The sequence below is a fragment of the Tachyglossus aculeatus genome, chromosome X1 (genome assembly GCF_015852505.1).
Source record: "Tachyglossus aculeatus isolate mTacAcu1 chromosome X1, mTacAcu1.pri, whole genome shotgun sequence".
Lineage (NCBI taxonomy): Eukaryota > Metazoa > Chordata > Mammalia > Monotremata > Tachyglossidae > Tachyglossus > Tachyglossus aculeatus.
Genome location: NC_052101.1, coordinates 135934762 through 136056657, shown reverse-complemented (window position 1 = coordinate 136056657; position 121896 = coordinate 135934762). Strand labels below are relative to the sequence as shown.

Here is a 121896-nt window from a genome sequence, read left to right as displayed (position 1 = left end):
CTGCCACTAATGCAACTGTACCTTGGGCACATACAGCATGCGTTTGGGGCTCTCCAGTCTACCAGAATAAATTTATTTCAAAACGTTGGCGCTTAGTGGAGCTCTATTGGTATCGCAGGAGTCCTTCAATAGAATACCAATTGCCATATTAGCCAAGTTAAAGTGTTTTTTTTTCTGCTCATAGGAAGTTGAAGCTACCACATGAGCACCAACACAGGAGGTGGGTGAGAGATTTTAAGAGCCTAAGAACTGCTGGCCTGTTAAGAACTCCACAGGAAGATAACGTTACAAATAAAGGGAGAGCGCTTAAAAGCACAGAAGAAATATTAATAATAATGTGGTATTTTTATGTACAGTAATCACCATCTCCCCCTCTAGACTGTGAACTCCTTGTGGACAGGGAACGTATCTATCGATTCTGTTGGATTGTCCTCTCTCGAGCGCACAGTAAGCACTCAATAAATACCATGGATTGATTGACTGTAAGGCAATTATGGGCCAAGCGCTGGGGCAAATAAAGGTAATCAAACAGGCACAGTGTCTGCCCCACTTGGGGATCACTATCTAAGGTTGAGGGAGAATAGCTGAGAGACAGTGTGGCGTAGGACCTGGGTTCTAATTCCGGCTCTGCCAAGAGCAGCAGCGTGGCTCAGTGGAAAGAGCATGGGCTTGGGAGTCCGAGGTCATGGGTTCTAATCCCCACCTCACCGCTTGTCTGCTGTGTGGCTTGGGGCAAGTCACTTAACTTCTCTGGGCCTCAGTTACCTCATCTGTAAAATTGGGATTAAGACTGTGAGCCCCACGTGGGCCAACCTGATCACCTTGTATCCACCTCAGCGCTTAGAACAGTGCTTCACACATAGTAAGTGCTTAATAAATGCCATCATTACCACTTGTCTACTTGTTTTGTCTTGTTGTCTGTCTCCCCCTTCTAGACTGTGAGCCCGTTGTTGGGTAGGGACCGTCTCTATATGTTGCCGACTTGTACTTCCCAAGCGCTTAGTACAGTGCTCTGCACACAGTAAACACTCAATATGAATGAATGACACCTTTGGCAAGTACTTACCTTCTCTGCGCCTCAGTTTCTACAACTGCAGAATGTGGATTCAATAACTGTTCTCCCTCCTACTTACATCCGTGAGCCCCCATGTCGGGCAGGGACTGTGTCCAATCTAACCCACCTGTACTTACCCCAGCGCTTAGGAGAGTTTTCGACATGTAGTAAGCGCTTAACAAGTGCCACAAACATACATGCAAAAAAAAAAGCCAGGTATTTTATCCCTACTTTACAGATGAGAAAATGGAGGTACAGAGAGTTTAAGTGACTTGCCCAAGGTCACACAGCAGGCCAGGTGCAGAGCTTTTGTTAGAACTTGGTTCTCCTGACTCCCGGTCCCGTGCTCTATCCATTAGACTTCGCGGCTTTGCCAAGACATCAAGTCAGGAAGGGGATGTTCCTAGGGACGGTGCCGTGATAGCATAAGGCCCAACCCAGAAGCTGTCATTGCCGCTGCTGCCAGGAACCTTTCACGCAAGTCTGGAGCCACAGGGATGAGGCATGAACAGAGAGGGCAAATGCCTGAGGAGTAGGGAAATAATTGATGGAATCTATTGGGAAACTTTCAGAAGAGTCAAAAGCAAATTTTATTGTAATACCCTTTTTTCAGCATCTGAAAAGAGTTTCAAACTCAGCATACGTCTGCTTCAGATGACACATATTACACAACACTTAGCTAAACACAAATCTGTTCTATGAATCTTTCTTCTGCTCTTCTCCCCAAATTCCATGGTGTTCATTAGAACCCCTGAAAAACAAAAACCAGAGGCTGACTTCAATCTAGGTTATTCGTTCATTCAACTGTATTTGAGTGCTTTACTGTGTGCGGAGCGCTGTACTAAGCACCTGGGAGAGTACGGCGAGGGAGCTGTAGGGCGTGGGCTAGGAGTCCGCACTGGGATCCACAAGATCTCGTTAGAAGAGCAAAGTCAGAATGCTGGGTTGTAGTAGGAAATCAGAGAGGTAAGATAGGAGGGGGAAAGGTGACTGAATGCTTTAAAGCCGACGGTAAGGAGTTTCGGCTGGATGCGGAGGTGGATGGGCAACCGACCGCTGGAGGTTCTTGAGAACGGGGGAAACACGGACTGAACGGTTTTGTAGAAAAATGATCGGGGTAACAGGACGTGGTTTGGCTGGTAAGGCAACACTGGAAGCAGAAAGGTCAGCGAGGAGGCTGCTCGCGGTAATCAAGGCAGGAGAGGATAAAGCCTTTGGATCAGCATAGTAACAGTTTGGATGGAGAGGAAATGGTGGCTTTTAGCAATATTGTGAAGATAGAACCGACAGGATTTGGTGACAGACTGAATATGTAAGTTAATATGAGAGAGAGGAGTCGAGAATTTTCTCTCCTCCTCCCCATCCCCGCCGCCCTACCTCCTTCCCCTCCCCACAGCACCAGTATATATGTTTGTACAGATTTATTACTCTATTTTCCTTGTACATACTGACTATTCTATTTATTTTGTTAATAATGTGCATACAGCTTTATTTTTATTTATTCTGACGACCTGACACCTGTCCACATGGTTTGTTTTGTTGTCTGTCTCCCCCTTCTAGACTGTGAGCCCACTGTTGGGTAGGGACCGTCTCTATACGTTGCCAACTTGTACTTCCCAAGCGCTTAGTACAGTGCTCTACACACAGTAAGCGCTCAATAAATACAATTAAGTGAATGAATGAATGAGAATAATGCCACGGTCATGGGGTTGTGCGTCTGGGAAGATGGTGGTTGGTTCTACAGTGATGGGAAAAGTCAAGAGGAGGACAGGTCTGGGTGGGAAGATGAGGAGTTCTGTTTTGGACATGTTTACTTTGAGGTGTTGGCAGGACATCCAAATAGAGATGTCGTGGAGGCAGGAAGAAATATGAAACTCCAAAGATGGAGAAAGGTTGAAAGATGGAACGTGCATGAAACATACTTACATTATTCATCCAAATCTGCAAGTCCCATTTCTATCAATGGCTTATAAACTGGGTATCGTTCATCTTCAAGCAAAAGCACTGTTGGCTCTGGTGTCATAGTCTAAGGGTGAGAAACCAAAATCCAAGTTTCAGAATTTTAGTCTGAGTTACCTTGCATGCCTCTTCAAATATATGCCCACTGCAGAGTACACAGATATGCAATGGGCAGGCCCTCAGGGTGTGTGTATATATATATGTATAAATATATATATATATACACACATATATATGTATAAATATATATATGTGTGTACATATATATATACACACACAGTCTAGAAATATATGTTCTAGAATTTCTAGTCTAGAAATATGTATATATATATATATATATATATATATATACATATTTCTAGACTGTGAGCCTGTTGTTGGGTAGGGACCGTCTCTATATGTTGCCGATTTCTACTTCCCAAGAGCTCAGCACACTGCTCTGCACACAGTATGCGCTCAATAAATATGATTAAATGAATATATATATGTCCATATGTATGTGGAGAAAAAGAGAGAATATCTATCTCCATGCTTCTCTCTATATATCCAATAGTGACAAGAATCCGTTGTTTGCGGTCTTTTAGACAAGTAAGTAGAGTTAACCTAGGAAGGCTCATGGAAGACAGCGCTCTGGAGGTGTGCTTTAAAGCTAGTAATAAATAGTGATATGGTGAAGAACAACCTCGACGGTGTTCACTGAGCACTTACTGGGTGCAGAGCAATGTACTACTAGATGCCTGGAAATATACAGCTCATAGTAATGGGGAGGGAGGATGGGGATGAGCCAGGGAGGAGAGGGGAGAGAAAGGAGAAGTCTTTCATGATGCATCTAAGGCTAGAGCACCATTGGAGAGATCAGGGAGCGATAGGACCCGAGGCATCGATCACCCCGAGAACATCACTCCTGTTAGTGGAAGACATCCCGATTCCGAGATGTTTATCTGTGGCAGACCCTGCCGCGGGGAATGTGAATTCCATCTGCTGTGACCTCTGCCTTAACCGACTGATGCCATTTTGACACATATGGGATCAGGCAGAGCTGTTACAGTAAATCCTGGCTCCCAGCGCAGCTCCCCATAGCAGAAGGGAACATGCCTATGGATTAGGGACTGATTTTTCTTGGTTATGATATGCTGCAATTCTAGCCCATTTCCTTTCCTCCTATTAGATTTTCTGGTTGTGGTGGCTCAGTTTTTTTTGTCTCTCCCCCAAAGTAAAAAGTTGCAGTTAGGCAACTCTGTGGTGCCCCAATCACTTGGAGATTTTGAAGTATTTCTATCTGGTTAAGAAAACCAGGCAAACTCAATGGTGTCAACTGTCACATCCAAAATGAATTCCTAATTTAGACCACTAAAATACCAATTTTCAATCAATCGGGACATCAAAATGGGAGGGTGGGACACTACACTAAACTGTAGTGTCCCCTCTGTAGTTTCCCCCTAGACCGTAAGCTCACTGTGAGCAGGGAATGTGTCTGTTTATTGTTATACAGCACTCTCCCAAGCACGCACACAGTACTGTGCTCTGCACACAGTGCGCACTCAATAAATACGAGTGAACATACACTATGGGGGAAAGGGCTGGGGGTGTGCAAATAGCACCAGGAGAGAAAAAACGATGCAATGCCCTCAACAAACAGGCAGGTGAGTCAAGTGATTTCTCTCCTCCCAGCCAGGGCTTGGCGGGGCAGGGGGGTGGACCGCAGAGGGGGTGCGGGGAGAGAATCGCGGTGAGTGATACAAAGGCATTTCTTCCAGATTGGGTTCCCATTAAAACAGCCACAATTTTACGGAGAGCTGAGTGGACGTCAAAGTCCCATAGAGCATTGACCGGAACACCGACAAATGTCAACTCTGAAATATTACATCGTGTGGGAGCCAGATTAAACCATAAAGACTTACCAAAGTGAGAGCATGAAGTTGTTTGCCCCGAAGACAATCCACCATAGCCCTTATTGCTTCCAGGCTCCAGTTGGGATAATAAGGAATTCGTATTTTTTCTAAATCATCTTTTGGCGGTCTAAACCCAGCCAAAGTAACTTTGACAGCCTGTGCAGGGTACCGCATAAGGTCATCGGGTATCTGACGTAACCTGCAGGAGGTCGGGAGACAACAAACCACAACGACTCACCAAAAATACCTATCACAAAATGAAATAGCTCCACCATGACTAAAACGGATTTTTCAGCTCCTAAACAACTCAAGTCCCATTAAACTAGAAAAGCATTTTAGAAAGGGACAAGGAATGAGTGACATGCATTCGAGAAGTGACTACTTCCCGGAAAATTAAAACTTCACTAAGACAACTACCATACTTGCCTGCTCGGTGGCAGTTTCTGATATGTCCCCGAGTCAACTAACTGCACCAAGACCGAGAGAGGATCCTGTTTGTTAATGGAAAGGATTATTCCTCTGCTCCACAATTCATCGTGAGTTTGTGCCAGGCAAGGCATGCCTGAAAAGGAGGGATGAGGGGAGAGGGAGGGAGAGAGAGAGAGAAAGAGAAATGGCCAGTTATAATGCAGCTCTCCATTTTCTACAGACAACTCGTCACTCCGGTCCCGCAGAAGGCACCTGCTTATCCACCCCCTGGGCGACTACCTGTTTCTGCCACGGGTCACTTATACCGCACACCCCAGGTGACAGCTCTGGAACTGCTGCTTGTTTTGTTGTCTGTCCCCCCTTCTAGACTGTGAGCCCATTGTTGGGTAGGGACCGTCTCTGTATGTTGCCGATTTGTACTTCCCAAGCGCTGAGTACAGTGCTCTGCACACAGTAAGCGCTCAGTAAATACGACAATGAATGCAGAGCTACGGAGCTCAGTGAGCAGTACTTCCCTCATCGACAACCTATTGAGCAGCTGACTGCATAGCAGGGCTGCAAAGAGGCGATCCCCGCCCTACTTGTGCCTGCTCACATCTATTTTATCACGTTTCTCGGACATATTCCTAAATTCGTACCCCTCTCTCCCATCGCCCGCTTTCATTAATGTACTCCATCAGCTTCCCTGCTTCATTCATTCATTCAATTGTATTTGTTGAGCGCTTACTGTGTGCAGAGCACTGTACTAAGCGCTTGGGAAGTACAATTTGGCAACAGAGACAATCCCTGACCGCAACGGGTTCACAGTCTAGAAGGGGGGGAGACGGGCATCAAAACAAGTAAAAAGGCATCAGTAGCATCGTTATAAATAGAATTATAGACATATACACATCATTAATAAAATAAATAGAATTATAATTATATTCATATGTACACAAGTGCTGTGGGGCGGGGAGGGGGGTAGAGCAAAGGGAGCGAGTTGGGATGATGGGGAGGGGAGGGGGAGCAGAGGAAAACGGGGGCTTAGTCTGGGAAGGCCTCTTGGAGGAGGTGAGCCTTAAATAGGGCTCTGAAGGGGGGAAGTGTGATTGTTTGGTGGATTTGAGGAGGAAAGGCATTCCAGGTCAGAGGTAGGACATGGGCCAGGGATCAACGGCAGGACAGGCAAGTATTCATTCATTCATTCAATCGTATTTATTGAGCGCTTACTATGTGCAGAGCACTGTACTTAGCACTTGGGAAGTACAAGTGGCAACATATAGAGATGGTCCCTACCCAACAGCGGGCTCACAGTCACAGCGAGAAAGTTAGCACCAGAGGAGCAGAGAGTGCGGGCTGGGATGTAGGAGGGGAGAAGGGAAGTGAGGTAGGAGGGGGCAAGGGGATGTAGAGCTTTGAGCCCACTAGTGAGGAATTTTTGTTTGATACAGAGGTTGATAGGCAACCACTGAAGATTTCTGAGGAAGGGGGGTGGTGACGTGCCCAGAACATTTCTGCAGAAAGATAATCCGGGCAGCAGAGTGAAGTATAGAATGAAGGGGGGAGAGACAGGAGGTTGGGAGATCAGAGAGGATGCTGATGTAGTAATCCAGTTGGGAAACGATGAGGGATTGTACTAACGTGGTGATGGTTTGGATGGAGAGGAAAGGGCAGATCTTGGTGATGTTGCAAAGGTGAGACGGGTAGGTTTTGGTGACGGATTGTACATGTGGAGTGAGTGAGAGATCGACGTCAAGGATGACACCAAGGTTGTCACCATACCTACCTTCCTGAGCTCGCCACCTACCCCTTGTCCACATCCTCCCTTTCGCCCCACCTTCACAGCCATCCTATAATCCCATCTCCTTCAAGAGGCCTACCCTGACTAACCCCTCATTTCCCCAACTATTTGCCCTCCCTTTTCTGTCACCTATGCACTTAAGCACTTTGATTATCTCCCCACCCCAGCCCATCACCCTTCCGCATGTTACGACTCTTCCCATCCCAGCCTTGCGAGACTTACGGACACATCCCCACACTCTGCCGCTTCCCCTATCTGTAATTGATTTTCCTGTCTGTCTCCCCCACTAGACTGTAATCTCCTTGAGGGCAGGAATCATGTCTACCAACTCTACTGTACTGGACTCAGTTGCCTCATCTGTAAAATGGGAATTATGACTGTGAGCCCCACGAGTGACAACATGATTACCTTGTATCTCCCCCAGCACTTAGAACAGTGCTTGGCACATAGTCAGCACTTACCAAATACCATCATCATCATTATTCCTATTATTATTACGGTCCCTGCCCACAAGGGCCTTGAACAGCTCTATGAAGAGTTATCCTCCATAATCAGAGTCGATGCTACAGGGGTAGCTCTCTGTGACTGAAGGCTTAGGGAACCGGACCCCAAAGTCCCTGTCACACTGTGCAGATGTAAATCTTGACTGGGGACCCAAGCGTTCGTTTGCAGCCTGGTGCCATTCGTTCTCATCATCGCCGGGGTGATTTCTTTGGTCCAAGAGAAGCACCCCGTTCCTTGGGCCGGAGGCCAGGTTGGTCTGTGCCACAGCTGGACCGGTGCTCCACTGGCAACCCTGACACAGGTCTCCTGCCCGCTGGCCACTTCGATCGATCGACGGTATGTATCGAGAGCTTACTATGTGCAGAGCACTGTAACTCAGCGCTTGGGAGAGTACAACAGAACAGACACATTCCCCACCCCTGTGAAGGGTCCATTCCGATGTATCTGCTGTGCTGGAGGCCCAGGCTACTCTGAGAGGACTCGGTCCTAGGGCCAGGATCCCTCGGCCCTCTAATAGTGTTATTAATAGTGTTATCAATTAATATTGTTAATTATTAATATTAATCAATGTTAATATCATTAATATTGTCATTATTGTGAGTATAGGAAAGGTATTCACGATGACTTTTGTCTCAGCACGATTCTATCACAGCCACGTCTGACAAGGGGACTAAACAGCATGGCCAAAGCTGAAATGAAACGCAGATTTAGGGCAAACTAGTGAAAAGAAAGTGTCAAAATACCCGTCTTCATGTCGGTCAGGAGAGGAAGTGATGTTACATCACCCTTCCAGCACTGCAGCACTTGATCCAGGCGCTCCCACACGACTGCATTTTCATCTGCGTTGCTCCCGAGGCTTGAACCGGCTCCTTGCCTGAGGCGGATGTAAACCTGGGCCGAGAAAAGGAACGTTTTAACCTAAAAGACTCGAGGACCCAACGGCGCCAAATGGCAGCAACAGAATGCCCAGAAGCGGTGTGGCCTAGCGGCTAGAGGCCGGGCCTGGGAGCCAGAGGGACCTGGCTTCTAATCCTGGCTCTGCCGCTTGTCTGCTGGGTGGCCTTGGATGCAGCGCTTCACATATCTGGGCCTCAGATACCTCATCTGTCAAATGGGGATGAAGACAGTGAGCCCCATGTGGGGGCAGGGAGCCATATCCGACCTGATTAGCTTGTATCTACCCCAATGCTTAGAACAGTGCCAACCATATAATAATAATAATAAAGGTATTTGTTAAGCGCATACTATGTGCCAAGGACTATTCTATGCACTGGGGTAAATACAAGGTAATCAGGTTGGACATAGTCCCTGTCCCACATGGGACTCCCAGTTTTAATCCCCATTTGACAGACGAGATAACTGAGGCACAGAGAAGTTAAGTGACTTGCCCAAGGTCACACAGCAGACAAGCGGCGGAGCCGGGATGAGAACCCATATCCTCTGACTCCCAATCCTGTGCTCTTGCCGCTAGGCCATGCTGCATGCTGCTTCTCCCGCATAGTAAGTGCTTAACAAACACCATTAAAAAGAAAAAAAAAAATCACCATCTCCTCCTGAATTCCTAGTCCCCGTCCGGCCCACGCCGAGCATCCCCGGTGCTGGGGAACGCTGCTGCCCTGGGAGCTGCCACTGCTCCCAAGTCAAAGGCAGGCGTGGGTTGGGTCTAGACTGGAAGTTCCTTGTGGGCAGGGAACATGTCTACCACCTGTGGTCCACTGAATTCTCCCAAGCACTCAGTTCAGTGCTCTGCACATGGTAAGCGCGCAATACACACCATCGATAGATTGGGTCCCTAGCACTCCTCCTGGCTGGACCATGGGGTGGAGGCAGTACATTAAAAAGCTGAGGCGACTGCTTTGCCCGAGGAATGGTTGGGTCCCGGGGTCCCCGCCTCGGTCTCCAGCCTCCCTCAGCCCTCTTGAAAGCAAGTCGGGGAAGGGGGCGGGATGATCAAAACCCATAACCGGGACCTGTGAGCGAGGGTGAAAGCTTAGGAATAAGGGTTAGGACAACTGGGTCCTCTTTAGAAAGGCCACATTGATGAGATTCTGCTCTACGTAGGTCAGGGGGGCCTGGCGGCCCCTCCTCGCAGGTCACAGAGGGGACAATGCCAGAATTAAGGTGTCGGAGTCAGGGGACACCCCCCCAGATGGAAAACCAAAACCAACAGACACACACAGGCACATCTATTTAAAAGTGACAGAGCCAGAACTGCGGCAGCTATAGGAGAAAAAAAAATACTCTAGTCCCACTAATTCTATGGACTTCCTGTTAAAACTTGTACTTCCCAAGCGCTTAGTACAGTGCTCTGCACACAGTAAGTGCTCAATAAATACGACTGATTGATTGATTGATTGACTGATTGATTAAAAATGCCAGCTCGATTCTGCTACTCTTGGGCTGGCCAAACTCTCACCCAGGGACTCTGTGACCACAAGAGTGGCAGAGATTTCGGTCACCTAGATTATTCTCTTTTCTCCAGGGAGGGAATCCAGTGCATTTTACTACCAACAAGTTAATTTTGCTATGAAAATGAGTGGAGCAGACAAATTAACAGTCAAATCACTAGGATATCTTTCAGTTACTGGAAACCCAAAACGTGCCCGGGTTTCCAATACGTGCAATGCAGCACACTAATAACAATAATAATTATAATAATCATTATGGTATTTGTTAAGCGCTTACTCTGTGCCAGGCACTGTACTAAGCGCTGAGGGTTATCGGTTAAATGCTTACTATGTGCTAAGCACTGTTCTAAGAACTGGGATAGATGTAATGCAGCATAGCCTAGGGGAAACAGCAAGGGCCTGGGACTCAGAGGGCCTGGGTTCTAATCCTGGCTCTGCCACTCGTCTGCTGTGTGACCTTGGGCAAGTCAGCTCACTTCTCTGTGCCTCTATTACCTCATCCGTAAAATGGGGACTAAGACTGAGCCTCCTGTGGGACAAAGACTATGTCCAACCTGATTATCTTGTATCTATCCCAGTGCTTTGTATAGTGCCTGGCACATCAAAAGCACTTAACAGATACCATAAAAAAAAAGGCAATCGGATCAGATGCAGTCCCTTTCCCACACAGTGCTCACAGTCTAAGGGGAAGGAGGACAAGTATTTCTCCTCCTCAGTTCCCAGATGAGGAACTGAGGCACAGAGAAGGTGAGTGACTTACCTGGGGTCACACAGTAGACAAGTGGCACAGATGGGATGAGAACCCAGCCCTGGACTCTTTCCACTAGACCACGCTACTTCTCTCACTGTAGAGAGCAACAGCATCATGAATGAAAATAACGGAAATCTCATACCTCATTAGGTAAGGTAACGTGCCTAACTTGAATGGGAAAAAGCTCTCCCGGAGGAGGCAGAGACAGGACGGAGTACTGTGGCAAAACGGAGGTCTTCGTTTCAGGATGAAAAAATTCCTAGAACAACAGAACACGAAAGTTAATCTACAGAGCTGCTGTTCGAGTCACTCTTCCATTGCCTTGGCTTTAAAGGCACTCATCAGCGCTCTCCCTCCTCATTCTCTCTTCTCCCACTATAGCCCAGGTTCCCTTACCATGCCCAAACTGTAAGCTCATTATGGGCAGGGAATGGTGTCTGTTTATTGTTATATGGTACTCTGTCAAGGGCTTAATACGGTGCTCTGCACACAGTAAGCGTTCGATAAATAGGATTTAATGAACGACTGTCGCTGACCTCTTGCTCACACCCTCCCCCTTGTCTGGAACGCCCTCTTCCCATCCCTCTCCATAACCAACACACGCTATCGCCCTGGCTGTATCTTCAAAGCCCTTCTGCGATCAGATCTCCCCCAGGAGGCCTTCCCCGACTCATTTCTAGTCTCTCCGCCTGCCACACTGGCACTCCCACGCTACCTGAGCACTCAGGTAATCACATCCCCAGCCCCACTCCCCACCTCAATCAAGCGATCATATTTACTAAGCACTTACTGTGTGCAAAGCACTGTACTAAGTACTTGGGAGAATCCAATACAGAGTTGGTATATACGTTCCCTGCCCACAACAAACTTACTCCCCGAGCTGCTCTGCCAGGTTCCAGTCGGCTTTTTTGAAAGACAAGGGTAGGACGGCGGGACGCTCATGTGCCCGGCATTTTTTTTCAAGGTGGGTTTTCCCCCTGCTTTCACCTGAAGCAAGGAAGCAAGCCTTGGGGAATAGGCAAATCAGAGGGAAAACCACAGGCAACCAATTACAAATGGCAAATAATTCATTCATTCAATCGCACCTACTGAGCGCTTACTGTGTGCAGAGCACTGTCCGAAGCGCTTGGGAAGTACAAGTTGGCAACATTTAGAGATGGTCCCTACCCAACAACGGGCTCACAGTCTAGAAGACGGGCTCACAGTCTAGAAGGCCGGCTCACAGTCTAGAAATATGATCGAATGAATGAATGAATTTAGCTCGCAGGGGTAGCTTAGTGACAGTTAAGCCCTCGGAGGAGCACCCAAATGGAAGTGCCTGGGGAAGTAAACCTTATGACTATATTGTATCGTTCTCCACCAAGCACATAGTACTATTGCATTGTACTCGCCCAAGCACCTAGTACAGTGCTGTGCCCACGGTAAGTGCTCAATAAATACCGTTGACTGATCGCTTACTGCAACACTTTGGCGGTTCTGTGGAGACTAGAATAAAATAACATTTCTCTCTCGAGCAACCCCTTACGCTCCCTCTAGACCATAAGCTCCTTGTGGGCAGGGACGGTGTCTACCAACTCTGTCGTAGCATCCTCTTCCATCATCAACAATCGTATTTATTGAGTGCTTACTATGTGCAGAGCACTGTACTAAGCACTTGGGAAGTACAAATTGGCAACATATACAGTCCCTACCCAACAGTGGGCTCACAGTCTAAAAGGGGGAGACAGAGAACAAAACCAAACGTACTAACAAAATAAAATAAATAGAATAGATATGTAAAATAAATAGAATAGATATGTATGATTCCATATGTATGATTCCAAGGACTTAGTCCAGTGCTCTGCAAACAGTAAGCCCTCAAAAAATGCCACTGGTTGACAGATGGCTAGATGTAGGGATGGGGCATTATGTAAAGAAGAAGTGACTCAGCCCCAGGTTTGGGGCATGGCAACTTACCTCAAAGTTGATCTTCCAATCTTCCTTCGTTTCGCTTTCACTAGGTCTCTGCGCCTCCTAAAATAAATGATGGCCCCACATTGTAGGACAATGCGCTTGTCTCCTGGTTTTCGTTTAGCTAAAGCAAAGCTGTGCATCTCCGGAATGAGGGGGAACCAAAAATACAGCATTGTACGCCAACCCCCACCCTCGACACACTACTGGTAGTAGCTCCGAGTCCGGCTGAGCTCCGCGAGGATTCGGCACCCGGAAAAGATCACTCTCCTTCTCTCTCTAGATTCCCCACAATGGCAACTTCGCTGTTACTGAAAATATCCCGGTCAGGAGTCTTCCCTGGCTTCTAAAACAGGGTCTGACACAAAAGCCCCAGTACACCCCAATTCAGAACCTTTGTCATTCAAACTGCCAAAGCCAAAGCTGGAAGGCATGACCACAAGTCCTCTGAATTTTACAACTGAAAAGTTCTGATTTTCTAAATCAAGCGATAACGTTTTCTAGGAATTTTTTTTCACTGCTACACAAGTACGCGAACAGAAAACTGCGTGGCTTAGTGGCAAGAGCACAGGCTTGGGAGTCCGAGGTCGTGAGTTCTAATCCCAGCCCTGCCACTTTTCAGCTGTGTGACTTTGGGCAAGTCACTTCACTTCTCTGGGCCTCAGGTGCCTCATCTGTAAAATGGGGATTAAGTCTGTGAGCCCCAAGTGGGACAACCTGATGACCTTGTATCTACTCCAGTGCTTAGAACAGTGCTTGGCACATAGTAAGCGCTTCACAGATACCATCATTATCATTATTAAAACCTAAAAACCAATCAATCACAAAATCAGGAGACTCCGACAGGTTCACCGCCACAACGTGAAATAAGCGCATGGTATTCCTCATGTTTAAGCTGGAAATTTTCATAACTCGTGCGCCAGCTACGATGAGCCAGCTCACTCACCAACTTCATCAGATCCTCCCAGTTTTCATAAGTGCAGTGTTTACGTTGTACCATAACAGCAGACAGTGATATCCCACCCAAAAAGAGATGAACGGATAACTTTCCTCCTGGATGCTGTGGATATTCCTGTTGAATTCAACATTAAAGCTCAAACACAATGATAACTCCATCACATTGCTGAAAAATTATTCATAAACAATCCAGAAAGCTGTAACCACAGTGCCCACTGCATGGGATATCTGGCATCGGTGCATAGGTCGGAAGCAGCGTGGCTCAGTGGGAAGAGCCTGGGCTTTGGAGTCAGAGGTCATGGGTTCAAATCCCAGCTCCGCCAATTGTCAGCTGTGTGACTTTGGGCAAGTCACTTAACTTCCCTGTGCCTCAGTTACCTCATCTGGAAAATGGGGATTAAGACTGTGAGCCCCCCGTGGGACACCCTGATTACCTTGGAACCTCCCCAGCACTTAGAACAGTGCTTTGCACATAGTAAGCGCTTAATAAATAAATGCCATTATTGTTATTGGAAGAGTGAACCCCAAATTCGGCACTTCAGAGCATTTGAGCTGGACCACACAGCTCCCAAGGTAGCATTCTGGACAGTTTGGCTTGAGTGAACACTACTGGCATGTCTAGGACACCCACACCCTTTTGGTGGCACCACACCTCGAGCTGCAATACTCTAGACTCTACCTCTTGAGTGTGTTGTCAGATCCCTCAAGTACCCATTTGGCAGAGCCATTCTTCTCTCCTAGAGAATGGCAACTGCTCGTTCCAAAGAGCTGAAAAGCCGTGGGGACAGACACCCGGAGTTGGAGCCGGCTTTCTGCTTACCCCTCACACCGCCACCCCCACAAGAAAAACCTTCCATAGAGGCCTCACAACTGGGCTCTTTCCACAACTTTCTGGAAAAAATCACAAGTGGTAATGTGGAAAGAGGGATAAGCATTAAACAAGCTCAACGCTCCCATCGTTCAATCCTGTGGGACTGACTTGGGGGAAAAAAAGCTGCCAACACATGCTCTCTTGGCCATTCCCACCATCTCTGCCCCCACGTAAGCCCACACCCCTAAATTAACCCTTCAAACTCTGAGAGAATTGAGCTTGATGAGCACCAATGACCTGCTGGGCGTAATAGAGAAATGGGAAATTCTCCTTTGTTTTCCACCCCACATACTCCCACAGGCCCTCCCCCAAGCCACCCACAGAGTTTTAGATGAGCCGTTGGCCACTGCTTCAAAACAAAGACAGCATTAGGCTGCATTCCAAAATCAAGGGTCGCGACAAAGAATTTAAACCAGACCATTGTATGAGCCGTCACTTCCTTCCTAGGTAGTAGCAGCTCTCGAAGGACTTGCAACGCATCTGGCTGCCAGAAGTCTCCAACCTAAGGGAGGTAAAGAGGGTAGGTTCTCCACTGCCCAGAGACAAACCGTGGAGAGAAGGAAGCACCGTGACGTTTACTGTTATTGACAACTGCGTAGTAGAAACCCAATGAGGGCTTCAATCAACTGGCGATACGATTCCAGGGTGCAAACCTTTGAGGCCTCTACAAGGGGGTGGGGCTCGGGGGAGGCTGAGATTGGAAAGAAGGGGAAGAACTAAGGGAAAGACCAGAGAAGCGGCTATCTGAACTGTCGGGTGGGCCCAGGAGTGCTATAGCTGCCAGCGGGGTTCCAACCACACCTCCTGCCTCTTGGCAAAATGCTCTAGCCGGGTCTGGCCTTGTGCAGTACATGGTCCAAGCTTTCCTCGACGCGAATAACCAGGGTTGGGAGGTGCTTTCCCTTAGAGGGAGGGAAGAAGAAGAAGGGGAGCGAGGCCCAAGTCTCTCCAAACCTCCTTGACCGGGGTTGGGTCCACTGTGGCCCAAGTTCCCCTCGTGGGCTTTTGGCCCATGGGCACCGAGCACCGAGAGTCAGTCCATCAGTCGGTCGGCCATTCGGTCAATCGTATTTATTGTGCGCTTACTGTGCAGAGCACTGTACTAAGCACTTGGGAGAGTGCAATGCATCAGTATAGCAGACACATTCCCTGCCCTCAACAGGGAACAGAGCTTACACAATAGAGCTTACAGACTAGAGGGGGATTCGAGCCCTGGATGCGTGAGTCTGGGTTGGTCGCTCCAAACCCAAAAAGCCTCGGGGAGACCCCCGTGGAATGGTGACTGGGAATCCGGGGGGGCAGGCTCAACCAGGGCTCTTAATCAGAAGTTCTTTCCTTTAGAGTGAGAAAACCAAGCAGGGAACCTCAAGGGTCTGAAAAGAACAACATACATTCATTCAAGGACAGCTCTGATGAAGGTACCAGTCTCTTCATTCAGCAGAACACCTAGAGAAACTTTGGGCTGAGATTAGGGCTCTAGAAGACTGAGTCCTACCTAATACTATCACAATAATGAGCCGTTTAAGGAACCCAGCTGCAAGCTAGACTTACGAACTAGGTGTGAACAAATGAATAGGGGAATTCCATTACAGAGAAACAGAACTAAGCAAAATAACCAAGTACCATTTCGTTAACACTGGGATTATTGAATCGTGGTTGGGGGGTGTTGGAGGGGGGATGAAGGAGTACTGAATCGGGGCGGGGGGAACCGTCGGCCCCAGTGACATCTCAGAAAGCCCCTTTTGCAGCTTCTGCAGAAGCGGGCAAAATCCATCAATTGATCAATGGTACTTACTGAGCACTTAGTGTGCGCAGAGCACTCGAGAGAGTACAATTCGACAGAGTTGGTTGATGGATTCCCAGCCCACGGAGAGCTCACATGGAAAGACCGATGGGTCAAGACTAAATAAAACCCTTCCTTCATACCTCTACCTCAGTCCGACAGGTCCTCGAGAAAGATGAAACCCTAATTGCACAAAAGCCATATATCTACATGGTACTTCCAACAGCACATGCTATATGTAGCACGCCACCAGCAAGCAAACATTTCTAGAAGTTAGGCCAGCAGCAGCATTACTCTGTATAGGCCTACTGCAATATTAAACAATATCATTTTCATTCTCAAAAGTGGTGTTTCAGTCCCTCACTCAACAGCATTTACTCACAGGAATGGTGTTATGTAATCGACATGGTATGCAAAACTGGGGAATTTCAGGATAGCACCCAACTGGATAGAGATGGCATGGAAGGATGAGTTCAGTATGTCCAAGATCTACATACTGCACCTGCATTCAAAAAAAAATCAAAACAAAAAACACAAGAGAAGACAAAAGTATGCATTACTGAATCAGAAGTGAAAGGCTCCACCCAATGCCTCTTTCTACAACTGGACAAGAGCACCATCTTTTTAAGATGGTTTGGATGTAGTTCAGTTTTCAAGTCAACAAATAATTTGCGACTGTGGCCTAGAGAGCCTCTATGACCTTTCAAGTGTTCTTGAACTGAATGATCAAAAGACGTTTCGGGGAAAAAAGAAAAAAAAAGCCGAGGCCCGGTACTTGAGATCTGTTAGATTTCAAGCATCCTGGGGGGGCAAGGTCTGTGTCTTTTGCTTCTACTGTACTCTCCCAAGCACTTAGTACAGTGCTCTGCACACAGTAGGTGCTCAATAAATACCATTGAGGGAATGATAGTCGAGCTGTCATTTTAAATTCATTCTCCAAAGCCCCCTAAGAACATCACTATTCAGGGCACAAGGACTCCCATATACATCGGAGATTACACTCAATCAGAGCCTTTTACACCATTAAAGAAAGAAAACAGTGGCCTAAACAACGGTATCTTTGGTCACTTTAACAAAAGTAGGTGACACTCCCACTTGTGCAAACAGAAAAGATGAAGAAGGGATTCCTCCCTCAGGATGTCACCTGGGCCCATCTCCTGCCGAATGCCTCAACCGGTGGGAGATGATTAGGACCATCAGGTTGACCCCCTGGGTCAATTTTTTTTTTAATGGTATTAGTTAGGCACTTACTATGTGCCATATATTGTCTTAAGTGCTGGGGTGGATACAAAATAATCGGGTTGGACAGAGTCCTTGTCCTACATGGGACCCCAGTCTTAAGCCCCACTTTACAGATGAGATATTTGAAGTCCAGAGAAGCAAAGCAACCTGCCCACAGTCACCCAGCAGATAAGTGGCACAGCCAGAATTAGAACCCAGGTCCTTCCGACTCCCAGGCTCAGGATCTTTCCACTAGGTCACCACACTGCTTCTCAATTCAGCAGAGATAATAGACTGGATGGCAGGAGCATTTATCAAGCACCTACAGGATGTTGTCATGCACTGGTTGGAGGAGTCGGGACACATAGATCAGGGATGTATTCCCTGCCCATAAGGAGCCTCAGTCTATAATGGGTTTCAAAGTCCTAATTCACTCCATCCCATTGCTCAATGGAACGTACTGAGTGCCTTTTGAACACAAACATCATTCCAATATAGCACTTACCCTAACCTGCCCTGACTACTGAATAATAATAATGAGTACTTGTTAAGCGCTTACTTTGTGCCAAGCACTGTTCTAAGCACTGAGGTGCATACAAGTTAATCAGGTTGGACACAATCCCTGTCCCACATGGGGCTCTCATTCTTAATCAATATTTTACAGATGAGATAACCGAGGCCCACAAAAGTGAAGTGATTTGCCCAAGGTCATACAGCAGACATTCGGTGGAGCTGGGATTAGAACCCAGGTCCTTCTGACTCCCAAGTCTGTGCTCTACCCCACTAAGCTACGCTGCATCTGCCTTCTCGCTGACCTCCCGGCCTCCCCACTCCGGTGCCTACTCCCCTCCGCCGCACGGACCATTTATCAACAAAAACGTTCGGTCCGTGGCTCCCCACCCCTCAACGGCCTCCAATGGCTGCCCATCCACCTCCTCATCAAACAGAAACTCCTTATCATTGGCTTTAAAGCACTCAATCAGCTCACCCCACCCTACCTCACCTCACCGATCTCCTACTCCAGTCCGGCCAGCACACTCTGCTCCTCTAATGCCACCTTACTCACTGTGCCCCGATCTCATCTATCTCACCACCGACCCCTTTCCTACGTCCTTCCCCTGGCCTGGAACTCCTTCCCCTTCCATATAAGCCAGACCACCACTCTCTCCTCCTCCTTCAAGGCATTATTAAGGACACACCTCCTCCAAAAGGCCTTCCCCAATTAAGCCATCTTTTCCCTGGCTCACTCTCCCTTCTGTGTCATCTATGCGCTCAGATCTATGACCTTTGGACATTTGATATTTGCCCCAACCCCACAGCACTTACGTACACAGCTTTAAATTAGACATTATAAATGACATTTATTCACATTAGTGTCTGTCTCTAAACTGTACACTTGCTCTGGGCAGGGAATGTGTCAGTTAATTCTGTTTACTGTACTCTCCCAAGAGCTTAGTAGTGTTCTGCACATAGTAAGCACTTAATGAATACCTTTGACTGATTGATTCCAAGAGCTTGGAAGAGTAACAAGACATACACTCCCGGCCCACGAGGAGCTTTACAACCTACCCTACCTTGTCTCCCACTTTAATAAACACAAAAACAATAACTGTGGTACCAAGTACTGGGGCAGATACAGGATAATCAGTCCCTGTCCCTTATGGGGCTAACAATCTAAGGGGGTGGGAGACCGTGGGAGTCTCCCACCCTTCTAGACTGTGAGCCCGTTGCTGGGTAGGGACCGTCTCTATATGTTGGCGACTTGTACTTCCCGAGTGCTTAGTACAGTGCTCTGCACACAGTAAGTGCTCAATAAATACAATTGAATGAATGAATGAGAACAGGTTCAGAAGCCCCATTTTATAGGTGAGGAAACTGAGGCCCAAAGAAGTGAAGTGACTTGTGCAAGGTCACACAGCAGACAAGTGGCAGAGCTGGGATTAGAATCCAGATCCTCCAACTCCCAGGCCCATACTCTTTCTTCTAGGCCATGCTGCTTCTCACCAGATTCAGTGTGAAAAAAACCGTTTTCATGTTTTCAAAGGATAACTTTGATTTGTCACTAAAAAAGTGAGAGACAGTACTGCAAAAATTTTTAACCATTCATTCTGTCTATTAAAATAGGCAAGGATATGCACTTCCCCTAAAACCATGCAAAATGAAAGTTCACCAGATCCACCCAAATTTCAAATTTACAAAAGCTACGTTTGCAATCAGATTTACATTTGACTCATTCACCACCCAAAGACTGACTATTTGAAAAGTTACATAATAAGGCCTTACATCCTAAAAGGAAAAGTCAAACTTACCCTGACAAGATTTTTAAAATTTTCCACGATGATAATGCGGTACCATAGGGAATCTGCTCCTTTTACCACGCCGGCCTCTCCTTTTTTCCAAGGGTATGGGGACAAATGACCACAACCTGAAAAGAAACCTTGTATTTTCTGCATCAAGGTAGCGAATTCACATTCTGAAAGACAAATGTGTGAAACATAAGGATACAAATTAATCCAAAATTCAAGAAAAGTGTTCTAGCCTATTTTATCAGTAAGCCATTCAATCTGTTTACTTTTGGAAGAACTCAATTTTCCTAAATTTCAAGGGACATAATAATAATAATAACAACAATAATGATGGCATTTGTTAAGCGCTTACTATGTGTCAAGCACTGTTTTAAATCCTGGGATAGATACAAGGTTATCAGGTTGTCACACGTGGGGCTCACAGTTTTAATCCTCGTTTTACAGATGAGGTAACTGAGGCACAGAGAAGCGAAGTGACTTGCCCACAGTCACGCATCTGACAAGTGGAGGAGCTGGGATTAGAACCAATGTAAATTCAGGTACATGGGGGTCAGGGGTGGCACCCACCAGAACGTAGTCACAATTGGCAGGTTTCTCCAACACCTTTTCCCAGTCGCGCTAAACTGGGCTGAACCTATCCCCCAGCACCGCCCCTGCAAGAGCCTTACAAACGAGGCCGGAATCGAGTTCAACATATCTGCGCCGCTACCGCTACGAAAGAACCCAATCATTTCGATCACAACAGTCCCCACCCAATATGTCTCACTACACTGCAGTCTCTTAGGGTAACCAAATTCCATGAGCCAGGAAAAATGGCAATCATCACCCGCGAGTCCCATATTCAACAATACTCAATGATAACAACTCCCAGAATTCTCTTGGAAAACGATACCGTGTTCAGCCAAGAACGGAATTGTACTTTCCTAGTGTTTAGTACAGTGCTCTGCATACGGTAAGCGCTCAATAAATACGATTGAATGAACTACCAATTTGAAACGTGACCAAACAAGAGTGCAAGGAGAATCATCACTTGGGGGGAACAGAATACTGCCGATCAATTCAAACCCAAGCGACCCTTTCAGTAAAAATGTCAGGCATTACCCCGGGGATATTTAAGTCATTCTTGTGGATGGACCACCTATCCAAGTGTAACAATCATACTGGGCTGAACTCGGGAAAACCTTGCAGATGACTCTCATATTCTTCTTAGATTAGCAACCTGTGTTAGTGTTTCTATGTAGAACACAAGGGGATGGAATGGGTAAGTAACACCGCTCTTTCATTTGTTTTGTGGTTAGGTTAGGGGGTCCCGTGCTTCCACAGGGATGGGAACAGTTTGGTTCCAACATCAGGGGGCAGGGGACAGGGAGACAGGAAAGGGAAAGATGGAGAGATAGCAGACACCTCCCCCCCCCCCCCCCCACACACACACACAACCCACTACCAAAAGCATGTTATTCTGGCACTACCATCAGCTCTCCTAGAATGCACAGATTACGTTCTGGACAAATGCTGTGCTAAGGAACAGTTCTGTTACGAGATAACTTTCTCAACAGCCTCTCTCAAAGCCGCTTCACACTCTATCTAGACGGCTGTACATTGTCAGAGCTCTCCTTATTCTGAGTTGGCAACGCCTTCTAGCCAAAACACACAGAGAGACATACGTTCTGTGGGAATGAACTGTATTTCATTGGGTGATCAGTGGGACCGTGAAACTGCTATCGTGCCTGGAATACTGAATCATGGTAACGCTAAACAACAGGGAGTAAGACGGGGGAGCAGAGAAGCTTACAGGAACCTGTATGTTGGGGTTTGGGGGACGCTTTTTTCATCATAAATCTCAAGTAGGTGACTTGAGACCAATATATTTTGGGCCACTGTGAACCCTAGCGGGTTCATAGTACCCCAAACACACACATACACACACATAATCTTGCTGACAGAGACAAAGCAGAAGCATCCCCCTTCCCGGCCCCACCGCTGCCAAGTAGTTCTCTGGCTTCTAGTTCTGGGCTGAAGGGGCTGTTGCTGCCACTGTGCTCTCATATTTTGGGTCAGGAGGGAATGGTTGAGTAAATCCCTGTTCTCTGTCTTAGACCATGAGCCCTGTACGGGAAAGGGACTGTGTCTGACCGGCTCATCTTGATCTATTCCAGCACTTAGTACAGTGAGCATTTAATGAAAAGCACAATTATTGCTGTTATCTTTGTTCTTCCGAGTTAAGGTCCCAGCAGGAACGGCTTGCCCAATGGCACGATGATGGGAATACTGACTCTGAGATGGGGGCGGAGGGGAGTACAAGAAGAGGCTGGAGGGAGAGGTCGGGGTGGGTGGGGTAGAAAAAAACACCGGTGGATGCAAGAATTTAGAGCCCAAATTGAAGAGCTTTCATTTCACTTGAGCCCCATATGGGATTCTGGGATGGGGAGTGAGAAGAACAGGTGTCGGGTTTCATATTCCTTTAGGTTTGGAGCGGTTTTAATGCTGTCAGTGTCTGGCTTTACAAATGACCCACTAAGAGAAACACCATCCTTCTGATGCCAAGAAAAGAACAGTGTCCTTGGAGAGTGAAGGAGGCTGAACCTACCCCAACTCAAGATGGCCAAAAATTGGAAAGGCCCACATGCGGCAGAACAGGACCCACAGACTAAGTAGTCGGCAAGCTGATGCTTGTTGGGGAGGGTAGGAGAATAAACAGAAGAAGTGTAACAGAGGAACATGGCAAAAAGATGCCTTGAGGTAATTCTCCCCCTTAGAGTCAGCATTGATCCTCGAATCCACTCTGAGCATTCCGTTTTCTGAGGAACACGGAGAACTTAGCTCGTGGGAACCATAGAGATGATTGAGTGCGCCCTACATCGCTGGCCTCAAAAGCATCATCTTGCTGAACGTTCCATCACAAAATGCAGACAGCCTTACCTAGTAATTTGGGGATCACAAAGATCGTTCCATCATCTGCAACCCAGGTTGCTATTGCGTCAAAGGTTCTCATGCTAGGAATAATAGGTGGCTTGAAGGTTTCAAATGTTCCTGGCCCAGAGACTGGTTTGAATTCTTTATGTTCAGTGACTGACTCAGGCCCTTTTTTCACCAATTGGCAATATTTCTTGGGCTCAGTGGTTACTTCTGTACTCTTTGGCTTCAATGAAGTATTAAGACTCATCTCAGAATCTGAATCTGATCTGTCAACTTTGTGAAATCTGTGAGGATTCAAATACATCACATATTTAACAACTTGCAAAAAACCTACTTCAATTGTGTACCACATTTATATTTCTAAACATGCTTGACCAATTAAGTACTGCAACTGGCACACCACAAAGAACCTAATTCATCACTGTGTAAAATGCCCAACTCCCTACAACATAGAGACAAGACTGGTGACACCATCTCTCTTCTATTACTACTTTGAATTCACAATGACAGTTTTCATCCAATACCTTCAATTAGTCCATGGAGCATCCCTGAGGAAACAGAAGATGTCTGTTTTTAAACATCAGACATGTCCGCCCTTTCCTCTCCATCCAAACCGCTACCCTGCTGGTTCAATCTCTCATCCTATCCCGACTGGATTACTGCATCCGCCTCCTCTCTGATCACCTATCCTCCTGTCTCTCCCCACTTCAGTCTATACTTCACGCTGCTGCCCAGATCATCTTTAGACTGTGAGCCCACTGTCGGGTAGGGACTGTCTCTATATGTTGCCAACTTGGACTTCCCAAGCGCTTAGCACAGTGCTCTGCACACAGTAAGCACTCAATAAATACGACAATGAATGAATGAATGAAAGAGAGAGAAAACCTTTGCATAAACATTTTAAAACATTTGAATTAGTGATCTTTTAATTAGCCACCTGACGGACAATTTAAATGTAGGAGACAATTAGAGCAGATTAAAGTTTCCCTTTCAAAAGATATTTTTTAAAAATGTCCTCACCTGCTCGGTCTCACAGCCAAGCCTCTTTTTAGGAGAGCTATGGAAACATCAACACATCCCGTTTCTCCTTGGAATAAAATTCTCACCGGTATCGGGGTTTTGTGATGTTTCTGGAAGAGATTTAAAATCCATTCCTGTCAGTAATACAAAAATGAAGACTTCCTACTTTCATACCAGTGTTCCCCATCCCCTCCCCCTTCACCCTGCCTTTGGTACCTCCCTCCCACCAAGAGAACACCGGGCACTAACAACTACGTCCAAACTCCCAGTTCATATACTTGGTTTTCACACACCACTACTGTCTTTCCCTTATTCCACAACAAGCCCTTTGTCAAATAGCCCTCATTACATAAAATGGGGAGAAAAACAAAGATGGAAAATGATAGCCTTGAGTTTCCCTGTTCAGCTGAGCCCTTGGTCAATCACAGGTCATGAAGAAAATTTTCCCCAAGTTGTTTTATAGAAAAACTGCCTACCCCAGCACTTAGCACGTAGCAAGTGCTGAACAAATGCCATTTGGAATAGCCACGCTACGAAGTGTCGGGTGACTAAGGAAGTTAGAGTCAAGAGGCTATACGAGTAGGGAGAAGTTCAGGCAATTGGGAAAGAACCAGTTCCAGAGAAAATTCTCAGTCGAAGGGATCTGCTTCGAAATCAGTAGAAAGAAGAGACTTTGGACAGCTCCAGGGAGGGCAGAGCAAGAGTGAAAAAGGTCCTGATACTTCTTTGCCCCCATTAATACTCGATTCACTTTGGGCATAACCATTTTCACTTTGTCACTGTTCCAACTCATACCAGCCAATGTCTTTTTACTCCAAGTCAAACCATATCTCTGGGGAAACCAGGTCATTCATTTATTTTTACCATTTAAAACGTAAAAGAACATTACTCTTTGGAATTTTCCAATAGCTCCCGCCACCAGGTTAGAAACCAAGCAATGAAAGAGATGGTTTTAGAATCGCAGGGAAAGAAAAAAAAAATCCACCAACAGATTAGGCAGGGCCCACCCTGCCCACAACACTGGGGTAAATCCAAGCACCTAACCATACCAACTGCTTGCTTTGAATACAGACCTGAATGTCGATTTTCACTACCGTTCCACTTAAGCAAGATGCAAGATAGCTGCAAGCTTCTGCTGTCCATCTGCCATCCTCACCAGTTGGCCTAAAAGAAAGACATGAGAACTATTACAGTGAGGCGTAACTGAATCCAGTTTTATTACAGCCTCTCAGGGTCAGTTAGGAATAATAATAATGATAATCATGGTATCCGTTAAGCGCTTACTATGTACCAAGCACTGTTCTAAGTGCTGGGGTAGATACAAGGTAATCAGGTTGTCCCACATGGGGCTCACAGTCTTAATCCCCATTTTACGGAAAGTATTCCACAGGTTGGAAATAGAAGACCTTTGAAAAAAGCCAAAAGGATTGAGAACCCAGAGAAGGGTGGTGATTTTTCAGTTCCTTGCAGGCCCGGAGATTACTTCCTCTTGCTTGTCTATATGCTAGAATTGGTATTTCATTTAAGTTTTCATGCCTTAAAGACCTTAAAGTTCAATGCATTTTTCTCTTCCTGCCTCCTTAATTCACTTCAAGCATTTAATAGGAAAAATGAGAGTAAGCAACTTTAGTTTACAGTGGCCAAATAAGAGGACAGAAAAACCAACAGCATTTATTGAGCACCTAGCCATATACAGAGAATAACTGGGAGAGAGACTCCAACAGAATTAGTAGAGATGGTCCCCGCCCTCAAAGAATGAAGATAATGTAGTCTATCGAACTTGAACTGGTGCTATAACTCGTCACTACTATCTATTCTTCAAAATACACAGCAAAGCATGGGCTGTTCAGAGGCTCAGACCTCCTAGCCTCTGGTCTGCCGAAAGACCGAAGTAAAGTGAGCTCTCAAGGACACGGTAAAAAGAAAGCTTCAGACAGGGCTGCACCCCAGCCGAAAACTGGGAGTTCACGGCCAAGGTTAGACTAGCGTGGCTAAATTACTATTAAAAAAAGAGTGGGGTTTTTTGAGCAAAAGCTTTGAGTATCGAGAGACAAGGAGGCAAAAGAGCCAACGGCGCCAAGGTAGTACAAACGGTCAGGTGTGACAACTCGAAGGACAGCCTTTTGGGGGTACAATGTAGCCAGGACTGTGGGTCCCGCATTGGCCTTCTCAGAGACATGCACTCACACATGACTTTCCCCCTCAGTGGTGTCTCCTTCAAATCTATCTCCTTGACCAGCTGCAATCTGGCTTCCACCCATTTCACGCCACTGAAACTGCCCTCTCCTAAGGTCATCAAAGACCTCCTATTTGTTAAATCCAATGGCCTCTACTCCACCCTAATCCTCCTTGATCTCTCAGCTGCCTTTGACACTATGGGCCACCCCTTACTCCTGGAAACACTGTCTAACCTTGGCTTTAATGATACTGTCCAATCAATGGTATTTACTGAGCACTTACTGCATACAGAGCCCTGTACTAAGTGCTTGGGAGAGGGCAACACAACAGAATCGACAGGCCCTGCCCACAGTGAGCTTTCTCCCTGGTTCTCCTCCTACCTCTCTGGCCACAAAGATACCAATAATAATGGTGGGGTTTGAAGCACTTACTACTGTTGGGGTAGATACATATTACCAGGTCAGACACAGTCCCCGTCGCACACGGGACTCACGGTCTAATCAGGACAGACTACAGGCATTTCATCAAAGCCCTGCTAAAATTACCTCTCTCCAGGAAGTCTTCCAGGGCTAATCTCTCATCTCTCCAGCCTGTTGGGTCACCTGGGCACTTCAGTCCACACCCTCTAAGCGCTTAGGTACTCACCCCACCCCCCACAGCATTTATATTTATATATATAGATATAAATATATAGATATATATATATAGATATATTTATATAGATAGATAGATAGCTTTATACTCTGTTGCTTCCCCCACCTTATTTGTGATTTCTTTTCATGCCTGTCTCTCTCCCCTCCCCTCCCCCAACACACCACTGGATTGTAAACTCCTCCCGGGCAGAGGATCGCGTCTACTGGGTTCTAATCCCGGTTCCGCCACTTGTCGGCTGTGTGACCTTGGACAAGTCACTTAACTTCTCTGTGCCTCAGTTACCTCACCTGTAAAACGGAGCCTGAGACTGTGAGCCCCATGTGGGACAACCTGGTTACCTTGTATTTACCCCAATGCTTAGAATAGTGCTTGGCACACAGTAAGCACTTAACAAATACCATAATTATTATTATTACATTCTCTACCGGTGTTGTCGACTGAGATGGGAAAAAAAGATGGGGGAGAAGAACTGGAAGGAAGAGGGGGTGCTTGACCACCGACATACCGAGCTTTAGGTGCTCCTAAATTTCCCCCTCCCCATTAGTTTAAGATGTGAATGAATTACAACCAGAGGGTGCAGTGGAAGCTAGAGATACAACTGGAAAAAGCCAGAGTACGGGAAGAGGAATCCAGGAATCCAAAGGGGAATACGAGGTCACTCAGGAGGAAAGATGGCAGTCGTTAGAGATCCGGGCTCCCCCGGAGAGAACGACAGAGCTGTCATGGGTGAGGCGGGGTGGAGGCTGGGCTGGAGGAGCCAAACCAAGAATGGAGTTGGGGGAAGAGGGGAGGAACAGAGAGGCGGTGGGCCACCTCCTCCTACCCCCGCTTCTTTACTGGCTCCTGGGGGTCCACAAGCCCAAGCTGGGTCTGGAGGTGGCTTGGTCCAGTGGAGATAGAGAAGAGCTGGAGAGCACCGGTGGCCCTGAACTACCAGGGGAGAATTCTACAGTGGGAAAGGAAGTGGAGGGGAGGGCAGGCCTGCTATTTTACAAGTTGATGACTTCTCCTCTGGGACTGGCCAGCCCAAAGGCTAGGAATTCTCTGAACCATGGTGCTTGACACCCTGTCGCTCTACCTTTGAGGGGCAGTTTGTTTTAATTTTGGCAACAGAAAATAGGCACATTTGCAATCTTGTAGAAATATTCTTACCTGATATCAACAAGGGAGCACTCATAAGCAAATTTACCCAAATTCATCAGACATCCTTTCAGCTTTCTTAGATAAGTAATGTTCACCTCTGCTTTAATTCCAAAGTCATACTGAAAAACCTGCAAAAACAGGAAATCTCAGATGAAGGGAAAGTCCAGGAAAGGGACATACAGAACTTCAAATGCTACTACATGGCTAAAACAATAACGATAATAACTGTGGTATGTGTTGAGTGCTTACTATGTCCCAGGCACTGTACTAAGCGCTGGGGTGGATACAAGCAAATCAGGTTGGACACAGTCCCTAGGGCTCACAGTCTCAATCCCCATTTTGCAGATGAGGTAACTGAGGCCCAGAGAAGTGAAGTGACTTACCCAACATCACACAGTAGACAAGTGGCAGAGCCAGGATTAGAACCCATGACCTTCTGGCTCCCAGGCCCGTGTTCTATCCATTATGCCGTGCTGCTTTTCAAGCACTTATCATGTCCCACCTTGACTACTGACTGCATCGGCCTCCTCGCTGACCCCCCTGCCTCCTGTCTCTCCCCGCTCCGGTCCATACTTCGCTCTGCTGCCAATTGCATAGAAAGGAAAAGGTGATGTAAAGGTAGAACCGATGGGACCAGGCGACAGATTGAGTATGTGGGTTGTAGGAAAGAGATGAGTAGAGGATGATGCCAGGGTTATGGGCTTTTGAGATAGGGGAGATGGTGGTGCTGTCATACAGCAATAGGAAAGTCAGGGGGAGGGCAGGCTTTGGGTGGGAAGATTTGGGTGGGAAGATCTGGGTGGGAAAATGAGGTGTTCTGTTTTGGACATGTTCAGCTTGAGATGTCGGCAGGACATCCAAGGAGAGACGTCCTGAAGGCAGGAGTCGGTGCGGGACTGTGGAGAAGGAGAGCGGTCAGGGTTGGAGAGGTAAATTTGGGAATCATCTGTGTAAAGATGGTAGCTGAAGCCATGGGAGCGAGTGAATTCCCCAAGGGAGTGGGAGAAGATGGAGAATAGAAGGGGACCCAGAACTGAGCCCTGAGACACCTAGCCTCTAGGCTGTACGCTCCTTGTGTCTACCAACTATGTTGTATTGTCCCCTCCCGAGCATTTAGTACAGTGCTTTGCACACGGTAAGTGCCCAGTTAATATCAGTAGACAAGTAGCGTGACTTAGTGGAAAGAGCACGGGTTTGGGAGTCAAGAGATCGTGGGTTCTAATCTCGGCTCCGCCACTTGTCTGCTGTGTGACCCTGGGCAAGTCACTTAACTTCTCCGTGCCTCGGTTACCTCATCTGTAAAATGGGGATTAAAAGTGTGAGCCCCATGTGGGACAACCTGATTACCCTGGATCTACCCCAGTGCTTAGAACAGTGCTTGGCACATAATAAATGCTTAACAAATACAATTATCATCATTATTATTATTATCATCACTGAGTGACTGATCCAGTATATTTAGTGGAACTTTCCTCCTCCTCCGTAAAATCCTGAAAACTCACAATTAGACGGTTTAACTACTTGACTTATATTGCTTAAGGAGAATATGACGATTTTAAGGAGCAGGCCAGGACCAGAAATATTATTGTATTCTAAAAGTCCTGGCCTTTGACCATCAAAACTGTTCAGCTAGGGTTCTAGTCCACAAAAAACTTATTCTGTAGGACACACAGACCAGACAGTCCCGGGTTCAATTGTGTTTTCTTTTCACTTAGCGTCTATAAATTCTAGTAGACAAAGTCCAAGGGAGGTAAACCATTCGGAATAGGCGCGCGACATTATTTGCATTCGAAATTAACACACGTAACTAAAGTAGTATCTCTCGATGGGTCATTTAAACAAATGCCAGCTCCGCTTCCCCAGTACCCTCAAAATTAATATGATCGTTAACAGGTGAGCTACTTTCAAAGTCACAAGATACCAGGAGGCATAAATTAGCACCAAGTGAGAAACACTTCTTTTGCTCCGCTAGCAAAATCTGAGTTTTGCGTCCAATTTTAACCTTCAAATTTTCTTTCATTTTTCTTACCTAGTGGAATAGATTGTCCATGAATGGTTTAAGGACATCCAAAAGACTCTGGGCAACTCCCTTCATTTGTAAAACTATCATGGGCCGGCAGGGAGCAAAGCTGCAGCTGAGCACACTCGGCCCCGCTCCAGCGTGGCCGAAGGAATTCACCGGGAATCTGGCTGCTCTCCCCTCTGTGCCATCCAAGGTCCCTGGTCTCGAAACACTCTACGTGGCGGGGATTCGAGCTGCAGCTGAGCGCTTTCGATGCCCACCCCCGGAACCTGCACCGGCTCTCCTCCGAGCCAGGACAGAGTCTCCATCCCAGCCCATCTCCCACCATCCCGCAGCATGAGGCCTGTCAGCATGAGACATGAGCATGAGGGCTATGTTCCTGATAAACCTCGCCGCAAGGAAAATCGACAGGAGCCGCACCCAACTGCCCGAATGTTTCTTCCAACACAGCATCAGATTCTGTCCAGACAGGACGCGGATGGTCAGAAAATTATTCCTCAACAGCACCACAACCCAACACGCACAATGAAAGCATAGGGTATGGGAGAACTGATCGGACCTACCTCCATCACAACTTCTGAAATCACATTGATAATTCGTCCTCTCCGCCACTGTTTCAGCTCAGGTATCAAAACGGCACATTTCATATTGCTGTTCCAAGGAATCTGCTCTGGCTCTGAGTTTTCATAGGCAGCACCCACCTCTTCCTGTAACCTACAGAAAAACCAAAAATCTACATAGCAGCTTTTTCTTGTAACTAAAGTACAATGATAAAGATGCTAATACAGTGCCATGTGCCAGTTGGATGATTCAAATTCCGTTCAGAAGCCACAGATTATTTGAGAGTAATTTAAAAACTAACAACAACAAAACTTTTCATACATTCGATACAGAACTAAAAGTTTCCGTTCCCTGAGCTAAAAGAGCCTACTCATTATTGAGTAGTACCTTTCAAATACTGTCTCTGCTTCAAGCCAACGAAAATAAATCTTCTCTGGAGACACAACATTACAGATTTGCACAGCAGGCAATTTTTTGACATTAGGTGATTCTGAGTAATCTTGAACGTCAGAGCCAGCAGCATCCGTTTCAACTGAAAGTATTTCTTCTAGAGGCGGATCCCAGACATCAACATCCTCTGGGGAATCTGACTTTACGGTATATCTGAGAAACGTTCACGACAAAAAAAGCTGTTAGAAAAATTAGCGTTCTGACATCTGTTCACATTTTACCTGAGCAACAGGAAGCAATGCATATGAATTTATGGTAACAGTTAAGCTGGGGCACCCGGGAAGTAGATGGGTAGTCACCGGAGGTTCTTGAGTGGGGAGAGGTGGACTGAACTTTTTTGTTTTTAAATGAGCCAGGCAGCCGAGCCAAGTAAGGACTAGAGTGGGGAGAGCTCAGTTCAGTCCACTTCTCCCCACTCTTCAAGAGGGACTGTCTCTATTGCCAAATTGTACTTTCCAAGCACTTTAGTACAGAGCTCAGCACACATTAAGCGCTCAACAAATACTATTGAATGAATAAATGAATGAATGAAACCAGTGGCTCCCCATCCACCTCCGCATCAAGCAGAAACTCCTTACCGTTAAAGAAAATTAACATCGTCATCATCATCATCATCAAAGGTATTCATTGAGTGCTTGCTAAGTGCAGAGCACTGTACTAAGCACTTAGGAGAATACAACACGGGAGACACATTCCCTGCCCACAACAAGCTTACAGTCTAGTGGGGGAGACTGCCATTAATATAAGTACTTTAGAGTATATAATTTAAAAATATGTACACGAGGGGCGAAAATCGAATGCCCAAAGGTCACAGGGCCAACAGAGAGACAGGAAGAAATAAGAAATGTCAAGAAAACACTAGGAGAGAAGGTGGGGTGGACGGACGGACACGCGCGTGCACGCACACACGCACACACACATCCCATGAATGTTTCACACACCACCATCAGAATGAATTAGAAGCAACGTGGCTCAGTGGAAAGAGCCCGGGCTTTGGAGTCAGAGGCATGGGTTCAAATCCTGGCTCCGCCAATTGTCAGCTGTGTGACTTTGGGCAAGTCACTTCACTTCTCTGTGCCTCAGTTACCTCATCTGTAAAATGGGGATGTAGACTGTGAGCCCCCCGTGGGACAACCTGATCACCTTGTAACCTCCCCAGCACTTAGAACAGTGCTTTGCACATAGTAAGCGCTTAATAAATGCCATCGTCACTATTATTATTAAATCTGACATCAATCAATGGTATCTATTGAGTGTGTACAGAGAGCACTGTACTAAGAGCTTGGGAGAGTACAAAACCATAGATTAGGTAGACACAATCCCTGCCCACAAGGAGTTTACACACTACAGACATTAAAATCCATTACAGATGGATATATACATAAGTGCTGTGAGGCTGGGGGGAGGGGTGACTATCACAGTGTCTGAAGCATACAGACTCAAGTGCGCCGGCGACGTGGAAGAGCAGGCTTAAATAGAGAAGTGAGGGCTTGGCCTCTTGGAAGAGATGTGATTTTAGGAAGACTATAAAGATGGGGAGAGGGGTGGAAATCTATTTAAGTGATGGAAACTTGGCCAAAATTTCCTTCCCAGAAAAAGATAAGTATTGTACTTGCCCCTCTGTGTAACACGCTACGCCTTCTTCGACCAGCAGGTGATTAATACAATCAGCCTTCATTTCAAAACCATGGGGAAAATGAAAAAGTTCAACAAGTAGCACATCATCTTCCAAAATTCCTACAAAAACAGTAAAACATATATACGCTTTCAAATCCGTAGCACTACAGTCAAGGACCAAAAACTCTCAAAGACAGGCATATGCATACATGTACACAGAGATTTAGAGAGAAAACCAGCACAGCAAGAACTTACCGGTAACTGAACAAATCAAACATTCATCGTTAATCATTTCTTCAAATTTTTCTTTGGCTTCTCTACTCCAAAGCGTTGGTCCGTCAGCAGGTTCAATATGGGCCAGTTTGCATTTAATTGCCTGTGTGCCAAATAAAATTCCTATTGTTATACAACAGAAAGCCATCTCTTTTGCAACGAGAATGAAATTCAAGTGACACTTCAGAGAAACAAAGCTATTTCAAAATCTTGACTCTTTAAAAAGTTGCCCAGTTTAGAACACATGAGATCAACTAAGCACATTTCTGCATTGAAGGATACAGAGCAATTACAAGAATTATTTTTGAAACCAACTGCCTTGGAATATTGTTCCATGCATTACTGTCCCTAAGGCAGGCTATTTGAAATAAGATTTTGGAAAAACAAATGCGACTAATGCTGTCTGAGGTGAGCCTCGCCATCACTCGGCTATTTCTCTTAAAGTTCTTTCTTTTGAAATCTCAGGGTACCGAGGCACGCCCTAAGTCTCAGAAGAAACCATTCCTGCTCACACCGGGAGCCCCATGTAGGACAGGGACTTTTAGACTGTCTTTTAGTCTTTTAGACTGTGAGCCCACTGTTGGGTAGGGACTGTCTCTGTATGTTGCCAACTTGTACTTCCCAAGCGCTTAGTACGGTGCTCTGCACACAGTAAGCGCTCAATAAATACGACTGATGATGATGATGAGGGACTGTGTCTGACCTGATGATCTTGCCTCTACCCCTGTGCTGAGGACGGTGCTTGGCACACTGTAAACACTGAACAAAAACCATCATTATCATCACCGTCATTTTTATCATTACAACAATATCGTCATGTGGGAGTAAAAAGGGGCATTTCCATACACCCTGGGGAGCATCTTTTGGCACGCCCTGGGGCAGCTGGGCTTCCAACTGTGGGCTTGCTCAGACAAGCGATAAGCCTAAAGAACTCCCGAAAGAACTACTAGGCCTGGGCCCTCCGCCCTCCAGGCCCAAACAGCTCTGCATCTGGAGTTTCCTACTCAGCTGCACAGGAAGATCGCTGGACTTGCCCTTGCTAAACGTGGGTGGCCCCAAGGGAAGAAGCATCGAATGAGTGGAGAGAGGAAGCATGCCCCTGCTCAGCCGGCAGCCCCAGAAACTCAGCTGCCTTCTTGCTCTCGGTCCCCTTGGGATGGTGAAATGCAGAGAAAATCTGGAGATCGAGCCTCTCCTCAGCACAAGGGCCATTCCAGGTTCACTGAGAAGCAGCAAGGCCTGCTGGAAAGAGCCTGGCCTAGGAGTCAGAGGATCTGGATTCTAATCCCAGCTCTATTTGTCTGCAGTGTAACCTTGGGTAAGTCACTTCACTTCTCTGAGCCTCCGTTACCTCATCTGGAAAATGGGGATGAAGCCTGTAAGCCCTATATGGGACAGGGACTGCGCCCAACCCTGGATCTACCCCAGCACTTGGTGAGATGCTTGGCACATAGTAAGGGTTTAGCAAATACCATTTACCAGTGAACCTCTGGCCGACCGAAATTACCGTGGGGGCAAAAGCGTTTTTCAAAACAATCTCCAACCAATACCTTTTGTTTGAGCTAAAATGCATTCAAAGTTAATCATCCAATTCACCTTTTTGGGGGAACTCAAAAACTCATCCTTTACGTTACGTATGTCTTTAAGTGGCACTCTGGCAGGTCGGCCAGTGTCAACATCGATAACTTCCAGTTCCTGGTGCTCCGGTAAGCCTTTAGAAATCAGAAAGTTAGATTTAAATAATTGAAGATGGGTGCCTAGAGCTAAGGCTGAGGGAGACAAATATTAGAAAGTACGACCATCTTGAAGTCAGCCGAGTTATGGTGACACTATATTGTTGTTTTGTCCTCTCCCAAGCGCTTAGTACGGTTCTCTGCACACAGTAAGTGCTCAGTAAATAGGACTGATTGTTAGCTGATTGACAACATGCCTAAAGCAGACCAACTGCCAGGTGAAAATGAGCAACGGAAAGACTGTATCCATCTAGGCCAAGGCTGTCTACCAACTCTTCTGCCTTGGACTCTCCCAAGGGCTTCGTCCAGTGTTCTGCATGCCATCGGTGCTCAATAAATACCACTGCCTCATTTTCAGCAGCAGTACAGAGCGGCAACAGGAGCAGCAGCAGCATTTCCTGAGAACCCACGTGGTGCAGCGTAGTGCTGAGAAAGAGGATGGACTAGTGGAAAGAGCAAAGAACTGGGAGTCGGAGGATCTGGGTTCTAATCCTGGCTCCTCCACACACTTACTCTGAGGCCTTGGACAAGTCACTTCACTTCTCTGCGCCACAGTTTCCTCATTTGCAAAACGGGGACTCAATACCCACTCGCCCTCCTACTCAGGCTGTGAGCCCCTCATGGGACCTTATTAGCTTATTTATATCTACCCCAGTGCTTACTACAGTGCTTGACACATAGTAAGCCCTTACCAAACACTAGTATTAGTATTACCATTATTATTACTACAAGGAGCCTAGGAAGTGCCAAGTAGCAAAAGTGACACGTTCCCTGCCCACAAGGAGTTTACACTCTAACAGAAGCAACATGGCGTAGTGGATCGAGCACGGGCCTCGGAGTCAGAAGGTCGTGGGTTCTAATCCTGGCTCTGCCACTTGTCTGCTGTGTGACCTTGGCCAAGTCACTTCACTTTTCTGGGCCTCAGTTTCCTCATTTGTAAAATGGGGATTGAGATTGTCCGCCCCATGTGTCCAACCCAACTTGCTTGTATCCACCCCAGCGCTTAGTACAGTGCCTGGCACATTCTAAGCGCTTAACAAATGCCATAATTATTATTAGAAGCAACAAGCATAAAAGTGTGCACAGCCAGAGCCGAAAGAGATCTCCAAGTTCTGCTTCCTGGGCAGCACACTGTCCAATCTTGTACTGAGAGGGACAGAATGGACTTAAGAAAAAGAAAAAAATTATTTCAGGAGGCTGGCAAATGAAGTGCAGCGTCAAAAGTACAAGAGGGCAAGCTCGAAGTGTCGCAACCACAGGCAAAGTTTCTTGGGTACATGAAGAAAAGTTGGTTACACCAACTGTGTCATAAACAAACTAGAATTCATGACATTGGATCTGACCACATTAAAGTACTTCACTAATGGGACTGGATAGCTTGAATTAGGGATCATCTAGATGTCCATAATACCCACAGTCACAAACAAACTCTAATTTAAAACAACTGGCAGTTTAAAGTCATGATATTATCCTTATGACCAAAACCCCATTTTACCTAATCACATTTTGGTATAGTTTCAAAGAAATCACTTACCAGTGACTTCTGCCCGGTACCAAGTTCCACCTGCAGACTTAGTTATGCAGGCTTGACCTTTAACTGGGCAGAGAATTTCAAGATTTTCTTTATTTTCATTGTCATATACTTGTTTAATCATCCTCTGGGACACTAGAAAACCTAAACGGTCAACCTAAGTAATAAAAAAAAAGAGAAAGCTTGTCTTAGTTCTATATGACCCCCAGGGTCCATTTACCAACAGAAACAGAATTTAAGACCACCCAAACAACACAGTATTCTGTCAGAAAAACATGATGTGCAAAATTATATGAATCTCAAAGTAGCAAAATAATGAGAGCTACGTTATGGATTTTCTCCTAGTATTAACTTTGCCCAGCACTGTTTTCCCTCATTCTCATTTCAGGGTGGGTACTTGTTTTGTTGTCTGTCTTCCCCTTCTAGACTGTAAGCCCGTTGGTGCGTAGGGACCGTCTCTATATGTTGCCGATTTGTACTTCCCAAGTGCTTAGTACAGTGCTCCGCACACAGTAAGCCCTCAATAAATACGACTGAATGAATGATCAATCAATCAATCATATTGACTGAGCGCTTACTGTGTGCAGAGCACGGTACTAAGCGTTTGGGGAAGTACAATCAATCATAGTAAGCGCTTAACAAATGCCATAATTATGATCAGACTGTAAGCTCATTGTGGCCAGGGAAGGTGTCTACCAACTCTGTTATCTTGAGACTGTGAGCCCACTGTTGGGTAGGGACGGTCTCTATGTGTTGCCAACTTGTACTGCCCAAGCGCTTAGTCCAGTGCTCTGCACACAGTAAGCGCTCAATAAATACGACTGACTGATTCATTCATTTATTCAATCATATTTATTGAGCGCTTACTGTGTGCAGAGCACTGTATTCAGTGCTTGGGAAGTACAAGTCAGCAACCTATAGAGACGGTCTCTACCCAACAACGGGCTCACAGTCTCACAATTTTCCAAGACCCATGTAGGTAACAGTGGACAGAGGTTGTAAAAGGGCATTCTTTTGCTACTTACAGGTCCTATGTTTTACCCGCGAGTTGTTGAAATGCCACAGCATTTCAATGGGCTTACCATTTGAATGTAGAAATCCCCAGGACTGTTGATGTGGCAAACTGAAACGGACATTTCTGTCGATAATTTTGGTAAGTTGGGGGGATGGTACTCAAGGGTCAGAGTCTTCTGAGGCTGCATCTCGGACAGATGTGGCGGAAACCTAATCGGAAACACAAGCGGTGAATAAGCAAATGCAAGGGGAGGAATCCCCTTCCAGAAAACTCTTAACTCTCCTCTGGTGAGGGGACTTGGTCCAAAATTACTGAAATTTGAAATTATCCTTGATTTCCCCTTTTTCTCAACTTTACGACTTAACATCTTCCCCACTCCACTCTCTCTCAAACAGGAGTTTGCATCTTACCAAGTAAGGTTCTAAGATAACAATAGTAATAATAACAGTTATGGTATTTGCTAAGCGCTTACTATGTGCCAAGTACTGTTCTAAGTGCTGGGGTAGATACTAGGTGATCAGGCCGTCCCACATGGGGCTCAGTTTCAACCCCCATTTTACAGATGAGGTAACGGGCACAGAGAAGTTAAGTGACTTGCCCAAGGTCACACAGCAGGCAAGTGGCGGAGCCAGGATTAGAACCCATGACCTCTGACTCCCAAGCCCCTGCTCTTGCCACTAGGCCATGCTGCTTCTGCTAAGAGATGGCATTACAGTTTTGAAATGGAAAAAAAAGAATGAGGATGAAAGTCACAAGCAGTAAACTCAAAAGCACAGCATTAGTCCAGATGATCCATGATTCTATGAAATCGCTCAAGAAAGCTGTCTTTTACAACCTTTAAAAATCACATACAGTGTATTTGCTTTATGTGGGTATTACCTAAACAACATTACCAACTTTACAATATCAGGTGTCCACTCTGAAATAAGATAAGAAAAAGTCTGGGCAAAAGACAGGAAATGCAGATGAAAACACAAGACGGCTGTTGTGATGAAAAGAACCTTTTGTTAGCTTACTATTCAAATATATTTATTTTTTTGTGGCTGGGATGGGTGGGAGAGGGCACTGCTGAACTCTCCCCAACCATCTCATCGTATGCGCTTAAGTGCTTAGTACAGTGCTCTGCACACAGTAAGCGCTCAATAAACACGCTCGAATGAATTGAATGAATGTCCTGGAGCACATACATGCTATTAACACATTCACATCACACGCTGCCAGCTTAGCATATTTAAAAGCCCATTTTTCACAACTTTCCTCACAAAGGTAGGGAAATGGTCCCCAAGAATCAATCAATCAGTAGTATTTATGTGAGTGCTTACTGTGTGCGGAGCACTATACTAAGCGCTTGGGAGAGTTCAATATAAAAGGGTTGGTAGACACGTTCCCTGCCCACAAGGAGCGTACAATCTGCAAACTGAGACAGACATTACAATAAATTAGGAACAGGGGAAATAGTTCATTCATTCATTCAATCGTATTTATTGAGCGCTTACTGTGTGCAAAGCACTGTACTAAGCGCTTGGGAAGTCCAAGTTGGCAACATATAGAGATGGTCCCTACCCAACAGCGGGCTCACAGTCTAGAAGGGGGAGACAGACAACAAAACAACACGTATTAACAAAATAAAATAAATAGAATAAATTTGTACAAATAAAATAGAGTAATAAATACGTACAAACATATATACCCATGGAGCTCACAAGTTCATTCACACACTCAATTGTATTTATTGAGCACTTACTGTGTGCAGAGCACACTACTAAGCTTTTGGGAGAATACAACAATAAACAGACACATTCCCTGAACACAATGAGTTTACAGCCTAGAGGGAGACAGACATTACAGCATGGCTCAGTGGAAAGAGCCCGGGCTTGGGAGTCAGAGGTCATGGGTTCTAATCCCGGCCCCACCACTTGTCAGCTGGGTGACCTTGGGCAAGTCACTTCACTTCTCTGGGCCTCAGTTACCTCATCTGGAAAATGGGGATGACGACTGTGAGCCCCATGTGGGACAATCTGATTACCTTGTATCCCCCCACCAGTGCTTAGAACAGAGCTTGGCACAGCGCTTAGCAAGTGCTATCATTATTACTATAATTATTATTATTAATATAAACAAAACATAAGTACATAAGCGTTGTGGGGCTGGAGGGGCAGGGGGGAGAGAACAAGTCTAAGTTGGAGGGCGTAGGATTTAATCCCCATTTTACAGCTGGGGAAACTGAAGCATGGAAAAGTTAAGTGACTTGTCCAAGGTCACACAGCAAGCAACTAGCAGAGCCGGGATTAGAACCCAGGTCCCCTGGCTGGGACCAGAGAAACCCATGTTCTTTCCACTAGGCCATGCTGCTGACTTTATCCTGCCTTCTGGATCTCCCTACTTCTGTCCATACTTCACTTGAATGCTAAAGGAGCATGCTACGGAGAACACAAAAACCCAAGACATTGGCAGATTTCTCATGGTTTTTTTTACTCTCTACAGTTGATTCCTGGGTTTGCTTCGCAATAGTGTTAAATGTAAATACCCCAAAGAACTCTTTGCAGGCAAGATGTTACCAAGTCAAGCCAAGGAGAGCAATGGAATTTAACTCACAGAGAGTATGCAATGCTTCCTTGTCTCTTGAAAGTTAGAAAACTGCTGTTCTAACATGTCTTTTCAGGGAAAAAAAATATAAAATAGCATACCTTGCTATTCCAGTAAAAACCAGTGTGTCTCTGACAGACAGTGGCACGTTGCTGCTCATTTGGATTTCTGGAGGTCTTTTCAGATCTACAGTAAACACACCACCTTCTTCCTTATAGATGTGCATCAAAACAGGCACGTTCTCCACCATTTTAAAAAACTCCATTTTAGCACGTTCTCCCCAACATTCACTCTATTTAAAAAAGTCAAATTCGAAAGGATTTTTAGAAGGTGCTACAATTTTTTCCAAAACATCTCTCTTCTCAGGGTAACTTTTACTCCAACCCAGTGGTCTGAGATAACAATATTTCATTTAAACAAAAGATCCGGACAAATTATAAAATAAGCAATGTTCCAATTTGAATCTAATCTGAGCCTTACCTGGTGAACGAGTGCTGGAACACAAGAAAAATGCCCCAGCCTTCTCATTCCCCCAGATGGAAATAAACAAATGAACGGGAGGTTTATTAGCCTCTCTTCGCTCAATTCCTCCTCAACTCTGGAAGGGGTGGAGTTCTCTCTCCATCATTCTGCAGTCCCGCAAGTGTTTCCCTGGTACCCATCCCGCCCCCGCAATCGGCAACCCTAAGAAACGCTCGCTCATCTCTTACTTACTGGATGTGGTGGAACCAGGTCCTTCAGGGTGCACCTCAGCGCCAAAGGATTCCGAACGCTCAGGTGCATCTCACAGTCGTCAGGTTTTCTTATCAACAGTCTAAAGGCCTCCACCACTGTACACTGTAGGGCCGCTTGCTTAGGGATAAAGGCGTCATCACCGTCCCTAATGAAAATAAACCAATAGCATGGGTCCAGCTGGAAATAGAATAGAAAAAAGCCTCCCTTATCCCCTAACACGGGAGATTCCCATCCCAAAATATGTTCCGGGATCCTACAGGTTTTTGCTGGGATGCTCAGATACCTTCCTGAAAGATATCGTTTTTTCTGAAACTATCAACTATCTCCCCTCCAGTACACACACATACACACACACATGGGCCCCAGGCCATGATCCAGACAACACCAACACGAAAGAGGGGAGGGTGGCAAACGGACTCCCGTCGCCATCCACCCTGCCGCTCTGTGGTCCCGCCGGTCTCTGTCACTTCAGGGTCTCCACCATCGATCCAGTCCCTTCTCTACCCTCTCCACTTTGCCATCCTTTCTCCGGTGACCAGGTCATCATAGAGATCTCCAAACTCCAAAGCGGCAATGAGGGACTCCAGAATGGCAGAGATCAAGGCTTTTGTAAAACCCTGGCCAATGCCTGCAGCGAAAACACTGCCTAACTAGGTTGTGGCCTTCCTGTTTCGAACATGCCATGCATGGGGTTGGTGCCTCAACTGGCTCTTCTGAACAGTGAGCTAAAGTTGCCACTTGCAGCACCCCAAGCTTCAGAGAGAAAAATGTCCTCTTTCCTTTCCAACCGTTCAACTTGGATCCAGGCATTAGCCTGGTCTGAGTAGAGAATCACTGCTTGCAAACCAGAGGTGGCCGCCGCTGTCAACGCAGCACCTGGACTGAGGCTCAAAGAGGGAAAAGCAGAAGATGTCACGGCCCTCCGGAGTGACTATTGGGACTATTGGGGGCGGGGGGGCCATGGCCAGTGGCCGTTTGTCGTGAAGGCTGGTGGGCAATCGATCGATGGTATTTACTGAGCCCTGAATGTGTGCAGAGCACTGGACTAAGGGCTTGGAAGAGAACAACACAACAGAGCAGGTAGACACGTTCCCTGCCCACGATGAGCCGACAGTCGAGAGGGCAGCCACTGGAGGTTCCTGAGGAGTGGGCAGACGTGGGCTGAACAATTTTTAAGAAAAATGATCCGGGCAGCAGAGTGAACTATGGTCTGGAGTGGGGAGAGACAGGAGGCAGGGAGGTCAGCAAGGAGGCTGATACGGTAATCAAGGCAGCATAGGATCAGTGCTTGGATCAGCATAGCATCAGTTTGGATGGAGAGGAAAGGGAGGATTCTTAGTGATGTTGTAGAGGTAGAACCGACAGGATTTGGTGACAAACTGAAGATGAGGGTTGAATGAGAGAGATGAGTCGAGGAGACATGAGCTTCAAGGTGACAAAAGCCTAACAGCCAGATGACAGTGAATTCCATTTACCAAAAATAATCTGATCTTTCAATGAAGCAAACCCCCTTTTTCTGCTCGTGTATGTCCCCATTCACGCTGCACTAGCTACTAGAGAAAACAGTGTTTTCACCCAGAGAGTTAGCCAATCAATCAAGCAATCAATGGTATTTATTGAGTGCTCACTGTGTGCAGATACCTGTACTAAGCACTTGGGAGAAATTGATACAATAAAATTGGTAGACCCGATCCCCGACCACAAGGAGCTTACACACTAGAGGGGGAGACGGACATGAAAAACAAAAGCAAGCTCATTGTGAATAGAGAACGGGTCTACCAACTCTTTCCCGAACGCTTAGCACTGTGCTCTGCACACTGTAAGCGCTCAAATACCATTGATTCAGGGAATTTCCAAAAAGGGAAATGGGAGAGTTTAAGAACACGGACCTATGTGCTGTGGGGCTGAGCATCAAGTGCTTTAGAGGTACGGAGCCGAGTGCATGGGCGATGCCTGTTCTCCCAATCCGCCCACTTGAAACAGCATAAACGCCTACTGACACTTGCAAAATGACATAAGTGCTCGCCAGGTAATGGCGAGGAAACAAAAACGACAGGAAAATTTGAACAGAAGCTTCTGCCTTGGAACTGGAAAGCTGCTAAGGAGTTCCCCAAATCTCCTTTCTTCAGTCCTCTCTAAACTCTAAGCAGAAGCTGAGAAAGAAATACAAACACACAAAGCCAACCAAATTTCCTTCCTACCCTGAGATAGTGAAGATTTCAGTATTCCCAAAATCAATCATGTAAACTTGCAGTATTGCAATTTCATCGATGGAGTACTTCTTTGGACCGTGGGATTGCTCCACATGTTTATCGTCCCGTGGAATCAGCCCAGTGATAGTCGCCCGGCACCACATTCCATTTTCTTTACTGTCAACAAATACTCTGTCACCTAAAAGATTAGAGTGAAAAAAGTTAAACCAGAGATATCATCTGGTAACATCACAATTCTGTATCTTTTCGTCCAGTATTTTCTTCACCAGGCACAAAACGAGAGGAGATCGTGGGCCTCAAAATGGGCAGTGTCTTCCTCAAATTCAAACCTTCAATGTTTCACAGGATTCCAACTAAGTCTTGTGAAACACTTCTATCTGGAGGGATTTAAAATAACGTTTTTTTCCCAACTAACTCCCTGCTTGGGAAATTGAAATGGATCACATGATTGTCATGCAAATCGCACCCCAGTTTCGTGGCACTCATGAAATGCCCAGAAACAAACAACAACAACAAAAAACCTTATTTGCAGAAGCAGCATGGCCTAGTGGAAAGAGCCCTAGCCTGGGAAGCAGGGGACTATGACTCCTGGCTCCTCCATTTGTCTGCCGTGTGAACTTGGGCAAGTCACTTCACTTTTATGGGCCTCGGTTTCCTCATCTGGAAAATGGGAATTCGATACCTGTTCTCCCTCCCCTTTAGACCGTGAGTCCCACAAGGCACAAAGACTGTGTCTGGCCTGATTGTCTTGAATCTACCCCTCTGTTTAGTACAGTGCTTGACACACAGTAAGCACTTAACCAGTACTACTATCATCATCATCATTATTATTATAATATTCACCAGGAGATGATTTTGTTGTCAAGGCCCTACTGAGAGCTCACCTCCTCCAGGAGGCCTTCCCAGACTGAGCCCCCTCCTTCCTCTCTCCCTCTTCCCCCTCTCCATTCCCCCCACCTTACCTCCTTCCCTTCCCCACAGCACCTGTACATATGTTTGTACGTATTTATTACTCTACTTATTTATTTTACTTGTACATATCTATTCTATTTTATTTTGTTAATATGTTTTGTTTTGTTCTCTGTCTCCCCCTTCTAGACTGTGAGCCCACTGTTGGGTAGGAACCGTCTCTATATGTTGCCAACTTGGACTTCCCAAGCGCTTAGTACAGTGCTCTGCACACAGTAAGCGCTCAATAAATACGATTAACTCTGCTGCACCAAATAATACTACAATGCCTATGCTTTTGGAAAAATTGCTTTAGTTACCTAGTTCCAAGACTTCAGGAGGACTTTGGTTCATGCGGCAAAAGTGATTCAGGTTCTTTTCCATTTTTTCTGCGATTTTCCACAGTGAGTATTTCCGAACATAGAAGTGGCAAGGATGTACAACATGGCTTACCATCACTAGTTCTTGAGCAGGTGGGCTAGAGAGTTCCATTTGAACTGAACAGAGAAAATGAATTGGAATTCCATAATTAAGCAAAATGAAGCGGGGCCTAGTGGAAAGAGCCTGGGCCTGGGATGCAAGGGACCAGGGTATAACTCCAGGCTCCACCACTTGCCTGCTGTTTGACCTTGGCAAAGTCCCTTCACTTCTCTGGATCTCAGTTTCCTCATTTGGCATACGAGCTTTAAATACCCACTCTCCCTCCCGCTTAGACTGTGAGCCCCACCTGGGTCCAGGGACTGTATCCAATCTGATTAGCTTGGTTTTGCCCCAGCACTTAGTACAGTGCTTAGTACCTCAGAGTAAGGAAGTGCTTAACAGATACCAACTAGTTTTATTAAGTGAGATGCTGAATATATATGAATTGCAGGAGTGCTGCTTGATAAGGCAATCTGCAAGCCACTTAGACCTTGTTTTAAGAAACATAACAAAATCTGTAAGCTCACTGTGGGCAGGGAACCTGTCTACCAAATCTATGTTATACTCTCCCAAGGGCTTAGAACAGTGCTTTGCATCCAGTAAATGCTCAAGAAATTTGACTGACTGATTCACTGATACCAAAAAGGTCACAACTGAGGCAAACCACTTAGAACAATAAAGCCTTTAAATCCCATAAAGTGATTCTTTAATGCAAAAGAAACTGGGGAAACACTTATGTGCTCTTTGTCCAGAAGGAATATATTTTTCCTGGAAAAATTTTGGCTGTCCACTTGCCTCTGCCTCCCTGGGACAATCTGTGAAGCACTACTTGCCGAAAAAAAAATAATTAAGTTGCACTACTCCTGTTAACGAAGACACCTGTATTATCGATCTGGTTGAATCGTGTACACCCCTTTCTACTGTAAGCTCATTTTGGGCAGGGAATGTGTCTGTTAAATTGTACTCTCTCAAGCATTCAGTACAGTGCTCTGAACACAGTAAGTGCTCATTAAATACAACTGACTACTCCATAGTACTCTCCCAACTACTTAGTCCAGTGCTCTGCACACAGTAAGCACTCAATAAAAGCCACTGATTGACTGAAATAGCAACATACAGCCCTGAAGTGGCAAGAATCTTGTGTCTGAGAAGACAAATCAATCAATCAGTGGTCTTTATTGAGCATTTCCTGAGTGCAGAGCACTGGACAAAGCGCTTAAGACAGTACAATATAACAGAGTTGGTAGACACGTTCCCAGCCCCCAGCAAGTTTCCAATCTAGAAGTAAAGTCATGACGGGCCATCCTAACTCAACCTCGACAATTCCAGGGACTTGGGGAGCCTTAGGGAGAATCCACAGATGCTTTGGGGGAAGCCTGGGGAAGTTCTGAGTCACAGGAACAACTCCACTTAGGAGCAGGCCAGGGGAACCAGGGGGCTTGATCAAGGCTGCCTGGGCCACAGCTCTCAGAGTATCATGTTCTGGGAACAGCCAAAGAACAGACCACGGTCTGGGTAGCAGCAGGCCCTAGCACATTCTGCAGGTAACCCGCTATCCCATCCTCCACTTTCTTTCATCAAGCATTTGATCAATCCAATTACCATTCGACTCGCTTTCCGTGTCATCGTCAATTATTTCTTCAATGATCACATCAGGATCCCACGGCGCTTGGGGTAAAGTAGTCATACTGCGGGGCAGAGATCGGGAGGTCATGTCTTGGGGTTGGATGTTCATAATTCTTTCTGAATTCTCATCATTGGTTTCAGGCTGCAGAAGAATCGGTGTTTCTTCACCTATCTCAGTTGGGTTCAACTTATGACTTTCTGCTAAGAAAGACTCGGAAAAGGAAACTTCCTTCTCCTTAATGCGCTGAGGAATATGTCCTTCCATGACTCCAGTTTCTTCCACGGAAAATCTGTTGGAGGGAAAAAGTCTGATTTAGGGTCTCTTCACATGACCCAGCAGGACCCCTGGAATGGATTCTATGGACAATTGTCACCTTCTCAAACCACAGCCAATATGGCCTGATTGATCTGGGCCTTTGCAGAAATGCCTCACCTTCCTTCTCTCCTTTTCCATGCCCACTCTGATCCTCAGAGACTTCAACATCCACATGGATGTCCCTGGTGACTCCTCTGCCACCCGCCTTCTATCTCTCCTTGATGCTGCCAACCTCCTGCTCCACCCCACCTCGCCCACTCACCAAGTTGGACACACCCTCGACCTCATCGTCTCCTACCACTGCACTATCTCCACCCTCACCAACTCTGAAATCCCTCTCTCTGATCATAACCTTCTCACTTGCCTCCTCTCTCACACTCCTCCCCCCGTAAATCTATATTACTCCCCCACAGAGACCTCCGCTCTCTCGACCCCATCCATCGCTCTCAGTACACCACACCCCACCTCACCTCCCTATCCTCTCTACCCACTCTTGATGACCAGGATACTGCTCTCAACTCCACCCTCTCTACTCAACTCACTCGCTCCCCTTTCCCTTTGTCGCTCTCGCACCACTAAACCACAGCCTTGGAACACTGCCACTGTCTGTCTCCTTTGCTCTTATGTTCAAGCTGCTGAACACTGCTGGCGGAAGTCTAAACACCAAGCCAACCTTGTTCACTTTAAATTTATCCTTTCCTGCCTTAACTCTGACCTCTCCTCTGCCAGGCAAAACTATTTTTCTTCCCTTATTGACACCCATGCCCATCACCCCCGTCAGCTGTTCCGGACATTTAACTCCCTCCTCAGGCTCCCTGTTCCTCCCCTTCCTTCATCCCTCAACCCCAACTATCTAGCCTCCTACTTCATTAGTAAAATTAACACCACCAGGTCTGAGCTCCCCAAAGTCACCCCTCCCCCTTCTCCATCCCGCCACCCCCCCCAACCCTCTACGCTACTCTCCCATCCTTCCCAGCAGTATCTTCAGATGAGATCTCCTCCTCTCAAGCACCACCCAATCCACCCGTGCTTCGGACCCCATTCCCTCTCATCTTATGAAAACTCTCACCTCTTCCCTTCTTCTCTCCTTAACTTCCATCTTCAACCGCTCACTCTCCACTGGTTCCTTCCCCTCTGCCTTCAAACATGCCCTCGTCTCCCCCATCCTAAAAAAACCCTCTCTTGACCCCACTGCCTCTTCCAGTTATCACCCTATCTCCCTCCTTCCCTTCCTTGCCAAACTCCTAGAACGAGTCGTCTACACTCGCTGCCTCGAATTCCTCAACTCCAACTCTCTCCTAGACACCCCTCCACCAAAATCTGGCTTCCGTCCCTTCCACTCCACCAAAACTGCCCTCTCAAAGGTCACCAATGACCTCCTTCTTGCCAAATCCAATGGCTCCTACTCTATCCTAATACTCCTCGACCTCTCAGCAGCCTTCGACACTGTGGACCGCCCCCTTCTCCTCAACACGCTATCCAACCTTGGCTTCATGGACTCCGTCCTCTCCTGGTTCTCCTCGTATCTCTCTGGCCATTCATTCTCAGTCTCCTTCACGGGCTCCTCCTCTCCCTCCCATCCCCTTTCTGTAGGGGTTCCTCAAGGGTCAGTTCTTGGTCACCTTCTGTTCTCCACCTATACTCACTTCCTTGGTGAACTCATTCGCTCCCACGGCTTCAACTATCATCTCTATGCTGATGACACCCAAATCTACATCTCCGCCCCTGTTCTCTCTCCCGCCCTCCAGGCTCGTATCTCCTCTTGCCTTCAGGACATCTCCATCCGGATATCTGCCCGCCCTCTAAAACTCAACATGTCCAAGACTGAGCTCCTTATCTCCCCTCTCAAACCTTGCCCTCTCCCTGAGTTTCCCATCACTGTAGACGGCACTACCAATCTTCCTGTCTCGCAAGCCTGCCACCTTGGTGTCATCCTTGCCTCCACTCTCTCGTTCACCCCTCACATCCAATCCATCACCAAAACTTGTTGGTCTCACCTCCACAACATCGCCAAGATCCGCCCTTTCCTCTCCATCCAAACCACTACCTTGCTGGTTCAGTCTCTCATCCTATCCCGACTGGATTACTGCATCAGCCTCCTTTCTGATCTCCCATCCGCCTGTCTCTCCCCGCTTCAGTCTATACTTCACTTTCCTGCCCGGATTATCTTTGTACAGAAATGCTTTGGGCATGTCACTCCTCTCCTCAAAAATCTCCAGTGGTTGCCTGTCAACCTACAAATCAAGCAAAAACTCCTCACTCAGCTTCAAGGCTTCATCACCTCGTCCCCTCCCACTTCACCTCCCTTCTCTCCTTCTACAGTCCAGCCCGTACACTCCGCTCCTCTGCCGCTAACCTCCTCACTGTGCCTCGTTCTCGCCTGTCCCATCATCGACCCCTGGCCCACATCCTTTGTCCTGGAATGCCCTCCCTCCACACATCTGCCAAACTGGCCCTCTTCCTCCCTTCAAAGTCCTACTGAGAGCTTACCTCCTCCAGGAGGCCTTCCCTGACTCAGCCCCCCCACTTTTTTCCTCTCCTCCTCCTCCTCCCCATCGCCCCCCGCCCTACCCCCTTCCCTTCCCCACAGCACCTGTATATATTTGTATATATTTCTTTGTATTTATTTGTACATATTTACTGTATTCATTTTATTAATGATGTGTATATAGCTATAATTCTATTTATTCTGATGGTATTGACGCCTTTCTACTTGTTTTGTTTTTTTTGTCTGTCTCCCCCCCCTTCTAGACCATGAACCCGTTGCTGGGTAGGGACCGTCTCTATATGTTGCCGATTTGTACTTCCTAAACACTTAGTACAGTGCTTTGCACACAGTAAGCATTCAATAAATACGATTTACTGAATGAATGAATGAAGGCTGTGGGATGGCAGGTACAGAGTAAGAGATTTGGACTCAACAAGGGTGGTGGCTGCCACCACCTGCTGGTCCAAGCTCTCTGAGGGAGTATATTTCCCCCAAAGTTCCTAGAGTTGACTGGCCCACTAATAGCCCTGTTTTCCCTCTAGAAGTTGCAGCAGATTGGGCTCCAAGACTGCCATTTATTCACGTGAAGGTTTCTGTGACTGTGTTGCTGGAAACAGAATTTTGGAAGGCAGTCTGGTGGATAAACTGAACATCATTCCAGGAAAACCCTCATATTAGGAATTACTACACAGGGAGGAAAGGAGGAGGGGGATAGAGAGGAAGGAGGTGGAAGACAAGGGGGTGGGGAGAGAGATACACAAGACTCCCCAGAGGAAACATCAGGTGAGCCTCAGCCTGGAGTGACACTTCAGCACCAAGACCCCAAGGGAAGGAAAGACTACAGTACTAGCGGTTCATCCGGCACAACCCTTGTACTCTCCCGTTCCTGCCTGGGATGGGTAGGCAAAGGTGCGTTCCGAGCAGGACCCGCTGACAGCTCAAAAGTGCCCACGGCACTGTGGCGGTGCTGTGCCGGAGGTCCAGGAGTCAGGCAGAGCCGGGCTACAGCTGAGGGTAACTGAATCTCTTCCACTGGACCAACTGCAGGTCAGTCAACTGTATTTATTGAGCGCTTACTGTGTGCAGAGCACTGTGCTAAGTGCCTGGGAGAGTACAAGAGAAGCAGTGTGGCTCAGTGGAAAGAGCCCGGGCTTCGGAGTCAGAGGTCACGCGTTCAAATCCCGGCTCTGCCAATTGTCAGCTGTGTGACTTTGGGCAAGTCACTTAACTTCTCTGTGCCTCAGTTCCCTCATCTGTACAATGGGGATTAAGACTGTGAGTCCCCTGATCACCTTGTAACCTCCCCAGCGCTTAGAACAGTGCTTTGCACATAGTAAGCGCTTAATAAATGCCATTATTACTATTATTATAACAATATTAAAGACACATTCCCTGCCCCCAACAAGCTTACAGTCTAGAGGGAGAGACAGATAAGAATATAAATACATAAATTGCAGATATATGTATATAAGTGCTGTGGGGCGGGGAGGGGGGATGAATAAGGGGGGCAAGTCAGGAAGATGCAGAAGGGAGTTGAAGAAAAGGAAAAGAGTGCTTAGACAGGGAAGGCCTCTTGGAGGAGATGTGCCTTCAAGTTGGGCATGGCACAACAAGCACTAAATCAAGCCGCATTAGATGAAGTGGATCAGTTACAGGTGCAATCATTACACCTACACAGCTAAATACACATAAAAAATCCACTATAAACCGTGCTAACACTTTTGAGTTCCACAAACTCTATGAATTGGGCCATTAATTGGCATCATAAAAGGAAGTCCTTCCCTCGAAAGCTCTTCATATTCCATTTTCCCCCAAGCTTTTAATCATACAGCTGAGTTCATTAGAGTTCACACTGAACTCCTAACAAATTTTAAGCTGTAGCTTAAATGCCAATCAATTAAATGATTTCAGTGTGCTGGAGTTGTTGGTTTGCACGTCTCATTAAAGGCACAGCACCATTTCCCCCCACCCCAGTGATGAGGTACCACTGAAAGTTTCCTGATCAGCTCACGTGAGCGCCCTCAGTGCTCCTCCACCCCGGCTGAGGAACTGTTTGCCTGCCCAGCACGCTCCGTGCACCAGCCATGCTGCCTTCCCAAGAACTGGTACCAGCTCCCCTCCAAACCATCAAAGAGACTCCACCCCATCCTGCTTTCCAACACCCCAGTGGGAAACACACCACCACCTGCAGCATGAGGCCTCCTTAAAATCTCAGGAAGGCTAGTGGCCATGGTGGCCATTGCTGTGGACTCTGAATCATGAGGAGCCTGAAATTCTGCTCCTCCAATCACAGGTCCTTACTGCCTTTGTTTTTATTTTGTGAATTTGATCTTATCCCTTATGCTGTTTGAATATTTCATTGCTCCCAATTTGTTTGTCTCAAGTATTCTCCCCCCACCATTAATTCATAATAACAGCAATAATAAGCACTGGGATAGATACAAGATAATCAGGTCAGACACAGTCCCTGTCCCACCTAGAGTTCACAGTCTTAATCCTCATTTTATAGGTGAGGAAACTGAGGCACACAGCAAACAAGTGGCAGAGCTGGGATTCGAACCCAGGTCCTCTGACTCCCAAGCCCGTGCTCTTTCCACTAGGCCATGCTGCTTATCTAGACTGCAAGCCCCTCGAGGGACAGGGTTCATGTCTAATTCCCATTTGTATACTCTTCCCCAGCACTTAGTACAATGCTCTACACAAGGTAAGCGTTTAATAAATATTATTACCTCTACTATTACTACTATTACTACTACTTCCCATACAATTGCGACTTACCCAGCAAGATGTCTGAACTTCAAAGACTTCACCTGTGACAATTCCCTGTCAAATCCAGATCTAAGAGTCTGGATAACCTGGAATTACAGAATAAATAAATGTCAGAAGCTGGACTGTCTGTAAACAGAAATCAAACATTTATTTATTTACTGAGCACTTGCTGTGTGCAGAACATTGTACTAAGCGTTTGGGAAAATACAACAGAGTTGACAGATGCAATCCCTGCCCACAAGGAGTTTACAGTCTACAGGGGGTGAGAAACTTTAAAACAGATTAGGGATAGTGTAAACAGTAAATATGTAGACTACTTATATAAGGACTTCAGGGTTTGCTGAATACCAAAGTACTTAAGCGGTACCCAGCAGCGTGGCTCAGTGGAAAGAGCAAGGGATTGGGAGTCAGAGGTCATGGGTTCTAATCCCAACTCTGTCACTTGTCAGCTGTGTGACTTTGGGCGAGTCACTTAACTTCTCTGTGCCTCAGTTACCTCATCTGTAAAATGGGGATTAAGACTGCGAGCCCCACGTGGGATAACCTGATCACCTTGTATACCCCCAGTGCTTAGAACAGTGTTTCACACATACTAAGCACTTAACATACCATTATTATTATTATTATTATTATTACCCAGCCAAATGCAGAGTCGACACAGAGGGGGTAGGGGAAATAAAGGGCGGATTCTTGAGATGATGTGAAAGTAGACTCGACAGCACTTGGTGACAGACTGAATGTATGGGTTGAATCAGAGAAATGAGACAAGGATAATGCCAAGGTCACGGGCTTGGGAGACAGGGAGGATGGTGGCGAGTCTACAGTGATAGGAAAGTTAGGGGGAAGAGTTTTGTTTTGGATATGTTACGTTTGAGGTGTCAGTGGGACATTCAATGTCTTGGAGGCAGGAGGAAATGCGAGACTGCAGAGGAGGAGAGTGGTCAGGCCTGGAGACGTAAATATGGGAGTCCTATGTAGAGATGGTAGTTGAGACTGGGGGAGCGAATGAAAACAGATGGAGATGGAAAACAGAATAGGACCTGGAACTGAACCGTGAGGCATCCCAAACCGTACGGGGTGGAAGGCATAGGAGGAGCCCGCGAAAGAGACTGAGAAGGGGTGGCCAGAAAGACAGGAGGAGAACCAGGAGAGGACAGTTTTACTGAAGCCAAGGTTGGATAATGTTTCCAGAAAAAGAGGGTGTTGAAGGCAACAGAAAGGGCTAAAAGGATTAGAATGATATAATAATTTGGCAAGAAGAAAGTCATTGGGGACCACGTCTGTGGAGTGGAGGCAGAAACCAGACTGGAGGGGGTCGAGGAAAGAGTTGGATGAGGAAGAGGATGAGTGCAGACAACTTACTCAAGAAGCTGGGAGAGGAAAGGTAGGAGGAAAATAGGATGACAACTGGAGGGTGCTTTGGGGTCAAGAGAGGGGTTTCTTTAGAATAGGGGACATATGGGCATGCTTGAAAGCAGAGGAGAATGAACCATTGAAAATTAATGGTTGATGATGGTGATCAGAGAGGGAAGATAAGAGGGGGTGACTGCTGTGATATGGTGAAAAGGAATGGGGCCAGAAGCACAGTGGAGGGGGCAGAATTTGAGAGGAAGAAGGGCATTTCCTCTTCAGATACTGCTGGGAAGGATGGAAGAGTTGAAGAGAGGCCTGGAGGAGGATAGGACTACAGAGGAGCAGGGGTGATTTTAGGGAGATCACAGTTAATAGTTTCAATTTTAACAATGAAGTACGTGGCCAGGGCACTAGTCATAATTATATCTGTAATGTACTTATATATCCATAATTTATTTATATTAATGTCTGTCTCCCCCTGTAGACTGAAATCTCGTTGTGAGCAGGGAACATATCTACCAACTCTGTTATACTGTACACTCCCAAGTGCTTAGTACAGTGTTCTACACACAGTAAGCACTCAGCAAATACAACTGATTGATTGGTTTATTAGGGGCAAGAGATGGGGGGATGGGGAGGTACAGGGTGTTTGAGGAGGGAGTTGAAAGTCTGGAACAGCTGTTTTAGGCCACGAGAGTGGGCTGAGAGGGCCGCGTTGAAGGTGTGGATTTGTGGGTCGAAAAAAGGTAGGTTGGGTATGGAGAGCAGATGAGGCACGATGACTTTAGAAAATTGGATGGGGTCAACAGATCAGCGATCTCGGTGGAGGAACGTGACAAATTTGTGGAGAAAGGGGAGAATGGGAGAGAAGGCAGGTCAAGAGGTTGTGGTCGGAGAGTGGGATTTCGGAATTGGTGACTTTAGAGACTGTACAGGAAGTAAAGATGATAAGATTGTGTGGCCTAGTTGGAGAGTGGATGAAGTGGGGCGGAGCAGAAGGTCGGTGGAGTTGAGGAGTGAGAGGAAGTGGGCACTGGAAAGGTTGCTGGGGACATTCACGTGGATGTTAAAGTCCCCAAGGATTAGTGTAGAGATGGAGAAAAAGAAAAATGAGAAAGGTGTCAAAATTCAGACGGATGGAGGTGGGGCCTGGAGGGTGGTAAATAACAGTGACAAGTAATTGGAGTAAGTAGTAGAGACAGATGGTGTGGGCTTCAAAGGATGGGAAAGAGAGGGATGGTGGGGGTTGGTTAGTATGAAAGTGGTATTAAGGTGCAAGAAGGAAGCCAACTCCTCTTTCCCAGTGAATCTCGGGGAGTGGGAGAAGATGAGGCCCCTCTAGAGAGAGTGGCAGGTGAGACAGTGACATTTGGGGAGCCAGACTTCGATGATGGTGAGGAGGAGCAATGACTGGGTCAGGAACAAGTCAAAGATAAAGGGAAGCTTTCCCATGATGGAGTTGGGGTTCCACAGGCCACACTTGGCTGAAGCCGTGTGGGGCAGCGGGGGGCGGGGGGCGGGGTGCAGAGGGAGGGGACGGTACAGGGATAGGAAAGGATTGGATGGGAGTGAACTAACGGGGATTGGCGCAGGGGGAGGGCGATGGAGGGCAGTGCAAGAGGTGGGCAGGAGTTGGATGGAAATGAGCTGAGGGGGCCAGGGTGGGGAGAAGGGGTGAAAAGGGTGCTGGGAGAGAGGTGCAGGGACGGGGTGACCAGAGGGAGAAGACTGACAGGACACGAGGAGAGTCAACTGGGAAACATTTATCGAAGAAGGCCCTTGACAAAGTGATAATCGCTTTTTCGAGTCAACTCAATCAAAAGTTGAAAATCAGTTTGCCATGTTAAATGGTTTAGACCAAAGTCGGTTCCACTTTTGTGGAATAAGAATGGAGATTTAAGTTACCCCTTTTAGACAAGTGGCAAACTTTTACTATAAAATCTCAGCAACGTAAGAGACCAAACAGTAATCTAAAGCAAATTAGAAGCAGTCTCCACACCGCGTGGCCTAATGGAGACCAGCACTGAACTGACTGGAAGTCAGGAGACCTGGGTTTTAATTCTGGCTCTGCCCCTGCCCTGCTGGGTGACTCTGGGCAAGTCAATAATGACAAAGAAAGAAGAAGGAGGAGGAAGAAGGAAGGGGGGAAAAGGAAGAAGGGGAGAGGAGGAGGAAGGGGAGGGGAAAGGGAGAAGAGGAAATGTGAGACTGAGGCAAAGGAGAGGGGACAGGGCTGGAGAGGCAGATTTGGGAATCACCCGCACAGAGATTAGAGTTAGAGCCACAGGAGTTGAAGAACCTAGGTAACTTCATTAGGACAATACCAAAGACGAATAAATATTGGTTAAATGTATTTTTCAGGGGATAGTCTTAGAAATACAAGAAATGAAGGTGTTCTCCCCCCCTGCCCTCCCAGCAAGTTAGTAGGTTTAAAAATAAAAAATAACTATGGTGACTTGATGCCAGAATCTAAGCGACTAATAAATTGCTCACACCCAATCCAAATAACAGTTTCTCTCTCTCAGAAATATTTCACACCATATGAATTATTACAATTACCAGATCCATATCAGAGCATGGTCTTCGCGAAGGTGCCCATTTAAATGTCCTTGCTTTACCCATAGCTGCATACAAAGATTTTATTTTCTTTTCAATAGACTGTTTAACCAGTTTGACATCTGCAATATAATCCTCCTTGTTTTTTATTTCTTCTTGCAGGCTTTTTTTCCTTCAGGAGAAGAACAAAAAATTACTTTACCACATTTCACAAGCACGAGCAATTCACAGTTCATCAAAAGCTTTAAAAAAAAGACTGGGAAGTTTTGAAAACCTATTGCTCTGCTTGAAAGCTTGATCTAAAATACAATTTTGCATAATAGCCTTTTGCCCATTCAAACAATCAACCACAAAGAGGAGGAAAAAGTGGGGGGATATGAGAGATGGAGCTAAGACATATTGCAAGGAAATGTATTTTTCTATGGAATATGTTTTAAATATTTGCTTTTTTCAAAAAGGATCTTCCTACACAATATGACAAAAGATCACAGTGGACATCTCATTTCAATTATTTCAGGAAATAAACACCCAGTTCTAAAAAGGTCTGATTACCTTGTCAGAAGATCAATAAAGAGCTGATCTAATGTCTTCTGGACGGTCTCCACTAAATAGTCTTTTTCTCTTTTCTCTTTGCATTCCAAGTGATCCAGCACCTGTTTCAGTTTTCCAAAACAGTTCAAAGGTACAAAGACCCATTTTTGTGTAACACAGCAGGACAACTTTCAAAGATGAATTCAGAGAGTAAACAAACATACACCCATTTCTCCTTTTTGAGGTAATCACAGAAGCACAGAAAGAAAAGCAGTGGGAATTTTGGGGGCTAGTTCTTAATGACTCACATTCTGAAGACACTAGTTCTCAAGGACAAAGTTCTGTTGGCTTCCAGGTCCAACACATCACTTCGCCCTGGATAGCATTCAGGCTCTGATCTGGGTCCCCTTCTCTTCTCCCTTCACATTCCCTTCCTAAGGAAACTCACCTGCTCCCATAGCTTCAGGCCAGTTCCTCCCTCCACAACCCCCCAGGTGAATCACCTCCCTTATCTTCAATTGATTTGAATCACTAGCTCCCTGCTTTCACAAGCACTTAAGTACAATGCTCTACACACTTCATGTGCTCAATAAATGCAACTGAGGATGAAGATGATGATTAGGATAGTGGTGATACCTCCCAAATCTACCTCTCTGAGCCCCAACTGCAATCATAAATTTCCTCAGGCCTCCAGGATATCTCATTCATTCATTCATTCAATTGTAAGTATTAAGAGCTTACTGTGTGCAGAGCGCTGTACTAAGAACTTAGGAAAGTACACTACAACAATAAACAGTGACAATCCCTGCCCACAACAAGCTCCCTCGGCGGGGGGGGGCGCGACGGGATGGACATGGGATGCTGACTGGCACCTGAAGTTCAATGCCACATCTTCCTTTCCAAATCCTCTCCTCCACCTAACCTTCCCATCACGATGGACACCACATCCATTCTCCTGATCTGGGTCAGATTTGATGGGGGAGAGAGTCCCAGGCAGGGGATAAAAAATGTGAGCAAAAGGGCGGTAGAGAGAGAGATGAGATTGAAGAGTGAAGGACAGTGAACCGGTTAGCTTGAGAGGACAGAGAGTGCAAGGTGGGTCACAATGGGTGAAGAGTGTGGATGAATAGGCAGAAGAGAGCTGACTGAGTAGTAGTAGCGTGGCTCAGTGGAAAAAGCACGGGCTTTGGAGTCAGAGGTCATGGGTTCAAATCCTGGCTCCACCACTTGTCAGCTGTGTGACTTTGGGCAAGTCATTTAACTTAACATTAACATTTCTAGACTGTGAGCCCACTGTTGGGAAGGGACCGCCTCTATGTGTTGCAAACTTGTACTTCCCAAGCGCTTAGTACAGTGCTCTGCACACAGTAAGCGCTCAATAAATACGATTGATTGATTGATTGATTGAACTTCTCTGGGTCTCAGTTCCCTCATCTGTAAAATGAGGATTAAGACTGTGAGCCCCCCGTGGGACCTCATCACCTTGTAACCTCCGCAACGCTTAGAACAGTGCTTTGCACATAGTAAGCGTTTAATAAATGCTATCATTATTGTTATTATTATTATTAGCAGGCAGAATAAGGGGTTGGGTTGGAGAGGGGAAGGTAGAAAGGAAGAAAGAAGCACCGAGCCACCAGCAGCCAGACTCAAGACCAACCTAACGACACCTGGGTGGAAAACCAAGCCAGTGAGCGCTGTTAGGAAATCACAAAAAATACATGAATTTTTCATTTTTTTTCCCCCTTCAGCTTGCCCACAGAGTCCCCAGGGACACTCTCATCCTACCTGTTCTGCAGCCCTTAAATGTGCAAAATTCTGTTCAGCTATCTTCAAAGCTTGATCAATCTCTTGTACAGTTTTAGTCGTCTAAGGAGAAAAGGATGGTTGTGTAAATGATGAAAACAAGCTAGCACATGCATAAATTTAAAGTTTTTAACTAAGACATTCTAAAAAGGGTGTCAGTAAATAATTTCATTTCACTAGATGGTGAAAAACAACAACAAACAAAAAACAGACAAAAGAATAAGGGAGTGAGGGATTTTGTCTCTAGATAGTCCATCTTGGATCAAAATATTTGGCAACCAAGGCCCACTTGCAGTTTCAAATGAATGTCACATGAACTCTGAAAATATTTATGTTCTCAGTTTCGTCATTTTAAAAGCTGACAATGTTATATTTCAAGCTACCTGGAAAAAAAAGAAGAGACCAGAAAACATTTTCAAGAAAAACAGCGGTTATGGTAGGATTTTCCTGTTCTATAAAAATGGAAAATTCACCTTTATATGTAGAGAGCTGAGAAGAAAGTATGGGGGGAAAAAAATGAGGGTGGGGACAGGAATCATGGAAACAAAGAGGAAATACCAACCCCAAGGAGGCTAAGAAGGAGCCTAGACAATGGGAAAGAAACATAATAGGGAAATGGCGATGGGAGGGTGAAGGAGATGAAACAAACAAGGAACAAACAAAAAACACAAACCACCCTGCCACAGGGAAATATCTCTGGCAAAGGATAATAATAATATGGTGTTTGTTAAGCACTTACTATGTGCCAGGTACTGTAATAAGCACTGGGATGGATGCAAGCAAATCAGGTTGGACACAGTCCCTGTCCCACAGGGGTCTCAATCCCCATTTTGCAGATGAGGTAAGTGAGGCACAGAGAAGCTAAGTGACTTGCCCACAGTCACACTGCTGACAAGTGACAGAGCCGGAATTAGAACCCATAACAACCCATGAGAAACAGCATGGCGTAGTGGATAGAGCGTGGGCTTGGGTGTCGGAAGATCATGGGTTCCAATCCCGGTGCCGCCACCTGTCTGCTGTGGGACCTTGGGTAAGTCTCTTCACTTCTCTGTGCCTCAGTCACCTCATTTGTAAAATGGGGATTGAGACTGTGAGTCACATGTGGGACAGGGACTGTGTCCAACCCAATTTGCTTGTACCAACCCCAGCCCTTAGTACAGTGCCTGGCACACAGTAAGCGCTTAACAAATACCACAATTATTATCATTTATTATCATTCTGACTCCCAAGCCTGTGCTCTATCCACTACGCCATGCTGCTTCTCTAATAATTATGGCATTTGTTAAGCACTTACTATGTGCCAGGCACTGTACTAAGGGCTGGGGTTGGTACAAGCAAATTGGTTTGGACGCTTGGGTGGATACAGGCAAACGGGGTTAGACATAGTCCCTGTCCCACGTGGGGCTCATGGTCTCGATCCCCATTTTACAGATGAGGTAAATGAGGCACAGAGAAGTGAAGTGACTTGCTCAAGGACACACAGCAGACAAGTGGCAGAGCCGGGATTAGAACCCATGACCTTCTCACTCCCAGGCTCATGCTTTATCCACTACACCGTGTTAAATGCTTACTATGTGCCAAGCACAGTACTGAGTACCGGGGTAGATACAAGACATTCAGGTTGGACACTGTCCCTGGCCCACAAGGGGCTCACAGTCTAAGGGGGAGGGAGAACAGGTATCTCAGTCAGTTAGTTAATCGTATTTATTGACTGCTTACTGTGTGCAGAGCACACAGCACTAGGGACAGTACAATACAATAATAAACAGACACATTCCCTCCCCACAATGAGCTTACAGTCTACAGGACGAATTTACAGTCTAGTAATTAATTCGCGTTTCACAGATGAGGAAACTGAAGATCAGAGGAGTCGGGTGACTTGCCCATGGTCACACAACAGGCAAGTGGCAGAGCCTGAATTAGAACCCAAGTCCACTGACTCCCAGAGGGCAGAAGGGCTGCAGGGGTCAGTCCAGAGACAAGAACCCACTGTTGGGTAGGGACCGTCTCTATATGCTGCCAACTTGTACTTCCCAAGCGCTTAGTACAGTGCTCTGCACACAGTAAATGCTCAATAAAGACGATTGAATGAATGAGTGAAGGAACCAGAAGGAGACGGTGTCAGCAGAGCAAGCAGAGTCTCAGACTTTGACAAACTTACCTTTTTTTCCTCAGTTTCCACAGTTAGGCAAGTGAAGAAAAGTAGAGGAAGTCAGGATGAAAATTATCTGTCTTTACAGTACTAATGAAACCAATCTTCACTTATACTATGGTTTTTTTTCCTTCTCCCCCATACACGGCTTTCCATGATACAGTATCATGGAAAGAAGAAAAAGAAAAAACTGTAATGTTTTCCATACCAGGGAGGCTGCTGGTGGTTTCAAAACAGGCTGGTGTTCAGGGGCCAGATTTTCCAAATGGGCAGCCTGTTGGAGGTCACTCTCTCCGGCATCCTGAGGGCAACTCTTGATCCTAAAAAACACCAAACACCAAAACTACTCATGAAGCCCTCCCTACAAGCAAGTTTCTTAGAACACTGACAAGTTTAAAAAGACTCCATCCAAGGCTCTACCCTGTTAGATAATAATGGCATTTGTTAAGCGCTTACTATGTGCAAACAGATGGTTTGGAAACTAGCAATTGAAAACATTCTAAGGGAGTAACTTGAAGTTTTCTGTCTGGCCAACTACCAATTAATTATCCTTGCTAGTGGGGAATTAGGTCGACTGGGCCACGTGCCACCACATCATTGGGAAGGCCACACATGGAGTAAGGGGCACACATTTCCAATCCAGTTCCCATGAAGAACTAAATGACCACTCAAGCCAAAGCCTTTTATTAGAAAAAAACACCACACAGGACAGAATACTTCTGTCCTCTGGACTGTAAGCATGTTGTCTTACCAACTCTGTCGTGTTGTTACAGTGTACTCTCTCAAGTGCTTAGTTCAGTGCTCTGCCGTACCGTAAGCACTCAATAAATATAACTGACTGATTGACTGTCCAAAAGCCTGTCTTGTCCATGTAGTAATAATAATAATTATTATGGTATTTGTTAAGTGCTTACTATGGGCCAAGCACCGTTCTAAGTGCTGGGGTAGATACAGGGTCATCAGGTTGTCCCATGTGGGGCTCACAGTCTTCATCCCCATTTTACAGATGAGGTAACTGAGGCACAGAGAAGTTAAGTGACTTGCCCAAGGTCACACAGCAGACAAGTGGCAGAGCCAGGATTAGAACCCACATCCTCTGAATCCCAAGCCCGTGCTTTATCCACTAAGCCACGCTGCTTCTCTTAATAGTAGCTTGCAGAGAAAAGCCAGAAAAACAAATAATCACCCAAATAAAACTAAATTATCAGTACAAATTTTACAAAGCACTCCTACTTTTTGGGCTGCAGCTTTTCTTCAGACTTTTCTGCAATGGATCCATCACCAGGGCTGACTCCTGGTCCTGAATTCAGAGTGGACACAGCCTTTCAAAAAGGAAAAATCAGGTTATTTTTTAACAGAAAATGTGCTTTTCAATGGAACTGTTCTAAAAGTAGGCAGCAAGAGGTTTTAAATCCAGTACAAAGGAGTTTTCAAGAGGTTTCATGAATAGTTAGGAAGATCAGAAGCTTGACTGATTGCAGGACAAGGCTTTAGAAACAAGGCATCCACCCCATTTGCCAGAAAGCATTGCAGTCCTCCCCCACCAGCCAGGGGAGACCCCAAATTTGGGCCCATCAGGGCTTCACCTTGGGAAAGGCACCACCCATTAGTTTCTGACCTCTGTAGAACTCCCACTGGACTGTCTTTCAGAGGGCACTCTTGACGATGAGGTTCTAGCCAGGTATACAAATTTAACACTGTACTATGAATCACCGCCTTACCATAGAAGGAGAGTTTGAGTACACCAATAAAGCTTAGAGCTATGCGATTGAGAGACCCTCTCGCTAGGGTTACCCATAACGGAAAGGTATAAGATGAAGCGTCAAAGTTGAATCACCTGTGCTGGGCTGCAGTGGCATGGGAAAGAGTCAAAGGCAGATGATCAAAAGTTCAAAATTTTGATCGATGACAACGGCAGAAATTCAAGCTTACACTATGCGGAAGAAGGCAATGGTAAACCGCTTCCATATTTTTACCAAGAAAACTCTATGGATACATATACCAGAAAAACTACAGATATAGTTCTGGAAGATCATCATCATCATCAATTGTATTTATTGAGCGCTTACTGTGTGCAGAGCACTGTACTAAGCGCTTGGGAAGTACAACTTGGCAACATATAGAGACAGTCCCTACCCAACAGTGGGCTCACAGTCTTAAAGGGGGAGACAGAGAACAAAACCAAACATACTAACAAAATAAAATAAACAGAATAGATATGTACAAGTAAAATAAATAAATAAATAAATAAATAGATGAGCCCCTCAGGTCAGAAGGTACTCAACGAGCTACTGGGAATGAGCAGACGATGTCTCAGAGTATCATAGGTATTTATGACGTGACCAAAATAAAGCCTTCGGGACCTCTGGTTGCTGATGTTGCCATACAAGAAATGAGAATCCACAACTGTAAAGATACCTTTATTATTGGAACATGGCATATGTGGAATAGGAACCAGTAAAAGTTGGAAATAGTCAAGAATGAAATAGACCAGCTGACGATCGACATCCTAGGAATAAGCAAACTGAATTGGACTGGTATTGGGGATTTCCAACCGAATGATCACATCATCTACTACTCTGCTCATGCTGAAAGAAAAAAAATGGCATAGCAATAACAGTGAGAAAGAAAATTGCTAACACAGTTACCGGATATAATGCTGTCAATGACCTATTGATATCTGTTAGATTCAGAGGAAAACCATTCAGTATGACAACACTTCAGGTATTCGCCCCAACAACAGATGCAGAGCAAGAAGAAATAGGTTTTAGGATGAAATGCAGAGAGAGATTGATAAAACCTGCAAACAAGATGTGTTGATTATCACCGGGGATTGAAATGCAAAAGTTAGTAATGGAATGGAAATGAAGGTTGTTGGAAAATATGGCCTGGGAAATCGGAATCAAGCCTGAAACCGACTTACTGATTTCTGTGATTCAAGTGACTTTTTTATTGCCAACCCCTTCTTTATCCAACCTAAACGAGAACTGTACACATGGACTTCACCAGGTGAACTATATAGAAATCAAAGAGACTATATTATTTGTAGAAAGAGATGGAGGAATTCTTTTTTGGCAGCAAAAAAAAAACCGCCCCGGAGCTGACTGTGAAACAGATTGTGAGCTGTTAATGTGTAAACTTGGGTTAAAACTTAGAAAGATCAGTCATGCCTTACAGCTGCCCAAATATGACCTAACAAATATTCCCCCAGTATTTAAAGATCATGTAAAAAATCGACTGGAGGCGCTTAATCTCACAGACAAGGAACCAGAGAAAATGTGGGTGGAGATTTAAAATGTCGTCAAGGAAGAAAGCAACACAGTTCCGCAAAAGGTCAGGAAGCAGTAAAAGCCAAAATGGATGTCGAACGTAAGTTTGGAAGTAGCCAGAAAAAGGAAGGTAGCAAAAATCAGAGGACAAAAGAACTTGTTAAAGAACTGAGCCGAGAATTCCAGCGCTCTGCCAGGAAGGACAAACAGGAATATTATAACAGCATATGTAAAGAAATGGAAGTCGATAACAAATGTGGGCAGACAAGGTCACTATTTCGGAAGATTAAGGAGATTCGGGGAACATTTCATTCTCGGATTGGCTTTGTCAAAAGCAAAGATGGACTTTAAATGATGCCAGTGAAATTAAACTGTGCTGGAAGGAATACACACAGGAACGATGCCAGAAAGATAGCAATATACGAGAAGTATTTGAAGACATTCCTTTTGAATTACAGCCACTCAACATGGAAAGTGAAGCTAGACCAGCTTTGCACTGTCTTACCAAAAATAAGGCATTTGGCTTTGATAGGCTTCCTACTGAGGTCTTTCAGGCAGCTGGAGAGGAGTCGGTGAAAATCCTTACCAAATTATGTCAACAGGTATGGCTAACCACTCAATGGCCATTTGATTGGAAGAGATCAGTTTATGTGACAATACTGAAGAAAGGAGATACAACTAAATGCTACAATTATCGTTTCCTTGATCTCACATGCCAGCAAGGTATTGCTAAAAGTTATACAGCATCAAACGGAGACCTACATGGAACGTGAATTGTCCGATGTTCCAGCACGATACCAGAAAGGACGAGGGACATGAAATATTACCACTGATGTCCATCAGATAATTGAAAGCACATGAGAATATCAAAAGGGAGTCAGCATGTGCTTTATTGATTTTGACTGTGCGGATCAAGAGGAGCTCTGGAGCTAATGTAGGAAAATGGGCATGCCGGAGCATTGAATTGCATTAATAGGGAACCTGTATGCCGAACTGGAGGCTAAAATAAGAACAGAATACAGAGAAACAGACTGGCTTCCCATTAATAATAATAATAATAATAATGATGGCATTTTATTAAGCGCTTACTATGTGCAAGGCACTGTTCTAAGCGCTCGGGAGGTTACAAAGTGATCAGGTTGTTCCACGAGGGCCTCACAGTCTTCATCCCCATTTTACAGATGAGGTAACTGAGGCACAGAGAAGTTAAGTGACTTGCCCAAAGTCACACAGCTAACAGCTGGCGGAGCCAGAACTTGAACCCATGACCTCTGACTCCGAAGCCCGTGCTCTTTCCACTAAGCCACGCTGCTTCTCTAGTAAGGGTACAAGACAAGGATGTATCATCGCCTTATCTGTTCATCCCAAATACACAATGAGAGAAGCCGAAATGGATGAAGACAAACGGGGAGTAAAGACTGGAGTAAAGAATATAAACAACCTTCGTTATGCTGATACTACCCTACTAGCACAAAGTGAAGATGATTTAAAGGGTTTATTATTAACAGTTAAGGAACAGAGCAAAAAGATGGGCCTACATTTAAATATCCAGGAAATAAAGATCATGACTACTGGAAGTTTTCACACATTTGCAATGAATGGAGAAAAGACTGAAATAGTTGACAATTTTTCTCTCCTGGGATCGATCATCAATAATAAAGGAAATGGTAGTCAAGAAATACACTGAAGATTAATGTTAGGAATATTTGCTGAGAAGACCCTGGAAAAAGTCATGAAACGTGCTGATTTAATAACTGCCACAAAAATACAAATTGTCTATTCTATGGTGTTTCCAGTGACAATGTGTGGATCCGAAAGCTAGACGGTGAAAAAACAGGATAGAAAAAGCATCGATTCTTTTGAAACGTGGCATCAGAGAAGGCTTTTGCCAATACCAAGGACTGCCTGAAAAACAGACAGATAGATTTTGGAGCAAATTAAGCCAAAGAGGTCTTTGGAAGGCCTAATGATTCGACTTGGACTAGCATATTCTGGACACATAATCAAGAGGACTCTCTGGAGAAGACACTAATGATAGGAAAAGTCCAGGGAAAACGTGGAAGAGGCAGACCAGAAGCTAGATGGACCTTAACAATGATAACAGAAGAACCGTTAGCAAGGTTATGGATTATGGCAGGAGTCAGGACATTCTGGAGAAAATATATTCATAGAGTCGCTATTAATCGGAAATGATTCGACGGCACTTGATGACAATAAAAATACTAAGTGCTTGGGAGAGCGCTACAACAGAACTAGCAGACATTTTCCCTGCTCATAACGAGCTTACAATCTGGGGTGGGGGGGGAACACAGACATTAATGTTAGCAATTTATTCGTGAATTATTCATAAGTAATAAGTAGGATAATGGGAGATGGGGCAGTGTAGGTTGAGTGTGGGTTTGGGAGTGTACACATGACAGTGGGCGGGAGGGTCCTTGGAATGATTCTTTCCCCTTTTCCTCACCCCGATCTCAGGTCTCTGTCCCCAGCCCCTTGGTAGCCCCCACCACTACCACTGGTTCCGAAAGTTACAGAGACTGTTCTATTTGCCAATTTCATTTCTACTTGCTCCATTTCACGGTAGCATACCACATCAACATTAATCAACCCTTTGTAAAATTTGTAATGCACAGCTTTTTTAAAAGGGTGGCCCGGAGGCCAACAAATAAGCTGTTTCAATGATCTATCCACGGGAATGATTTTGACACACCTGCTACAGAGAAGACACACTTAGGCTGGGAGTTGGAAACTGAGAGAAAGCAGCTGAGCATGAGGAGAGGGCACTACTGCTCAGAGGTGAAAATCTGCAGAAGTAAAGAGATTTGAACGTGTTCCCCATAAAAAGATCAATAAACTGATGTGTTAACAATCCAAAAGAGACTTACCCCTAAACCAGGGCAAAAGTCAATCTCCGGCATGCGTAGTTCGCCATCCAGCTCTCCGCGATAAGTTCTAATTGAGGAATCTGCGGAAGAGAGTTAGTTATACAGCTGTCCTTTTTTTTTACATACAATTTACAAACCGTTCTATTTTTTCCCTTCATTTTCAAAAGTCTAACATCACTTCAAGATCCCATAAAAATACCCACAATCCCACATTTACGTACACAGCCTTACACTCTGCCATATTCCTATTTGTAATTTATCTGGCCATCCATCTCCCCCACTGGATTGTCAACTCCTTGAGGGCAGAGATCACGTCTACCAACTTGCTTTCGATGCTCCCAAAAAGGGCAGAGAGGGGGCAGAGGGGGAAGAGGCAAAGGAGGGGAGCAGGGGTAGGGGAGGGAGGAAGGAGGCTGTTTGACAAAAGGACAGGCGGGAAGGGCGGAGAGAGGGAGGGAGTGGGATGGGGTGGGCAGGGTGTGAACTGGGAGGGATGGGAAGCGGGGAGATGGGACCTGGAGCCCAGACCATCATCATCAATTGTATTTATTGAGCGCTTCCTGTGTGCAGAGCACTGTACTAAGCGCTTGGTAAGTACAAATTGGCAACGTATAGAGACAGTCCCTGCCCAACAGTGGGCTCACACCCCGATAGGCTTGCCAAGCTTCCCCTGAGTGGGGCCCAGAGCAACCACTGAATCCGCTTATGGCGAAACGAAGAAAAAACTGCGATCCATCATCATCATAATCATCAGTCGTATTTATTGAGCGCTTACTGTGTGCAGAGCACTGTACTAAGCGCTTGGGAAGTCCAAGTTGGCAACACCTAGAGACAGTCCCTACCCAACAGTGGGCTCACCCCCCCCCCTTACCCCCGCCTTCCCCTCCCCTTTCTCCCACCCTCCAATTCCCCCCCCCACCCCCACCCCCGACCTCCCGTCACGGCTCCAGTCCCTCACCCGAGGAGAAGCCGCTTCCATGAACGCTGAGGCGCCCCTGGTCCGGCCCACGCGGTCGAGTCTTCGAGCTGGTGCCGGGGGATGGGGGCCGGGATCCGGATCCAGAGGATAGGGACCAGGATCCGGAGGACACGGACCAGGATCCAGAGGATACGGACCAGGTATCGGACCCCGAGGATGGGGGCCGGGATCCCGGCCCGAACTCGGGCCCAGACTCGGCCCCGGACTCGGATTCGGGCCCGCCCTCAGCACCTGCCGCAGGCACCTCCTTCTCCGTCGCCGCCATCTTCGGTTTCAACGGTCACGCGGGCCCGCTCGCCTGAGGCAGGCGCAGGAGCCCACTCCGCGCAGGCTTGTGGCCAATGACGTGAGTCGGCCCGGAGGCGCCGCCTTCCGGCAGCCAATCAGCAGCGAGGGAAAAGAAGCTCCGGCTCCTCCCGCGCGGCCGCCTCACCCCACCTTCTCACTCCGCCGCCTCAGGGCCTCACGCCCTGGCCTCGTGCCTCGCGCCTCGCGCCTCGCGCCTCGCGCCCCGCGCCCCACCCCGTCAACGGCCGCCTCAGGGCCTCGCGCCTCGCGCCTCGCGCCTCACCCCCTCAACCACCGCCTCAGGGCGTCACGCGCTCATCCCGTCAGTCACGTTCTCGTCCCAATGGCCGCGGGGGTGGAGGAAGGGCGGGGACGCCTTGGAGGCAATGAAAGGCATCATCATCATCATCAATCGTATTTATTGAGCGCTTACGATGTGCAGAGCACTGTACTAAGCGCTTGGGAAGTACAAATTGGCAACATAGAGAGACAGTCCCTACCCAACGGTGGGCTCACAGTCTAAAAGGGGGAGACAGAGAACAAAACCAAACATACAAAATAAAATGAATAGAATAGATAGGTACAAATAAAATAAATAAATAAATAGAGTAATAAATATGTACAAACATATGTCCATATATACAGGTGCTGTGGGGAAGGGAAGGAGGTAAGATGGGGGGGGATGGAGAGGGGATGAGGGGGAGAGGAAGGAAGGGGCTCAGTCTTTTTCGGGCTGGACTTCAATCCTACCAGCTCCAACAAGCAGTCACCTCTAGGGCGCACTTAGTAGGTAGTAGGAAGGGCGTTTATGCACACCTAATGGGTGCAATGCCTGGGACTGAGTGCTTGGGAAGTACAGAACACAGAAGTGACACATTCTCTGTGGACAAGGAGAAGCGTCTCCTATTCGCCATCTTGGAGAACTCATTCCCTACTGAGAGCTCACCTCCTCCAGGAGGCCTTCCCAGACTGAGCCCCTTCATTCCTCTCCCCCTCATCCCCCCCATCTTACCTCCTTCCCTTCCCCACAGCACCTGTATATATATATATATATATATATGTTTGTACATATTTCTTACTCTATTTATTTATTTATTTATTTATTTTACTTGTACACATCTATTCTATTTATTTTATTTTGTTAGTGTGTTTGGTTTTGTTCTCTGTCTCCCCCTTTTAGACTGTGAGCCCACTGTTGGGTAGGGACTGGCTCTATATGTTGCCAACCTGTACTTCCCAAGCGCTTAGTACAGTGCTCTGCACACAGTAAGCGCTCGATAAATACGATTGATGATGATGATTCGCTCCCATGGCTTCAACTATCCCCTCTGTAGGGATGGTACTCAAATCTACATCTCCAGCCCTGATGTCTCTCCCTCTCTGCAGTCTCCCATTTCCTCCTACCTTCAAGACATCACTACTTGGGTGTCCTCCCGTCACCTCAAACTTAACATGTCCGAAACAAAACTCCTTATCTTCCTACCCAAACCCTGTCCTCCCCATCACTTTCCCATCACTGTAGGTGACACCGCCATGCTTTCTGTCTCACAAGCCCATAACCTTGGCATTATCCTTGACTCCAATCTCTCATTCAACCCATCACTAAATCCTATAGGTTCCACCTTCACTATATAACTAAAATTAGCCCTTTCCTCTCCATCCAAACTGCTACCATGTTAATCTAAACAATTATCCTATCCCACCTTGATTACTGTAACAGCCTCCTTACTGACCTTCCAGCCTCCTGTCTCCCCCAACTCCAATCCAAATACTACACTCTGCTACCCAGATCATTTTTCTAAAAAAACTTTCAGGACATCATCATCATCATCATCAATCGTATTTATTGAGTGCTTACTGTGTGCAGAGCACTGTACTAAGTGCTTGGGAAGTACAAGTTGGCAACATATAGAGACAGTCCCTACCCAACAGTGGGCTCACAGTCTAAAAGGGGGAGACAGAGAACAAAAACAAACAAACAAAATAAAATAAATAGAATAGATATGTACAAGTAAAATAAATAAATAAATAAATGGAGTAATAAATATGAACAAACACATATACATACATACAGGTGCTGTGGGGAAGGGAAGGAGGTAAGATGGGGGGGATGGAGAGGGGCACGAGGCATGGCTTCAACTATCCCCTCTGTAGGGATGGTACTCAAATCTACATCTCCAGCCCTGATCTCTCTCCCTCTCTGCAGTCTCCCATTTCTTCCTACCTTCAAGACATCACTACTTGGGTGTCCTCCTGTCACCTCAAACTTAACATGTCCGAAACAAAACTCCTTATCTTCCTACCCAAACCCTGTCCTCCCCATCACTTTCCCATCACTGTAGGTGACACCGCCATCCTTTCTGTCTCACAAGCCCATAACCTTGGCATTATCCTTGACTCCAATCTCTCATTCAACCCGCACATTCAACCCATCACTAAATCCTATAGGTTCCACCTTCACTATATCACTAAAATTAGCCCTTTCCTCTCCATCCAAATTGCTACCATATTAATCTAAACAATTATCCTATCCCACCTTGATTATTGTAGCAGCCTCCTTGCTGACCTTCCAGCCTCCTGTCTCCCCCAACTCCAGGCCAAATACTACACTCTGCTACCCAGATCATTTTTCTAAAAAAACTTTCAGGACATCATCATCATCATCATCATCAATCATATTTATTGAGCGCTTACTGTGTGCAGAGCACTGTACGAAGTACTTGGGAAGTACAAGTTGGCAACATATAGAGACAGTCCCTACCCAACAGTGGGCTCACAGTCTAAAAGGTGGAGACAGAGAACAAAACCAAACATACTAACAAAATAGACAGAATAGATATGTACAAGTAAAATAAATAAATAAATAAATAGAGTAACAAATATGTACAAACATATATACATATATACAGGTGCTGTGGGGAAGGGAAGGAGGTAAGATGGGGGGATGGAGAGGGGGAGGAGGGGGAGAGGAAGGAAGGGGCTCAGTCTGGGAAGGCCTCCTGGAGGAGGTGAGCTCTCAGTAGGGCCTTGAAGGGAGGAAGAGAGCTAGGTTGGTGGATGGGCAGAGGGAGGGCATTCCAGGCCCAGGGGATGACGTGGGCCGGGGGTCGATGGCAGGACAGGCGAGAACGAGGTACGGTGAGGAGATTAGTGGCAGAGGAGCGCAGGGTGTGGGGTGAGCTGTAGAAGGAGAGAAGGGAGGTGAGGTAGGAGGGGGCGAGGGGATGGACAGCCTTGAAGCCCAGGGTGAGGAGTTTCTGCCTGATGCGCAGATTGATTGGTAGCCACTGGAGATTTTTGAGGACATGTTTCCCCACTCCTCAAGAAACTCCTGTGTTTGCCCAACCACCTCCACATCAAGCAAAAACTCCTCAAAATTGGCTTTAAAGCACTCCATCACCTTGCTCCCTCCTACCTCACCTTGCTTCTCTCCTACTACAGCCTAACCCACACGCTTCACTGCTCCAATGCTAACATCACTGTACATCGACCTCATCTATCTCGCCCCTGACTCCTCGCCCACATCCTTCCACTGGTCTGGAATAAAATTTATTTTATTTTGTTAGTATGTTTGGTTTTGTTCTCTGTCTCCCCCTTTTAGACTGTGAGCCCACTGTTGGGTAGGGACTGTCTCTATATGTTGCCAAGTTTAGTCACGAGTTTAGTCTAGAGGGAGAGACAGACATTAATATAAATAAATAAATTACAGAAATGTACATAAGTGCTGTGGCCCTGGGAGGGGGTGGGGGGATGATGATGGAACGCCCCCCGTCCCTCCTAAAATCTGACAGACAATTACTCTTCCCCCCGCCCACCCCGTCAAAGCTTTATTGAAGGCACATCTCTTCCAGGAGGCCTTCCCTGACAGACCCCCGCCTTTCCTCTTCTCCCATTACCTTCTGCTTCACCCTGACTATTTATCCCCCCACCCCCTCCCAGGCCCACAGCACTTATGTACATTTCTGTAATTTATTTATTTATATTAATGTCTGTCTCTCCCTCTAGACTAAACTCGTGAGCACAGAATGTGTCTATTGTTATATTGTACTCTCCCAAGCGCCTACTACAGTGCTGTGCACACCGTAAGTGCTCAATAAATACGATTTAATGAATGAATGAATGAAAAGGAGCTAACACTCTAATGGAGACTGCCATAAAAATATTTGCAAAGAGAGACATCAAAATAAATAATTGAATAGATAAGTGCATTCATATCTAATAATAATAATTATGGTATTTGTTAAGCACTCACTATGTGCCAGGCACTGTTCTAAGCCCTGGAGTAGATACAAGATAATCGGGTTGGACCCAGTCCCTGTCCCATATAGGGCTCACAGTCTTAATCCCCATTTTACAGATGAGAGAACTGAGGCACAGAGAAGTGAAGTGACTTGCCCAAGGTCAAGCAGCAGACAAATGGTGGAGTGGGGATTAGAACCCATGACCTTCTGACTCCCCAGAACATGCCGCTTCTTATCTACACACACACACACACACACACACATACATACACCCCTCCCACCCCCCCACCCCAGAACCTAAGTACTAGAATTGGCTGATGGGTTTGTGCCAACTCATTATCAATCATCAATCATATTTATTGAGCGCTTACTGTGTTCAGAGCACTGTACTAAGCACTTGGGAAGTACAAGTTGGCAACACATAGAGACAGCACTGGGGAAGTACAATACAGTAATAAAGAGAGACCATCCCTGCCCACAGTGAGCTCACAGTCTAGAGGAGGGGGGAGACAGACATCAATACAAGTAAACGGACATCAATATAAATAAATAAAATGGCATATATACATGAGTGCTGTGGGGCTTATTAGTGCTAGTAATATTAGTGCTAAGTTCACAAGTGCTACAGATAGCAGAAAAGATGGTAAAAGTTACTGCCTTGACAGATCACCACTCTCCCTATCTTAAAAGCCCTACTAAAATTGCATCTCCTCCAAGAAGCCGTCACTGATTTATCTCTTCTTTCCCCACCCTATTCTTCCTCCCTTCTGTATCTGGGTCTGTATGCCCTAAGCAATTTGATTTCCCCCATCCTCCCAACACGTATTACACATTTTTATACTGTTGCTTCTTCTGTGTCTGATTCATTTTAATGTTTGTCTTCCCCATTAGACTGTAAGCTCATTGTGGGCAGGGAAGGTGTCTACCAACTCTGCTGTGTTGTACTCTCCCCCAGCGCTTAGTGCAGTGCTCTGCACACGGCAAGAGCTCAATCAGTAAAACTGATTGGTCGATTGACTGGATGGATGATAAATCTCAGGGTACTGAGAACTGGGTTGGTTCCGTCCCCACCGCCACCGCTTCTCCCTCCCCACTCTCTCTATCTCGCCGCCCTGGCTTGTTCATTCTCAGTCTCTTTTGCAGGCTCGTCCTCCCCCTCCCATCCCCTTACTGTGGGGGTTCCCCAAGGTTCAGTTCTCGGTCCCCTTCTGTTCTCGATCTACACTCACTCCCTTGGTGACCTCATTCGCTCCCACGGCTTCAACTATCATCTCTACGCTGATGACACCCAGATCTACATCTCTGCCCCTGCTCTCTCCCCCTCCCTCCAGGCTCGCATCTCCTCCTGCCTTCAGGACATCTCCATCTGGATGTCTGCTCGCCACCTCAAACTCAACATGTCCAAGACTGAACTCCTTGTCTTCCCTCCCAAACCCTGCCCTCTCCCTGACTTTCCCGTCACTGTTGACGGCACTACCATCCTTCCCGTCTCACAAGCCCACAACCTTGGCGTCATCCTCGACTCTGCTCTCTCATTCACCCCTCACATCCAAGCCGTCACCAAAACCTGACGGTCTCAGCTCCGCAACATTGTCAAGATCCGCCCTTTCCTCTCCATCCAAACCGCTACCCTGCTCGTTCAAGCTCTCATCCTATCCCGTCTGGACTACTGTATCAGCCTCCTCTCCGATCTCCCATCCTCTTGTCTCTCCCCACTTCTATCCATACTTCACGCCGCTGCCCGGATTGTCTTTGTCCAGAAACGCTCTGGGCATGTTACTCCCCTCCTCAAAAATCTCCAGTGGCTACCAATCAATCTGCGCATCAGGCAGAAACTCCTCACCCTGGGCTTCAAGGCTGTCCATCACCTCGCCCCCTCCTACCTCACCTCCCTTCTCTCCTTCTACAGCCCAGCCCGCACCCTCCACTCCTCTGCCGCTAATCTCCTCACCGTGCCTCCTTCTCAATCAATCAATCAATCAATCGCATTTATTGAGCGCTTACTGTGTGCAGAGCACTGTACTAAGTGCTTGGGAAGTGCAAGTTGGCAACATATAGAGATAGTCCCTACCCAACAGTGGGCTCACAGTCTAAAAGGAAGACAGAGAACAAAACCAAACTAACAAAATAAAATAAATAGAATAGATATGTACAAGTAAAATAAATAAATAAATAGAGTAATAAATATGTACAAACATATATACATATATACAGGTGCTGTGGGGAAGGTAAGGAGGTAAGATGGGGGGATGGAGAGGGGGGCGAGGGGGAGAGGAAGGAAGGGGCTCAGTCTGGGAAGGCCTCCTGGAGGAGGTGAGCTCTCAGTAGGGCCTTGAAGGGAGGAAGAGAGCTAGCTTGGCAGATGGGCAGAGGGAGGGCATTCCAGGCCCGGGGGAATGATGTGGGCCGGGGGTCGATGGTGGGACAGATGGCCTTCCCAGACTGAGCCCCTTCCTTCCTCTCTCCCTCGTCCCCCTCTCCATCCCCCCATCTTACCTCCTTCCCTTCCCCACAGCACCTGTATATACATATATATTTTTGTACATATTTATTACTCTATTTATTTATTTATTTGTACATATCTATTCTATTTATTTTATTTTGTTAGTATGTTTGGTTTTGTTCTCTGTCTCCCCCTTTTAGACTGTGAGCCCACTGTTGGGTAGGGACCGTCTCTATATGTTGCCAACTTGTACTTCCCAAGAGCTTAGTACAGTGCTCTGCACACAGTAAGCGCTCAATAAATACGATTGATTGATTGATTGATTGATTGACCGAGCGGATCCTTCACGGGCCCCGAAACTCGGCCCTGGCCCCCGGGTCAAAGGGTGAACATGGCCCCGAGCGGCGCAGAGATCACCATGTTCCCGGCCGGCCTCGAACAGGCTCCAGCCGCCAGCGAGCCCAGAGCCTGGAGCCAAGGGAGAAATTCTGGACAAGGAACACAAGAATTCATTCATTTATTATGTTGTTTCTTTAGCGCTTATTATGTGCCAAGCCCTTTTCTCAGCTCTAGGAAGATACAAGTTCATCAGGTTCATCAGTCCCATATAATAATAATAATATAATGATGGCATTTATTAAGCGCTTACTATGTGCAAAGCACTGTTCTAAGCGCTGATGGGGCTCCCAGCATGGCGTACTGGATGTAGCACGAGCCTGGGAAGTCACTTAACTTCTTTGTGCCTGTCACCTCATCTGTAAAATGAGGATTAATAATAATAATGATGATGGTATTTGTTAAGCGCTTACTATGTGCCATGCACTGTTCTAAGCGCTGGGGTAGATACAATCAATCAATCAATCAATCAATCGTATTTATTGAGCGCTTACTGTGTGCAGAGCACTGTACTAAGCGCTTGGGAAGTACAAGTTGGCAACATATAGAGACAGTCCCTACCCAACAGTGGGCTCACAGTCTAGAAGGGGGAGACAGAGAACAAAACCAAACATCCTAACAAAATAAAATAAATAGAATAGATATGTACAAGTAAAATGAATAGATAAATAAATAGAGTAATAAATATGTACAAACATATATACATATATACAGGTGCTGTGGGGAAGAGAAGGAGGTAAGATGGGGGATGGAGAGGGGGGTAAGGGGGAGATGCAAGGTGATCAGGTTGTCCCACGTGGGGCTCACAGTCTTCATCCCCATTTTACAGATGAGGTAACTGAGGCACAGAGAATAATAATAATGATGATAGTATTTATTAAGTGCTTACTATGTGCAAAGCACTGTTCTAAGCACTGGGGAGGCACAAGGTGATCAGGTTGTCCCACGGAGGGCTCACAGTCTTAATCCCCATTTTACGGATGAGGTAACTGAGGCACAGAGAAGTTAAGTGTCTTGCCCAAAGTCACACAGCTGACAATTGGCGGAGCCGGGATTTGAACCCATGCCCTGACTCCAAAGCCCGGGCTCTTTCCACTGAGCCACACTGCTTCTCTGAAGTTAAGTGACTTGCCCAAAGTCACACAGCTGACAAGTGGCAGAGCCGGGATTCGAACCCACGACCTCTGACTCCCAAGCCCGTTCTCTTTCCACTAAGCCACGCTGCTTAACAAATACCATCATTATTATTATTATTATACTGACTCCCGGGCCCGGTCTCTATCCACTAACCACGCTGCTTCTCTTTAGGCAAGCTCTATCCTGAGAAAGGGACACCGAGCCCTCCCTCCAGGCCCCCTCACATTGGAGGCCTAAAATCTAGCCAGAGAGGAGGGCTCACCGTACCTCGTTCTCGCCTGTCCCGCCATCGACCCCCGGCCCACGTCATCCCCCTGGCCCGGAATGCCCCCAATCCCTCTGCCCATCCGCCAAGCTCGCTCTCTTCCTCCCTTCAAGGCCCTACTGAGAGCTCACCTCCTCCAGGAGGCCTTCCCAGACTGAGCCCCTTCCTTCCTCTCCCCCTCGCCCCCCTCTCCATCCCCCATCTTACCCCCTTCCCTTCCCCACAGCACCTGTATATATGTATATATGTTTGTACATATTTATTACTCTATTTATTTATTTTACTTGTACATATCTATTCTATTTATTTTATTTTGTTAGTATGTTTGGTTTTGTCTCCCCCTTTTAGACTGTGAGCCCACTGTTGGGTAGGGACTGTCTCTGTATGTTGCCAATTTGTACTTCCCAAGCGCTTAGTACAGTGCTCTGCACACAGTAAGCGCTCAATAAATACGATTGATGATGATGATGATGATGACCTCCCAAGGGCCCACTCGGCAAACCACGGGCCAAAAAAATGGAGACAAAGGGAGGTTCTCCGCCCCGCGCCCCCCTTCCAGTGCGGGGTACTGGGGATCGCCGTGGAGCCCTCCGGCCCCTCCCTTCACTCCGGAGGCCTAAAATCGCGCCAGAGAGAAGGGCCGCTGACCATCCCAGCGCCCATTAGGCAAGCCACAGGCCAACAACTGAGGCAAGGGGAGGGTCCATGCCACCCCTCCACGCCGCTCCCCTCCCCCGGGAGGCCTGGCATCACGCTCGAAGAAAGGGTCGCCCTCTCACGCCCCAACCACGCCCACCGGAGGCCCGGGACTGCCCAGAGAGAAGAAGAAGAATAATGGTATTTGTTAAGCGCTTACTATGTGCCAAGCCCTGTTCTAAGCACCGGGGTAGCTACAAGGTAATCAGGTAGGCCCCCGTGGGGCTCACAGTTTTTAATCCCCATTTTACAGGAGAGGGAACTGGGGCACAGAGAAGTTAAGTGACTTGGCCAAGGTCACATAGCAGACAAATGGCAGAGGCGGGATTAGAACCCACGTCCTCTGACTCCCAAGTCCGTGCTCTTTCCTCTATGCCATGCTACTTCTCGAAGAGACCCCTCCCCCCCACCTTTCTAGGCCTTCCCAGACTGAGCCCCTTCCTTCCTCTCCCCCTCGTCCCCCTCTTCATCCCCCCTTCTTACCTCCTTCCCTTCCCCACAGCCCCTGTATATATGTATATATGTTTGTACATATTTATTACTCTATTTATTTATTTACTTATTTTACTTGTACATATCTATTCTATTTATTTTATTTTGTTAGTATGTTTGGTTTTGTTCTCTGTCTCCCCCTTTTAGACTGTGAGCCCACTGTTGGGTAGGGGCTGTCTCTATATGTTGCCAATTTGTACTTCCCAAGCGCTTAGTACAGTGCTCTGCACATAGTAAGCGCTCAATAAATACGATTGATGATGATGATGATTGATGATGCTCCTGTTAATCGGGGGCCCAGAACTGCACCGAGGGAAGGGACACTGGCACCCTGCCCCCCCTTCCCCTCCCCCCTCTATAGAATATAAACTCGTTGTGGGCAGGGAATGTGTCAGTTTATTGTTGTCCTGTACTCTCCCAAGTGCTTAGTATAATGCTCTGCACACAGTTTTGTTGTCTGTCTCCCCCTTCTAGACTGTGAGCCCGTTGCTAGGTAGGGACTTGTACTTCCCAAGTGTTTAGTACGGTGCTGTGCACACAGTAAGCGCTCAATAAATACGATTGAATGAATACGATTGATGATAATGATGATGATGAATGAATGAATGAATCCGTGCATTGAGGATTTGGGCCTGCACGAGGAAGGAATCACCAATCTCCCACCTCACCGCCCCCACCCCTCTGTGCACCCCGGGGCCCAGACCCCCGCCAAAGAAAAAGGACAGTGACTCATTAAGGTGATAACAAAGGGGCAACAGTCCCTCATCAACAACTAAGGACTTGGCGGCGCCCTCCCATTCACCCCAGGAAGACCCTTTCCTGATTTGCTAATCGCAGCTCAGAATTTGTGGATTCCCCCTAACTGGGAACTCTGCTGTTCTGCTCTGACTGAATGCCTTATCGTGGCAGGAGAGTTTAGTACGCTGATGAAGCTTAGAGCTATGCCACATAGGGCTACCCAGAATGGAAATGACTAAGCCAAAGCGTCAAAGTCGATTCACCCGAGCTGGGCAGCAGCGGCATGGGAAAGAGGCAAAGGCGAATAATAATAATTTTTGTTAAACGCTTACTATAGGCCAAGACCTGCATTCATTAAGATCTACAGAAATCGGGTTGGACACACAGTCCCTGTCCCACATGGGGCTCACAGTCTCAATCAATCGTATTTATTGTCAATCAATCGTATTTATTGAGCGCTTACTATGTGCAGAGCACTGTACTAAGCGCTTGGGAAGTACAAATTGGCAACATATACAGTCCCTACCCAACAGTGGGCTCACAGTCTAAAAGACTCAATCCCCATTTTATTCATCCAGCGCTTAGAACAGTGCCCAGCGCTTAGAACAGTGCTTCGCACATAGTAAGCGCTTAACAAATGCCATTATTATTATTCAATTGTATTTATTGAGCGTTTACTGTGTGCAGAGGAGAAGCAGAGTGGCTCAGTGGAAATCAATCAATCAATCAATCGTATTTATTGAGCGCTTACTGTGTGCAGAGCACTGTACTAAGCGCCTGGGACGTACAAGTTGGCAACATATAGAGACGGTCCCTACCCAACAGTGGGCTCACAGTCTAGAAGGGGGAGACAGAGAACACAACCAAACATATTAACAAAATAAAATAAATAGAATAGATATGTACAAGTAGAATAAATAAATAAATAGAGTAATAAATGCGAACAAACATATATACAGGTGCTGTGGGGAAGGGAAAGAGGTAAGGCGGAAGGGGAGGAGGGGGAGAGGAAGGAGGGGGCTCAGTCTGGGAAGGCCTCCTGGAGGAGGTGAGCTCTCAGTAGGGCCTTGAAGGGAGGAAAAGAGCTAGCTTGGCGGATATGGGGAGGGAGGGCATTCCAGGCCCGGGGGAGGACGTGGGCCGGGGGTCGACGGCGGGACAGGCGAGAGCGAGGTACGGTGAGGAGATTAGCGGCGGAGGAGCGGAGGGTGCGGGCTGGGCTGGAGAAGGAGAGAAGGGAGGTGAGGTAGGAGGGGGCGAGGGGATGGACAGCCTTGAAGCCCAGGGTGAGGAGTTTCTGCCTGATGCGCAGATTGATTGGTAGCCACTGGAGATTTTTGAGGAGGGGAGTAACATGCCCAGAGCGTTTCTGGACAAAGACAATCCGGGCAGCGGCGTGAAGTATGGATTGAAGTGGGGAGAGACAAGAGGATGGGAGATCGGAGAGGAGGCTGATACAGTAGTCCAGACGGGATAGGATGAGAGCTTGAACGAGCAGGGTAGCGGTTTGGATGGAGAGGAAAGGGCGGATCTTGGCAATGTTGCGGAGCTGAGACCGGCAGGTTTTGGTGACGGCTTGGATGTGAGGGGTGAACGAGAGAGCGGAGTCGAGGATGACACCAAGGTTGCGGGCTTGTGAGACGGGAAGGATGGTAGTGTCGTCAACAGTGACGGGAAAGTCAGGGAGAGGGCAGGTTTGGGGAGGGAAGACAAGGAGTTCAGTCTTGAACATGTTGAGTTTTAGGTGGCGGGCAGACATCCAGATGGAGATGTCCTGAAGGCAGGAGGAGATGCGAGTCTGGAGGGAGGGGGAGAGAGCAGGGGCAGAGATGTAGATCTGGGTGTCATCAGCGCAGAGATGATATTGAAGCCGTGGGAGCGAATGAGGTCACCAAGGGAGTGAGTATAGAGTGGAAAGAACACGGGCTTTGGAGTCAGAGGTCATGGGTTCAAATCCCGACTGTGCTACTTAGCTGTGTGACTTTGGGCAAGTCACTTAACTTCTCTGTGCCTCAGCTACCTCATCTGTAAAATGGGGATGAAGACTGTGAGCCCCCCGTGGGACAACCTGATCACCTTGTAATCTCCCCAGCGCTTAGAACAGTGCTTAGCACATAGTAAGCGCTAAATAAATGCCATCATTATTATTATTGCTATCATCATTACTAAGCGCTTGGAAAGTACAATTCGGCAACAGAGACGGTCCCTACCGGGAGGAGCTGCAACCTCCGGGGGAAATCTGCTGCAGCCCTTTTGCTTGGGTACCGTCGTAACTGGGGTGAAAGTTTCTCTTTGCCTGGGAACTGGGGGAGGGGGGTGGGGGGGAGCTAAGGAGGGAGCATTAGGCGGAATTGGGGGCGACGAAGGAGTCTAGAGGTCCCCGGCCCCCTTTTTCCTGCGCGTGCTTGGGGCGTTCGAGAGTCGTCTACCCGGGAGGAGGAGGAGGAGGATGGGTGTGAGAAAGAAATTGAGGAGGAGGCGGAGTTGGTTAGCATAATAGGCGGCGGAGGTTGAGGAGGACGGCCACCTATGAAAAAGGGTGTTGTTCATCATCATCATCATCATCAATCGTATTTATTGAGCGCTTACTGTGTGCAGAGCACTGCACTAAGCGCTTGGGAAGTCCAAGTTGGCAACATATAGAGACAGTCCATTCATTCATTCAATTCAATCGTATTTATTGAGCGCTTACTGTGTGCAGAGCACTGTACTAAGCGCTTGGGAAGTACAAATTGGCAACACATAGAGACGGTCCCTACCCAACAGCGGGCTCACAGTCTGGAAGGGGGAGGCAGACAACAAAACGTATTAACAAAATAAAATAGAGTAAATTTGTACAAATAAAATAGAGTAATAAATACGTACAAACATATATACAGATATACAGGTGCTGTGGGAGGGGAAGGAGGTACGGCGGGAGGAGGGGGAGGAGGGGGAGGAGGAAGGGGGAGAGGGGAAGGGGGAGTAGTTGAGTAGAATAGTTGAGTAGAAGGATATTTAAGTGCTGTGGGGTTGGTGTGAGTAACAAACAAGGGGTAGTAGCCAAGAACATAGTTGACATAGAGGGGAGGGTAAATGAAGGACTTAGGGAAGGCCTCTTGGAGGTTTGTTTGTTTTACAGTATTTGTTAAGTGCTTACTATGTGTCACACATTTTTGTGTTGGGGTGGGGGGCATGATGGTGTTTGTTAAGGGCTTACTAGGCACCGAGCACTGTTCAAAGCACTGGGGCAGATACAAATACAAGCTAATCAGTTTGGACACAGTCCATGTCCCACGTGGGGTTCACAGTTTTAAATCCCAATTAAACAGATGAGATAACTGAGGCACAGAGAAGTGAATTCCCTAAGGTCACACAGCAGACAACAGTGGGCTCACAGTCTAAAAGGGGGAGACAGAGAACAAAACCAAACATACTAACAAAATAAAATAAATAGAATAGATATGTACAAGTAAAATAAATAAATAAATAAATAGAGTAATAAATATGTACAAACATATTTATATATATATATATATACAGGTGCTGTGGGGAAGGGAAGGAGGTAAGATGAGGGGGATGGATAGGGGGACGAGGGGGAGAGGAAGGAAGGGGCTCACTCTGGGAAGACCTCCTGGAGGAGGTTGTTGCGGGAAACGTTGGGGCCACTCTGAGGGGAAGTTTCTGGAGACGGAGCGTTGTGTTGTGGGGAGCGAGAGGGAGAAGGACGGTGAGGGGTAATGATGCGGTGGGAAGGGTCAGAGGTTCTGGGAGAAGTAGATAAGTGCAACGAGTTGTATGAGGGGTTCGAAATACAAGGGCCACCGATCTCTGGTGGGCTCAGTTTTTCATTCAGTCTATCGGATTTATTGAGCGCTTACTGTGTGCAGAGCACTGTACTAAACGATTGGAAAGTACAATACAGCAGTAGAGACAATTCCTACCCACAACGGGCTCACAGTGCTTTGCACACAGTAAGCGCTCAGTAAATACGATTGATTGAATAATGACGGGGCGTCTCTCCGGACACGGAAATCAACTGATCTCAAATGGGGTGATGAAGTAGCCCGGGTGATGGATTTCCCAGGCTTCCAGTCCACCGGCTCAATCTGAACCGCGTTAGACTGGGGATAATAATAATAATCATTATGGTATTTTTTAAGTACTCACTATGTGCCAGGCATGCAACACCACGCAGCCACTCCAATGCAAGCAACACTTGGGAAATAGTTTTCGGCCTGAATAACAAGATCGCAATGCCCACAAAGCCATACCTTGTTCTCTCGGAGCAACTCATTCTTCTAAGTTTGTCAAAAGATCCTGCCCTATTCGGCCCTCGCGAAAAGGCTTGTAGACCCCGGCATCCCCGTCCTTGAAACAATCACACGGAGGCTCACCTCCTCCAGGAGGCCTTCCCAGACTAAGCCCCCCTTTAACTCAGCTCCCACTCCCCCCCATTGCCCCCACTCGCTCCCTTTGCTCTACCTTCCTCCCCACCGCACTTGTGTATATATGTTCATATCTATAATTTTCTTTTAATGCCTGTTTACTTGTTTTGATATATATATATATATACATATATAAATATATATATATATATATATATGTATTAGCCCATTGTCGGGTAGGGACTGCCTCTATATGTTGCCAACTTGTACTTCCCAAGTGCTTAGTACAGTGCTTTGCACATAGTAAGTGCTCAATAAATCATCATCATCATCATCATCATCATCAATCGTATTTATTGAGCGCTTACTGTGTGCAGAGCATTGTACTAAGCACTTGGGAAGTACAAGTTGGCAACATATAGAAACAGTCCCTACCCAACAGTGGGCTCACAGTCTAAAAGGGGGAGACAGAGAACAAAACCAAACATACTAACAAAATAAAATAAATAGAATAGATATGTACAAGTAAAATAAATAAATAGAGTAATAAATATGTACAATAAATACGATTGAATGAATATATATCTCTAATTCTATTGATTTCTATTGATGCCGGTTTACTTGTTTTGATGTCTGTCTCCCCCTTTCTAGACTCCTGTGAGCCCATTGTGGGCAGGGATTGTCACTGTTGCTGAATTGTACTTTCCAAACGCTTAGTACGGTGCTCTGCACAAAAGAGCTCAATAAATACGATTGAATAATAATAATAATAGCATTTATTAAGTGCTTACTATGTGCAAAGCACTGTTCTAAGCGCTGGGGAGGGTACAAGGCAATCAGGTTGTCCCACAGGGGGCTCACAGTCTTAATCCCCATTTTACAGATGAGGTAACTGAGGCACAGAGAAGTTAAGTGACTTGCCCAAGGCCGGGATTCGAACCCATGACCTCTGACTCCCAAGCCCGTGCCCTTTCCACTGAGCCATGCTGCCTTTCAAGGAGGGAGACAGACAACAAAATAAGTAGACAGGCATCAATAGCACCACTTGTCAGCTGTGTGACCTTGGGCAAGTCACTTCACTTCTCTGTGCCTCAGTTACCTCATCTGTAAAATGGGGATTAAGACTGTGAGCCCCATGTGGGACAATCTGATTACCTTGTATCCCCCCAGTGCTTAGAACAGTGCTTGGCACATAGTAAGTGCTTAACAAATGCCATCGTTATCATTATCATTATCAATATAAATAAATAGAATTACAGATACATACACATCATTAATAAAATAAATAGAATAATAAATATGTACATATATGCAGAGGAGCTATAGCGTGGGAAGTGGGGTGGAGCAGAGGGAAGCAGTAGGGGCAATGGGGAGAGGAGGAGGAGCAGAGGAAAAGGGGGGCTTAGCTGGGAGATTTTACAGATCATCATCATCATCAATCGTATTTATTGAGCGCTTACTATGTGCAGAGCACTGTACTCAGCGCTTGGGAAGTACAAATTGGCAACATATAGAGACAGTCCCTACCCAGCAGTGGGCTCACAGTCTAAAAGGGGGAGACAGATGAGGTAACTGAAGCACAGAGAAGTGAAGCGACTTGCCCAAGGTCACACAGCAGCCATGTGGTGGAGTCGGGATTGGAACCCATTACCTTCTGACTCTCAGGCCCGTGCTCTAGTCACTACACTATACTGCTTCTCTATGATCAAAACGTTGACCAAAGACAACAGCAGGGACTCAAGTTTTTACTGCACTGCAGAAGGCAATGATAAACCACTTCCAGATCTTTACCAAGAAAACTGTGTAGATACACATACCTGAGCGACTTTATGACAGAAGAGGGGACGTTCTGACGAGGGTGTGCCCAAGGAGTCGCTATAGGTGGGAAATGATTTGGCATTTAAAGAAGGGAGCTGTTGAGTAGCCCCCTACTAGAGGAATTTGCCACAGCCCACTGGGTCTAATAATAATAATAATAATAATTGGCATTTGTTAAGCGCTTACTATGTGCAAAGCACTGTTCTAAGCGCTGGGGAGGATACAGGGTGATCAGGTTGGCCCACGTGGGGATCACAGTCTTCATCCCCATTTTACAGATGAGGTAACTGAGGCCCAGAGAAGTTAAGTGACTTGCCCAAGATCACACAGCAGACATGTGGCAGAGTCGGGATTCGAACCCATGACCTCTGACTCCCAAGCCCGTGCTCTTTCCACTGAGCCACACTGCTTCTACAGATCAGCTGCTGCAGCTTCAGCCTCAGTTTCTCTTCTGCCCAAGCCCAACCAGGTGTTAGAGAAGTGGTTTGGCTCAGTGGCAAGAGCCCGGGCTTGGGAGTCAGAGGTCGTTGTCGGCTGTGTGACATTGGGAAAGGCACTTCACTTCTCTGTGCCTCAGTTCCCTCATCTGTAAAGTGGGGATAAGACTATAAGCCCCATGTGGGACAACTTGATTACCTTGTATCTCCCCCAGTGCTTAGAACATTCATTAATTCATTCAGTTGTATTTATTGAGCACTTACTGTGCAGAGCACTGTACTAAGCGCTTGGGAAGTGCAAGTCGGCAACATATAGAGACGGTCTCTACCCAACAACGGGCTCACAGTCTAGGAGGGGGAGACAGACAACAAAACAAAACATGTAGACAGGTGTCAAAATCGTCAGAATAAATGGAATTATAGCTATCTGCACATCATTAACAAAATAAGTAGAGTAGTAAATATGTACAAGTAAAAGAAATAGAGTAATAAATCTGTACAAATATAAGCGTGGCTCAGTGGAGAAAGCCCGGGCTTTGGAGTCAGAGATCATGGGTTCAAATCCCGGCTCCGCCACTTGTCGGCTGTGTGACTTCGGGCAAGTCACTTAACTTCTCTGTGCCTCAGTTACCTCATCTGTAAAATGGGGATTAAGACTGTGAGTCCCACGTGGGACAACCTGATCACCTTATAAACTCCCCAGTGCTTAGAACAGTGCTTTGCACATAGTAAGCGCTTAATAAATGCTATTATTATTATATACAAGTGCTGTGGGGAGGGGAAGGAGGTAGGGCAGAGGGATGGGGAGGAGGAGAGGAAAAGGGGGGCTCAGTCTGGGCACATAGTAAGAGCTTAACAAATACCAAAAATTGTTATTAATTATGTGCCTTCAGTACCTGCCTTCTGATCTCCCCTCCCCTGCCCCCCGTGCCCAGCACCCCTCTTCGTCCCCCTGCCCACAGGCCGGCCCTCCTCGGTGCACTCCTATCCCAGCCCAGCCCTCTCTCCCACCCCATTCCTATCATCCTGCCCCAGCGCCACCCCTCATCCCCCTGACCCCACATTGGCCGCCGCCAGCTCACCCCCATTCAACCCTTTCCTACTCTCTCACCGTCCTCACCCCACGCCCCCTCCCCACAGCCTCAGCCAAGTGGGCCTGTGGAACCCCTGCTCCCTTCATTATTAACCTGTTCCTGACAGTCACTCCTCCTCCTTGCCACTGCCAAAACCTGGTTCTCCCCAGATGACACGGTGTCCCCTGGGGCCCTCTCCAGAGGGATCTCATCTTCTTCCACTCCCCTAGATTCACTGGGAAAGGGGAGGTGTTGGCTTCCTTCTTGCACCCCAGTGCCTTTTTCTCTCCACCTCCCTCCTCCCTTTCTTTCCCTTCCTTTGAAGCCCTTATCATCCACCTCTACCACCCCCTCCAGATTCTAGTAACGGTCATCTACCACCCCCCAGGCTCTACCTCCAACTTCTTCAACCATTTTGATCACCTTCTCACTTCTCTCTTTCTCCATGCCTATATTGATCCTTGGGGACTTCAATATCCACATAGATGTTGATGATGATGGTATTTGTTAAGCACTTACTATGTGCAGAGCACTGTTCTAAGTGCTGGGATAGATACAGGATAATCAGATTGTCCCACGTGAGCCTCACAGTCTTAAAACCCATTTTGCAAATGAGATAACTGAGGCACAGAGAAGTTAAATGACTTGCTCAAAGTCACATAGCAGACAAGTGGCAGAGGCGGGATTAGAACCCATGACCTCTGAGTCCCAAGCCCGTGCTCTTTCCACTAAGTCATGCTGCTTCTCTAGATGACCCCACTGCAATCCACTTTCTATCACTCCTCAACTCCACTGACCTTCTGCCTCATCCACTCACCAACTTGGACACACGCTCGATCTCATCATCTCTAGCCACTGCACAATCTCTACCCTCACTGACTGTGAAATCCCTCCCTCTGACCACAACCTCCTCACCTGCCTTTTCTCCCACAAATCTCCTCCCTGTAAACCTGTGCTGTTCCTCCACAGAGACCTCCGATCTTTTGACCCAATCCAATTTTCTCAACTCATCATGCCCCATTTAGCTTATCATTCGTTCATTCAGTCAATCGTATTTATTGAGCGCTTACTGTGTGCAGAGCACTGTATTAAGCGCTTGGGAAGGACAAGTCGGCAACATATAGAGATGGTCCCTACTCAGCAACAGGCTCACAGTCTAGAAAGGGGAGACAGACAACAAAACAAACATGTAGACAGGTGTCAAAATCGTCAGAACAAATTGAATTATAGTTATATGCACATCATTAACAAAATAAATAGAATAGTAAATATGTACAAGTAAAATAGAGTAATAAATCTGTACAAATATATACAAGTGCTGTGGGGAGGGGAAGGAGGTAGGGTGGGGGGGATGGGGACGGGGAGGAGGGGGAGAGGAAGGAGGGGGCTCAGTCTGGGAAGGCCTCCTGGAGGAGGTGAGCTCTCAGTAGGGCTTTGAAGGGAGGAAGAGAGCTAGTTTGGCGGATGTGTGGAGGGAGGGCATTCCAGGCCAGGGGAAGGACGTGGGCCGGGGGTCGACGGCGGGACAGGCGAGAACGAGGCACGGTGAGGAGATTAGCGGCAGAGGAGCGGAGGGTGCAGGCTGGGCTGTAGAAGGAGAGAAGGGGGGATGGAGAGCCTTGAAGCCGAGAGTGAGGAGTTTTTGCTTGATTTGTAGGTTGACAGGCAACCACTGGAGATTTTTTGAGGAGGAGAGTGACATGCCCGAAACTTTTCTGTAACAAAGATAATGCGGGCGGCAGAGTGTAGTATCATCATCATCATCATCATCATCAATCGTATTTATTGAGCGCTTACTATGTGCAGAGCACTGTACTAAGCGCTTGGGAAGTACAAATTGGCAACATATAGAGACAGTCCCTACCCAACAGTGGGCTCACAGTCTAAAAGGGGGAGACAGAGAACAAAACCAAACATACTAATGAAATAAAATAAATAGAATAGATATGTACAAGTAAAATAAATAGAGTAATAAATATGTACAAACATATATACACATAGAAGGGGCTAAGGGCTATTGCCAAAATTGCTTGGAGCCCTTACGTTGTTAAAGTCTAGGCCTGCTGGGAATGTTCTGGTTTGCAGAAGTTGAAGAGGGAGGAGGGTAATTTGTGGGGATGTGGTACTGAAATGATAATAATGCTTGTGGCATTTGTTTAAGCGCTTACTCTGGGCCGGCACTGTACGAAGGGCTGGAGTAGATGCAAGCTAATCAGGTGGCACACAGTCCTTGTCCCACATGGGGCCTCGCAGTCCTAATCCCCATTGTACAGATGAGGTAACTGAGGCCCAGAGAAGTTTCGTGGCTTGCCCCAGGTCACACAGCAGACAGGTGGCAGATCTGGGATGAGTATGTAATCTCCCTTCCCATGATGACCAAATTGACGGTCTCAGCACCACCCTCTCTACTTCATTCATTCATTCAATCATATTTATTGAGCGCTTACTGTGTGCAGAGCACCGTTCTAAGCGCTTGGGAAGTACAAGTTGGCAACATATAGAGATGATCCCTACCCAACAGTGGGCTCACAGTCTAGGAGGGGGAGACAGAGAATAAAACAAAACATATTAACAAAATAAAATAAATAGAATAAATATGTACAAATAAAATAGAGTAACAAATACGTACAAACATATATACATATATACAGGTGCTGTGGGGAGGGGAAGGAGGTAAGGCGGGGGGGATGGAGAGGGGGAGGAGGGGGAGAAGAAGGAGGGGGCTCAGTCTGGGAAAGCCTCCTGGAGGAGGTGAGCTCTCAGTAGGGCCTTGAAGGGAGGAAGAGAGCGAGCTTGGCGGATGTGAGGAGGGAGGGCATTCCAGGCCAGGGGGAGGACGTGGGCCGGGGGTTGACAGCGGAACAGGCGCGAACGAGGCCTAACGGTGAGGAGATTAGCGGCAGAGGAGCGGAGGGTGAGGGCTGGGCTGTAGAAGGAGAGAAGGGAGGTGAGGTAGGAGGGGGTGAGGTGATGGACAGCCTTGAAGCCCAGGGTGAGGAGTTTCTGCCTGATGAATAGGTTGATTGGTAGCCACTGGAGATTTTTGAGGAGGGGAGTAACATGCCCAGAGCATTTCTGGACAAAGACAATCTGGGCAGCGGCGTGAAGTGTGGATTGAAGTGGGGAGAGACAGGAGGATGGGAGATCGGAGAGGAGGCTGATACAGTAGAAGATACATCTTAGTGGCCACTGGCCAAGCTAGGAATGGAATGGGTAGGCCTCTGCTCGACTCTCCCTCCCATAGCCGAGACTGGTAGAGGACTGGAAACTCTCCAGGTGCCATCCTGAGGGGACTGCTCAGAGTAGGTGCTCCACAAATAGTCTTGATTGAGTCCTTTATTTTGCCCTTTTACAAGCAGTTAGTTCAATGCATTGCATCCCCTGGAAGTTCAACAAATCCTACTACTTCTATCGCCGCTGCTGTCGATTGATTGGCCATGTTGCAGCGCTTAGGACAGTGCTTTGCACATAGTAAGCGCTTAACAAATGCCATCATTATTATTATTATTGAACACTTACCATGTGCTGTCCCAATGGGGCACACGGTCTTAATCCCCATTTTACAGATAAGGAGAAGGAGGCCCAGAGCGGTGAAGCAACCGGCCCCAGGTCCCACAGCAGACAAGTGGCGACGCCGGGATTAGAACCCAGGTCCTTCTGAGTCCCAGGCCCGGAGTCTTATCCAGTAGGCCGTGTGGCTACCACTATGGCTCCAGAAAAATCGGCTCCATCTGGTTTACCTGATTTGAGACACAAGGGCCGCCTGGTGTCTCTTCATCTCCTCGTTGCTTGGCCTCTGGAGCAGAAACTTGAGTTCTTTTTGCAGGCGCCCAGAAATGGTCCCCGACTGCATGTAGTTCATGATGTCATACATGATCACCGCCCTGGGGAAGTTTTCCAGCGACAGCCTCCTCCAGCAGTTGTTCCTGCCTCCGAGGTACACTGGCGTCTCGTCCAGGTAACTGACGTACTGAACGGCGCAAATAAAAATAATAATGGTAACAATGGTATTTCTTAAAGCGCTTCGTATGTGCCGGGTGCTGTACTAAGCGCCGGGGTGGATACAAGGTAATCGGGTTGCCCCATGTGGGGCTCACACTCTTAATCCCCATTTTCCAGATGAGGTAACCGAGGCACAGAGAAGTTAAGTGACTTGCCCAAGACCACAAAGCAGACAAGTGGCGGAGGTGGGATTGGAACCCACATTGTCTGGCTTCCGAGCCTGGGCTCTTTCCACTACACCCCGCTGTTTAGACCATCAGCTTCTGTTTTGGTTGTTTTAATAGTATTTGTTAAGTGCTTACTATGTGCCAGGCAATATACTAAGCGTGGGGGTGGATACAAGCTAATCAGGTTGGACACTATCCGTGTCCCACGGCGGGGAGGCTCAGTCTTACTTTCCATTTGACAGAGAAGAGAACTGAGGCCCAGAGAAGCAAAGTGACCTGCCCAAGGTCACACAGCAGGCGAGAGACGGAGCAGGGATCAGAACCCAGGTCTTCCTGACTCCCAGGCTGTGCTTTTTCCACAAGGCCACGCTGCTTCCCCTTGAGGGCAGGGAACAATGCCTACCAACTCAATTGTATTATATCCTCTGAAGCGCTTAATACAGTGCTCTGCTCACAGTTAATGCTCAATCAACTTACCCCTTCCTTCCTCTCCCCCTCGTGCCCCTCTCCTTCCCCCCATCTTACCTCCTTCCCTTCCCCACAGCACCTGTATATATGTATATATGTTTGTACATATTTATTATTCTATTTATTCATTTATTTATTTATTTTACTTGTACATATCTATTCTATTTATTTTATTTTGTTAGTATGTTTGGTTCTGTTCTCTGTCTCCCCCTTTTAGACTGTGAGCCCACTGTTGGGTAGGGACTGTCTCTATGTGTTGCCAACTTGTACTTCCCAAGAGCTTAGTACAGTGCTCTAGCACACAGTAAGCGCTCAATAAATACGATTGATTGATTGATTGATTGATTGATTGAATCAATACCACTGATTGATTGATCCTTTATGGATCTCCTGAGAGATGGAGGGTTCAAATCCCGGCTCCGCCACTTGTCAGCTGTGTGACTTTGGGCAAGTCATCTAACTTCTCTGGGCCTCAGTGACCTCATCTGTAAAATGGGGATTAAGACTGTGAGCCCCCCGTGGGACAACCTGATCACCTTGTAACCTCCCCAGCACTTAGAACAGTGCTTTGCACATAGTAAGTGCTTAATAAATGCCATCAGTATTATTATTATTATTATACCAGAACCTTGTTGTGGAAAAGGAACGTGTCTTGTATTGGACTCTTCTGAACCATTAGTGCAGTGCTCTGCAACCAGAAAGCACTCAATAAATACCACACGCCCCCTGGCCACAAATTCTTCAAAACATTCCTTACTTGCATATAATCTTTCAGAGTCACAACATCTATTTCATCAGTGATTTTGTGTTTCTGGTACTGAAGTTGATCCTGAATCATTTGATTATAATATTTCCTGTTTCCCATCAGTTTGCAAGCATCAACCATAGCCTATAAAAGAGAGCATGCGTAATATGACTGTACTGGCAACGGCTCTGTTATCAGGAGTTTTGCTCTTAATTACCTCAAATTGCATAGCATTGTAATTCCCACAATATATAGTTACATTCCCTGCCGTGGAATTACCAATCAATCAATCAATCAATCGTATTTATTGGGCGCTTACTATGTGCAGAGCACTGTACTAAGCGCTTGGGAAGTACAAATTGGCAACACATAGAGACAGTCCCTACCCAACAGTGGGCTCACAGTCTAAAAGGGGGAGACAGAGAACAGAACCAAACATACCAACAAATAAAATAAATAGGATAGAAATGTACAAGTAAAATAAATAAATAAATAAATAAATAGAGTAATAAATATGTACAACCATATATACATATATACAGGTGCTGTGGGGAAGGGAAGGAGGTAAGATGGGGGGATGGAGAGGGGGATGAGGGGGAGAGGAAGGAAGGGGCTCAGTCTGGGAAGGCCTCCTGGAGGAGGTGAGCTCTCAGCAGGGCCTTGAAGGGAGGAAGAGAGCTAGCTTGGCGGAGGGGCAGAGGGAGGGCATTCCAGGCCCGGGGGATGACGTGGGCTGGGGGTCGACGGCGGGACAGGCGAGAATGAGGTACAGTGAGGAGATTAGCGGTGAAGGACCGGAGGTTGCGGGCTGGGCAGTAGAAGGAGAGAAGGGAGGTGAGGTAGGAGGGGGCGAGGTGATGGACAGCCTTGAAGCCCAGGGTGAGGAGTTTCTGCCTGATGCGCAGATTGATTGGTAGCCGCTGGAGATTTTTGAGGAGGGGAGTAATATGCCCAGAGCGTTTCTGGACAAAGATAATCCGGGCAGCAGCATGAAGTATGGATTGAAGTGGAGAGAGACACGAGGATGGGAGATCAGAGAGAAGGCTGGTGCAGTAGTCCAGACGGGATAGGATGAGAGCTTGAATGAGCAGGGTAGCAGTTTGGATGGAGAGGAAAGGGTGGATCTTGGCAATGTTGCGGAGCTGAGACCGGCAGGTTTTGGTGACGGCTTGGATGTGAGGGGTGAATGAGAGAGCGGAGTCGAGGATGACACCAAGGTTGTGGGCTTGTGAGACGGGAAGGGTGGTAGTGCCATCAACAGAGATGGGAAAGTCAGGGAGAGGACAAGGTTTGGGAGGGAAGACAAGGAGCTCAGTCTTCGACATGTTGAGCTTTAGGTGGCGGGCAGACATCCAGATGGAGATGTCCTGAAGGCAGGAGGAGATGCGAGCCTGGAGAGAGGGGGAGAGAGCAGGGGCAGAGATGTAGATCTGGGTGTCATCAGCGTAGAGATGATAGTTGAAGCCGTGGGAGTGAATGAGGTCACCAAGGGAGTGAGTGTAGATTGAGAACAGAAGGGGACCAAGCACTGAACCTTGGGGAACCCCCACAGTAAGAGGATGGGATGGGGAGGAGGAGCCTGCAAAAGAGACTGAGAAAGAACGACCGGAGAGATAAGAGGAGAACCAGGAGAGGATGGAGTCTGTGAAGCCAAGGTCAGATAGCGTGTTGAGGAGAAGGGGGTGGTCCACAGTGTCAAAGGCAGCTGAGAGGTCGAGGAGGATTAGGATAGAGTATGAGCTGTTGGATTTGGCAAGCAGGAGGTCATTGGTGACCTGTGAGAGGGCAGTTTCCGTGGAATGAAGGGGACGGAAGCCAGACTGGAGGGGGTCGAGGAGAGAGTTGTTGTTGAGGAATTCTAGGCAGCGCGTGCAGACAACTCGTTCAAGGAGTTTGGAAAGGAATGGTAGGAGGGATATGGGACGATAACTAGAAGGTGAGGTGGGGTCAAGAGAGGGTTTTTTTAGGATGGGAGAGACATGGGCATGTTTGAAGGCATTCATTCATTCATTCATTCAATCGTATTTATTGAGTGCTTACTGTGTGCAGAGCACTGTACTAAGCGCTTGGGAAGTACAAGTTGGCAACATATAGAGACGGTCCTTACCCAACAGCAGGCGCACAGTCTAGAAGGGGGAGACAGACAACAAAACAAAACATATTAACAAAACAAAATAAATAGAATAGGAAATCTGTACAAGTAAAATAAATAGAGTGATACCACCATCATCATTATTATTACCAAGTCATTATGTATTCTAGGTGTACTGATCTGTGGCTGATCTGATTGCACTTTATCTACGCCAGGTCTTAGCACAGTGCTTTGGGACAAAGTAAGTACTGAACACACACCCCAATTACTGTTGTTATAATAATAATAATAATAATAATTATTATTATTATTATTGTTCGGAGTAGGCAGTCCATGGCTCTTTGAGCTTAGCCAACTCCGCCATAAGTTTTGTTTTCTATTTTGGTTATGCCCTTTCCCAGGACTGTACCTGGGTGCTAAAATCTAGGATAGGAAGAAATGACGACTTAGAAACCCGTGCAAGCCCATCACCTCACACGTTGGCCGAAATGTTTTCTTCCCACTAACGTACTTGCTTCTGCAGCTCCTGGGTGATGGAAGATTTTGAACACGATGAACGGTGGAAATCTCTCCCCACCAAATCTTAAACAAAGAAGAAAGAAGGGAGTCAGTTAGACCTCTAGGATACACACGGCATTCAGCCTTTAAACAGTAAGTTTGTCCCTCTAGACTGTGAGCTCCTCCTCTAGACTGTAAGCTTCTCTTCTACACGGTAAGCTCATCCTTTAGTCTGTAAACTCGTCCTTGAGACTGAAATCTCCCCTTCTAGGCTGTAAACTCCTCTTCTAGACTGTAAGCTCTTCCACTAGACTGTAAGCTCGTCTCTAGACTCTAAGCTCGTTATGGGCAGGGAATGTGTTGGTTATATTGTTCTATTGTACTCTCCCAAGCATTTAGTACAGTGCTCTGTTCATACTCTGTCCTAATCCTCCTTGACCTCTCAGCTGCCTTCGACACTGTGGACCACCCCCTTCTCCTCAACACGCTATCTGACCTTGGCTTCACAGACTCCGTCCTCTCCTGGTTCTCCTCTTATCTCTCCGGTCGTTCTTTCTCAGTCTCTTTTGCAGGCTCCTCCTCCCCCTCCCATCCTCTTACTGTGGGGGTTCCCCAAGGTTCAGTGCTTGGTCCCCTTCTGTTCTCAATCTACACGCACTCCCTTGGTGACCTCATTCGCTCCCACGGCTTCAACTATCATCTCTACGCTGATGACACCCAGATCTACATCTCTGCCCCTGCTCTCTCCCCCTCTCTCCAGGCTCGCATCTCCTCCTGCCTTCAGGACATCTCCATCTGGATGTCTGCCCGCCACCTAAAGCTCAACATGTCGAAGACTGAACTCCTTGTCTTCCCTCCCAAACCTTGCCCTCTCCCTGACTTTCCCATCTCTGTTGACGGCACTACCATTCTTCCCGTCTCACAAGCCCGCAACCTTGGTGTCATCCTCGACTCCGCTCTCTCATTCACCCCTCACATCCAAGCCGTCACCAAAACCTGCCGGTCTCAGCTCCGCAACATTGCCAAGATCCGCCCTTTCCTCTCCATCCAAACCGCTACCCTGCTCGTTCAAGCTCTCATCCTATCCCCTCTGGACTACTGCATCAGCCTTCTCTCTGATCTCGCATCCTCATGTCTCTTCCCACTTCAATCCATACTTCATGCTGCTGCCCAAATTATCTTTGTCCAGAAACGCTCTGGGCATATCACTCCCCTCCTCAAAAATCTCCAGTGGCTACCAATCAATCTGTGCATCAGGCAGAAACTCCTCACCCTCGGCTTCAAGGCTGTCCATCACCTCACCCCCTCCTACCTCACCTCCCTTCTCTCCTTCTACAGCCCACCCCGCACCCTCTGCTCCTCTGCTGCTAATCTCCTCACCGTACCTCGTTCTCGCCTGTCCCGCCATCGACCCCCGGCCCACGTCTTCCCCCGGGCCTGGAATGCCCTCCCTCTGCCCATCCGCCAAGCTAGCTCTCTTCCTCCCTTCAAGGCCCTACTGAGAGCTCACCTCCTCCAGGAGGCCTTCCCAGACTGAGCCCCCTCCTTCCTCTCCCCCTCGTCACCCTCTCCATCCCCTCCTTCTTGCCTCCTTCCCTTCCCCACAGCACCTGTATATATGTATATATGTTTGTACATATTTATTACTCTATTTATTTATTTATTTATTTTACTTGTACATATCTATTCTATTTATTTTATTTTGTTAGTATGTTTGGTTTTGTTCTCTGTCTCCCCCTTTTAGACTGTGAGCCCACTGTTGGGTAGGGACTGTCTCTATATGTTGCCAATTTGTACTTCCCAAGCTCTTAGTACAGTGCTCTGCACATAGTAAGCGCTCAATAAATACGATTGATGATGATGATGATGATTTATTGAGCGCTTACTGTGTGCAGAGCACTGTACTAAGCGCTTGGGAAGTACAAGTTGGCAAAATATAGAGACGGTCCCTACCCCACAGCGGACTCACAGTCTAGAAGGGGGAAAATCACTCTTCAGGTTACAGGGAGGCCCCAATGCCCAATTCATTTGTTGCCTGTGACAAGTATCAGTGGATTACGGTAGGATGTGACAGTCAGTCGATTGTATTTATTGAGTGCATACTGTGTGCAAAGCACTGTACTAAGAAGATGTGACTGACAACCTTTTGTGCTTTTGTGGATCCTCTCAAAGATATCCCATACTACCTAACAACAGATGACTGAGAGTTCTCAACAGAAACAGCCTCCAGAAATCAATTAATCCATTTTATTTATTGAGTGCTTGCTCCGTGCGGAGCACTGTACTAAGCAATTCGGAGAGAAGCAGCGTGGCCTGGTGGCTAGCGCACGGGCCTGGGAAGCGGAAGGATCTGGGTTCTAATCCCGGCTCTGCCACGCGTCTGCTGTGTGACCTTGGGCCAGCCACTTCACTTCTCAAAGCCTCAGTTCTCTCATCTGTAAAATGGGGATTAAGACTGTGAGTCCTATGTAGGACAGAGACTGTGTCCAACCCGACTTGTCTGGATCCACCCCAGCACTTAGTACGGTGCTTGGCATATAGTAAGTGCTTAACAAATACCACAATTATCATCATTCATTCAATCGTATTTATTGAGTGCTTACTGTGTGCAGAGCACTGTACTAAGCGCTTGGGAAGTACAAGTCGGCAACATATTATTATTATTCCACAACATTCCCTGCCCACATCGAGCTGACAGTCTAGAGAAAGTGGAAAATGGGCAGGCCTTTCTGTGTTTCACGTAATAATGAAAAGTTATCTCTCTCCGCCTGTTCTGTCTGGAGACAAACTGGCCATCTGCAGGTTATGCTGGGTCAGGATGAAATATTATTCCCGTGCAGGTGGTATTGAAATAAAGGCTCACAACTTCCTTACCTGAATCTGATCTTACACTGCACGCTGGGATCTTTGGTGAGGTCAGCCTCCAAGGGGCTCACTTTCTTCAATATTTCATGGGTCACGCAGTTCTCCTGAAGGAGAGAGCAGGGCAGGGTTTCAGCAAACGGCAGGTGATAAGAATAATTATGGTACTTGTTAAGCTCTTACTATGTGCCAAGCACCATTCAGAGCACTGGGGCGGATCTGAGCTAATCAGGTTGGACACAGTCCCTGTCCCACTTGGGGCTCACAGTCTTCATCACCATTTTACAGATGAGGGAACTGAGGCCCAGAGAAGTGAAGCGACTTGCCCAAGATCACACAGCAGACAGGTGGTGGTGGCGGGATCAGAACTCAGGTCCTTTTGATCTGCAGGCCTGGGCTCTATCCACTAAGCCATACTGCTTCTCCTTCATATCCCGCACATGATGGGTGGCAGATCCAGAAAATTGTATGCTCAAAAGGGTCTGCCAGTGGTCACCTTTTAATCTACCCCTCTCCCACGGTGTCTTGTTTTTTTAAAAAAAATTATTACATTTTTAACTATAACCAGAGTTAGGATCATTCTTTCCTTGGGCTACAGAGTCAGTGGCTCAAGTTTTCCTCTGCACATGTTTGGAAGGTGAAGGCACCTACCCTCTTAAGCCAGCAAAACTCCTTCCACATTGTTCTGGGTTGATGGTTTAATAATGAATGGTTCTCACCGCTGACATTTTTATGTCCCTTTCCTCTTCCTGGAAGCCTTCCATTCACTCTTCCCTCCTTCAAAGCCTTATTGAAGGTGGTATCACCTCCAGGAAGCCTTCCCCGACTAAGCCCTCTTCTCTTCTCCCACTCCCTTCGGCATCGCCCTGTTTGCTCCCCTTATTCACCCCTCTCTCAGCCTCACAGCCCTTATTTGTTAATTCATTCACCAAGATTTGCCTCCGTTATTCCCCTCTCCCTGAGTCCCATGGCATTTATGTCCATATCTGTAATTTATTTATTTACAATTCCTGTCTGTCTCCCCCTCTAGACTGTAAGCTCATTGTGGGCAGGGAAGGTATCTACCAATTCTGTTATATTGTTTTCTCCCAAGTGCTTAGTACAATGCTCTGCATAAAGTAAACACTCAATCCATACCATGGATGATGTTAAGAGGTTACTGTGCTGGGGATCATCAAATCAGACACAGTCCCTGCTCTAAATAGGTGGAAGAACAGGTATTGAATCCCCATTTTTCAGTTGAGGTAACTGAGGCCCAGAGAAGTGAAGTGATTTGCCCAGGTCACTCAGCAGATAAGTGGCAGAGGGAGGATTAGAACCCAGGTCCTCTGACTCCCAGGCCCGGCCTCTATCCACTAGGCCACGCTGCTCCTTGGCATTTGCTCCTCAGTATGTGGCACTGGACAAGTTAATGAAGCATTTTCTGTTAAGTTGGATGATTCTCGCCATCAGAGGAAGAAGTGGAAAGAGCACAGCCCTTGAAGACAGAGGACCTGAGTTCTAATCCTGCTCTGCCACTCCTCTGGTATGTGACCTTGAGCAAGTCCCTTCGCTACTCTGGGCCTCAGTTCCCTCATCTGTAAAATGGGGATGAAGACTGTGAGCCCCACGTGGGACAGGGACTCTGTCCAATCTGATTATCTTGAATCTCTCCCAGCATTTAGTACAGTGCCTGCTACATAGTAAGTACATGGCAGAGTGGATAGAGTGTGGCCCTGGGAATCAGAAGGTCATGGGTTCTAATCCCAGCTCCACCACTTGTCTGCTGTGTGACCCTGGACAAGTCACTTTACTTCTCCGGGCCTCAGTTCCCTAATCTACAAAATGGGAATTAAGGCTGTGAGCTCTGTGTGGGACAGGGACTGTCCCAACCTGAGTAGCTTGTATCTACCCAAGTGCTTAGTGCAGTGCCTGGCATACAGTAAGCGCTTAACAAATACCATTATTATTATTGTCAATAATAATAATAACAAATACCATAAAATTAAAAAAACACAATTTACCGCTGCACAAATTGTACGTTTTAAGAGCTGAAACAAGGATTGATCCCGGTAAGACCACCAGGCTCTTTGGATCATTGTAGCAGCTAATTCTCTTTGAAGACTGAAGGGAAAAAGAAAGGAATTTAAAATTTCATGGACATCAAGTAGTTACCATCCATTGCTCAGGATTTGAAAAAGGTGGTGAAAATTTCTCCATGAGAAGGCATTCTTCATGGGGAAAAGTCATTATTCGGCCTTAATTTGTTTTGGATAACCTGGAATGACACTAAACGGTGTAACCTAATAATAATAATAGTAATAATAATTGAGGTGTTTGTTAAGTGCTTACTACATGCCAGGAGCTGTACTAAGTGTTGGGCGGAAACAAGCCAATCAGGCTGTCCCACATGGAGCTTATGGTCTCAATCTCCATTTTACAGCTGAAGTAACTGAGGCCCAGAGAAGTGAAGTGACTTGCCCAGGGTCACACAGCAGACGGGTAGCAGAGCTGGGATTAGAACCCATGACCTTTAGACCCCCATGCCCATGCTCTATTTACTAAGCCATGCTGTGTCTTGGCTTAAGTACAGTGTTCTGCACACAATAAGTGCTTTATCGAGCGTTATAATAATTCAAAACATTAAAATAAATTCTGGGGCCGAGGGTGGGGTGAATAAAGGGTACCGGGATGACACAGAAGGGAGTAGGGGAAGGCCTAGTCAGGGAAGGCCTCTTGGAGGAGATGGGCTTTTTAATAAGGCTCTGAAGGCAGGGAGTGTGATCGTCTGTTGGATATGAAAGGGAAAGGCATTCCAAGCCGGAGGGAGGATGAGGCGAGGGGTCGTCGGCGAGATTGACGGGATCGACGAAGGTGAGTAAGGTTAGTGCTAGAGGAGCGAAGCTTGGGGGCTGGGTTGTAGTAGGAGATGAGAGAGGTAAGAGAAGATGGAGGGGAGGTGTCCCCTCCACGGGGGTCATGGGGATAACGGCACCCACAGTTCTGAGAGCTGGGTTCCTGGGCTCCCACATCCCCGGTCTCTTGAGGAGACCCCGGAGTTTCCAGTCAAGACGAAAAAGATCCAAAATGGTGGCCTTCCAGTCCCTTAGCCTGTGAGGCTTGTCAACTCTCCCAATTCCCATCTGCTCTAAAATTCCTGCCCCATTTTCATCCCTGGCATTTAAAATGAAAAACGGGCACTCACTCATTCCCCGGTCTTTTGGCAGGTTTCCAGTCAAGACGGAAAAGACCCAAAATGGTGGCCTTCCAGTCTCTCAGCCTTTGAAGTGTGCCATCTCTCCCAGTTCTGATCTGCTCTAAAATTCCTGTCCCTTTTTCATCCCTGGCATTTAAAATGAAAAATGGGCACTCATTTCCCAGTCTCTTGGTGAGTTTTCAGTCAAGACTGAAAAGACCCAAAATGGTGGCCTTCCAGTCTCTCAGCCTTTGAAGTGTGCCATCTCTCCCAGTTCTGATCTGCTTTAAAATCCTTGCCCCTTTTTCACCCCTGGCATTCAAAATGAAAAATGGGTATTTACTCATTCCCTGACAAAACCTAGAGTTTCCAGTCAAGACTGAAAAGACCCAAAATTATGGCCTTCTGGTCTCTCAGCCTTTGAAGTGGGTCATCTTTCCTAGTTCCCATCTGCTCTAAAATCCCTGCCCCTTTTGCATCCCCAGCATTCAAATTGAAAAAATGGCCCCATGTTGATGACTCAATGGAAACTCCGCAGTCAGGACCCAGATACAGGTATAAGGAAGCAGGTACTTACATTTTTAATGTGTTTGGATTTAAAAATTTCCCCAGATGTGTTTCTGGATCGAGGATTCCTGACTCATTACCTGGAATCGAAGTAAGTGAAGAGACCGGGGAAGTCATCATTCTTAGCAGCAAAGAAATCTGGAAAAAACAACAAAAACAAAAAAACCTCTAAAACACTGCATATTATATTATAGTCTCCCTTGACAACTTATTTATTGTGTGCTGCTATGCTATATGTCTAAAACCACTATTAAAATAAGATACTCTTTTTATTATTTGATCCATCTCAAGCAAATTCTGGGGGGTTTTGCTATATAAACCCATCCATCGATCAACCATATTTTTTTGAGCATTTATACCTCCTTCCCTTCCCCACAGCACCTGTATAAATGTATATATGTTTGTACGTATTTATTACTCTATTTATTTATTTTACTTGTACATATCTATTCTATTTATTTTATTTTGTTAATATGTTTTGTTTTGTTCTCTGTCTCCCCCTTCTAGACTGTGAGCCCACTGTTGGGTAGGGACCGTCTCTAGATGTTGCCAACTTGTACTTCCCAAGCGCTTAGTACAGTGCTCTGCACACAGTAAGCGCTCAATAAATACGATTGAATGAATGAATGAGAGCTTGAACGAGCTGGGTAGCGGTTTGGATGGAGAGGAAAGGGCGGATCTTGGCAATGTTGCGGAGCTGAGACCGGCAGGTTTTGGTGACGACTTGGATGTGAGGGGTGAACGAGAGAGCGGAGTCGAGGATGACACCAAGTTTGCGGGCTTGTGAGATGGGAAGAATGGTAGTGCCATCAACAGTGATGGGAAAGTCAGGGAGAGGGCAGGGTTTGGGAGGGAAGACAAGGAGTTCAGTCTTGGACATGTTGAGTTTTAGGTGGTGGGCAGACATCCAGATGGAGATGTCCTGAAGGCAGGAGGAGATGCGAGCCTGGAGAGAGGGAGAGAGAGCAGGGGCAGAGATGTAGATCTGGGTGTCATCAGCATAGAGATGATAGTTGAAGCCGTGGGAGCAAATGAGGTCACCAAGGGAGTGAGTGTAGATCGAGCACAGAAGGGGACCAAGAACTGAACCTTAAGGAACCCCTACAGTAAGGGGATGGGAGGGGGAGGAGGAGCCTGGTCCACAGTGTCGAAGGCAGCTGAGAGGTCGAGGAGGATTAGGATAGAGTAGGAGCCATTGGATTTGGCAAGCAGGAGGTCATTGGTGAGCTTTGAGAGGGCAGTTTCCGTGGAATGTAGGGGACAGAAGCCAGATTGGAGGGGGTCGAGGAGAGAGTTGGCGTTGAACTCTACTGAACTCAGCTCACTCGCTCCTCTATCCCTTCGTCAACGCTCAGCCCTGGATCACCTCCATAGTCCATTTCCTTCGCTCTTGTGCACGAGCCGCAGAGCGCTGCTGGCGGAAACCTAAATATCAGGCCGACTTTGTCCACTACAAGTTTATCCTGTGTGCTTTAACTCTGCCCTCTCCTCTGTCCAGCAAAATTATTTTTCCATCCCATGCCCATTAATTAATTAATTAATTAATTAATGATGGTATTTGTTAAGCATTTACTATGTGCCAAGCACTGTTCTAAGCTCTGGGGTAGATACAAGGTAATCAGGTTGTTCCACATGGGGCTCACAGTCTTAATCCCCGTTTTACAGCTGAGGTAACTGAGGCACCAAGAAGTTAGGTGACTTGTCCAAAGTCACACAGGTGGTAAGTGGCGGAGCTGGGTTTAGAACCCATGTCCTCTGACTCCCAAGCCCATGCTCTTTCCACTAAGTCACGCTGTTTCTTTCGCCAGTTGTTCCAGACGTTAAACTCTCTCCTCAAACCCCCTCTCCCCCTGTCCCCCTGCTCCCCCCCAACCCTTGCCCCCAATGACCTGGCTTCCTACTTCATTAAGAAAATTGACATTACCAGGCATGATGCTCCTAAAATCTCCCCTGCCCCTCCCCCTCTAAAGAAGATCTCTTGCCTTCTCTCAAAATTCACACCCTCCTCCTGTGCATCTGACCTCATTCCTTCTCACCTTATCAAAACATTTGCCCCATCCTTTCTTCCTTCCCTAACAGCCATCTTTAGTGACTTCTTCCCCACTGCTTTCAAACATGCCAGTATCTCCCCTATCCTAAAAAACCCTCCCTTGACCTCACAGCTCCCTCTAGCTATCACCCCATCTCCTACCATTCCTCTCCAAATGCCTTGAATGAGCTGTCTATACCTGCTGTCTCAAGTTCTTCTCCTCCACTTCTCTCCTTGATGCCCTCTACTCTGGCTTCCATCCCCTTCGCATCACAGAAACCTCCTTCTCAAAGGTCACCAGTGATCTCCTTCTTGCCAGATCCAATGGCCTCTACTTCATCCTAGTCCTCCTCGACCTCTCAGCTGTCTTTGACACTGTCGACCACCTCCTTCTCCTGAAAACATTATCCAACCTCAGCTTCACTGGCACTGTCCTCTCCTGGTTTTCCTATCTCTCTGGCCACTCAGTCTCTTTTGTGGCTCCTCCTCTGTTTCCCACCCCTTACTATGGGGGTCCCTCAAGGTTCAGTTTTGGGTCCCCTGCTATTCTCCGTCTACATCCACTCCCTTGGAGAACTCATTTGCTCCCATGGCTTTAGCTACCACCTCTGTGTGGATGATACCAAAATCTACATCTCCAGCCTTGATCTCTCTCCCTGTCTGCAATCTTCCATTTCCTCCTGCCTTCAAGATGCCTGTCTACTTGTTTTGGTTTTTGTCTGTCTCCCCCTTCTAGACTGTGAGCCCATTGTTGGGCAGGGACCATCTCTATATGTTACCAATTAATACTTCCCAAGGGCTTAGTACAGTGCTCTGCACACAGTAAGTGCTCAATAAATACAATTGAATGAATGAAATGAATGACACCTCTACTTGGACGACCTCCCGTCACCTCAAGCTTAATATGTCTAAAACGGAATTTCTTCTCTTCCCACCCAAGCCCTGCCCTCCCACTCACTTTCCCAGCACTATAGACAGCACCACCATCCTTTCTGCCTCACAAGCCTAACCTTGGCGTTATCTTCAACTCATCTCTCATTCAACCCAAATATTCAATCCATCACTAAATCCTCTAGGTTCCACCTTCACAACAGCACTAAAATCCTCCCTTCCTCTCTGTCCAAACTGCTATCACATTAATCAATCGTATGTATTGAGCACTTACTGTGTGCAGAGCACTGTACTAAGCTCTTGGGAAGTACAAGTTGGCAACATATAGAGACGGTCCCTACCCAACAGTGGGCTCGCAGTCTAGAAGGGGGAGACAAAGAACAAAACAAAACATATTAACAAAATAAAATAAATAGAATAGATATGTACAACTAAAATAAATAAATAAATAGAGTAATAAATAGTACAAACATATATATATTTATACAGGTGCTGTGGGGAAGGGAAGGAGGTAAGGTAAGGGTGGAGAGGGGGACGAGGGGGAGAGGAAGGAGGGGGCTCAGTCTGGGAAGGCCTCCTGGAGGAGGTGAGCTCTCAGTAGGGCCTTGAAGGGAGGAAAAGAGCTAGCTTGGCGGATGTGGGGAGGGAGGGCATTCCAGGCCAGGGGGATGACGTGCGCTGGGGGTCGATGGCGGGACATGCGAGAACGAGGCACGGTGAGGAGATTAGCGGCAGAGGAGTGGAGGGTGCGGGCTGGGCTGTAGAAGGAGAGAAGGTAGGTGAGGTAGGAGGGGGCGAGGTGATGGACAGCCTTGAAGCCGAGAGTGAGGAGTTTCTGCCTGATGCACAGATTGATTGGTAGCCACTGGAGATTTTTGAGGAGGGGAGTAACATGCCCAGAGCATTTCTGGACAAAGACAATCCGGGCAGCGGCATGAAGTATGGATTGAAGTGGGGAGAGACAAGAGGATGAGAGATCGGAGAGGAGGCTGATACAGTAGTCCAGATGGGATAGGATGAGAGCTTGAACGAGCAGGGTAGCGGTTTGGATGGAGAGGAAAGGGCAGATCTTGGCAATGTTGTGGAGCTAAGACCGGCAGATTTTGGTGACGGCTTGGATGTGAGGGGTGAACGAGAGAGCGGAGTCGAGGATGACACCAAGGTTGCGGGCTTGTGAGACGGGAAGGATGGTAGTGCCGTCAACAGTGATGGGAAAGTCAGGGAGAGGGCAGGGTTTGGGAGGGAAGACAAGGAGTTCAGTCTTGGACATGTTGAGTTTTAGGTGGTGGGCAGACATCCAGATGGAGATGTCCTGAAGGCAGGAGGAGATGCGAGCCTGGAGGGAGGGAGAGAGAGCAGGGGCAGAGATGTAGATTTGGGTGTCATCAGCGTAGAGATGATAGTTGAAGCCGTGGGAGCGAATGAGGTCACCAAGGGAGTGAGTGTAGATCGAGAACAGAAGGGGACCAAGAACTGAACCTTGAGGAACCCCTACAGTAAGGGGATGGGAGGGGGAGGAGGAGCCTGCAAAAGAGACTGAGAATGAACGACCGGAGAGATAAGAGGAGAACCAGGAGAGAACGGAGTCTGTGAAGCCAAGGTTGGATAGTGTGTTGAGGAGAAGGGGGTGGTCCACAGTGTCGAAGGCAGCTGAGAGGTTGAGGAGGATTAGGATAGAGTATAAGCAGTTGGATTTGGCAAGCAGGAGGTCATTGGTGACCATTGAGAGGGCAGTTTCCGTGGAATGTAGGGGACAGAAGCCAGATTGGAGGGGGTCGAGGAGAGAGTTGGCGTTGAATCCTGTCTGTCCCCCCTTCACAGCATTGCTAAAATACTCCCTTTCCTCTCCATTCAAACTGCTTCCATGTTAATACAATCAATCATCCTAATCCCACCTGGATTACTGCATCAGCCTTCTTACTGACCTGCCAGCCTCCTGTCTCTGTGCTGTGAGGTTGAGGGTGCGGCGAATGTCACATGCTTAAAGGATACAGATCCAAGTGCATTGCCAAGATCCGCCCTTTCCTCTCCATCCAAACCGCTACCCTGCTAATTCAAGCTCTCATCCTATCCCGTCTGGACTACTGCACTAGCCTTCTCTCTGATCTCCCATCCTCGTGTCTCTCTCCACTTCAATCCATACTTCATGCTGCTGCCCGGATTATCTTTGTCCAGAAACGCTCTGGACATATTACTCCCCTCCTCAAAAACCTCCAATGGCTACCGATCAATCTGCGCATCAGGCAGAAACTCCTCACCCTGGGCTTCAAGGCTCTTCATCACCTCGCCCCCTCCTACCTCACCTCCCTTCTCTCCTTCTACTGCCCAGCCCGCACCCTCCGCTCCTCCACCACTAATCTCCTCACTGTACCTCGCTCTCGCCTGTCCCGCCATCGACCCCCGGCCCACGTCATCCCCCCGGGCCTGGAATGCCCTCCCTCTGCCCATCCGCCAAGCTAGCTCTCTTCCTCCCTTCAAGGCCCTGCTGAGAGCTCACCTCCTCCAGGAGGCCTTCCCAGACTGAGCCCCTTCTTTCCTCTCCCCCTCGTCCCCCTCTCCATCCCCCCGTCTTACCTCCTTCCCTTCCCCACAGCACCTGTATATATGTATATATGGTTGTACATATTTATTACTCTTTATTTATTTATTTATTTTACCTGTACATTTCTATCCTACTTATTTTATTTTGTTGGTATGTTTGGTTCTGTTCTCTGTCTCCCCCTTTTAGACTGTGAGCCCACTGTTGGGTAGGGACTGTCTCTATGTGATGCCAATTTGTACTTCCCAAGCGCTTAGTACAGTGCTCTGCACATAGTAAGCGCTCAGTAAATACGATTGATTGATTGATTGATTGATTGAAGTGCATAAATGACGCAGAAGGGAAAATGAATTGAGGGGAAAAGAGGGCTTAGTCAGGGAAGGCCTCTTGGAGATGATGTCACCTTAATAAGACTGAAGGTGGGGAGAGTGGTGGTCTGGCATACATGGAGGAGGAGGGACTTCCAGGCCAGAGACAGGACATAGTGATGAGAGAGACGAGATTGAGGCATCGTGAGCAAACTGGCACTAGAGGAGCGGAATGTGCGGGCTGGGCTGGAGAAAAGAGGTAAGGTAGGAGGGGGAAAGCTAATTGAGTGCTTTAAAACCGATAGCAAGGAGTTTCTGTTTGATGCACAGTTGGATGGGCAACCACTGGAATTTTTGAGGAGTGGGGAGAAGTGGACCGAATATTTTTTTAGAAAAATGATTCCGGCAGCAGAGTGAAGTATAGACTGGAGTGGGGAGAGACAGGAAGCAGGAAGATCAGGCTGTTGTGGTAGTCAAGGAAGGATAGTGTAAGTGGTTGGATCAGAGATAGTAGTATTTTAGATTAATCAATCAATCAATCATATTTATTGAGCACTTACTGCATGAGGAGTACTATACTACATTGTTGGAAGAATACAATTTAACAGAGGTGGTACACCCTTTCCCTGCCCACAAGAGAAGCAGTGTGGCCTAGTGGATAGAACCTGGTCCAGGGAGTCAGAGGACCTGGGTTCAAATCCTGGCTCTGCCACTTTCCTACTGTGTAACTTTGGGCAAGTCACTTAACTTCTCCGTGTCTCAGTTACCTCGTTTGTAAAATGGGGATTAAGATGATCCCTGCCCACCAGGATCTTACAGTCTACAGGGAAAGACAGACATTAAAACCAATTACAGGGGAATTAGTATTCATTCATGCATTCATTCATTCAACCACATTTATTTAGTGCTTATTGTGTGCAGAGCACTGTACTAAGCTCTTGGTAAAGTACAATGCAACAATAAACAGTGACAATCCCTGCCCACAACGAGCTCACATTCGAGGGGGGAAGGGGGGTAGCAGACATCAATGCAAATAAATAGACATCAACACAAATAAATAAAATTACAGATATATACATAAGTGCCGTGGGGCTATTGGGCGGGGAGGGCAAAGGGAGCAAGTCAGGGTGATGCAGAAGAGAGTGAGAGATGAGGAAAAGTGAGGCTTAGTCTGGGAAGGCCTCTTGGAGGAGATGTGCAGGATGGCCTAATGGCAAGAGCATGGGCTTGGGAGTCAGAGGTCTTGGGTTCTAATCCTGTCTCTGCCACTTGTCTGCAGTGTGACCTTGGGAAAGTCACTTCACTTCTCTGTGCCTCAGTTACCTCATCTGTAAAATGGGGATTGAGATTGTGAGCCCCATGTGGGACAGGGACTGTGTCCAACCCGACTTGCTTGTATCCACCCCAATGCTTGTATCCACCCAGTCCATCTGGATGTCTGCCCGCCACCTAAAACTCAACATGTCCAAGACTGAACTCCTTGTCTTCCCTCCCAAACCCTGCCCTCTCCCTGACTTTCCCATCACTGTGACAGCACTACCATCTTTCCCGTCTCACAAACCTGCAACCTTGGTGTCATCCTCGACTCCGCTCTCTCGTTCACCCCTCACATCCAAGCTGTCACCAAAACCTGCTGGTCTCAGCTCCGCAACATTGCCAAGATCCACCCTTTCCTCCCCATCCAAACTGCTACCCTGTTCGTTCAAGCTCTCATCCTATCCCATCTGGACTACTGTATCAGCCTCCTCTCCGATCTCCCATCCTCTTGTCTCTCCCCACTTCTAACCATACTTCACGCCGCTGCCCGGATTGTCTTTGTCCAGAAATGCTCTGGGCATGTTACTCCCCTCCTCAAAAATCTCCAGTGGCTACCAATCAACCTACGCATCAGGCAGAAACTCCTCACCCTCGTCTTCAAGGCTGTCCATCACCTCGCCCCCTCCTACCTCACCTCCCTTCTCTCCTTCTCCAGCCCAGCCCGCACCCTTCACTCCTCTGCCGCTAATCTCCTCACCGTGCCTCGTTCTCACCTGTCCCACCGTCGACCCCTGGCCCACGTCATCCCCCTGGCCTGAAATGCCCTCCCTCCCCACATCCGCCAAGCTAGCTCTCTTCCTCCCTTCAAGGCCCTACTGAGAGCTCACCTACTCCAGGAGACCTTTCCAGACTGAGCCCCCTCCTTCCTCTCCCCCTCCTCCCCCTCTCCATCCCCCCCGCCTTACCTCCTTCCCTTCCCCACAGCACCTGTATATATGTATATATGTTTGTACGTATTTATTACTCTATTTATTTTACTTGTACATATCTATTCTATTTATTTTATTTTATTAATATGTTTTGTTTTGTTCTCTGTCTCCCCCTTCTAGACTGTGAGCCCACTGTTGGGTAGGGACCATCTCTATATGTTGCCAACTTGTACTTCCCAAGCGCTTAGTACAGTGCTCTGCACACAGTAAGCACTCAATAAATATGATTGATTGATTGATTACTTAGTACAGGACCTGGCACACAGTAAGCACTTAACAAATACTACAATTATTATTATTATTATTACGTGAAGGGATGGGGGAGAAACAGAGACTGAGACAGAGAGAGAATGAGTGTATGTGTGTGTGTTTGAGAGAGAGAGAGAGAGAGAGCAAGAGAGAGAGAGAGTTAATTTATTATCCAGGACAAGACTCTGGGAAAGCTGACATCAAGAAAAAGAGTGAAAAGGCTAGATTATTGTTGTTTAGAACTTTTTTAAACTTACTCATCAATGCTTTTTTCATCATTTTCCCTCCAAACGATATAAACAGACCTCCAATTGTCATTTCATCCTTCCAAAATGCTGTTACTTTCAATTCTGTTGCAATTCCAATGATACTAGAACCCTTCAAACCGGGGGGAGAGTCACATAGTAAATTCAGGGAAGCAGCGTGGCTCAGTGGTAAGAGCACGGGCTTTGGAGCCAGAGGACATGGGTTCGAATCCCAGCTCCGCCACGCCTGCTGTGTGACCTTGGGCAAGTCACTTAACTTCTCTGAGCCTCAGTTACCTCATCTGTAAAATGGAGATTGACTGTGAGCCCCATGTGGGACAACCTGATTGCCTTGTATTCCCCCAGTGCTTAGAACAGTGCTTTGCACATAGTAAGCACTTAACAAATGCCATTATTATTATTATGTGAGTCTCACATAGTCAAATGGGATGTGTCCTGGAGGGAGGGTCAGGAGACTAAAACACTTATTTTAATCTCCAACTCCCTGGCAAAGGCTTCCCAGGACAAAAGTATTTTGTGAGAGGCTACAGATACAAGATAACCGAGGATACTTGCTACCTGGTTCACATAGGGAGAATAGAATCCTTAGAGTCACTGGGTGAAGCTATGAGTAGGAAGTATGGAATGGAGGTTGATGTCTGGGCTATTACTACCACTAAATTGCCACAGGTTGTGAGCAGCAGCAGCAGTAGTGATAATAGCAACGGTAGCAGCAATGGAGTCTACTGAACACCTACTGAATGTAAGGCACTATACTAAGTGCTTGAGAAGAATAAGTGAAGCACAAGGCACGTTCTTTGCTCACAAGGAGCTTCCACTTATATGGGAAGCTATCCCATCCTAAAAAAGCTACCCCATTCTAAAAAAACCCTCCCTTGACCCCACATCCCCCTCCAGTTAGCACCCCATCTCCCTCCTACCTTTCCTCTCCAAACTCCTTGAGTGAGTCATCTACACTCACTGCCTCAAATTCCTCTCCTCCAATTCTCTCCTGGACCCCCTCCAATCTGGCTTCCATCCCCTTCGCTCCACTGAAACCACCTTCTCAAAAGTCACCAATGACGTCCTTCTTGCCAAATCCAATGGCTCCTACTCCATCCTAATCCTCCTCGACCTCTCAGCTGCTTTTGACAATGTGGACCATCCCTTTCTCCAAAATAAATTATCTAACCTTGGCTTCACTTACTCTGTCCTCTCCTGGCTCTCCTCTTATCTCTCTGGCTATTCATTCTCAGTCTCCTTCACGGGCCCCTCCTCCCCTTCCCATCCCCTTCCCATCCCCTAACTGTAGGGGTCCCTCAGGGTTCAGTTCTTGGTCCTCTTCTATTCTCCATCTACACCCATTACCTCGGAGAACTCATTCACTCCCACGGCTTCAACTACCATCTCTATGCGGATGACACCCAAATCTACATCTCCTCCCCTGTTCTCTCTCCCTCTCTTCAGGCTCGCATCTCCTCCTGCCTTCAGGACATCTCTACTTGGATGTTCTCCTGACACCTCAATCTCAACATGTCCAAAACAGAGCTCATTATCTTCCCTCCCAAACCCTGTCCTCTTCCAAAACTTTCCCGTCACTGTAGATGGCACAACTATCCTTCATATCCAACCCACATATCCAATTCATTCAATTCAATCGTATTTATTGAGTACTTACTGTACAAAGCGCTTAATCCATCACCAAATCCTGCCGGTCTCACCTTCACAACATCTCCAAGATCCACCCTTTCCTCTCCATCCAAACCGTTACCACATTAGTACAATCACTCATCCTATCCCTCCTAGATTACTATATCGACCTCCTTTCTGACCTCCCAACCTCCACTCTCCCCATTCAAGTCTATACTTCACTCCACTGCCTGGATTATCTTTCTACAGAAACATTCAGGGCATGTCACCGCCCCCTCCTCAAAAATCTCCATACTGTTAGACTACTAGACTGTTGTGGGCAGGGAACGTGTCTGCCAGCTCTGTAGTATTGTACTCTCCCAAGCGCTTAGTGCAGTGCTCTACACATAGTAAGTGCTTAATAAATATAATCGATTGACTGATTGATGGCCAGGGTTTTCTGCTTGAAACAGAAAAGACTAGGCAACCGTTAGAGAGTCGTGGAGAGTGGGGAATCATGTGCAGAATGAATAGGTGCATAGCTGTCTTTCATGGTCAATGAAGATGCAATTCACCTATGGCTGCGTGACTGACTGAAAAGGTCAGCGTCGGTCCCATAGTCCCAGCTGTGTTATTCATTCAGTCATATTTATTGAGCGCCTACTGTGTCCAGAGCACTGTACTAAGTGCTTGGAAAGTACAATTTGGCAACAGAGACAATCCCTACCCAACAACGGGCTCACAGTCTAGAAGGGGGGGAGACAGACAACAAAACAAAACAAGTAGACAGGCATCAGTAGCATATTGATATGCACACACTCGAGCTGTTCTTTGTTGTGCTGACATTGTTGTTCGCTGCAGCTGGTACTTTGCTAGCTTTTGTTTTCCATTTCAGGATCCTTAGGAAGTTTCTGTTCTTAAAAAACTGCCCCCCTTTCCAATGACGGGGCTCCATGAGGATCTGTACCCAACAATTGATCGGCAGCTTTCAGCTGAGATGCAGCATTGTCTTGCTTGTTGACTTTGGAGAGTGTGGCCTCAATGCAGTGAAGGGGCTGAAGAAAGGCCCTTGAGGATCATACAAGGAGACAAAGCCAATGTCCAGGACAAAGAATACGACCACTGGCTTGACAGGGAGCATCGTGGGCCTTTCCAGAGCCCAGCCCTACCCTGTCCCCTAATGCCACGCCTAGAGACCAGACAGATTGGAGCACTTGGAAGAAGCCAGGCCCCATCTCCTCATTCCTGAGCAGCAGTGGCGACCCAGGCAGACCCCTGCACCCATCAGGAGCCACGGACAATGAATTTTCTCACCCTTAAAAATGGAGATACAATACCTGCTCTTCCTTCCCCTTACATTGGGAGCCCCATGTGGGACAGGACTGTGTGTCCAATCTGCTTGTCTTGAATCTATCCAGTGCTTCGTACAGTTCTCAGCCCATAGTTAGCATTTAACAAATACCACAAAAAAAATGTACACACAGAGGCACATCCTACCTGCTCAGGAACAAGGAGTCTGAAGCGAACGTCAACATCAGTGGTGGCATCTTCAAATAAGAACGACTTTAAAAAAAATAATCAAACCTATCACTGAAAGTGGAAACACTTTTAATCTCTATCCATGTTGTGTCCCTCCTCACCCCACCCAAAATCAAATTTTGGTCCATAAGAACCTTGACACATCCAAGGTTTCCACTGCTAAGCCGTAAAAATGGTGGATAGATGTATGGATAGGTGGTCCACTCTGGGCCGCTGGGGGGGTGACTCAGGGGTCCTAGGGGAATCCAAGCTGGGTCACTGAGGAGAGTCATAATTGGAGATGGGAGAGTCAGGGATGTTGGGTGGTCCATGCTGGGCTACTGGAGAGAGAATCAGGGCTGGAGAGGAATCAGGGTACTGGAGAATCTGAGCTGGGTCTATGTGGGGAGAGTCAAGGATGGAGACTAGTTATCACCCCATCTCCCTGCTACCATTCCTTTCCAAACTCCTTGAACGAGTCGTCTACACGTGCTGCCTCGAATTCCTCAACACCAACTCTTTCCCTGCCCCCCTCCAGTATGGCTTCCGTCCCCTACATTCCATGGAAACTGCCCTCTCAAAGGTCACCAATGACCTCCTGCTTGCCAAATCCAACGGCTCATATTCTATCCTAATCCTCCTCGATCTCTCAGCTGCCTTCGACACTGTGGACCACCCCCTTCTCCTCAACACACTATCCAACCTTGGCTTCACAGGCTCCGTCCTCTCCTGGTTCTCCTCTTATCTCTCCAGTCGTTCATTCTCAGTCTCTTTTGCAGGTTCCTCCTCCCCCTCCCATCCCCTTACTGTGGGGGTTCCCCAAGGTTCAGTGCTCGGTCCCCTTCTGTTCTCGATCTACACTCTCTCCCTTGGTGACCTCATTCGCTCCCATGGCTTCAACTATCATCTCTACGCTGATGACACCCAGATATACATCTCTGCCCCTGCTCTCTCCCCCTCCCTCCAGGCTCACATCTCCTCCTGCCTTCAGGACATCTCCATCTGGATGTCTGCCCACCACCTAAAACTCAACATGTCCAAGACTGAACTCCTTGTCTTCCCTCCCAAACCCTGCCCTCTCCCTGACTTTCCCATCACTGTTGACGGCACTACCATCCTTCCCGTCTCACAAGCCCGCAAACTTAGTGTCATCCTCGACTCCGCTCTCTCATTCACCCCTCACATCCAAGCCGTCACCAAAACCTGCCGGTCTCAGCTCCGCAACATTGCCAAGATCCGCCCTTTCCTCTCCATCCAAACCGCTACCCTGCTCGTTCAAGCTCTCATCCTATCCCGTCTGGACTATTGCATCAGCCTCCTCTCTGATCTCCCATCCTCGTGTCTCTCCCCACTTCAATCCATACTTCATGCCGCTGCCCGGATTGTCTTTGTCCAGAAACGCTCTGAGCATGTTACTCCCCTCCTCAAAAATCTCCAGTGGCTACCAATCAGTCTGCGCATCAGGCAGAAACTCCTCACCCTGGGCTTCAAGGCTGTCCATCACCTCGCCCCCTCCTACCTCATCTCCCTTCTCTCCTTCTACAGACCAGCCCACACCCTTCGCTCCTCTGCTGCTAATCTCCTCACCGTGCCTTGTTCTCGCCTGTCCCGCCGTCGACCCCCAGCCCACGTCATCCCCCGGGCCTGGAATGCCCTCCTTCTGCCCATCCGCCAAGTTAGCTCTCTTCCTCCCTTCAAGACCCTACTGAGAGCTCACCTCCTCCAGGAGGTCTTCCCAGACTGAGCCCCCTCCTTCGTCTCCCCCTCCTCCCCCTCTCCATCCCCCCGTCTTACCTCCTTCCCTTCCCGACAGCACCTGTATATATGTATATATGTTTGTACATATTTATTACTCTATTTATTTATTTTACTTGTATATATCTATTCTATTTATTTTATTTTGTCAATATGTTTGGTTTTGTTCTCTGTCTCCCCCTTCTAGACTGTGAGCCCACTGTTAGGTAGGGACTGTCTCTATATGTTGCCAACTTGTACTTCCCAAGTGCTTAGTACAGTGCTCTGCACACAGTAAGTGCTCAATAAACACGATTGATTGATTGATTGATTGATTGAGAGAGGAGAGTCCAGGGGGGTTGGATGGTCTATGCTGGGTCACTAGGGGAGAGTCAGGGATGGAGAGGGGAGAGTCAGTGGCATTAGATGGTCCATGCTGGGTCACTGAGGGAGAGTTGAGGATGGAGTGGGGAGAGTCAGGGTGTAGGATGGTCTGTGCTGGGTCACTGAGGGAGAGTCAGGGATCAAGCGGGGAGAGTCAGGGATGGAGAGGGGAGAGTCAGGAGTGTAGGAGGGTCTGTACTGGGCCACTGAGGGAGTGTCAGGGATCTAGAGGGGAGAGTCAGGGATATTGGAGGGTCTAGCCTCGGCAACGGACTTTCAGTTTTCAGCTGGGATGCAGCATTGCTTGAGGCTTTGTTTTTCTGTGTCCTTAGAGCATTTCCTCTGGCATCCTTAGTTTCAGTTTCCCAATTTCTGCGGTCCATACGGCAGTTCTTTGTCTAGCCTACTGTTGCTCATTCCCCTCGTGTCCCACCCACCTGGCTGTGTTAAGTAGAACTTGAATCCATCAACCAATGAATCAGTGGTCTTAACTGCGCACTTACTGTGTGTGGAGTACTGTAGTAGGCCCTTGAGAGAGTACAGTGCAATAGAATTGGTAGACACACCCCTGCCCACAGGGAGTGACAGACTTTGATGCTAAGTGATTTGCTAGGCTCCAGAACTTTGTGGTTCATGATCTTGTTCATGGCAAGCCATTTGATATTGAACCTGGCCCACAGGTGGAGATGGTGGAATTGGTCGAGGAGCTGGTTGTGGCGGCTGTGTGGGGTCCACGTCTCCCAGCCGGAGAGAAGGTTGGACATCACTACAATTCTGTAATAATGCTAAAAATAATAATAATGGTATTTATTCAGCGCTTACTATGAGAAGCAGCGTGGCTCAGTGGAAAGAGCATGGGTTTTGGAGTCAGACGTCATGGGTTCTAATCTCGACTCTGCCAATTGTCAGCTGTGTGACTTTGGGCAAGTCACTTCACTTCTCTGTGCCTCAGTTACCTCATCTGTAAAATGGGGATTAAAACTGTGAGCCCCCCGTGGGACAACCTGATCACCTTGTAACCTCCCCAGCATATAGAACAGTACTTTGCACATAGTAAGCGCTTAATAAATGCCATCATTATTATTATTATTATGTGCCAGGCACTGTACTAAGCATTAGGGTAAGTACAAGGTAATTGGGTTGGACAGTCTCTGTCCCACATAGGGCTCACAGTCTTAATCTCCATTTTACAGATGAGGTAACTGAGGTACAGAGAAGTGAAGTGACTTGCCTCAAGGTCACAGAGCAGACAAGTGTTGGAGGCAGGAGCTTCCCCCACCCCAGACTGTAAGCTCATTGTGGGCAGAGAATGTGTTTATTGTTATATTGTACTCTCCCAAGTGCTTAGTACAGTGCTTTGCACACAGAAAGCGCTCAATAAATACAACTGAATGAATGAATGAATGGGAGCTGCTACTATCAGATGTGGAAGGGATCTCCACAGGGAGCCAGGGATGTACAAGGCCCTGGTTCTGCTCCCCTAACTGTGTGTGTCCCTCAAGGTTCAGTTCTGGGTCTCCTTCTCCATCCCCCCCACCCTTTTAGACTGTGAGCCCACTGTTGGGTAGGGACTGTCTCTATATGTTGCCAATTTGTACTTCCCAAGCGCTTAGTACAGTGCTCTGCACATAGTAAGCGCTCAATAAATATGATTGATGATGATGATGATGATCTACACCCACTCCCTTGGAGAACTCATTTGCTCCCATGGCTTCAACTATCACCTCTATGTGGACGATATCCAAATCTACATCTCCAGCCCTGATGTCTCTCCATCTCTGCAGTCTTGCATCTCCTCCTTCCTTCAAGACATCTCTACTTGGATGTCCTCCCATCACTTCAAACTCAATGTGTCCAAAACATAAATCCTTATCTTCCCACCCCAACCCCATCTTCCCTCCGACTTTCCCATCACTGTAGACGGCACCACCATCCTTCCTGCCTCATGAGCCCATAACCCTGGCATTATCCTTGACCCCTTTCTCTCATTCCACCCACATATTCAATCCATCACTAAATCCTGTCAGTCCCACCTTCACAACATAGGTAAAATCTGCCCTTTTCTCTCCAGCCATACTGTTACCACATTAATACAATCACTCATTCTATCCCGCCTGGATTATTGCATCAGCCTCTTTGCTGACCTCCCAGCCTCCTTTCTCTCCCCACTCCAGTCCATACTTCACACTGCTGCCCAGATCATTTTTCTACCAAAATGCTCAGGACATGTCACCCCACTCCTCAAAAAACTCCAGTTGTTGCCCATCTACCTCCACATCAAACAAAAACTCTTCACCATTGGCTTTAAAGTTCTCCACCACCTTGCCCTCTTCTACCTCACGTCTCTCCTTCTACAACCCAGCCTGCACACTTCGCTCCTCTAGTGCTAACCTTCTCACTGTGCCTCGATCTCACCTGTCTTGCCGCTGACCCCTGGCCCTCATCCTGCCTCAGGCCTGAAATGCCCTCCCTCCTCAAACCTGACAGACAATTACTCTCCTCCCCTTCAAAGCCCTACTGAAGGTTCATCTCCTCCAAGAGGCCTTCCCAAATTAAGCTCCACCTTCCCTCATCCCCCACTCGTGTCTGCAGCTCCCTGACTTGCTCCCTTTGCTCTTCTCCTCACCCAGCCCCACAGCACTTATGTACATTTCTGTAATTTTATTGATTTGTATTGATGTCTGCCTCCCCCACCCCCAGATTCGTAAGCTTATTGTGGGCTTGTTGTGTCTGTTTATTGCTGTATTGTGCTCTCCCAAGTGCTTAGTACAGTGCTCTGCACACAGTAAGTGCTCAATAAATATGATTGAATGAATGAATGGATGCTCAATTTGCCAAGCCAGACAAAGCGAGTTCCCTGCATAGAACCCCAGTTTCTGAGTGCAGAACTGGCCTCCTTGATGACAGTGGCAGTCCCCTCCTCACTACTCTCTCCCCAAAGCTAACCCCATCATTCATGCACAAATACTACCTTCCTTTTGAGTGGGAGAGCACTAAAGGGCTCCATCTTTCAACAGCAGGGAGTATTTGGGAATTGACCTGACTGCCCAAGTGCAGGGAGACAGCCCTGAAGGGTGGGGAGTTGTAATGAGCTGCATCTGCAGAAGGAACAATAACCAGGCAGATTCTCCCCTTGGTCACCCAGCCCCAACCTGAACATTGCTGGAGGAGCCCGGTGGGGCTTTCTTTCCAGAGCTTATAGCCAACTGCATATGTGTCTTTGTGTATATAGCTATACTTCTATTTATTCCGATGGTATTGTCACCTGTCTACTTGTTTTGTTGTCTGTCTCCCCCTTCTAGACTGTGTGCCTGTTGTTGGGTAGGGACCATCTCTATAGGTTGCTGATTTGTACTTCCCAAGCACTTAGGACAGAGCTCTGCACACAGTAAGTGCTCAATAAATCCTTATCTTCCCTCCCAAACCCTGCCCTCTCCCTGACTTTCCCATCACTGTTGACGGCATTACCATCCTTCCCGTCTCGCAAGCCCGCAACCTTGGTGTCATCCTCGACTCCACTATCTCGTTCACCCCTCACATCCAAGCCGTCACCAAAACCTGCCGTCCTCACCTCCGCAACATTGCCAAGATCCGCCCTTTCCTCTCCATCCAAACCGCTACCCTTCTCGTTCAAGCTCTCATCCTATCCCGATTAGATTACTGCATCAGATCTTCCATCCTCCTGTCTCTCCCCACTTCAATCTATACTTCACGCTGCTGCCCAGATCATCTTTGTGCAGAAACGCTCTGGGCATGTTACTCCCCTCCTCAAAAATCTCCAGTGGCTACCAATCAACCTACGCATCAGGCAGAAACTCCTCACCCTCGGCTTCCAGGCTGTCCATCACCTCGCCCCCTCCTACCTCACCTCCCTTCTTTCCTTCTACAGCCCAGCCCGTACCCTCTGCTCCTCTGCCGCTAACCTCCCCACTGTGCCTCATTCTCACCTGTCCCACCGTCGACCCCCAGCCCACATCCTCCCCCAGGCCTGGAATGCCCTCCCTCTGCCCATCCGCCAAGCTAGCTTTCTTCCTCCCTTCAAAGCCCTACTGAGAGCTCACCTCCTCCAGGAGGCCTTCCCAGACTAGGCCCCCTCCTTCCTTACCCCCTCCTCCCCCTCCCCATCCCCCCACCCTACCTCCTTCCCCTCCCCACAGCACCTGTATACATGTTTGTACAGATTTATTACTCTATTTTGTGTTTACATATTTATATTCTATTTATTTTATTTTGTTAATATGTTTTGTTTTGTTGTCTGTCTCCCCCTTCTAGATTGTGAGCCCGCTGTTGGGTAGGGACCGTCTCTATATGTTGCCAACTTGTACTTCCCAAGCGCTTAGTACAGTGCTCTGCACACAGTAAGTGCTCAATAAATACGATTGAATGAATGAATGAATAAATAAATACGATTGAATGAATGAATGAATGAACTGGACCCAGAACCAAGACACTCAGGACTTACCATCAAGACTTCCTTCCTCTGGGAATGGGGAAGAGGATCCTTGGTCTTGTGGGAGTGAAGTGGCACTGGAGCTTCTCCAGTGGTCCCAGCCAATGGACAGGTAGAGCTGGGGAACCTGGATTAGTGATGCTGAGGGTCCAGGTTCCCCTCACCCTGCACTCTCAACTGCTGAGAAGCATGTTTCTTGCCAGGGAAAATTAAGACAGTGCTTGCAGCTGGAGAGGGAGTGGTAGGGGGTTGCAGGAAACTTACTTTTGCCAACCGTCCTGCCCCCGACAACATGAGAGGTTAGACAGACAGCCAGACAGCTGCAGCTAAACTTTCTGCCACACTCTGCCCTACCATCACTTGCCCACCCCGCTCCTCAGATCCCCAGGAGAGGCTCATTTCAGAGGGACTGCAGGTTCAGAACAGAGGCATGGATAGAGGTCAGGGGTTCTAGTACAGGCTTCAACGCTTGTTTGCTGTGTGGCCTTGGGCAAGTCATTTCACTTCTCTGTGCCTCAATTACCTCATCTGTAAAATGGAGATTGAGACTATGGGACATGTGGGACAGGGACTGTGTCTAACCTTAGTTTAGTACAGTTTTAGTTTTAGTACAGTAAAACTTCAGTGCTTTAGTACTTTTTACTTTAGTACTTTAGTACTTTAGTTTTAGTACAGTACAGTTACTAAACCTTAGTTTAGTAAACCTTAGTTTAGTACTCTTAGTACAGTGCTCTACTCATAGTAAGTGCTCAATAAATACGATTGATGATAACCTGATTTGCTTGTATCCACCCCAGCACATAGTACAGTGCCCTGCACATAATAAGCACTTAAAAAAAGACTGTGAGCCCACTGTTGGGTAGGGACTGTCTCTATATGTTGCCAACTTGTACTTCCCAAGCGCTTAGTACAGTGCTCTGCACACAGTAAGCGCTCAATAAATATGATTGATTGATTGATTGATTGAAATACCACAATTATTATTACTATTATTATTATTATTATTGTTTGTTCCTAGTAAGATACTTGCCTTTTGTCCTCCCACCCACACCCCTGGTGACTTGGTCTGAGATAGGAGCCAACACAACACTGCTTCTCATAGATGAATAGGGTGGAAACACTAATCCACACCCTGTCCTTCTCCTGACTTAGATCGCTCAAAGCCACCACTGACAGTCTCAGAAAGGTTCCTATCTGAAAAGGGTTCATTTCTTGTCTGGGGACTGAGGATGTGCAGGGTGGCCCTTCAGACAGAACTGTGGGCACAGGGAGGTTTGACCTGTCTATAGAACTAAGGACCCTGGTTGCAGTTCCACAGTCAAGTCAGAAAAAAACCTCTACCACGTACTGAACGTGGCAGCCCTTTCAAGCTAATCCTATCACTCACTCACACGCGCACACACCCAACCAACCTTCCCTTTTGGGCAGCGCAACCCATGGCTCCATCTTGACAGCAGGACATATCTGGGAATTGACTTATGTCCACTTCAGAGATGAGCCTCAATGTTGGGGAGACTGTGAGCCCATTGTTGGGTAGGGACCGTCTCTATATGTTGCCAACTTGTACTTCCCAAGCGCTTAGTACAGTGCTCTGCACACAGTAAGCGCTCAATAAATACGATTGAATGAATGAATGCGTTGAGAAGCTTCTGCAGAATAAGATCTTCTGCTTGGCCATCCTGCCCCAAGCTGTGAGTTGATGGGTGAGGCAGGGGGTGTGTGGCTGCAGGGCTTCCTTCCAGGTCTTATAATAGATTGGACATGCAACCTGGAGTGGGGGAGTGCAATGAGCTTACAGTCTAGAGAAAGACCGACATTAATAAATAAGTAAATAAATAAATAAATGACAGATATGGATATAAGTGCTGTGGGGCTGGTAGGGGGGATAAATGAAGGGAGCAAATCAGGGTGTCACAGAAGTTCTGGAGTGGGAGAAGAGGAAAGGAGGGCTTATTCAAGGAAGGCCTCTTGGAGAAGATAATAATAATGATAATAATGATGGCATTTGTTAAGCACTTACTATGTGCGAAGCACTGTTCTAAGAGCTGGGGGGGATACAAGGTGATGAGGTTGTCCCACGTGGGGCTCACAGTCTTAATCCCCATTTTACAGATGAGGGAACTGAGGCACAGAGAAGTTAAGTGACTTGCCCAAAGTCACACAGCTAAGTGGCAGAGTCGGGATTAGAACCCATGACCTCTGGCTCCCAAGCCCAGGCTCTTTCCACTGAGCCACGCTGCTTCTCAAGCAGCCTGTCTGTAGGCTTCGGCCTCGTACAAGAACATTGTACTTGAGGAGGAAAATAGAGGGTTAACCAGAGGAATGTGGGGTGCTGTATACCACACATCCTGCCCACCCCCCTCCCGCACACAATTTACATAACAAGGCATTTGTGGCCTTAAACAAAGGCAGCAGATAGCCCAGGACTGGAAGCAATGGACAAAAGGCACAGGAAGGTAACAGGCTCATAAGCCTGGTGTGTGTGTGTGGGGGGGCAATGCTAGCTGGACAGCCAAATGGCATATGAGACCTTGGGAAGATCTAGGGAGTTGAGCCTCAGCGTTGGGTCCAGAAATGCTGCAGCTGACACCCAGGCAACCCAGGCAACCTGAAACAGTGTGAGTGTAAGGTCTGCTTGAAAACCCGGGGTTCCCTCAAGCAAGAAGGATGCTGCTATGGTATGCTCCTTTATACCTATTCCTTTATGACCTATTCTCCTATGTGTATATGGATTTACTGCAATTATCCTGACTAATCCCTCTTGCATCCTTGTAGCAGTAATAGTATAAAGTCAGATGCTTGCTTAACCATACTGTTTGCATTATGATCTTTGTGTCTCCATCTCATATATACAGTACTTCAGAATCCAAGTAACCCAGGGTTTTGTGCCCCCTATTTGAAGACAAGTGCCTTCAATAAGGCTTTGAAGTGTGTGTATGTGTGTGTGTGTGTGTGTTTTGGGGGGGTAATTTTCTGTCGGTTATGAGGAGAGAGGGCATTCCAGGCCAGAGACAGGGCGAGGGTGAGAGGTTGGCAGCGAGATAGATGAATTCGAGGTACAGTAAGAAGGTTAGCATTAGAGGAATGAAGTGTGTGGACTGGGTTGTAGTAGGAGAGTAGCGAGGTGAAGTAGGAGGGGGCAAGGTGATTGAGTGCTTTAAATAAAATAAACAAAATGAAACAAAACTTGAATCTACCCCAGCGCTCAGAACAGTTCTTAACATATATTAAGCACTAAACTAGTACCACAGTGGTGTGAGAGTGACGAAAGGATAGGGGAGCAAGTGAGTCGGGTTGAGTAGAGAGGGTGGAGTTGAGAGCATCTATTTGGTCATCCAGAGTGAGTAGAGTGGGTCGGGAGGCTAGGTGGGGTGTGATGCTTTGAGAGAGATGGATAGGGTCAAGAGAGTGGAGGTCTCCAGTGGGGAGTAATACAGATTTATGGGGAGGAGGAGTATGAGAGAGGTGGCAAGTGAGAAGTTTGTGGTCAGAGAGAGGGATTTCAGAGTTGGTGAGGGTGGAGATTGTGCAGCTGTTAGAGATGATGAGATCGAGTGTTTGACCAAGTTGGTGAGTGGGCGAAGTGGGGTGGAATAGGAGGCCGGCGGAGTCAAGGAGTGACAGAAGGTGGGAGGCAGAGGAGTCCCCGGGTGCATCCATGTGGATGCTGAAGTCTCTGAGGATCAAAATGGGCATGGAAAAAGAGAGAAGTAAGGTGAGAAAGTTTATTGAGTGCTGACCGTGTGCAGAGCACTGTACTAAGTGCTTGGGAGAGTACAATGTAACTAAACAGACGCATTCCCTGCCCGCAGTGAGTTTACAGTCTGTGGGGGTGGCGGAAGGAGGAGACAGATGTTAATGTTGGGGAATGTGCAGGCCACTTGGTGAAAATATAACCTTAGCTGAAGTAACACCATTTTGAGGAACACAGAAGAGAACTTTTAAAATGTCAGTAGGAAAAGTTAACTTTAAAATTGTCAATGTTGAAAAAGTCTGGTTGAGAGAATCCTTTGTAGTTGCTGAATTTTACTGCTGACCATTGAGAGTGTGTCAACAAGCCCTGGCACCTAAGATAACCTTATCTGAGAATCAAGATGCC

At 47.1% G+C, this 121896-nt stretch overlaps 2 protein-coding genes across 2 annotated transcripts; both read right to left on the bottom strand.

Annotated features, from left to right (window-relative positions):
• Positions 1-1661: 1661 nt before the first annotated feature.
• Positions 1662-66798, bottom strand: LOC119919440 (RING finger protein 17-like). The gene is made up of 35 exons (XM_038739847.1): positions 66588-66798; positions 65630-65709; positions 60709-60797; positions 59684-59795; positions 57306-57386; positions 55542-55642; positions 54993-55161; positions 51090-51166; positions 45484-45797; positions 43782-43958; positions 42502-42691; positions 40280-40445; positions 39667-39857; positions 37047-37188; positions 35968-36121; positions 34297-34412; positions 32683-32803; positions 32427-32547; positions 30748-30963; positions 30363-30513; positions 27786-27904; positions 24875-24965; positions 23802-23911; positions 22785-23065; positions 19869-20032; positions 16721-16840; positions 14974-15057; positions 13674-13799; positions 12734-12790; positions 10920-11036; positions 8362-8509; positions 5332-5467; positions 4915-5104; positions 2981-3080; positions 1662-1805 (listed from the first exon to the last, which is right to left on the bottom strand). The coding sequence occupies exons 2-34, from the start codon at positions 65660-65662 to the stop codon at positions 2982-2984; spliced, it is 4563 nt and encodes a 1520-aa protein (XP_038595775.1). The 5' UTR covers positions 65663-65709; positions 66588-66798; the 3' UTR covers positions 1662-1805; position 2981.
• Positions 66799-79510: 12712 nt separating this feature from the next.
• On the bottom strand, positions 79511-99695 carry LOC119949984 (putative uncharacterized protein CXorf58). Its single transcript, XM_038771840.1, is given in 8 exon segments — positions 79511-79607; positions 88740-88969; positions 90394-90525; positions 92945-92997; positions 93000-93055; positions 95846-95940; positions 97837-97936; positions 99586-99695. Coding segments are annotated over 8 exon segments (873 nt in total).
• Positions 99696-121896: the final 22201 nt, after the last annotated feature.

Coding starts and splice junctions, on each gene's coding strand:
- LOC119919440 (XM_038739847.1), bottom strand. CDS start 65,662: ATGCCGGAGATTGACTTTTGCCCTGGTTTAGGG. Junction 59,796..60,708: donor GAAAAGCTGCAGCCCAAAAA/GTAGGAGTGCTT, acceptor GGTGTTTTTTAG/GATCAAGAGTTGCCCTCAGG. Junction 57,387..59,683: donor AACCACCAGCAGCCTCCCTG/GTATGGAAAACA, acceptor TTTTCTCCTTAG/ACGACTAAAACTGTACAAGA.